This window comes from Rhineura floridana, chromosome 12 (assembly GCF_030035675.1).
Source record: "Rhineura floridana isolate rRhiFlo1 chromosome 12, rRhiFlo1.hap2, whole genome shotgun sequence".
Classification (NCBI taxonomy): domain Eukaryota; kingdom Metazoa; phylum Chordata; class Lepidosauria; order Squamata; family Rhineuridae; genus Rhineura; species Rhineura floridana.
In genome coordinates this window covers 32,256,512-32,371,477 of record NC_084491.1, presented here as the reverse complement: position 1 = coordinate 32,371,477, position 114,966 = coordinate 32,256,512, and the positions used below count along the sequence as shown (strand labels likewise).

The window sequence follows — 114,966 nt, the reverse complement described above, 5'->3', positions numbered from 1 at the left end:
GTTTATCAAAGACAGTTACTATTTCCAGTATGTGTGCCTGGAAAAATCACTTGTTCAAAAACAATATATTAAAATGTAATAATATCTAAGTTTTGAAAGGCTACCAATGGCTACTAGCCACAATGGGTATCTTCTCCCTTCACTGTCAGAGACAGTGTGCCTTTGAATACAAGTTGCTGGGAATCACAAGTGGGGAAAGTGCTGTTCTGCTTCCAGGTTTCCCATAGGCATCTGTTTGGCCGTTGTGAAAACAGGATGCTTGGCTAGATGGGCCATTGGCCTGATCCAGCAGGCTCTTCTTATGTTCTTTAGCCTTGCCCAGAGAAGGACGACAAAAAGGAACACAAAGTTGGACAGGATATACACAAGCAGATAATAAGGGATGCAAAAAAAGATTTTATGAGGAGTGTATCGCTATGTTATTGTTAACTTTAAAATAATCATAAAAACACTATTTAAATCTGCAAGAGGCAGGAAGCTGAGTAGGATGACAAGGGAGTTAATGGTGTGCTAAAACAGGATAAGAAGACTGAAGAGAACCTGGACAAATCATTTGTGTCTGTCTTCACCATAGAAGATGTAGAGGAAATCCCCAAACCTGAACTGATATTTTCAGAAAGCAAGTATCAAAAACTGAGGTGAATGGTGGTGACAAGACAAGATGTTCCAGACCTTAGTGTGTTTAAATCCAGGATTCATATTGTAACGTAAAGAATTCAAATGTGAAATTGCTGATCTTTTAACAAAAATATATAACAAGATCAGCCTCTGCATCAGAGTATTGGAACATGGCCAATGTAACACCAGTGTTTAAAAAGGGATTAGGGTAGCGGAGGGGTAGAGAGCCAAGACATTAGCTTAACATCTGTTCTGGGTAAATTGGTGGAAAGCATTATTTAAAGCGTCAACAAAGGTAATTTTTAAGAACATAAGATGAGCCTGCTGGATCAGCTAATGGCCCATCTAGTCCAGCATCCTGTTCTCACAGTGGCCAACCAGAATATGGGAAAGCCATAAACAGAACCTCAGCGCAAGAACACTCTCCCCTTCTGCGGTTTCCAGCAGCTGGTATTCAGAGGCCTATTGCCTCTCTGACTGTGGAGGCAGAGCACAACCATCTTGGGTAGTAGTCATTGATAGCCTCCATGAATTTGTCTAATCCTCTTTTAAAGCCATCCAAGTTGGTGCCCATCAATGCCTCTTGGGGAGTGAATTCCATAGTTTAACTATGCGCTGCATACCTCTAGCCTTCTAGAGTTCTTTGGGAGCATCAACTATTTTAAAAGAGGATTAGATAAATTCATGGAGGATAATGGTTACCAGTCGCAATGGCTATATTCTACTTCCACTGTTGGAGGCAGGATGCCTCTGAATATCAGTTGCTGAGAATTGCAGGTGGGGAAAGTGCTGTTGCACTCAAGTTCTGTCTGTGGGCTTCCCACGGGCATCTGGTTGGCCACTGTGAGAACAGGATGCTGGGCTAGATGAGTCTCTGGTCTGATCCAGCAGTGCTTTTATGTTCTTATGGACAGGGATGATCCAGCAGACACTGTTTACTTGAACCTCAGCAAAGACTCCTGAGCAAACTTACTAATCGTGGTTTAAGATGAGAGGTCTCCTAATGGATCAGTAACTAGCTGAAGAACAGGAAACAGAGAGAGGGTATAAATGAACAGTACTCACAATGAATGGATATAATCAGTGAGTTTGTCCCCCAAGGATCGGTATTGGGACTGATACTTTTTAACTTGTTCATAGATGATCTGGACTCAAGAGTGAGCATTGAGGTGGCCAAGCTTGTTGTTGATATAAAATTATTTCAGGTGGTTAAAACAAAGAGGAATAGTGAAGTGCTCCAAAGAATCTTGCCAAAGTGGAGAAACTGGCAAGTATCAAAAGCAGTCTGGAAGACAAGCAGGAGAAGGCTACTGTGCTCATGTCTGCTTTTGTGCTTTCCAAAGGCATCTGGTTGGCCACTGTGAGAACAGAATGCTGGACTAGATGGTCAATCCAGCAGCACTCTGCTTATGCTCTTATACCTTTCTAAGCATAATGTCCATTCAAGGTAGCTTATGTTATGTTAAGATTTAAAAACGAAAGCAAAATATAATTTTAAAAAATGAACAATACAAACAGCCTGCACCCTCCCCTCAAAAAACCCCACCACTCGGTAGAGTGTTTCCCAACCTTTTTTATTTTTTTGTTGCTGGACCACAGTTCCCATAGTTCCTGACCGTTGGCCATGCTGGCTGGGGCTGATGGGAGTTGTAGTCCAGCAACAAAAAAATAAAAAGAGGTTGGGAAACACTTAAATGCCTGCTTAAAAATCAGGCCATGGTGAAGCCATTTTCTTTCTGGTTTTGCCTTTTGATGATTTCACGTTAACATTTTGCCGGAGTTGTCGTTCTTCAGGGTTCCGCTCCCTTCCCAAGGTCTCTAGGCCTTAAATGTTTGAGTGGGGAGTCAACAGCACAGCTTGTCTCTATGTCAGTGCACGCACATGAGCACTAAGGCCGCATGCAGTGCACAGCCTGCCAGTTTATACTCTGCAGCAGCTCAAGTAGATTTGATAACCAACCATAGAACAACTCTATTTTCCTAGCATATATTTAACCGACCCACCGAACACCTGACCTTCCTGGGTGGCTTTCAAACAGTGGAAAACGGTTGAAGAATAAATGAGTTGAGGAAGCAGAAGGCGGAGTAGAGCCGAGCCGTCACCAGTGTGAAAGTGTGTGTGTCTGTGGTGCTCATAATGCAAAGTGAGGCTGGGATATAATTTAAAGTGCATCTAATTAGTCAGGCTTTTATTTAAAATATGCATGAGAGTCTTGGACATAAGTGGCTGCTAGATGCAAAAGGTAGGCTGCTGCAAGCAAAGCTCGATCAGGTCAGAACTGTCAAATTCCGTGTAGAAATCCACTTAAAACAGACTCCTCCTCCATCCTTAGTGTGGACTGTAATTTTCTTCCGTGCATATCTTCTCAGATTGGATATAAAACCTATAATGTAACCCACTCTGAGTCTGGTGGGAGCAAAATATAACTCTCTGTCTGCAGTGTGAAACAGTCCAGAGTTCTCCCCTCATGGTCTCAGTTGAGACACAACCAGGGGTGTAGTCGTCCAGGGACTCGGGAGGTCTTAAACCCTTTACTTTTTTGGGAGCAGGATCCCGGCAGGGTTCTAGCATCCTACAACCTAATCAGCATGAAAGGGGAGTGTATTAGCCACTAAGAAGAACCTTCTAACATGCTTCCTTGTCCTTTCCTGCTGACTGGAACCAATTAGAGGGAAAGGAGGTGAGTCAGCACTGAGAAGACTCTTCTCAGTAGCTCGCTCTCTTCTTTCGTGCTGATTAGCTCCTAGGGATATCTGTTGTTGTTGAAGAAGGCATCAATAAGGATTTTATTCTCAACCCAGCAGCAAAACAAAACAAAAGGATGGGAGGGGCATAGCTGTGACTATCATGAAAGGACCCTGTACTTCTGAATTTGCCACTACACTGCTAGACACGACAGAACTCAGACTGGCTACCACTGGCAGACTGAGGCAAGATTAGGTAGAAAAGGGTTCCAGCTAAATGCAGGGGCTCAAGGCATTTAAAAACACACAGTCTCGCTGTTGCTTTAGCAGGGACCAAACTGAGCCTCAGCCCTATATAGCAGCAGCATATCTGCCTCCTAATTGTGAGGCCCCCACACACAGACTGGAAAGCGCTGCTTTGCTCAAAGGGGCCCAGCCCTCTCCATTAGGCTGAATTCTCATAGAGCTACAATTCACAGAGTGGTTTAACAATCAATCCCTCTTCCCAGGGGACTCTGGGAACTGTAGCTTTGTGAGAGGAGTAAGAGTCTCCTAACGACTCTCAGCTCCCTTAACAAACCAGTTCCCAGGCTTCTTCTGGGGGAAGCCATGACTATTGTTAAAGTGGTGTCATAGTGCTTTAAAAAGCATGGTGAGGATGTGGCCATAAACTCTCTCTCTCTCATACACACACACACACACAGAGAGAGAGAGAGAGAGAGAGAGAGAGAGAGAGAGAGAGAGAGATCTATAGGTGCATCTAGGGTAGTGGTGCCTGATGTCTATTTTATTTCTTTGTATCATCTGTCTGATGGAAATATTTTTTTCATAAATAACACCCAAAGAATGCACTGTAAATAGTCATAAAGCATCTGATATTCCCCAGCTAAAAGGACCCGGGTGAATCATTGACTTGCACAGCAGGTGTGGAATTCATTCCATTAAAAAAAATATTTTAATAGGTTGTTATGAAACACAAGCCTGGTGACAAAAAGGCACAGCTCGGAGAGGAGCTACAGTAGCATCTTGGCAGTGTGAGCTGAGTCAATAAAGCAGCAGGGCAGCACATGTACAGTTAAAACAGAAAAGAAAAGATGATGTAACTTACTATTAAAAGCTCAGGAGAACGGGATAGGCACACTGAAAGCCAGCGGTGCGCAGTGGTTGGAGTGCCCAACTGGGACCTGGGAGAGTCAAATCCCCACTTGGGCATGAAGGCCACTGGGTGACCTTGGGCCAGTTACAGACTCTCAGCCTAACCTACCTCACAGGGTTGATGTGAGGATTAAATCAGGAAGGGCAGAACTATGCTTGTATACCTCCTTGAACTCTCAACAACTTGGTGCCAATAAGATAGCAATAATGGCTCCAGACAAATCTCCCTGGGGAGAGAATTCCAGAGTTTGGGCAAAGTGAGAGCTCCAGGTTTCTAGGTAAGGCACCCTCCATGGGACCTCCTTGCTGTAGGACGTCCAGGAGGCTCTCTTCAGTGGGGGCCCTTATTTATTTATTGCATCTGTAGCCCAACTTTGTGCCTATGCACCCAAGATGGCTTGCAATTTGCTGAGGGTGGAGGAGGGGCATCCCTAGGTGCCTGACTGTGTCAAACCCTTGACACAAGACCTGCCTGATCACTGCTTTGGAGCACCTCCAAAGAGAAGGTCTCTCTCTCTCTCTCTCTCTCTCTCTCTGAGAAGCAACCTTCTTCTAGATCATGTGCAAACAAGGGGAATGTGTGAGCCACTGAGAAGTGTCTTCTAACATGCCTCTTTCCTGCTGACTGGAGCCAGTCAGAGTGAAAGGAGGTGAGTCAGCCGCTGAGAAGATTCTTCTGAGTAGCTAATACACTCCCCTTTCATGCTGATTGGCTCCTAGGGACATCTGTTGTTGTGGGAGAAGTTGCATGTGGGAAGAACTGAGGAGCGTGGGGATGATAACAGAGAGCAAGCGAGGGGGCGTGGCTGTGAGGGGACATGGCATGACTATCATGAAGGGCCCTGCACTTCTGAATTTGTTGCTGCGCTACTGTGTGCAAACCCATCGTCACTTTGAGACAGGAATGCGGCCCTCCAGGCCACTTTATCTGGCTCCCGGAACTCTCCCCAGGCCACGCCACACCCCTCGCTGGCCCTGCTTCAGACACACTGAATGTTTTTGCCTGACTGGAATGTATGCATGAACTCTGATAATGCTTCTGGCAGGAGAATAGAGAGGGGTGTGTGAACATGCATAAAAACTAGCCTCTGTTGAGCCCCAGGTCTTTCAGGGGAATCAAGGAAGGGAGCTGGAGGAACTTCAGCCCCCTCAGCTAGAGCAGCAAGGGGCACAGCCAGAGGAATTTGAGACTTTCGAGGACACTGGGGGAGGAAGTGTGCTTGACACTGTGCCAGTTCCCACGGACAGTCCTCCCGCTGAAGAAGACACATCAACAGAGCCATTGGGGGAATCTCTGGCGCACATGCCTATTCCAACCCCCTGGATCCCCCTTTTGACACTTCAAATGCTTCCCCGCCTCCTGACCTCCAGCCTGCACCTATCCAGTTGGTATTGTCAGATGAGTCACTGGAGGTGCGCCCTCTCTCACCCCGCGCCAGACGTCACGAGAAGCGTGCTGGTCAGAGGGAGGTTCTTTGAAGGAGTGAGAGATTACGGACAAAGACCTTTCCTATTTAAGGTTGCGCCCCCCCAACTGGGGTGCTGAGTCAACTTCCTTCATATGCTGCAGAGTATGCTTAGGAGCTTAGTTAGAGATTGCAGTGAGTTAGTTTAGTGAAGTTAATGAAGTGTGCTGCTTTTGATGTCTCACTTACCCTAATAAAACAGGAATTGCTTTCATCCTCGTCTCCGTGTCGTGCCTCACACTCTGGGCAGGACAGCCTCCTGCCAAAGGTGAAATCGAAATTCATTGCTCCGTGTATTTTTGCCTCTGGCCCCGTCCATCACTGGCCTGTGGCCCTCAGAAGGTTGCCCGGAAGGGAATGCTACTCTCAGACTGCAAAAAGGTCCCCCCCTCCTCTAAGAGGAGTGGATTCCTTTCAGTGAGAATGAGCAAGCTGAAATCTGCTTTGTTCTTTTCCTTCTTCACTAAGATGTCTTGACCTGACAGGCCTTTTTTCTTTTTTAACTGATTGAAGCTACAGAGAAGTTGCAATGGCGGTTAAAATTCCTGCCCTTTCCATCCCTCCTGGGATCACATACAAGCGACTGCATTTCCCTCTTTGCCTCCAGGAACATCCTGTCTTCTGAGATAGCGTCTTGTGTTCAGGGGAGACATTTCAGGGCAGCAATAAAAGCAGAGAAAACAATTTTCTTTGCCTTGTACACCAGCAAATTTTCAAGCTCTTCCCATGCGGGAAAGAGATGAATTTTTCATCCATTTATAATTTTAAAAAATGGCAGACTAACTCCTTAGGCTAACAAGCACCTCTGAGCCTCTCTGGCTGTGCTGTATATGAATGCTGTCATGTCAATAAAATGTGGAAGGGAGGCTGTAGCCAAAGTATAAGTGGGTTCTCTGGCCATTGCAGGTTGCACATTTGCTTTGCTTTCCGCCCCACAGAATAAGTCAAGATCCTGGAGACCTTCCTACCCAATAGGGTAGCCAGTTATGCTTTGCCAAGAAAGTGGAGAAGCGTCACCCTCCAAAAAGGGGGGGACCTATTTGCATAATAGTTGCATATCCTAATGTATATGTACAATAATTGCTGTAATTTAAACAGAAATACAGTACATCCCACCACAGTGGGGAAGAGGGTGACCCGTTGAGCTGTGTGCCTACTGGAGCCTGCTGCCCAGGTGCCAACTCTTGATGGGCACCTTCAGGTTGCCCCCTGCTCTCTCTTTTTATGGCTCATTATCTGCACTTGGGCTGGACAGCCCTTCAAACAGAGGACCTTCAAACAGACGTTTGTTCTCCGTAAAACAGGGCTTATGGCCACTGTGCCAGATGTTAAGCAACCTGTGCTTTCTCCCCCATAAGAGAAGCCATGGGCATCAACAGGAAAAAACTTTTTAGGGGGGGAGTGAAACACTGAAAGTGGGAAGCAGGCTCACCAAAAATGAGGAGAATAGTGCCTGCACATTTTATATTCACACCCTACATTTATTCCACTCCACTTTAAACAGTCCTGGCTTCCCCCAAAGAATCCTGGGAATTGTCGTTTGTGAAGGGTGCAGAGTAGGGTTGCCATGCTCACGGCCTGAGAATGATTCTGTATCTTTAGGAGAAGAGAAAATTCATCCAAGTGCAGGTTTTCTTGCAACACTGTAATGGGAAAAACCACAAGGTGAAATTTTCTCTTCCCCCTGCACAACTCTTGGTTGCCTCCAAGAGGTCTTCTGTATCTTTAAAAGTTGTGCAGGGGGAAGGGAGAATTTCACCTTGTGGTTTTCCCCATTACAGTGTTGCAAGAAAACCTGCACTTGGCTGAATTTTCTCTTCTCTTAAAGATACAGAATCATTCTCAGGTCCTGAGCCTGGCAATCCTAGTGCAGAGAGTTGTTAGGATACCCCTGTTCCCCTCACAGAGCTACAATTTCTGGCGTTCTCTGGGAAGAGGGGCTGACTGTTAAACCACTCATGGAACTGTAGCTCTGTGAGGGGAAGAGGGGCCTCCTCACAACTCTCAGCATCCTTCACAAACTACACTTCCCAGGATTCTTTGGGGGAAGCCAAAGTGGAATAATAGTGAAATAAATGTAGGGTGACTGTAGCCTTTGTCTTGTGTTTCTGGTTCTACAAATGCTAGAAAAGTACTTTAAAAATCTTGAAAGCTGGGAATCGGGAAATTATAGTTCAGAGTGGGCGTGAATTGCATCCTTTGGTCCACCCACATTTATCTCTGGCCCCTTCCACCAGTAGCATGCACTCCCCCCCCAAATATTGCCCATGGGGGAATGTGGGCCTTATGCTGAAAAACGTTCCCTACCACCTCTGATCTAACTGATGTGCAGTGCAGTACAACCCTGTTAATGCTTACCCTGAAGTAAGTCCCACTGTGCTCATTTGGGCTTGGATTGCAATCCTACGCACACCTTCTTGGGATTATGCACAGAAAACAGTGACTCTTTCTTCCAAGTGAACATGCACTGTAAGAGTTGGAGCCCTACCTACGATAGCATGCAATCATAAGAATATAGGAAAGTGCCTTAAGCTGTGTCAGACCATTGGTCCATCTAGCTTAATATTGTCTACACTGACTGGCTGCGGCTCCACAGGGTTGCAGGCAGGAGTCTCTCTCAGCCCTACCTCTAAATGCCAGGGATTGGACCTGGGAGCTTCTGCATGCAAGGCAAATACTACCACTGAGCTATGACCCTTCCCCAGTCAGTGTTCCCTCATCCCTAAACATGCTAGCTGGGGCTAATGGGAGTTGTAGTCCAAAACATCTGCAAGGTACTGGGTTGGGGAAGGCTGGCGTACACGGTGTGTTCTTCTCCCTTATCCTCCCAATAACCCTGTAAGATAAGTCAGGCTGAGAGAGAAGAAGGGGAAAGATCAACCAGCAAACTATGTGGCTGAGCAGGGATTTGAATTCAGGACATTCCAAGCTGCAGCCAGCACATTATCCACTATCCCACATTCGCCCTCTTAGGCTGCATGCACACCGTACATTCAAAGCACAAAACTTCCCCCTAAGAAGCCTGCAAACTATGAGGATTCAGATAACTGTAGCTCTGTGTGGGTTCCCAGGATTCTTTGGTGGAAAAATGTGGTTTAAATGTATGGTGTATATGCAGCCACATTGACTCTAATCTTGCATGACAGTGAGTCAATCAGGAGCAACAGCTGCTCCATTCATAAAAAGTTAGTTACCAGTCAGGGTTGTGGTGTTCCTGTTGCTGGTAAAGCACCTTGACGCTTCCTGCTCATGTTTTGCAAATTTCCCCCTCACTTCAAACTCAGCCTGAACCCAAATGAAGAATTAACTACCAGCTATTTGCATTTTAAAGGAAACGTGCAAATCTATGTATATCTCAACAGCTAGCTCCATTTGTGCATGTACACCTTTGGGATGCTGACAAATGACTGAAACAAATCAGTAAAATTTAGAATCAGATCTTCCCTTGTAATTCATTTCTTGAAAAGAGAGACATCTCATTGACATGGGCATCTTTGAACTGAACGGCAAATTCTCCTTTCTAGTCTGCTTCTGCATCCTACTATGTTCCACGCTGCTGCTCACACGGGTGTCCTTCTTGACTTGGTGCCCAGATATCTAGCGAATTGCTCCTGGAGAACCTAAGGCATAAAGTTCTTCTGTAACTTGCACCACTGTGCTGAGGGAGCCCTGTTATAACAAAGAACTCAGCACCCCAAAAGGCGTATATTTTTAAATTGTGTGTTTCAGGGCTGTTACAGCAGCAAGGAGTGGATATAAGAGGGAGTGTTATGGGTTTTGGCAAAGCTCAGATGTCATCTTCTGAGGAACTTTGCATCACTGGAGAACAGAAAACATCATGCATTATTTCCCCCCGGCGAAAGGTTTCTCTGTGGAGGCGGTTCCTTCCTGCCACCACCAACTTCAGCTTGACACATGAAAAACCTTTTCCTTGATAGATCCTTCAGCCTTTCTTTCCATGGGGAAGGGTCATAGCTCAGTGGTAGAACATCTGTTTTGCATGCAGAAGGTTTTAGATTCAATCCTCAGCAATTCCAGGTGAGGCTGGGATTGTCCCTTGTCTGAAACCCTGGAGAACCCCAGAACAAGAACCTTTTTCGGCCAGTAGGCTAGATCTTTCTCTTCTCATCCCTGGTGAACCAAGTTTGACACATGGGCAGGGTTAGTCACCTGACATCAAAGCCCCAATTGTTGGGACTTCAGAGCGCAGCATGGACTGTTTGAAATCCCTTTGCAAGTAGCCCCATCCTGCTCTTTAAACCTCCAAAAAGGAGCAGTGTAGGTCTCTTCAAAAAGGCTGCTTAAAAACCCTTTTCCTAACAGCCTCATGCCGTTAACAAAAAAGCAGTGCGGGGTTGTTTAGAAGAAGGCTTTCAAACAGCCCTTAAAACTCCGAAAAGGAACAGTGCAAGGCCATTTGGAAAAGGGCTTTCAAACAGTCCCATGCTGCTCTTTGAACCTCCAGATTTCACAGAGTGCAAACAGCTTTCCTCTGGGATTACTTTCCCTCTGCCATATGTGAGCATCATCAGATGCTTCAGACATTTTGTAAAGATGTACTTTTGGTCCAGGCCTTCCCCAGCCCATAAGGTTGGACCAGAGCTTGGAAAAGTTACTTTTTTAAAACTACAACTCCCATCAGCTCCAGCCAGCATGGCCACTGGACTGGGCTGGTGGGAGTTGTAGTTCAAAAAAAGTAAATTTTCCAAGCTCTGGGTTGGACCTTGTTATGTCTGTTTTTAGACGGTAATAACATTTCACAGTTGTTATGTTTGCGGCCTATTGCCGAAATAAAACACAAACACCATTCATTGGGTTAAATCATGGGCCACTTTATTAAATGGAATCAATTAGAATAACGAACCTGCAGAGGGGAAATCAAGTGCGGGAGCATTCTGATGATCCAGGCAAAGCCTGCTTGCAGCCATAGGGCGACCAAACTTTGCCTGAGCCCGGGGCTGCCCTGTGCCAGACCCCAGTTCAGGCCACACCCTGAAGATGTGTAGGGGGTCCAACCCGCATCACCGCCCCCCGGAGCCCTGAAACTCCGAGCAGATGAGGCACGTTGGTCCCAAAGGTGGCCCGTATTCTGCCCCCGGGCCGTATAGCCCTGAGCTGCAGGCCTCTGGACCGCCTATCACCCCCAAAGGTGCCTAAAGGTGTCACCAAGCTGCCTTTTCGCTTTTAACCTTTTCAGAAAGCCTCGCCACCGCCGCTGTGAGGCCTCTCTCGGCCGAAGCCTCGCCGTTGCAAGGCTGCCGAGCCGGGAGCCTCGCCGCTATTGCTGATGCTGGAAGGCCTCACCGCGCTGCAGGCCTTGCCGCGCCAAAAAGCCTCACCGCCAAAATTCAAAGGAGGGCGGGAGGCTGGTGGAGAGGCCTTAAATGGCCTTCAGCCGCCCTGCCTCCTTTCTGTGTGTCACGCCGGTGCTGCGTGCACACACACACACACCCCTGATGGCGGCCTGGGCTTCGGCTGCGGCTGCAAACTCGCCCCTTTGCCCAGCAAGTACCGGGCACCAAATGGGATTGTGTCTCTTTTTATGTTCCCATTCCAATTCTTGTGACTGTGATTTGTTTGAAACTCTTTACACTATTGTATTTTTAAATTGCTGTAGCTTTTGCTAAGACCTTATGGTGAAGGTTAGGGAATCATCATCATCATCATCATCATAGGCATTCAACTCACTTCTACTCAGAGAAGACTCACTGAAATTAACATGGATCTAAGTTAGCCATGTCTATTAATTTCAGTGGATTTACTCTGAGTATGACTAGCATTGGATGCTAGTCAAATAATGATGATGATATAATATTGTGTATTCTGCAGATGTGGAGAACCTTTGACTCACCAGATGTTGCTGAACTATAACTTCCACCACCCCTGGCCATTGACCATGGTTGCTGGGGCTGGGGACTTGGCAGTTCAGCAATATTTGGTGTGCCAAAGGTTCCCTACACCTGGTATACTGCTTAGAGAAGGGATTCCCAAACAGTGGTCTGTGAACCACTAGTGGTCCGCGAGCTTCATGCAGTGGACCACGGTGTGTCCACATTAAACATCCATATTGATTTTTAATTGTAATTTTTGCTACTTTTATTTCTTATATTGAATTTTGTTGTGTTACAATTTGAATCCTATGGAACTCAAATTGTCATACAATAAAGTATAAGAAACGAACGAAGCAATAAAAATACAGTTGCAAATCATACCGCATCTAGCACAGCACTTTATAATTGCTACAACAGGCAGAAACATTATGAAGGCTGCAATCCAATACATGTCTACTCAGAAGTAAACTCCATTGGGTCCAATGGGACTTACTCCCAAAAAAGTGTGTATTGGATTGCAGCCTAAATGGTGCATCAAGACCCTCAGCAATTTTCAAGTGGTCTGCAGGAAAAATGTTTGGGAACCCCTGGTTTAGAGACGTTTAAATATTAAGTGGTTTAAAATTCTTTTAAATTAATAACTAATACAGCTTGAGGAATAGTAGCAGAGCAAAATCTGGAACAGCAAGGAGAGAAAAAAAAATCTCCTTGGCATGTGGGATTCATAAAGCAGTAAATTCCTTATTAAAAACAGAAAGCCTGGTGCTGCCTTACAAATGTTGTCGGTGATTAGGGTCTTCAAAGAAAAAGTCTGTGTGTCATACATTCTCAATTATCACACCCTGCTGCTCATGAAATGAGTAACCGCACCAAAGAAATGTTGAGGAACAAAAGAAAGGTGACTTCAGGTATGCTGTAAGAAAAAGGGCTTGTCGACACAGGTTAATTTCCTAGAGTCTGAATGAATAGCCGGTGAATCAGGCCTCCAAGGATTTGATTTTCCCAAAAGTGGGTAGGAAGTAAACAATACAAATCCCCCAACCTGGGCATGTATGATTCCACCTACACATTCTGCTGCATATGGTGTAACTTTTTGTCGGCAGAAATCTTGGCGGGTTCTATGGGTTAATCACATTGTTATGGGCACTTCAGTTCTCCATGCACTGAGGTTTCAAGAGTTCCAGGGCTTTCCCTGGATTTGGTTTCCTTTAGAACGAGCTCACTGGAGACTGTCTGGCATTTTGGTACATTTGCATTTATTTACAAGGATACTGGTTGAGCGTAGGTGGATGTTCACAGCTTAAACCATACCAACAATCACTCCAGAAATCTTCCAGAACTCCCTTTAGCTCTCCACCCTCTGCCAGCCTGATCTTGCCCGATTCTGTTCTCGTCACACATATCTTCCTTACCACATGCCTTCATGGGGAGGACCAGCCCAGTATATTTTGCAGCTTGAGGGAGGGTAGCCTTCTGTCCTACTAACTATACAGAGGACACTCCTCTCTTTGAAGGAGTCCTCGCTTTCATGGGCTGTCTGGTCTTAAGTCTGGTTTAAAGACTTATCAGAATGAATGAACCTAAATTAGTTGTGTCTATTGAGTTCAATGGGTCTACTCTGAGCAGGACTACCATCGGATACTACTCATTATTTCTAAATGTGTATTTATGCATAGAAATTAGCATATGCAAATGTTGTGCAAATCTGCATGCTCTGTTTTGGCAATTGTGTAAGTGACCACCCCAGAGGAGAAGTACAAGATGTTGTTCCCCATCCTTCCATGATCAGAAGCCTACTCAGCACTGGTGATGGGACAGCACCTTCTGCTGCATCTGGCTATGCTTTAATTTGGATTCCTGCATTGAGCAGGGGGTTGGACTTGATGGCCTTATGGGCCCCTTCCAACTCTTATGATTCTATGAGAGTAGGCTAGTTTAAGGGAAAAAGTTCAGGCTGTGTGTGTGTGGCACATACATCTCTGGCCTCCAAAACGTCATTGTGGTTTCCTGCCCCTTGGCATCTGCCACTTGAGGCAGCCATCTTACTCTGCCTAATAATAGGCCTCCCCGCCCAAAAAAAAGCACTTTATTTAAATAGTGCTGTCAATTCACATTGTCCTTTATGGAATGACATAAAGAGGAAGACAGGATTGTGCCCCTACGACCTTACAACTGAAATGTCAACAATGTGGGAAGTAAAGGGGGGAATAGAGCAAAGGGAGGAGAGGCATGGGTCACAAGGGTGGACTCTTTCGGTATGTGTTTATACATGTTTATGCTTCATTTCAGTTCTACTTGCTATTATGCTTCAGGTTACATTGGGCTATATCTAATGGTACTCCTACCCAGAGTAGTTCCACTGAAATCAATACTCACAAGTAACGTTCATATATTTGAATGGGTCTACTCTAAGTAGGACTAGTGTTAGATACAACTCTCTCTTTGGTGTATTCCTAATGAATAGCTTGTTGAACTATAAGATGATAAAAAGTGACTACATGAAGAAAATCAGAACGAACAAAGAAAATCCTTCTGTCTCATTAAGAAGCTAGTCATGATTTTGCTGGCTAAGTGCTATTTTCATGTAGCATACATTATGGCCCACTTTGAAGGCCAGACTCTGGTTGCTTCTGCTGTTGAACTGGCCCTGAATCAATTCCACCCCCCACCTACCCACCCCCTTCTCAGTGAGCTCTTTGTGCTTTTCCACAAAGTATCACAAATTCCACTTGTGAAGCAATACATAGAAATAAGAAGGCAGCCCTCAGCTTTAAGGAGTCTGCTCTCTGCGACAGGATCATCATAATCCATCAGCATAATAGATAACATAAGCCGCTATTAGCCTTTAAAAAAAATATTTTAATTAAAATACCTGTCTGGTATAGCCAGCTTGAAAGCCAGATTAATGATACACTTTAGCGAGATAGAATACAAAATGGAAGAAAATTGGCCTTCAAATGGCAAGGTGCCCAACAGATTCTCCACTAACACAGGAAGCTGCCTTATACTGAACCAGACCATTGGTCCATCTAACTCAGTGTTATCTGCACTGACTGGCAGAGGCTCTCCAGGGTTCCATACAGACTACTCTCTTCCAGCCCTACCTGGAGATGCTGGGGGTTGAACCTGGGACATCCTGCATGCAAAGCACATGCTCTGCCACTTCCCCTCTCACCCCTTATTTCACTAACGGCCCTATCCTATGGCAGAGCTACATGGAACACAAACAGTGGTTTAGTGGAGGGGGTATGCTAGGGGAGCGCAGCTCTAGGACTGTTTATCAGAGCAGAAGTGAGGCAGTCATCTGCCAGAGAGCCAGAGAAATGGATGGACCTGCCTTGCTCTGCCAAGTGAATGAGGCAATAATGAGGCTTTCAAGTTTTAGTGTCTGTGACAGATTAGCACACAGGAAGCCGGAGAATGAGGGAATGAATCAAGCAGAGACTGGATACTTCTTTCTTTGTCGAGGTTCCAAGCAGTGTAAATGGCAACACTTCTTTGCAAGATGGTTGGCATTTCTCATTGGGGAAGGGCTGTAGCCAAGTGGAAGGGCATTCGCTTTGCATGCACAAGGTCCCAGGTTCAATCCCCAGCCTCTTCAGCTCGGGCTGGGAGCAGTAGCTGCCAGTAGGGTGGTGCGAGTGGGGCTGCCTTGCTCTCCAGGCTTCTCCACACCACGGGTCGCTGCCACATGCCGAGAGGGAGAGGGAGCGAGGTGTGGGGGGCTTGGTGAAGTGTGATGTGCAGCGGCAGCAGGACTGGACTGGACTTGGTGCTGCACCATGCCAAGCTCCGCATGCCTCAACCCTTTCTCTTCCCGGTAAGCAGCAGCGACCTGCAGTGTTGGGAAGCCAGAAGAGCAAGACAGCTTCACCCACACTGCCCCGCTAGATGCTACTGGTTGGGAATGTCCCATGCCTGAAATCCTAGAGAGCCATTGCCAGTCAGCCTACACAACATAGTGTACACAAGGACTGCCTCTCCCTCCATAAACTGACCCACCCCCTGCGTTCTTCAGCTGGGGCCCTTCTCTGTGGGCACTCTCTGAGGGAGGTGCAGAAGATGGCGACACAAGAACAGGCCTTCTCAGTGGTGGCTCCCTGCTTGTGGATGCTCTCCCTGGGGAGGTACACCTGGCCCCACTGTCGTCTATTTTTAGGTGCCAGGCAAACACCTTCCTTTTTACTCGGGCTTTTGGCCTTATTTTGAAGGGCGTCAGGTACTGCTGGCGTCTTTTAGTGTGGCAGGTTTTGTAAGGCCCGTCTCTTGTTTGTACAGCTGTTTTTAAGGGTTGTTTGTTATACTTGGTTTTAGTGTGGCTTTTTGTCATTGTAAGTTGCTTAAGGTCACTTTTGTGAGAATAACTACTACTACTACTACTAGTAGTAGTACTACTACTAGTAGTAGTAGTAGTAGTAGCAGCAGCAATAATAATACTAATAATACTGAGCTAGAGGGATCAATGAACTGACTCAGCAAAAGGCAGTTTCCTGTGTTCCTATGATGGAGACTTTCCCCCCACCCTACTGTCTCGCATCTCCTTGAGATGAAACTAGGTTGAATGACTCCTGATTGGGACAGTTTGGGGAGTGTCTGTGTAACACTCTGCTCACCGCATTACAGTGCAATTTTTATTTTATTGTCTCTATTCTCACTCATCCTGCACACCTGCACATACTTGAATTCCTTTTATTACCTTGCATTGCCATTAAGCTATCATTTTAATTATAATATCCCTCTCACCTTGCAGCCCAGTGGTCTGCCTCCAAAGAACCAAGCGTCCTAGAATTCCTAGAGTTCTCTGGGAAGAGGGATTGACTGTTAAACCACTTGGGGAATTGTAGTTCTGTGAGAAGAATAAGAGTCTCCCAACAATTCCCAGCACCCTTCACACACTACGCTTTCCCAGGATTCTTTGGGAGAAGCCAGGCCTGTTTGAAGTGGAATAATAGTGGAATAAATGTATGATGTGAATGTGGCCAAGGTATGGGGGACCTGGGCCCTCCAGATGGTATTGGGCACTGACACCCCCAGCCAACATGGGGCATGGTCAGAGATAGTGTGTTGTGGAGTCCAACAACCTCTGGAGGTCAAAAGGTCCCCTACTCTATCAGCTGTTGGGCAGGTACATGTGGCTAATCAGACTGGTTTAACCATTGATCCCTCTTTCCAGGGAACTCTGGGAATTGTAGGTCTGTGAGGGGAATGGGGTTTCCTTAACAACTCTCAGCAACCTTCACAAACTACAGTTCCTAGGATGCTTTGGGGGAGGCCATATTTGTCAAAGTAGTATAACAGTGTTTTATATGCAAGGTGCGGATGCAACCTAACTTACAGTGCAATCCTACAGATGCCCACTCAGATGTAAGTTCTCTTGAGCCCAATGGGACTTACCCCAAGGAAAGTGTATATAGCCTTAGTCTGGATTCCACCTTCTGTCTTTTTTCGTCATAAGACACCCTGCTGCACAGCCACTGAACAGAAAATAAACCAACGTCTTTTGGCAGTTGTCCTGTTGCTTTTTTACTCTGTACTCTATTGCAGCCCAGATTTTCCCAGGATGTGTAAATAGGTACCAACAGCTATTTAACCAACCTGAAGTGGGTGCTGATGTCTATAATGCAGCTATGTTTTTCAAAAACGATCATTGTCAAGGGGACAGTTATGAAAACTTGTAACTTTTGCTATGTTCTGTCAGAAATCTGTACCAACACCTATGTGTAGCTGTAGCAGAACTCCCCTTTTTTGTGTGTGCGTGTGTCCATATCCTAATGGAAGACTCAGCAACAAACTCCCTGTTTAGGTCATATCCTCCCATTGTTAGCAAAGTGATCTTTGTTTTAAAGTTCTATAGATAAGCCTGCTTGTCACTCCTTAGCCCAGCCGCCCTCCCAGCTGCTTTCGAACTTCTGCAGTCAATTTGGGCTCTGCCTATGAACCATCTAGCCTGTGTGGATTATTACAAATTATATCATCTTCCGTTTCAATATTCAGTCAGGAGCCTAAGTGCTTATATAAAAATTACGTTGTGAAGTCTGACCTGATTGCATCCTTTCAGCTGAAGTGTTTAAAAGAGAACAGAGGATTTTTGTCCTCCCCACAACTACCCACCACTCCTCTCACAGAGCTTTCTATAAGCAGTAGCTTGAGAATGATAAACAGTCGCTGCACAGCTTGCTTGTAGCCAGTGACTTCACTGGAAGCTGCTCACCCACTTCTGCTGTCCTCCTTTCCAACGGACTTTACCATTAACATGCCTGGAGGGCACAGCTTCCCTCTGCAAGTAACTTTGATCTGTAAAAGAGATGTGCTGTCTTGAGAAAGGCATCCACATAGAAAGGGGTTGACCAGCTACTAGAATCTAGACTCTCATAAGCCTTTCAGTTCTCCGGACAATGTTTGGTGGCCAAAAGCAACCTTTGCTGTACAAACCAACCATCTCTCAGATGGCCAACTGTGTCTGGGAGACAGGTCAATTGCCTGTTCTGGACGGGGCTGCACTTCCTTTTAAGGAGCAGGTCCGCAGCTTGTGGGTACTCCTTGATCCACCTTTGACACTAGAGGCCCAAGTGACCTCTGTGGCCAGGAGTGCTTTCTAACAAACTTGGCTGGTATGCCAGCCTGCAAACATTCCTGAATCGGTATAGCATGACCACAGCGATCCATGGATTGGTAATCTCAAGACCTGATTACTGTAACACACTTTATGTGGGGCTGCCCTTGCATCTGATCTGGAAGCTGCAACTAGTGCAGAATGCAGAGGCCAAACTGCTCACAGGAGTAAGCTATTGGCCACATGTTACTACTCTACTGAGAGAGCTGCACTGGTTGCCAATTTGCTACTAGGCCAGATTGAAGGTTCTTGTGTTATTTCACAAAGCCGTAAACAACTTGGGTCCAATGTACCTTAAGGACAACCTCATTCCATATGTTCCACCTCGATCACTTGAGATCCTCTGATGGGACACTTCTGGCAGTTCCCCATGTTCCTGAGACTGTCAGCCTTTACTAGGGACTGAGCCTTTAGTATGTCAGGCCCTAAACTGAGGAACTCCCTACCAATGGAGACTTGGCAGGAATAATCTCTGTCTACTTTTAGATACTTATTGAAAACTGTTACTCAGGCCACATTCACACCAGACATTTACTCCGCTATTACTCCACATTAAACAGTCATGGCTTCACCCAAACGATTCTGGGAAGAATAGTTTGTTCAGGGTGCTGAGAGTTGTTAGGAGACTCCAATTCTACTCACAGAACTACAACTGTCAGAGTGGTTTAACAATCAATCCCTCTTCTCAGAGAACTCTGAAAATTGTAGCTCTGTGAGGGGAATAGCAACTCTCAGCATGTTTTACAAACTACACTTCCCAGGATTCTTTGGGGGAAGCCATGACTGTTCAAAGTAGAACAAAACTGGAATAAATATCTGGTGTGAATGTGGCCTCAGACAGGTAACCTTTGAAACATTTCCTTTTCCCCAACCAACTTCTGTTGATGCTTTTATCAATGTTTTATTGATGTTACTGTAACTTTCTATGTTATATACTGCCTTGCTATATTTTTATGAAAAGTGAAGTCTATAAATACTTAAATAAATGAACAAATATGCTCTTGCTACTGTGCTCTGACCCCATGGTCGGAGGCAGCATGCTTCTGAATACCAGTTGCTGGAAATTGCAACAGGGGAAAGTGTTCTTGTGCTCAGGTTCTGCTTGTGAGCTTCCCATGGGCATCTGGCTGGCCACTGTGAGAGCAGGATGCTGGACTAGATGGGCCACTGGCCTGAACAAGAAAGCTCTCCTTATACTATTATGTTGCTCAAGGTACAGCTTCACTATCATATTTGAAAAGGACCTTTCACATAAAGGTTTTGTTGTTGCTGTTGTGGCTTGCATGCAGTTTGGCTTTCTTGCACGAGTTACCTGGAGCTATTTCTTTGCTAGCATATGTACAAAGGGCTCACTGTGGTCTGGTTTGCACAGGCTGATCTTGCAGATAGATGGCTTTGACACTCAGCAGGAGTGGGTCAGACCTGGAACAGGGTTGGGGAACGTCTTCTAAGGGTTGAAGTCACTTCCTCAAGCAGACCCACCAGAACATTCATTCATGACATGAGAGAAGAAGAAAGGACAGGCTGCTGGGGCATTTCTACCAGTGCAAGTAGCAGCCCTTCCTCTGCACCTGATGATGTCAGGTGATTGGCAGGTGGGTGTGGTTTGCCCAAAGTAGCCTTGCACGCCAAATGGAGAGGCTTGGTGGACCTAATTAGGCCCAGGAGCCACAGGGTTCTTACCACTAGGCTAGATAGTAGCTTGGTCCTTTTCTATTCATTCTAGGATGTTATTTCAATTATTTTACATCCAGTATTTAAAAACAAATTGTCCCAAGGTAGCCTCCAAATAAAACAATAAAATTATTGTTGTTAACACATTGTTGTTAACACAGCAGAGTTAAAAATGAGAAAATCAGTTAGAAAAGCGATTGCAGTATTAAACAATTTTCAAGCGGTATCAAAAAGCTCATAAAGAGGGGGCTTGGTAAAGCTGACTAGGAAAAAAAAATCACACAGTTCTGGAGCCACAATTGACAAGGCCCTGTCCCTAGTAGCTGACAATGTTATATTCACTAATGGTGGGCCAAAGATGAGTGCCTCTAAAGCAGATCAACACTCAGGTAGATTCACATGGGTGAAGGTAGACTAGTCTGTTCCTAGACTGTTTAGGGCAGAGGTGGGAAACCTGTGGCCCTCCAGATGTTGTTGGACTCCGACTCCCATCAGCCCCAACTAGCATGGCCAATGCTTAGGGATGATGGGAACTATATTCCAGCAACTACCCCTACTTTAGGGCTTTAGAGGCCAATGTTTTTAAACTGAGCTTGGAAGGATTCAGATGTGAAATGAAAGCTGTATATCACAAGAACTCCATGCTGCCTTAATACAACATGACACCCAAGGTTTGGGAATGCCATCTTACCAAGACTCTTCACACATTACTTGGGTTAGGACCGGTGAACAAAAAAAAAAATATTGGGTTGTAAATCCTATTCAGAGTAAACCCACTGAAATTAATAATCCTAAATTAGTTCCAACTATTAACTTCAGTGGGTCAACTCTTGAGTAGGACCAGCATTGAACACCACTCACAATGTGAATGCAAAATACATGTTTGCAGACATATGAATTGCTCATGCATACTCAAGTTGGAGCTATGGTTAGGTTGTCTATGTGGTGACAAGCTGATTTGCTGCCACATGTGTGAAAGGGCTCTCAAATAAGTAGCTCACTGCTGTGTCAATACTTCCGCATGATATCCTTCAGGAATGCCTCCAACTTCCCAGTTCTATCTACTCCAGCTGCAGTTTCGCAATCTGGTATCTGAAATGCAAACAATCATGGCAATAGGCGTTTCCTCTCTGTACCATACCTTTCTGTGCCCCTCCTTGAACTTTGGCCAGGGTGATTATCATAAAAGGAGCAATTTTTAGTTTTAAGCAGTTCACATCATCATAGTTAGAGTTATTGATCAACTTGGCAAAGATCATCTTGGAAACTGCATCTGGAGAAAAATCTAAGAATAATTGTATTATAAGTGGCTTGGAAAAGCCAAAATGCCTACCTCATTTCAGATCAATGTTCTTAAGCAACAGCTTCATTTTTCTTTGTATTTTGTAGATGGGCCTAGACTCCTGTGAATCCCTAAACAGTGTTTTTAAACTATAATACTATATTGTTATATTGCATGTTCACTCACAGAAAAAGTCCCATTTAGTTCCACAGGGCTTACTGCCAAGTGCACACAGGCTTGCTGCCTTAAGCACGTGACACTTTATACCCCATTTACTCTGCAGCCCAATCCTATGCATACTTATTTGGAGATAAACTCCACTTTCGTTCATAGGATCTTACTCCCAAATAAGTGTGCATAAGATCGTAGCTTTAGGAATGTGACTCTTCAACCTGCAAACTTCCTGGATTACATGTCACTTCAACCACAAATTGGTTATTTAGCCACTGTGGATAACAACACTAGGCCTGCCTGTAACCACAATTGCTGCAAAGATTACTGGGATAATGAATGTGAAACGCTTTTAAATTTCACACATGCTATATAAATAATACTATTAAACTTATCATTCCTGCTGCAAAATTCCAGGTGCTGTTTAACAGATTTACAGCTAAAAGACATGTTCCTCTAGACACATAAATTGGTTGCAACACGATTGACTGAGATATAAACAGAGTAGTTAGCTTTTACCAGTCCCTGCTCCTGTGCTTTTAACAGCAGCTTAATCTGCAGATATTAGTAAATCATTGTGCTTTTGTGGCAGGAAGGTAAGTGCTATTGCCAGAGCTTGGAAGTAATTCGTTACAAGTAACGAATTACTGGTAATTCATTACTTTTTTTGAGGAACGAGTGGGTAATTCCTTTACATTTTGATTGTAATAGAACTAGGAGTAATTTTATTACTTTTGTGGAATAATTGTAAAGTTTCCAGCATTACTTTTGGGCATTACTTTGGGGGGGGGAGCAGGGGAAATCTTCTGCTCCTTTGATTTGTGGATGAAAATCATGTGCCTCACACTGGGCTTCTGTGTAACCTCGCTCTTCCCTCATGCTCTGTGGGTGGGTAGGAGGCGACGAGGGAGAAGATGGAGAGTGAGATGGGGTGGAGTGGAGAAAATAAATGTTTAAAAAAATGGATGGTGGTGGTGAAGAATGGAGTGGAGGGAAAAAGGAGCCAGGGGGCAAGAACATGGATAAAGGAGGAGGAGGAAGAGGCAGCAGCAGAATGGAGATAAAGAACTGGGGGGGTGAAAGATGACAACATGTGTGTGTGAATACTGTGTTTGCACTTGGCACACAAAGTAGCCTCCACCACCCTTTCTGGTTACTGTGCTGCATTTGCAGTATTTTAACGTTTTTGCATCTCAAGGGAAAACGTTTGCTTGGGTGAGTGACCCTTAGTTGGTGGCAGGGCAGAGTCCAGTAGGTGCTTACGTGAGAGAGATTATGCTTGCTTGCTGGCTGGGGGGGGGGTTGCACTTGGTTTGACGTGCAAAGATCTGAGTAGTGGCCTCTGCTTCCCTCCCCACCTCCCTTCCCAGCGGAGAGACCACCGTTTCTATCTTATGGATAAAAAGAATTATTCTACCTCTGTATGTGTGTGTTTATTTTTAATGTTGTTTTAGGCTACTTAGATGTGCAGCAGCCAAGGCCAGCACCTTGTAGACGTTTTTTTAAAAAAGTAACTGAAATGTAATTGTAGTGATTACTTTTGAGAAAAAGTAATTGGTTACTTTCAGAGCAATTGTAATTGTAACGGTAATTACTACTTTGGGGGGGGGTGTAATTGTAACTGTAATTTATTACTTTTTAAAAGTAATTTTCCAAGCTCTGGCTATTCCTTGCTAATGTTTGTAAATCAAGTTGCTGTTAAAGGTACAGAAGCAGCTTTTTAGTAACCTTTAAACTTTGTTCTGATGACTTACAGGTGGCACCCACAAATTAATGTTTAGGATTGGGTGTACTAATTGCTGTGCCAGGTCAATGCTGCAAAACATGATGTTAGCTTTGCATTTGAGTGTTATACTAGTGGTGCTGCAGGCTCAAACACTGATACAAATACTCAGGATTAGGATGCCAGTGTATCATGAGTAATAGAATTAATGAAACAGCCAATGGCTGGTAGAAGAGAAATGCAGAGCTGGAAAAGAGAAAACAGTCCATTTACTCGGACTGCGGGTTAGAAGAATATTTTGTTCCTAAAGCAGATGCCCTGAAAATCTCCAACAAAAAAGATCCTATGGCCTTCCTAGACAGTTTAGGTACTTACCAAACTGCTCTTATGGTTAGGAAGTGTGTCTACTCCTAGCCTATGCAACTCCTTGCAAAATCCATAGGTTCTAGTTTGAATCTCACTACAACCAAACTCATCAGGTGGCCTTAGGCAAGCCACACTCTCTCATCCTGACTCCCAAAACCCCATCCGCAATATGGAAATAATGGTACTATTCACCTACTTTACAAATTGTTGCAATGAAACATTTTTGTGGTTTGAACACTAACTATATACACGATGATGATGCTAATAATAATAATAATGTAGGCTTCTCTAGTCTAAAGGGACTGTCTAGATTAAGGAAGTTGATTCGGATCCAGAGAAACGTCATGGCTCCATTACCCCTTTTACTAGGAAGTGAATCCCACTATGTTCAATGAAACTTGCTCCCTAGTAAGTGTGTTTAGGATTGCTCTGCAGTCCTAAAGAAGTATCTCCATTTCTCATCAGTTAGTTTAGTGCTACATGGATGTGTGGTTATATTTAATAACAGCGTAGTGCTGAAAGGTGTTTTTTTTAATTTTACAAAATAAAGTTTATATAAAACACTTAAAATAAGCACAAAACTCATTACCATTGGATACAACATTGTCTGATATAATCTCCAGTGGGGCTGAAGAGAGCTGCAGTCAAAACATCCGGAGGGCATTAGGTTAGCAATCCCATGAGGTAGGCACTGATTGGTTCTCTTTCTAAATGTAGATTTAAACTTGAAAAAAGATGACATCCTCTGAAAAGCTACATATGCATTTTGAATGGACACTTACAAAATGACAACACAAATACCCACCCTATGATTGTGATAATATATGTATCTAATTTATCTTAACGCAAATATACACTTTTGGATAGCCTTCCCCCCCCCCGGTGTCCTCCGGCTGTTTGGGGCTACAACACCCAACAACCCTGACCATTAGCCACACTGTCTGGGGATGATGGGAGTTGTAATCCCACCGCATCTGCAGGGCACCAAGTTGAAGAAGGCAACTTTTGGTCATCAGCGAAGGGATATCTCCCTGGCTCCGCCCCTTCTGAACACTGCAATGTGCGGTCCCTCGCCCCTGATTGGCTGCCATTGACTCAGTTCTGGTGTAAGGAAAAAGAGCGAGCGAGTTAGTATCTTTTACTGGTCGAGATACCTGTCTTAAAAAAAGAAGTTCGTCTTCCAAGCTGAGCCTTGATCCAATCCAGAGAGGGATTGGGTGGGGGCGGGGCTTACAGAAGCCCCTCCTCCCTGGCCCCTCCCTCGCTGCCTGCTGCCGCTCCTCCTACTCCTACTCGGTGACGGAGGCTGCGCTGGTGTTGCCGCCGCCGAGGCTGGCGCGGCAGTTGCTTCAAGGCGGCGGCAGAGACGGTGAGAACCGAAGGGTGGAGAAGGATGGCGGCGTCGACGGCGGCCGGAGTAGTGTCGACGACGGGCAACACCGAGCGGCTCGGATGGTCTTTGCTGCTTCTCTTGGGGCTTACTGGCCCGGCGGCGACGCTGGCTGGCTACATTGAGGTAAGACTCGGTCTGAGCGCCGCGCGAAGAGAAGAGCCTCTCCCCGCTCCTGAGGGGGGAAGCCCAGAGCTTCGCTTTCTCCTCAGACGCCCCCCCCCACCGTTCCCGCGCGCCTTGTTGCCGGGGGGGGGCAGACAGGCTGCGCAAGGCTCCCCCTTCGTCCTCCTCCATCCTTGCCTCTTTATTTCCCTTCCATTTGGAAATTGTTATCGGCGTGGTAAATATTGCGTCGTAAATACTGTGCCATCACCGTCCCTAATCTCGCTGCTAATAGCCACGGTGGTGTTTCTTCTTGAAAGGGAAGGCGCCGTATAAATTCTGTCACTAATTCTTTAATAGTGATGGCGATAAATACCAAAACATAATATTTAGTGTTTATATAGTGCTTTCCTGCGCCCAGAGCACTCCAGGTCCACGACGTAGGTCACCTTTCCCCCCCCCAACACTCCTTTAAGGTAGGTTTCTGTCTTCCCACCCATCCCCTGTCCCCTCCCGTGGCACATTGTCGTGAGGCAGCCCTTTGATCCAGCAGGGCTTGTAATTTGCAAGATTCCACCTTGCATAACATGTTGATAGGCAAAACAATGCAATGGTGCCTATTGGTACCTGTAATAGGCAGGCTCAAGATTTAATTAAGTCACTTCCTCCAGTGTGGTATGCCCTTTAAACCTCAAGACTTCCAATGACTGGATTGTATCCAATTAGGATGCTTGAGCTAATCGGTTTTAAAAAAAAAAACTCTCTACTTTCCCTCCATCTTTCGTGCCTCTTCCTCCCTGCTATTCTGTTAACTTACTGCACCTTCTAGTGCTGTTGGCTTGCTTTTTTCCGATGTACTTACATCTTCTAGGAATCTTCTCTTGTCTGCCCTGCCTTTCTACTTCCACCTCTGTGTATTTGCTTACAGCCATTTCCTTTCTTTCTCCCCCCAACACTCCCACACTGAGCAATCCTCTCTTCTTACATTTTTTCAACAGCATCACCCCCTTGAATCTGCAATTATAGTGCTGTGGAGTTTGATCCCCCCCCCCAGAAGAACAAAAGAACTGCAAGGGAGGAAAATTCTGCCTTGTTTCCCACTATCCTTAATCTATCCATTCTAGCATACCTGCCTCTCATGATAGATACTGGGGAGGGGAGGCCCAGATGCAGACAGATCCTTTGCTGGGATTTCTGCAGTGTGGTGGCACAATGTCCCTCTTCTTCATTTCCAGATTTGGAGGTCTGATGTACATATGTAAATTCTGTGTGTGGAAAGTACCCTGCTGCTTCTGTAATATTTGTAATGTTCTCAGTTCTGACCAAAACTGTTGAAACTGTTGAAAAACACTGCTGTGATAGCTGATGTGTCGTATTGAGTCCCTTCCTGAGCCTCCTTGGATGCTGTAGTTTTCCATTTTCCTTGAGACTTAATGATTTCAAGTCTGTTCTGCAAACTGAGTTGTTCCTTACCTGCCTGCATTGACACTTTTTCTGTGTGCTATATTTTATTTTATTTATTATTTAATTTGTATCCCACCCTTCCTCCCAGCAAGAGCCCAATATGAAACTGATCAGTATGTATTTTTCTTCAGTGCTTAGAAGTATTGTTATCCAAAGGTAACAACTTAGCTAAACGGTGCTGCAAAACTAATTTACCATCTTGCCAGTGTTTTATGATATACCTAGGAAGCTCCTGTCTTTCCCAGTGTCATTTTATGACAGAATTTTGCCTTTGTGATAGCAGTTCAGGGCTCCTAAGACTTCTTTCTACTTAATCTAGAAAAGGGTTGGTAGTGGGTGCTTAAAGCAGTAGGGGTTTTCACCAAACCTTTCAGGGATAAAAACAAATGCTTTTCAATAGACATTCAAGAAGTGATGCTGCAGTGGTATGCTAAGAATCTGGATTGCTGGATTGAGTCTGAAACCTATCATCTGTCTCTTCTGTTATACCTTGTATGTGTGCATGGAAATGCATGAGAACTGACCTCTGCATTCTTGGCACAGTGACAAGCAATGTGAGTGTCAGATTGGTCTAGAAGCTTAGAAGGCAACTTTGTAGGGGAAAATAGTGTTTTGTCAAGGCTGTGTTATCGGCCTATTGCATTGTCTTTCTGATGAAAGCTTTATTGGAGTACAATGGATATATATGAAATACTTAAATGTTTGTTCATCTTAAATGGCACAGAAGTACTTGCACTCTTCAAGTACATGAAAGGTTGTCACACAGAGGAGGGCTGGGATTTCTTCTTGATTGTCCCAGAGTGCAGGACACGGAATAATAGGCTCAAGTTATAGGAAGCCAGATTTTGACTGAACATCAGGAAAAACTTCGTAACTGGACAATGGAACCAATTACCTAGACAGGTAGTGGGCTCTCCAACCCTGGAGGCATTCAAGAGGCAGCTGGACAGCCATCTGTTGGGAATGCTTTGATTTGGATTCCTGCATTGAGCAGGGGGTTGGACTTGATGGCCCTATAGGCCCCTTTACTATTCTGTGATTCTATGCCTTCTCATTAACAGTAGTTAGCTGTGTAGGGCTAGAGAAGGGGATGTGGCATGTAGGTAGTTCTTAGAACTAAATTAATCTTCTAAATTGAGATGTGTATACTTGTCATTAACATAGTTCTTCAAAAGTGTGTAGAACCATGTTTCAGTTATTACCTCAGCCTTCATAACAGTCCTGCAGAGTTAATTCTTCATATAAAGCATGGTCTAGTCTTATAAGAGTATGCTGTTTACCTGGGAATTGCCTTACTCAGCACATGCAAGAATTTAGCAGTCTTGAGCAAAAGTGTTATTCGTATGTCATTTATTTTGCCCTTCAGTAAAATTGTATCAGTTTCTATCAGTTACTTTGAGAATATTCAAATTCATTATCTTCTCAAGTCTTGTTCATATGGTAATTATTCCGATTCCTTGGTTGGATAGTGATGGCAGTTCAGTGACAATAAATGATATTGAATAACCTGTCTGAAGTTGTACTGCCAGGTTGATAACAAGACTCAGTGAGGCTGGAGTGTGGGATTCCAACTAAAGCCCCTATCAGATTACTTGGTGTGGGGTTACGGGTGGAGAACTCTAGTACTGCTTTGTGATAATGGGATTAATCCCTTGCACCTGTTAAAATCTCTTCCAACTGTATGACACTTCCTCTCTCATATTTGAGACAACTCGTTTGTATCCTGTCTGGAAGCTCTATCATGGTTATAAATTAGTGGCAAATTCCTGCCTTTTTTTCTTCTAGTACAGATCTAAGTCGGCAAAGCAAAATCTCATGTATGTGTTGATTACGTAGCAGTCATTTAAGTGGAGGATGTAGCTGTCTAAGCTTACTGCTTTGTGTGGTGAGTTAGCAATGGATCTTGCTGCATAAGCTCTAGGCTTCCACATTGCTGTTTTAATCATGAGAATGAAGAGAGAAATGGGAGTACTTGTGGTCTGTAAACATATTGGGCAGAGTAACTTTTGCTAATTTATGTCCATTTAACTTCCCTAAGAAGTACTGCTTAATAAAGTTTAGCTTCATCACATAAAACCTGACACAACAGTACCATATGTCTGGTGGATTTTCTTTCACTCAGCTCACCAGTGTCCCCAGGACACCCATTAATCTGTTTAACTTCTCTATCTCTGTTTCTAGTTTGTGCCTTGTATTTGGAAGTGCATGTATGTGATGCTTAATGCTGATTAAGTGGAATGGCAAGAGAAAATTTACCACTAGTATGTAACTGTTTCTTCCCAGCCAGGAGCTGATCCCCTGAGTTTTATAAATTTAGACATTTCTACCCTACGTTTTGGCCATACAGGTTCCAAATGCAATTTCCAATGAATAAACAATGATTTGAGAGCGAAACTATACTCATATATATAGTAAGGGGAAATTGTATTGTTCTAAATGCCTGGGGAAATAAATGTCTTGACTATTTGCTGAAAGGCCAGAAGAGTAGAAGCTAGCCAGGCTTCCTGAGGTAGGGGATTGGACAGTCTTGGGGTCACTATCATGAAGGCCCTATCCAAGATCCAGTTAGCTGAAGCTCTGAAGGCAAACGTGTATGGAACAAGGTTTTTGTACAGAGTAGGTGGGCACGTGCATATGGGAAAAGATGGTTCTTGAAATAACCTGGCTTCAACACCTGCAACCACAAGTTATTTGATATGGCAAGGGAGAATCTGGTTTCTCTAGAATTCAAATGCAAATTCCTCCTTTTATATCATCTTATTAACTCAAATTCAAATGTGAAAAATTATAAAGGGTATTTTTGCACATTGGCATGGAGGACTAGATGAAATAAACAAAAACTGAATGTTTACCAGCTGGACTATTTAATACATTTAGGGCTGTCCTGAAATGGAGACTGGCTACAATGGAACAAATCACTCTATTAGTGTGCCTTTGAAGAGGTCAAATTCAAATTGTTGACTAAGAGATGCAGTTCTAGCTGTGAATGCATTCTATATACATGCTTTTTCAGCTTCATTTAATTTAACACAAAAATTATCTGAGATCACACACATGCTAAAGAACAAAGTCATGTCAAATTCCAATTAAGATATAGCAGCTCCTGAATCAAATATATATAGAACATATAAACTGTGCTTCATGTGGCTTACCTTGACATTCTTTGCTGCAGCAAGCAAATACATAGCATGACTTCATTGGAGATCAATTTATCTGAAAGAAATAGAACTTGTTGCAATCAATTTTGAGTAATAGTTGGAGTAACTGGAATTACAATTTGTCCTGTTGGTGATTCTTTGTGGAACTGCTTTTGTACACATACATTTCTAGATATTGCTAGTTTCAATAAAACTGCTACTACTCATGTTTGTAGTGCACCAACTTATATAGCATCTTGTTATTAAAGATGAGTTGTCTTCTGAAAAATATTTTATAAATATGCAAGGACAGAAGATGGATATAGTACCAAAATAAGACTTTGATACACTATAGTACAGTACAGTAGGGCCCCGCTTACCGGCGTTCTGTTTTGCGGCGTTCCGCTGATGCGGCGGCTCTCTATTAGGGGAAATTCCATGTTTTAAAGCCGATTTTGCGACATTTTCACGTCATTTTCGCACGACACAGCCCATTATAGTCAGTGGGTTCCACTTTACGGTGATTTCCGCTTTACAGTGGGGGCCTGGTCCCTAACCCGCCGTGTAAGTGGGGCCCTACTGTATCCTCTTGAAATGGCAACTTCCAGCTTTCATAGTGTCTTCTAAATCAGGACTTGCAATTTGTTTATAGCCTTCAGCTATGCACTTAATGCATTCAACCTTTTTTATAGCACACAGCTCATTGTGCTCAATTGCTCAATATGTTTTGAGTCAGTAACTTTACCCTTGAAGTCTCATAAGCAGCATATATAGCTGCTATGCACTGCTTCATTAGTTCCATTTTCAAGTGTGCATTAACTTTAGCCCCTGTTCTTAAAATATTCCCTTTCATGTCTTTTGTCCTCAGCACAGCTTTCTCAAGTCCTGAAACAAAATAGGTCCTGAATACGCTATCTCCTATAAACATTTTTTGCTTGCTTACCTTTTCCCATACACTTCATTCTGCTTCAGTGCAGGATTATGAAACACTAGGCAAAAAGAACTGCATTTCCAGTACTGCAAGTCTGTAAAAGCTGCAGAACATAACCGTTGTTGAGGTTGACATTATGTCTCGATATATTTTTCCATATGTAGGAATTAGAAGGTGTCCATGGTGATATGCTGGCATGTTGAAATTATGCTTTGATTTATATATCAGCTGCCTTGATGTGGGCAGAACTGGTGGATTTCCTCCATTTGTGTAATGCACAGTTGAAGACTATGGGCATAGTCACACAACACTGGATGGATTGAGTTGCATTTCACTGCTTTTACCAGGTCTAGTCCTGGCTAACTTTGGCTGGGTTGTTAGTTTCAAGTGCAGTCATCTGCTTAAAACTATGTATTAGTCTGTGAAATGGCTTCCTAGGTTATGCATAGAACAGCAGGCCTAGAAACCAGCTACCCTGAATGGCTCTTATGGTAATTGACTTTACTGGTCACTTTAGAGCATGTTTTTTAAGGTGCTGGCCCACCACCCATCTCCGTGTTGTTCGTTTCCTTGGAGGGCCACTGCACTTCCTGACTAGAGTCCAAAAGTTAAAGTCAGATTTGACATATGGTTATAAGTTATCAGTAGTAGATTGATCATATTTTTATCTTTGATTATAGTAGTTCAAATTGTAGGCCAGGATGTAGTGTGTGTTAACAGCTGTGGTTCTGGTAAGAGTGATTACAGTTGGTTGTGGAGGTCAAGTGGTGAAAGACTAACCCTGCTATCTTCTAAAATGTGTCCTGTAGAGAGGAAATGGGAAGAGTCAAAATCTATGTTTGGTAGATTGGTAAAGTTCTGATTAACCCCTCCTCAAAAACAAAGCAAAAAGACAAATCCAGCTACCTCTGTTGGAGACAGGAATATAATCTGCAGGCTGTTGGCTTCTGCTGCTTCCTCTCTAACTCTGTTATTGAAATCCTTGCAATAATTGAATACACTAGGATAGTATAAATTTAAAATGTTTTATCCTGTTAGCATGGATACTAATTTATTTATTTATTATTTAATTTGTATCCCGCCCTTCCTCCCAGCAGGAGCCCAGGGCAGCAAACAAAGTGCTAAAAACACTTTAAAACATCATAAAAACAGATCTTAAAATATATTAAAACAAAACAGCGTTAAAAACATTTTTTAAAAAACAACTTTAAAAAAGGGCTAAAAACATTATTAAAAAACATATTGAGCAATTCTAACACAGACACAGACTGGGATAGGTCTCAACCTAAAAGGCTTGTTGAAAGAGTAAAGGTTGTATATTTCCTGGATGACAGTATTTGCATTTTTATTTGTCGGTTGGTCTTCTTGGCGATCACTCATGACCGAGTAAGATTGTCTTCCAAAATAAAGACTTTAACAATGGATCTGTCTGAAACTGTATCCACCGCTGATGTACCAGTCCATGACTTAGGGGCTTCTGGATTTCACAGTCCTGCCCTCGACGCCATTCACCAATCGCCATGGGACTTTTGTTACAGAAGATGTCTGTGCATGAATTTGTTTTATGTGAGGAGGTTGACGTACAACGATCAACACACAGTCTTGACAGAAAAAGGCTTTGATCCAATGGCATGTGTACCACGGCAATTGGAAGCCCTTTATCTGCTGCAGGCTTCATCCTCTTTCACACCTGTTGTAACATACACATTGTTATCCTCTGCCTGTTCTGCTGTTGAGGACGTTCTTTGTCTGGTTCCTCTCCCTTGACCTTACCACCATGGGTTACCCTGCTGGGAGTACATGACTCCCCACGGCATTGCTCATAGGGTTCATTGGAACACGCAAGCCCACTCACCACTACAAGGTGACGATCCAGTAAGGCATGTCGGTTGGTATTGTCTCACTGATTGATTAAATTTTGGTCTGCTAACAATACTCTTTAGTCTACAGTGAAATAAATCTTAGCTATTCATCCAGATATTAATACATGTAAACAGCAAAGCACAACAAAAATGAAAACAAAATTTTAGACAAAATCATCAGTTATTTTTTCAAAATGTTCTGTAAAGTCCTATAAGATGTTTTTCCATATGGCTATGGGTGTGTTTACTGTATTTTCTTACCTTGCTTCATGATATGGGACAGGAAATGAATGGCTGTTGAGGGTGTTGCAAATCAGTACAGGTGGGCCCTGCTTATACAGCAGGTTCCGTTCAGGACTGCTGCCATAAAGCGGAAATTGCCGTAAAGCAGAACCCATTGAGTATAATGGGGCGCGTTGTGCGAAAATGATGCAAAAATGCTGCAAAAGCGCAAAAACTGCTTTAAAATGGGGAATTTCCCCTAATTGAAAGCCGCCGCATTAACAGAACGCTGGAATGTGAAGTGCCGGTAAGCGGGCCCTACTGTATAGGTTATGTAACACAACCCCCAAAATACCTGGCAGAAAAAGTTACTGGAAACTGCAGTTAGAGATCTGAGTTAAGAGCAATTGCAAATAAAGAGAAAGCACTGAGCGTCAGTTTTTGATGTGTTCCAGTGCTCCAAAATGCTTTATTACCTTTAATACAGGTAATATTTAGCCACCAAGTCTCTCCATGTTTCCCTTTTGAAAAAATACATTTTCGATCCAGTTTTGTTCATGTCCCTAGTATTTCTGTGGTGATAGCCATTTTATATTTTGAACGAAATTTGACAGTCTTGGTGGCATTTGGGAAAGACGTAAGGTAAAAATAATTAAAAACTTGTGATTTCAAAACTGAGTTTTTTTTAACATAGTGGGTGGTAACAATAGTGAGGCTTAGACTCCTACATTAGAGATTATAATTCGTTCCACTGGCACAATCTCTGTACTATTTTCTCCCTTTTCAAGGAGGCAGATATTACATGCCATTTTTATGTTTCTTCAGGCCAGGGAACATAATTGTAATATTCATTTTGTTTGGGGTGTGTGTACTATTTGCTACTTTATTACTGCTGCTATACAATCCAAAAATGACTGTATAAAAGCAAATGGGCATATTTTGCAACATTTGATTTATTTTGATTAATTCTGGTACTCCTAGCGGCAGTATTTTGGTTTTGATATAAAAAGTTGGCGTGTGACCATCGGGATCTTTATTTAACAATTTTACATCCCATTTGCCAAGGTCACCCTCTGACTCTTAGTTTTGTTATCCTACCTTATGTATAATCAGTGGTATTTGGGTCTTAAAATGTCACCAAGGCTATGATATGTTCATTCCAGTGCTCCCAAATTTAATAGTGTCATGATCTTTTGGGCAACTGTATTCAAGCTTTAAGTACTGATATATTGAAATTAATTTGATAATTAGGAAGTGCAACTGTTGGGCATAACTTGTGTCTAATTAAGTGCACACAGTTTATCTTGTGGTTGACATGTATACATTTGAGTTTTTCAGTGGTCCATGTCTGAACTAATCAACTCTGACATGAGTATCTCTCCATCCCTGGTGTTAAACTGGAAAACAGTCCAGTTTAGAACAGTGCCTTCATGATTTTGCTCAGGGGAAAAATCTTTAAATTTATTCATCATTTTCCTAACCATGGGCTAAAAGACCTGAAGATCATCAGAATTATAATCAATTTATCCTTCAGATCAGCTCATAATTGATGGGATAAATGTGTGGTGACAGCACATTGGCTGATGTATGAATCTTTCACAAAAGAATGAAGTTAAAACTGGTGTTATGCTCTTTATCTCTGTTAAAAAGTGATCTACAATTAATTGTGTTGCTTGCATTTGTGGAAAGCATATTTTGGTAAAATGCACAGGAAAGTCTGCTTGTAAGTCTGTAACAGTTACATATATTTTATTTTCTAATTGCTGATTGAGCAACCTCTAGATATTAAGAGGTTGTGGGCTAACTTGCACACCATGACATGCCTACCAGTATGTGCCCTGTTCAATCTTGGGATAGTTGAGAAGTTGTTCATATTTGTATTAGCATGTGCACTGGCAGGTACAGCAGTTGCTCAGAGCAATACCTTGCTAGTTGGATGGATGGGATGATTTTGGAAAGCCATTATCCTGCCTTTGTCTCAACCTGAGCCCCATCTTAACCTCTGTCATGTAATAATTAACCTCTTAATTCAGTGTTTTAAGCCTAATGTGTTGTAAGGACCTACAGTAGTTGTTAACTATACAGACTGCAGTAGGATTATTCCAGTGATGATATAACTGCAGTCCAGAGAGGGGGAAGTCTTCAAAACATTTTGAGAGAAATTTCATGTCTTTCCACTTGAACCGGGAGAGTAGTGCAGAAGCATTCTTAATTTTTTCTTCCAGAATGTAAACTTCTCATTTCACATTTTGGAGTTTGTTGTTTAACCATACTCTGATCTATTATTATTAGTATTAGTAGTAGTAGTAGTAGTAGTAGTAGTAGTAGTAGTAGTAGTAGTAGTAGTAGTAGTAGTAGTAGTAAATATCCAGCCCTTCCCAGTAGGAGCCCAGGGCAGAAAGAATGTAGTAATGGAAAGAATGAAGAGATCTCAAAGAAGGGGTGTGCATCTAGAGTTTAAAAGTTTAATAAATGGCTCAGAGCACATATACTTCACAATTTGTCATAGTGATTACAAGAGTGCTTGCTGAAGATGCATAGACTAACGCTTTCCAGGATCAAACAAAACCAGTTAAGCGGTATTTTTTTTTCTAAGCAGAGATCTGTCTTGTCCTTTGGAGAAGCTATCCTTTAAGTTTCATGATCTTAAAGTATGAGACTTTTATAACTAAACATGCATACAAATGTGTGATTCATGAAGTTGTTAGATCGGCTTGCTTAGTAAAAATGTTACGGTTTTATCCAGTGCTGGTCCTATTTAGATTAGACCCATTGAAGTTAATGGTTATGATTAACTTAGGTTCATTAATTACAGTGGATTTACTCTGAGTAGAATTTAGTTGGATATAACCCTAAAGATCCTAATAAGATCTCTCTTCCCCTCACTACTTGAATCTGTAGAAGCGGGTCTGGGGAAGAAACACAAATCCTACTACTTTGGTCAAACAGCTGTAAATGAGAAGTTCCTGCAATTGGTAGATTTCTCAGTGGTGCAATAGGTGTAGGGACTATAGAATAATGTGCTCCTGTCTTGAATTTCTAGCCTATAAAACCACTAATTGAAGCCCCTCTAGCACTAGCCTTTAAATTCCGGTAATGCTATTTTATAGCTAAGCTATAAGAACTACAAATCTGAAGTCTTTTTTAAAAGTTGCTGTTCTTTCCTATATATTTTTCTGTGTCGAAATAAATCTTGACACTGTCTTTCCCCTTCTTTACATGCTTGCATTTCTCTGGAAAGAAGTTAGTCAGGGCTGCATTTATTCCTCTTGTCTTTGCGGTTATCGGCGTATGTTTAAAGTTTTATATGTAACATATATAATCTGTGTTTAAAATTTAAATATATTTACATTTAAAGCCCCTAAAAGCAGAGCTTCCAGGCATTAGGAAGTCATAAGTCTCTGCTCTTTATAGCTCCCTGTTCGTTTCTTGGTTACTTGTTCCTCTGGCATTGTGGGCAAACTTAGAATTCCTTTTTATATTCCATTTCCCCATGTATTACCTTCTGTTCCCTCAAGTCCCAGGTCTTTTAAAAAGAAATGTATGTCTCCAGAGTAATGTAATTCAGTGTAATGCACTCAAGTTTTCAAGATCTGGATACATTTGAGCACATGGGTTGAATTCTGTGTGGATATTAAGAAAACACTCTTGGCACCTGGAGAGCGTACACTAAAAGGAGTGGTATGAACTGCTTCATAGGTTATAAATGCCTTCCATAGGGAGAAAAAGGTACCCTGTCACTTGTGAAATGTGTTGTCTTTATTTTCCTAGGAATGCATGGGTCAGCAAGTAGCTGTTGCTTCCCAACCCACATGTGTAAGGCAAAATAAACAGCACACTTCATAAGATCTACCTCCCTCAGATGAAGTAATGATGAGTGGATGTTTTCCTCATCTTCATTGCATTTTCTCTGAATATAGGGCTACTTCCTGTGCTAGCAAGTAAATATTGAGTCATAGGCTTGTCATTCCCTTAATTAATTCAAAGCAAGAGTCAAGCCTTGGTATGTAAAATAATTTGTTGCTGTGAAATATAGGTGATAATACCAGCAAATGTATGGCTATATTGACTTTAGGCCTCAGTTTGTAACAGAAGATATCTTAGGGTTGAAGTTGTCCGACTCCAACCAGGGTGGATAAAAATCAGTGCTTTTTTAAAAATAAAAAAATATGAATTTCTTTATTTAAATTGTTTTTTTTAATTTTTTTTAAAATCATTAAAAATAATTTTCTCTCATTCAACTTGTTAAGACTACACTTACAGATCTCATTGAAATGAATTATTAGCTACAGTATATCATACTCGCACACATCGAGTTACCTACCTTCAAATATTGGGATTAATTTCAGTTTTTTGTCTCATGAAAATGGCACTGCCCAGCCTAACTACAAACTCTGGCTTCCTGGAAGTTCTGGACTTTTGATTTCTGTTTCTCTGACTAATGGATGTGACAGGGGAGGTGAGGGGCCAAGTCATTGAAAGACTGGGCGGCAGGCGCTGGAAAGGTGCTATAGGCAGACCACGCCAGCATAGGGGAACAGGGGGTAGATGCATTATACCCATCCCCTGTTCCGGGTCTGCCCAAAACCAGACGATAACTGGGGGATGCAAGGTTCCTACCGACCTTCGTCTGCTGTTGTGCAATGCCAGGTCTGTGGTACAAAAAACTTCACTCATCCACGACATGATCTTGGATGGGTGTGCAGACCTGGCATGTATTACGGAGACTTGGCTGGATGAGGCCTCTGCACCCATTCTCGAGGCCACGTGTCCGCCGGGTTTCCGCTGCGCACAGCAGCCGAGGGTGGGCAGGCGGGGAGGGGGTGTGGCAGTCATTTATAAACTATACTGGAGAAAAATGCAGCTATAGTGTTCATGGAATCCACTTCTGAAATGTAAAAATCCCAAAGGCTGATGAGCTCTTATAAGGTCTTTCTCTGTTTAAGGCTACAAAATAAAATGGAATAAACTGTGAACAACTAGAATGCTGCTCAAGGCTTTAATTTTAGAATGAATTGTTTTCACATGACAGATCTTGCTGCTTCCTAATGTATTTTAAGATTGGGTGATGGCACCAAACTGTCTTGGCCCTTGATGTTGGCCGTACAGTGGATTTGTGCAATAGATCTTACTACAGAAATCAGATGAAAGGAACTAAAGCAAACCAGAGAAGTATGCTGAGATGCAGAATCAAACAGTGGGTAGCATTATCTACCTATACCAGATCTGACTGCAGACAATAATTCTTCCTCCCTTGGACTCCTGCCTGCTTGTATTCTTGTAAATACTGCCTTTAAAAAAACACAAAAAACCCAATAAAGCTTGGTTGAGTTGCTCATCAGTAAATCTATTGCTTGCTATGTTAGGCATTTACTCTTCCTGAGTTCAAGCCACCTAGCTGTTGAATAAAGGCAGGAAGAGCAGCTAGGAAAAAACAGAATTTGAAGCACAATGCAAAAGTATTTCCACTAACTTCAGAAAACTCTAAAATCTGATGGATTTAGAACCTTCTATATCTACCTCCTCAGTCTCCTACTAAAAAGTGTGCTTCTGGAGGCACAATTGACCTAAAGCCATATATCTGTTTGATATACTGTGTACATAAAAAATTAGATCCAGTGAATGCATGACTGTGACCTAGAAGATTACAAACTTAGGATGTTCACTCTCCCCTCCCTCCCACCCTCTAGAGTCAGGAAAGGGCTTCAGTTTTACATGTGTCTTCCCCCTCCCACTTTTTTTTAACTGCTGGATAGATGGTATGGAAGGGAATATGAGTCTAAGACTAGTTCCTGAACGCAAGTGATTTAAGGTGTTGGACTACAACCCTGGAAGACCAGGGTTTGAATTCCCACACAGCCATGAAGCTCATCAGGTGACCTTGGGCCAGTCACCGCCTCTCAGCCTCAGAGGAAGGCAATGATAAACTACCTCTGAATACCGCTTACCATGAAATCCCTATTCATAGGGTTGCCATAAGTTGGGATTTGAAGGCAGTCCATTCATTTTCCATTTTCCTAGGAAGAAGTTTCCAAAGAAACTGCTGGAATTTCCAGTACATTGAAGCAGAGCCAGTGTTTGCAAACATGGGGCCCGATTGGGAACCCCTCTCACTTGGGGTGTCCTTCCTGCTGGGGTTGTTGCTGCCCGCTCTCTCCCAGCCACGGGGCTTTGCATAGCTCAGCCCCCAAAGCTGGGGCAGAGCGAAGGAATGCCAGATGGCTCCACCGAGCCAGTATCCTCCTGTCCTGTCAGAAGCTCCAGAGAGCTGCCACTCGGCTGCATCCCTGTCTGGGCAGCGGCAGTCGGCATCACAGGCTGGATTTTTTTTTTTAGAGGGGTGCAGCCCCCGGCGGGGGGGGGTTCTATTCCCCGGACATCCATCCCAGAGGCAGGCAGTGCAATGCCCAGGTCTGTGAGGCATGCTGCAGCAGTGCCAGCACCACCACCTACACACACACCTCCCCCATTCACCTGAAGCTGAACTAGTTCTTCACGCTGGGCATGCTGCCACCTCCGCCTCCCTCCACCCGGATAGATCTGTTCGGAGAGATGCTGCACCAGCCTCCTGGCACTTGTGAATGTGTCGGCATCAGCTCAGGGGTCCTCTTCTCGCTGTTTCCCCCCTCCCCCAACTATTTATTTATTTAAAATATTTCTATCCCGCCCTTCTACCCTGTAATAGGGCGCTCAGGGCAGCTACAATAAAATTGCACAGTTATATAATAAAATACACAATAAAACATTAAAAATTACAGTAAATTGAAATGTATAAAATACTATTAAAATATATAAAATGCATTATGCACATACGTACATAAAATGTATTATGCACATACGTACATAAAATGCATTATGCATACACATACAAACATAAAAAAATGAAGAGCTCCAGACTGGGGGAAAGCAGAGAGTCTCACAGTGAGAAGGCTGCCTTAAGAAGCACAGGGGAAGTCGCCCACCCCCAGCAAATCACACACCACCAAAAAAACCTCCGCCCCGGGAGGAGAATGGGTCGGCACCATCCGGGCAACTGGGCTTCCAGGCAGAAGGCGAGGCTTCTTCCATGTGGGAACTACTCCTCTCTCCCCCCTTCCTCTTCCTCCCCCCGCACCTCCTGCCCTGCAGCGACACTCAAGTCTCCCGCGGTGATAGCACGTGAAAGGGAGGGGGGAGAGAGAGGAGCGGCTGCATGCGGGGGCGGCCTCCCCCAGATCCAGTTCTGGTGGAATTTCCCCATGAGCACGGCCCCGGCTAAGCCTTTGGGTGCAATTCCCCCACGAGCACGGGCCCCCCGCTAAGCGTGGGGCCCAATTGGTCCATTCGGTATTTTGCTGGCCCTGCATTGAAGTTAGGTGAGATCTGACACATTACTGAGAGGCTGTTTAACCCAAGAGTTCTAGAGCTGACATTCCCATGTGAGTACTAGGGTACAACAGAAATTTATGGCTAACTCTGCATAAGATCTGTAGAGCAACCTGCTGGTGTAAGTGTGCCACATGCTATAAGCTGGCACTTGGTTAGTTTATCTGCAGTATTGCTTCAAAGAATCAAGTTTTTAAGTAATTCAAAAGTAACAGTAGTGATGAATTCTATTACATGAAGCTTAAGATGAATAGCAAAAGCTGATTGGTCAAAGTTCTGATGTAGTGAAAGTGTTGCAACTTTAAGACATGGCTGAGGAACCTGTGACCCTCCAGTTGTTGCTTGATTACAGTTCCCATCATCCCTGACCATTGACCATGCTAGTTGGAGTTGTGGCCTCCAGATGTTGATGGACTCCAAGTTCTTCATCCATGCTATAGAAGCTTGCATCTGCTTATTTTCTCAGTCTGCTTAAGGAACTAGTCACTGCTGTTAGTATTAGTGTCTTCAACCTCTGCATTCTATGTCTGTGTTGAAACTTTCTGGTTGGTTTCAATGCAGACAGACTGAAGCTTCAGGGTGAGTGGATTAAGATTTAGTGTGTCTTTGGTGATGCTAGCAGGAAGTTTACATTCCTTGAATTTGTTTTTTGTGGAGCTTCTTAATTTTGTCATGAATATTTATCCTCACTGTGTCCTGGTAAAAACAGTGTCTGGTTTCTTGGTTATTTGAGGCTGCTAGTATTGTCCAGGGTAGCAAAGAGCAGTCCAGATGGCACTCTATATGCCATGTAGACCAAATTCATACATGTGGGCATGAGACATGGCCAAGTCCAATCAACAACCTGTATGCTCACCCCAAGCCCCTCTTGGCAAAAATGGGTTGAATGGCAGGGTCTAGAAAGTGATGCTACACTCTTTAAAGAAAGCTATGGTACAACTGCTGAAGAAGCTTTCCTTGAATTAGGGATGGAAGAGGAATTTGTTTGGTCCACTTCTTATAGTGGACTGATCTGATTCCCTGAGCTTGCTTGTAAATTAGAATAAAATACCCATTTGGATTATATGCTACTTGGAATTTTTGATGTTGTTTTGGTGCACAAAAATATGTGATGTGCACAAAACATGTGTTTTGTGGTTGAATGCATTGAAATGTGTGCATTTTACATAATTGTGTACAATTTAAAAATGCGAAGTTGTGTTTCAAAGAATCTACACAAAATAGAACAAGAGTGGATCTATGCCTGAGTTTCAGCGAGATTGAAATGGGACAGAATTAGTTTGCTCAGTCCCTCACTACTTTGGACCCAGAAGATTTGAGCAGCCACTGAACAGTGGCTAACATCCCCTTTCTGGCAAGTGGGCTGGCTGCCAGTCAAATTCAAAGATTTTCTAGATTGATTTAAACTGATGTTTAGGCCTCAGTTTTAGTAATGAAATTGCCTTGATTGCTCTGTGGGATGACTTCTTTGGGAAACAATGACTGGGGGGGGGGAGTGTGACCTTGTTGATTATTCTTTGTTCTCATTTTTAACCTCTGATTTTCATCTTGTTCGTGTTTTAATGCTGTTTCATTGTATTTTATTGTCTTGTGGTGTTAGAAATCTGTGAGCCATCCAGAATTTCTTGTTACCAGGTAGTCTATAAATAATATAAACGTTGGTAGAATTGGAAATAAATGAGGCCCTCCCCTCTAGTATTGCTTAACTATGTGATTGAGTTGTTAGGACAGATTTTGTTTGAAAAAGTCCTATATAAATTGTACCAGTGTCTTAAATTTGCCTAGTTCAGTTGATTTTAACCCGTTAACCTACATAAGATGTACAATGTTGCTTTGTACCTTGCTAAATGTTAGAACCAATAGTATTACGCTTCAAGTTAGTTCATGCTGCAATTATAAGATGTGACACCAAGTGCGTTGATAAATCCACTTTGGTATCTCTTGGGTGAACTTAAGTCCAAGTTTTGTTTGAAGTGCATTGCAGAGAAATAATGCATAGTAATCTCAGGAATTTATTGCTATTGTCTAACCAAAAACTTGTTCATACAACATCCTGCATTCAGGTATCTTCTATTATTCTTTCTACTTAGTTTTTGCTTTAGTGGAGTCTGGAGCCTACTGACTAATAAAGTCAAAAGCAGAGGATAATCAGAATGACTGTTAAGGGAAATTCAAGCTACTGTTCCTCTATTAATCCCCCTTCTGAACACTTAACTTGCAACTTAGTAAAAAAATAAATACCCAGCTCTAGTATTGTAGTTTGCGTTTTGGAACTTAAATAGAGCATTTTTTTCATTCCCTAAAGATTGGTGGCATATTGTGATCCCATCCCAAACTGCATATTGCTGATCTCTGATTTAAGAGGTGTTGAGAGGATTGAAAAATGGGTTTGAAGTGAGGGAAGAGCTGAAGGATTTCCATATTGTCTCTTTCTCTACCTGGTGGTTAAGTGCAATGGTTTCTGCCAGTATTGTGTAGCTGCTAAAAAAACAAGCAAATGAAACAACCATCACATCCATATCTTGATTTGGTGCTGTAAGGGCCACACAACTCTTATGTCATTAACTGGATCTCTGTGGCAGGTTCTGCACCTCGAGTTTAGTTTAATAAAAGATGTTACTTGAAGGTTAAGTGAAATCATCTGTTCATAGAACTGGACAATCAGTGAAGGGTTTGAAAGTCTCTTTTGTGTTAAACACAAAAAATAGGTGATTTTTGCTACAGGCAGATCAGTGACCTAATTGTGCTTGACTACCGCAAATTGACAACATGATTCATTAGAAAATACAATAATGCTGGAAAAGACAGTAGAAAAAGAGGAAGACCAAACAAGAGATGGATTGTTTCTATAAAGGAAGCCACAGACATGAACTTACAAGATCTGAACAGGGTGGTTCATTTCATGACAGATGCTATTATAAGTTATAATTGACTTGAAGGCATGTAACAACAACAACTGCAAATCCATTGATCTGAAAAAGAAAGGTTAAGCTGAATTAAACTTCACCATTCATTACTTGGTCACTCACTTTTAGTTTGTAATGTTTGGCTTGGTTGTATGAATGTAACTTGCATCAAGATTTTCTGCACCAAGGGGCACCTGTGACTAATGCAAAGAGCCTCTTCAGCATTGGAGTAAGAGGGGCTGAGCTCAAGCATTAGTCTTTCTTATAAAATTGTTCCCATAAGTAATTTGGCCGACACATCCTAAATCCATTGGATTGAATTTATAGTCACAAGAATTGAACAGTTTTCCTTCATAGCAATGTGATGGGCATTAAAGATCTTTGTATCTACAAAAATCTCCAGTTCTCAAAAATTGTTGCTAATTAGCAATTTGCAGTGTGATGTGCACCTGGCTAGAGTGCCAGCAAGCCTGCCCTGTTCTAAGATACTCCATTCCACTCCCTCTCTGCCTGGATTTTCAACACATACCCCAACAGTTGATAGCATTCTCTGGCCATTATCAGTCCTTGTTTGGCTGTTGGTTATATTTCTGCAAATCTTGGGATTTCTCTAGCCTACTGATACCTCCCTCTAGTGTGGGTATGCTACTGTTTTGGCTACAAAAAAATCTGCACTCTGAAAATAAGTTCACTGTTAAGCTATATTGATAAAATACTAGTCAAATTGGTCAGTTTCAAAATTGTAACCATTACAGTAGGGCCCCACTCATATGCGGGTTAGGTTCCAGACCCCCACTGAAAAGCGGAACATAGCATAAAATGGCACCCAACGCCCTTCTCGGACTCAGCTGGGGGGGAGTGGCAACAGACAACCACCCCCACAGACACTGCCACCTGGAGTGAAAGAAAGGGAGCTGTTGCCGTGAGCTCCGGAGAGAGAGCTGCCGCAGCGAGCTCTGTGTCAGTAGCTGACGAGCTCCCAACGGCCACAGTAGTGAGCCGCGGAGAAATGAGCCGCCACCGAGAAAAGACAGCCGCCTCCATGAGCTCTGCTTCAGTAGCTGGCGAGCTCCAATGGCCGCAGTAGCGAGCTGCAGAGGGAGGAGCCGCCACCGAGTGCCCAGCCCAGGGAGATCAGAAGCGGAGTGGCATAAACCGGATGCAAGACGGAGTCGCTGCTGCAAGCTTCTGACTTGCTGCTTCAACCAACTAAGGACACTGGGGGCGCTGCTGCTAAAGCAAAGGCGGCCATAGCAGCCTCCGCCGACCCCAAAAACGAAGGGGACAGACAGAGAAACAGCTGGGTAGAAGGAAAAAAAAAGGGGGGGGAAACACTAACTGAAAAGAACCACCCCCAAAACAACCCAAGCAAAAAACAGAAAACACTAAAGAAGCTGGGTACAAAGGAACATCAGCGACAGCCCCAGTCCCAATAGGCTCTCTGTCACATACACACACACATGCTGCCTGGGGAAAACTGCCGTATTAGTGGAACGCCGAGAAGTGGAGCCCTACTGTATAGGCACAACTAGTGAAAAAGAACTCCATACAGATAGAAATGCACTGCCTTCAAGTCGATCCTGACTTATGGCTACTCTATGAATAGGGATTTCATGGTAAGCAGTATTCAGAGGGGGTTTACCATTGACTCCCTCCGAGGCTAGTCCTCCCCAGCTGGCTAGGGCCTGCTCAGCTCACCACAGCTGCACAAGCCAGCCCCTTCCTTGTCCGCAACTGCCAGCTGGGGGGCAACTGGGCTCCTTGCGACTATGCAGTTTGCCATCCTGTAATGAAAGAGCTTGTGGTTCAAGCAGTTCTGAATTAGTCTGAGCTGGAGCCAACTAACATAAGCACTTCTACAGACCCTGACACTGAAGGTGTCCTTGGCACAAGTTAAAACTCTGAAGTAGATGAGCAGACAACAGTGGCATATTGTATTTTTTTTGCACATTCTAAAATAAATATATTAAAAGTTTTAGTGTCTTAAAACTTTTTCTTTAAACTTATAGCAATAAGAGGGATGTTTTTACTGTTGAGTTGTCATGTTTTAAAATATTTCAAAATATTGCAGTAAAATCATTCCCAAGTAAAGCATTGAATACATTCACATATCATATTTAAGCCACATTAAATTGCACTTCATTGTCTCTTCTCCCCAATCCCAAATGAAATATTGAGTATTCTTTTGCCTTTTGGAAAAACGTTTGTAATATTTATACAGCATGTAGAATTATGCAGAGGTTGTTGTTTTTGTTTATTTAAAACATTTATATACTGCTTAATCACTTGCATTTATAAGTGTTGTACATGAAAACAAATTGTACATCAAATAAACAATAGAACAAAAGCATCAGTAACCATAACATTATCATAAAATGCCTGCAGGAATGAAGTTTTAGTTATATGCCTGAAGTTCAACAAGGAGGGTACCTGTCTAATATCATTTGGGAGGGAGTTCCACAGGCTTGGGTCTGCTTAGAGATGTAAAATTTCTGGAAATTTTGAAGCCATGGGAAAAAACCTTATTTCCCCAGAAAAAAATGGAAATTTCTGAAAAAATTGAAAAAATGCAATATTAGCACTTTTTACAGATTAAAAGTCAATTTGTTACTTCAGGAACATCAAATGTAATTATGTACAAGTTGGTTTGGCATAAAATTTGGTATATTAAATGTACATTTTATTCAAACAATGATTACAAATTGAATTTACTTTTTTAAATTTTTACTTTTTTTGTAACAAATGGATGTGCAAGATCCTGAACTGTAAGAAACACCTGAACTGTAAGCAACCTCTTTTGTTTTGCCAGTTTATGAGGAGCAGGCAAAAAATAAAAAAACAAACAGAAGAAACCATCAGTATTAATGACAAAGGAAATTGTTTGTCTCCACTGGTCCTCCACAGTGTCAAGCAGACATAAAGCATCATTCCCATAAAAAGAACTGAGAAAAAAAAAGGGGGGGACCAAGATTCAATGAAACATTTTATTCATCATGCTAAAATAAAACATTCCATAATCCCTGCTAGATTTAATAAACCACAAAAGGCAAGGGGTGAGCATACAAGTGCTTGCCACATCCTCAGGCTCCAATAACTGAAAGACATCCAAGAAAGCCGGATGAGAGAGTGCTTGGCGCACTTCCTCTAATGGCATGTTAATTGAGGAGTCTAAGTCATAAATGATTCCAGCAACTTTATCCTGAAAGTGTCTTGTAAATGTGATGCTACATTCTGCTGAGGATTCTATTGCATCTTCTCCTGGGGCAGATTTCAGAAGGCCCTACCCAAGAAAGCTCTGCTGGATTAAAAGAATGTGGTGGCAGTGGTGAACAGTTTCTTTACCTTCAGCAGAGTAGGCCTGATAATAAGATCTTACTTGGGTCCAATGGAATTTGGGGTTTTTCTCCTGCACTTCAGCTGCTTTCTTGCTTACTTCATTGCTCTCAACTGAGGTGTGTAAGATGGAGTTGCATGGGCTCTGTTCAGGAGAAGAGAACATGAGAGTATCCATGTTAATTGCCTGAGTACTCTCTCCATTCTAGAGGGCAACCAACTCTGTGATAGGAGCTCCAACCATGCCATTTGGAAAAAAACTCATAGGAACTAATCAGAATCCACCAGTCTCTAGGGGCAGACCATTTCAGTAGGTCCCCCACTCCTGCAAAGAAGTAAACCTATTGGTGGCCTAAACCTCAACAAGAAGGGATACACCATGACAAATGGATAGACATCCTCCACTTCCAATAACTCTTCTCCTGTCCAGCTGAGAAAACAAAGTCTGAAGTGTCCTCCCATTGATGTGCGGGACTGATGACATGTTGGGGTTCTGGTAATGTGTCTCCTTAACCACAATTGGTAGCAAAGGTTTGTTCTGTGCTTACAAATAGTGGTGAAAGAGAGACTTTTACCACGATCTTAAGTTCAGATGATATGCTAAGCCAAACATTGGTTTAATTGCCACACTGTACTAAAACGACCAAGAAGGAGCAAAGCGGGTGCGAGTGTCTCTCCAGGAGCCAGTGTGTTCATGTGGTCCAGGTAAGCCGTAGCTTGGTTTATCGTAACAGTGGCTAATCTAATTTAGCAGGACTCAGATTCAGTTTCTTTTGGTTACTCCTATAGTATTCAGTGTGCTTGATAGTTAGCATGAGAACTTACGCTTAGAGCAGTCTGGTTGGAGTATGACATTCAGATGTTACGTGTGATACTGGCTGAGCACTGACCTGTACTGCTGGACATAAAATGCTGCCTAAACCCCTGCACTTAGTTTAGCATAGCAGAACCTCGCTATAACGTGGCTGACTGAACTGCTGATTTGGATACAGTAGGGCCCCACTCATACAGCGGGTTAGATTCCGAACCCGCTGAAAAGCGAAAACCGCTGAAAAGCAGAACTCATTTAATAGAATGGCACGTGACGCTTGAAAACTGCTGTAAAAGCGGAACAAGCGCCATATGAGTGGGGCTTTAGTCTAATTGCGTCTAATTGAGACCGCTGCATTAGCGAAGTGCTGTAAAGCGAAGTGCCGTAAAGCGGGGCCCTACTGTATACCGCAGGCAGTATGATGTCCCCTGAGAAAAGTATTGTTTACAGAATGCGGCTTTTGCTATAACACAGGAACATCATTGGTCCCCCAACTCCTGTGTTATAATGAGGTTGTACTGTAGTTCTTTTCTGTGGTTCATAGATCTACCTGAAGAAGTAACTAAAACATCTTGACAGTGAGTAACTAAGTTAGCTTGCTTACTTGCGAATAAAAATCTTAAATGTTACTATGGCAACCTGTCTCTAGCGATATGCAAAATATTTGAAAAATCTGAGGAGAACCAATACCTTTCCTTTAGTAATTGCAGTGATAAGCTGAAAAGATGGCAAAAACAAACACTTCAGCATTAATGTTTAAACATAGTATCATGTTGACAAGGAATCTGTTTGAACAAGGTTTATGTTGGTTCAGAATATATTTTGGATGAATTTCTAATAGACATGGCTGACCTTGCAGCTTTTTGCACTTGGTTTCGCTGTGTACATTTGTTAGTATCTCCAAAGAAAGAAAATTACAGTGGCTGTACTGAAGAATAGACCTTATAAAGCCTTTGCGTATTACAACTCAAAGTCCAGGACTATTTTTGCACAATGCAGCATGTGAGCACCAAGGTTAACATTCCAGATCTGCCCTGTCTCCTGTTTCTGCTGGCACTGAATGCTGTTCCACCCTCTCTTTCTGAAATGCTTCATTTGCTTGCTAATATGGTCCTCAAACCACAGACATTTGCATTTGCCCTCCCTTGATATTTGAGTAATTCCTGGTTGTTCAAGATCTGCTTGTGAATACCATAATGTGTGGTTGGTAGGCTCATTTTAATAAGTTTCCAGACTATCAGTCAGTGGCCCCTGCATCCCATTATGTTTTAGGTTTTTTTAATGGAAAAACTGCACAAAGGCAAAAAAGAGTGCAATCTTTTGCATTCAATTCAGATTCCCTTCTACTTTACTGGATTCTGTAAAACAGGAAGGCATTTAAGATTGGACATACCTGATCTACAGCAAAGTGGTATACCTTAGCTCAAGAGAATTAAAAATACTTGAGTTTCCAGTAGATAGAAGAGTGCCTTTGATCCTAAGGTGATAGGGAGCAAAAAGCTGGAAGTGTCCTCAGAGGGCTTGGGCATAGGGAACTGCCCCTTGGCATTGCTTGTCATTACAAATGGAAGCTGCACAAATGTGAAGAGCAAGAGGGTTTATGGCATGCACTCTCAGACTTGCATGCAAAAATGCCGTCCAGGGGATCACTCTTCCTTAGAATGTACGCTATTGTGACTTGTTTCTATAACGCCTCAACAATGTGTGCATAGGATAGGGCACCTTTAATCTCCCATATAACAGGCTGGTTATCAAGGCTAAATCCAGCTTGTTTACAAGTTAGGTGTACAAGATTGTTTAAGGTATAAGCAGTTCCTCTGAATAAATTTGTTGAGCTGCTCATGAAAAATTATCTTGTCTTAGAATGCATTGGGCCATTATAATGGGTTTCTGTATACCTTTGTGTTTTCTTATTTGCTTTCTGTACTAGCGTCTTCCTTCCCTCTCTTCCTAAAGGAAATCTGTGGCTGCTTACTATGAACTATTAATTCCAGGGTATCCCTGGGTTGGGGGTGGGGAAGTGCCTTTCTTCTTAATTTAGGCAAAGTCTTGGGCAGCCTAGAAAGAATCATCCTCTGAGAGAACAAAGCAGTACATCGCAAATCCTGTATTTGGGTCACTGGTCTCATTAGTGTCCAAACGTCTGTACTTGTGGTGCGTCATATATGCCAGACCTGTGGCTTTGCTTGTGTCAGTTCAGGCCCTAGATAGAGAATAATTTTTTCATGCTACTAAATGTTTTTCAACTTCTTGAGTTTAAAAATGTGTCATGGATTACAGTGTAGCCATAGATAGATTATTAATATTTATATCCTGCCCTTCCTCCCAAAAGGAGGTGCATAATTAAATTATAAGTCACCAGATATACTAAGGTTACTAATATAGATGCTAGTACTCCGTGGTGCAGAGTGGTAAGCAGCGGTAATGCAGCCAAAGCTATGCTCACGGCTGGAGTTCGATTCCAACGAAAGGAGGAAGTCGAATATCTGGTAAAAGGGGTCGAGGTCTACTCAGCCTTCCATCCATCCGTGGTCGGTAAAATGAGTACCCGGCATACGCTGGGGGGTAAAGAAAGGCCGGGGAAGGAACTGGCAATCCCACCCCATATATACAGTGTGCCTAGTAAACGTCGCAAGACGTCACCCTAAGAGTTGGAAACGACTCGCATTGCAAGTGCAGGGACACCTTTACCTTTTTACTATAGTATCCTTTTTATAAACATAGCTTCTTTAAGTCAAATTAATGATTATCTTTCTCATTCATAAATTATGAACTATCACTATGCTGGTTCTTGGAGATGAAATACTCTCTCCTAATAAATCTTGTTCATTTTCTCTGTGTCACTCCTATTACACTCAAAGAAAGCTGAAAATTGTAGTGGAGGTTGAAAATAGCAAATAGTAATGATAAAGATTCTGTTTCATCATCTACAATTGTACTCAAATTAGTCTTATTTTGAGAACAGCAGTGCTTTATTATTGTTGTTGTTGTAATTACTATAGACCAGCCCTTCACCAGAGGTCCCAGGGCAGGTTACAACAATTTTAAAATACGGCATTAAAACTATTAGCGTAGCTCCTCAGCAGTGCTATTTTATAACTTTGGACATTGGCAGTGAACCACTTAGCATCTTTACTGATCAAATCCTCATGTACTAGGAGCAGCTTAGGTTAGTCTTAAATAGTCTTGTCTTTGAGCTGGTTCAGACAATCATATCTTAGCTTATTAAGCTGAGATATGCATGAGTGTGCATGAGATTTGCTCCTCCCTTCACTGTGAGCCGCAGTTAAACCAGGGAGCCTCTAACCATAGTTCATATGTAATCCAAACTGGGAAAATAAGGTGGCTTTGTACAAGCCAAGTTATTAAATCAACTAAAAACATGATTTAATATTTTGTTTTGAAGTTGGCAACCTTAGTTTCCCAGTTTGGATGAACAATGAAACTATGGTTACTTTGAGGCTCCCTGGTTTAACTGCGGCTCACAGAAAAGGGAGGAGCGAAAAGTCTTGGTGTGTTTGAATTCTTCCATCTATTTTGGAAAGGGGGAAGAAGAGAGCAGACACTTGTTTTTTATCAGGAAGGAAGGACATGCATGAATTACACTTAAGTGGAAGGGATAAGTGGGGTCTTGAAGGACGACCTTCCTTTTGCTCCTAGTGGCAAGAGGAGCATAGCCCCCTACTCTTGTTTAAAACCATGATGCATCACTTTACTTGGCAGCAGCTGCCAATGCCTTGTTAGGGTGGCACAGTTCTGGGCAGAATTTTTAGTACTGGTAAATTTAGCAATTGTTAATTAAATATTCAAGGAAGCCATGCATGCCCTTTTAGTCAGCAGCTACCAGCTATCTTCCATAGCTGCACATCTCCAAAGATGAACATGGTTTCAAGGAGCTGCAGCTGACATTGCAGCTAGTAGGCTGCAGGATTGTTATTTTATATATATATAAAATAACAATCCTGCAGCCTATATATATATATATACCTGTGCCCCTCCAGATGTTGTTGGATTATAACCCTCATCTCTGATCATTGGCCGTGCTAGCTGAGGCTGATGGGAGTTGTATTCTAACAACATCTGGAGGGCCACAGGTTCCCCTTCTCTGCGGTCAGAGTATTCTCTGCCCTTGAGCTAGCATTCTGCTTTGTAGTGATCCTGGGGAAAACTGGACTCCTAGAAAAAGTGTGGTTATTACAAACAAATTGAAGCTGCTAGCAGGGCTGTGGAGTTGGAGTCGTGGAGTTGGAGTCGGAAGCAATTTAGGCTGGAGTTGGAGTTGGAGTCAGTAGAAATGTACTGACTCCGACTTCAAAATAAAATTAAAATTAAAATAAAATTAAGTTGGAGTCAGACAGTAGAAAAATTAATATACATTTGCCATTTATGAAGGAGTTGGAGTAGGACAGTAGAAAAATAGAGGAGTCGGAGTCGAAGGTTTGACATACCGACTCCACAGCCCTGGCTGCTAGTTGAATTTAACAGAAGAAATACTATGACATTAAATAATATGTTAATAGGATAGAACTGTTTTGCAGTGCAAGCTTCATGTTGAGCATGTGACACTTGTCAGATAGAACCTGTAGCATTCTCATGCCTGGTCTCTGGCTGCTTTCATAGATTAATATTGCCACTTGATGTGTTTCTTTAATACTTTAAATGTGCTTGGCCACTATTTTACTAGTTAATTGGTCAAATATTTTGATTGGTCAGTTAGCCAGTTCAGTGCTGGTACAGTAATACCTCACAAAGGTATTAACAAAGTAGATGCGTTCCTGGACATTACTTCTTTAACAGAAACTGTGTTACCAGAAGTAGGAATAGCATAGAAAGAATAGGGATATGTTCCTACACCACAAAAAAGAAGAGCAGTTCAACATATTTCAGCAAACCTTTTATTCAGAACTAACAATAAGCATGTCTGAAATGAAACAACCAGGTCAGGTAAGCCTTATATACAGACCACTTGAAGGCTTCTTCCAAAATGTATCCAGGGATGCCTCCCTTGCCTTTCTTTTTTTTTGCTATAGCAAGGTACTACATAATAATCTAAAGCTTTGAGCATGGTTCTTCTCTCCGTACAATCGAGCAGGCAGGCAAAGGGCAGCCGCAACCATCCTGTGCTTGCCATCCTCCCCTACACTCGAGCAGATGCGTGTGCTGTAAACAGTGCTTCCAGGGCACCCAAAGCACTGTTTATTGTGGAGGCACCTGCGCCACCTAGTAAGGAGCACTATTCCAGCCATGCATGAGAGCTGCCTGCAGCAGCCGCAATCCAGTAGACAAGGAGACATGTTCAGTGTGCGCCCCTCTGTGCCCCCGCTCTCAAAAAATACATCGTTAAAAGGAGCTTCTTTCCTGGAGGATTTGTTAACTGAGGTATTACTGTATTAGCTTGTCCTGATCAATGATAGTGAATTGGTACCAGTATTTGGTTTTTCATTGGTATCTACAGTGTAATTCATTGAGAGCTGTGTGCTTGGTACTGTGAATGGCCTAGCTCAGTTTTTATGTAAACGATTGTGTTTAGAACCTCTGGAGATGCAACAGCTGACTTAGTCAGTGTAAGGCTTTACAAATCAGATCAAAGTGTGGCTGTACTGCGCAGCTTATAAGTGCCAATGACAGTTTTGCATTGGCCTTTAATGTTGTATTATGGTGAGGAGAAAGCTTTCAAGGTCTGAGAGAACCATATTAATTGTGCAAGTGGGAGTTTTTTCTTAAGCAGTTCTTTCTTACTAGTTGCTCTCAGTGAAAGAGTGCTAGGCTTTTAAACTGTTGCTGTTCTGACTTTTGTAATTGGATTGTTTTATACATATTTTAACACTTATTTTATATTTTACTATGTTTGTAAGGTACCTTGGAAGATCTTTGCTCTGAAAGGTAGCATATAAATCTCATAAACAAAAATAAAGAGTAGCTCGTCTAAAATAAACTTTCTTTTTCTATAGGCACTTGCTGCCAATGCTGGCACAGGATTTGCTGTGGCTGAGCCTCAGATTGCCATGTTCTGTGGAAAGCTCAATATGCATGTGAATATCCAGACTGGAAAATGGGAACCTGATACTTTTGGGACAAAGAGCTGTTTTGAAAGGAAAGAAGAGATTCTGCAGTACTGCCAGGAGGTAAACTATCATTCTTTGTAGGTAGTTCAACCACCACTTAAATGCTGATGACTCATAACTTTAGCTAAAATTTCTCAACTGCAATGCAGTCCCCAAAGCAGGTCTCCAGAACACTTTATGTTAAAGTCAAGAGCAATTACCTCTCTAGATTTAGTTCTCCTTTGTATGAAAACTCACAGGCATAGGATCTATGTTAACTTTGCCTCTTCAGCATTTAGCTAAAGCATAAAAGCTTCAATTTTGAAATATTTTTGGGACTGAAGACCTTTTTCTGATTGAGTATCTTCCTGTTTAGCTATTCTAAAGTATTTGGAATTATTCACTAGTAGGCAAAAAAAAAAAAAAGCAAAAAAACCTTGCTCTTTAAGAATGTACCTATAGCTAACAGATCTTTTATCACATGTTCAGAGGCACATGTTACCAAATTCTTCCAAGCCACACAGGAAGTGGATTGGACTGTGAAAGACTAATCCAAATTGTGTTTGCAGTTTTACAGATTTGTAGGGCAGTGCAATATCTCAGAGGAGGTCAGGTCTCCTACTCTCCTGGTGCAATCACTATAGCTGCCCAATTTCCCTGCTTTTTAAAGTTTGATAGAAATTATTAAATCAACTGTAGTCTGTGAAGGGTGCTAGGAGAGGCCCTATTCCCCTCACAGAGTTACAATCACCCGAAGAGGGGCTGAGTGTTAAACCACTCTGGCCACTGGAGCTCTGTCGGGAATAGGAGTCTCCTAACAACCCTTCACAAACTCCACTTCCCAGGATTCTTTGTGGGAAGCCGTGACTGTCTAAAGTGAAATAAAGGTCTGGCGTGGGTGTGGCCCCCTGATTAGGCAAGCCAAGCAGCTGTGAGCCTGGCTTTTAGAACACTGACAGTTGGTTCTTATTGAGCATGCCCAACACTATAATAGACTTCAAATGTAAAATTTCTTAAATTAATTAAAAATCAGCCATGCATTTTTTTCACTTTTCAACTGCAGAAGATGAAAGTCAGAGTATGGGGTAAGGTCAGTAATAGGATTACAGGTACTCTGTGAATATGGTTGGTTTTTAATTAACTTCAACCTATTATGAGACCACTGACAGAAAAAACTCCCAACAGGGGTCTGGTTTCTCTCTCTCTCTTTTTAGACTTTGAACTCTTGATTCTCTCTGACTGTTGTGTGTATTGCCATGAAAACTTAGAGGGTTGTTAAGCAAGGATTTCTGAATTCAGGACTGTAAGGTTTTGTTTTGAAATGAGCTTATGGGAAGCAGCAGAATGGCGCAGGGGATATTTTCAATTTAACATTATAGAATGTGAAAAATCCATGCAGGCTATAGTATACAGCCACTCTTGTGGCTGTATAATATATATTTTCTGTTACACTTTTTTGCCTTCTTACCTGGGGTAGGTAAGTGATAGTACAGACATGACCTGAAGCTAAGAGCAGCTGTTTTGGTCTGACCTCATGGTTGCAAGTACATCAGATTCAATGGTGGTTTCTGTGTTTGCCTGGGTATGTCAACCAATCATATCCAGAATATCCATGGCAAAGTCACCTTCATCTGCTAATTTGGGCCAAGCAATTACATACTGCAATGGTAGGAATAATATGATAGTGTCACCCAGGCAAATAGAGGAGGAGGATTTTAAGCATATGTATAAGTTGTGCAGATATCTTTGTGCTTAGGAAGCAAAGGATTGGCATCATAATGTTGGCAGTTGTGAACTTTGGGGTATTGCTACTTTGAAAAGTCAGTCCATCCATGCAGAAAACTTTATTTTTTTGCATTTTTCAAAGCTGGATTATTTCTAAGCCAGAAATGACTACCTTCACTCAGACGAAGAATTTCCTCATCTGTGTAGCAGATGGTCAGGTTTGAGATTAGTGTTTGATTTAAATATCTGCTTTTAATATGACACAATGGGCTTGTTTCCATGCAACACACAACCAGAATTCATCCTGGTTTGGAGGACTCATGCAAACTATAGTTTGCTTATTCAGATGTAAAGGTAAACTGTGGTTTCTGTTAAAGAAGCAAATATTAAAGAAGAGTGTGTTAACTGAAGAGGAAAGTAGGACGCGAAAGGGAATGCATGAGCAATAGGGATCATACATGTAATATGAAATGGTGATTCAGCATTACACATTAATTGGCCTATTGACCTAATTGACCTAGATATAACTAACATTTTGGACCTTTTAATGAGACTTCTTTTCTTCTTAAAATGTGTTTTTAAATACCAATTCTCCATGTGTGTAGTGTTTTTATCTTTATAAGTTTGTCTTTATTCTAGATTTATCCAGAGCTTCAGATTACAAATGTGGTGGAAGCCAACGAACCAGTCAGCATTGAAAACTGGTGTAAAAAAGGCAAGAAGCAATGCAAAGGCCATACCCATATTGTTGTTCCCTTCAAGTGTCTTGGTAAGTACTTCAGTTAATATACCTGACTTTTGTTACAATGTCTGTTTCTTTTAGTTATTGCATTCTCCCCACTCAGTGTTTGCATGTAGGATCTTCATATCTGCACTGATGGCACGTATTGATTGTAGCACTGCTGTTTCCCTCAGTAGCAAATGTTAAAAGTATATTTGCAGTGCATAGAACACTTTTTTCTATTTTTTGTTCGGGCTGGTTTTAGTGACTGGAATTAACCTGCTAGGACTGGCATTTATATCTGCCTTTGATTTAACTGGACATTTGTGTAGCTTATTGTTACTTGCATGCAGTAATTGGCATGAGCTGAACTTTGAGCTTTGGCATGAATGTAACACAGTGCAGTGGATTTTACCAGTGTTGAAGAGCTGTCTAAGAAAGCAGTCTACATCAGGGTGGGCATATGTAGGCATAGGTAGCTGCCTTATACCGAGTCAGACTATTGGTCCATCTAGCTCAATATTGTCTACACTGACTGGCAGTAGCTTTCTAGGGTTTCAGGCAGGGGATCTTTCCCCGCCCTACCTGGAGAAGCCGGGGATTGAACCTGGGACCTTTTGCGTGCAAAGTAGATGCTCTACCCCTGAGCTGGAGCCTTTTTCCTAGAACCTCAAGGTCCACCAGTTGGGGACAAGTACAGAGTAGTTGTTTAGAGAGAGGAGGTGGGGTGGGTATATTGTTAGCATTAAGGATCAGAGCACCTTCCTCAGTTGAGGAATTGAACTCATAGTCCTTTCACACAAAAATATCAATTCTGATACCCCACCCTAGTAGCCTAGTTTTTTGGGGAAGTTGTTGTTAAGCAGTTGGAAGTCAGAAATACTTGGTGATCTACTGCAAATCATCCAGAGATTTACCAGTAAATCCCAATTTGTCCACCCCAATCTGCATGTCAGTCTACAACAGGAAGTAGAAAGGTATGTCCAGTGTGTTATGAATACTTTCTTGGGAAGGGCTGATTCCAGTGCTGATTGTGGCAAGGGCTTTCCGGTTTGGATTCACCATATTTACAATGCCTTGCAAAAGTAATCAGACTCTGACCAATGCTCTCATATTAGTGAATTACAAATGGTACATTGTAACTTCATTCTGTATGATATTTTATTTTGAAACACTGAAACCCAAAATCAATTATTGTAAGGTAACATTGGTGTAGTGGTTAAGGTGTTGGACTACGACCTGGGAGACCAGGGTTGGAATCCCCACACACCTATGAAGCTCACTGGGTGACCTTGGGCCAGTCACTGCCTCTCAGCCTCAGAGGAAGGCAATGGTAAACCACCTCTGAATACCGCTTACCATGAAAACCCTATTCATAGGGTCTCCATAAGTCGGAATCGACTTGAAGGCAGTCCATTTCATTTTTTTCAACATTGGTTATATGTTTTATCAGTAAATTGTTATTGTAATCAGAGTTTTGCTACCACCTTCTTGTTCAAATACTTGCAGTGAGCTTCATGCTCATTCATAAAGTGTTCATGTCTGTGGCTGAGGTGTTGAGAACTAACTCCTTATATTTTACTAGCTCCTGTTGTGCATCAGTAGTTTGTATGATATTGGTTGCATGAAGGTGGAGATGAGGAAATAGTATGTTCATAATACTACATGGATACTATCTTTCTCTGAAGGATTTTAAAGCAGTTCATGATCACAGGTTTTACTACATAATACCCCTTAGTCGGTTGGGTATCTTGAGCCAGGGAGGATGAGTCCCATCTTGCTCATCAGTCATACCATAAGAGAACTCAGAACCTCATATTTCATCATTCTTGGATGGATGGTGTATGTTACAGAAATGCTTGTCCATCCTAATATTTACTTCTACCATTCCAGGAAACTTCTCGGGAAGGGATCTCATTAATTCTATATTTTGCAGAAGACAAATTTGTTAAAGAAACACTGCACTTATTTGGATGAAATAGCAGCACCTAAGTGAAGTGGGCCAATCCTGTGGTCTTTGTGGATCAAAGTGATGCTGTGCTATGCTTCTCTTGAGGTCTTTGGGAATCTGAGATGCACAGCATGCTGAAAGATTTTTTTAAAAATGAGATCACATGTCTGAACGTTGTAGGTCTGACTTGTTGTAAGGCAGCTTCCTTAAAGGAGTATGGCACAGTCTTGTGGAATGCCCTTTGTCTTGCTTATAAGCATGAAATGTCCTGTCTCATGAGACAATTGCCATCTAAAGCTGTGTCTTTGGTACCTTCTCCAGATTAGTGAATGGCTATATGTTAGAACTGCCCTTTTTATTGCAATAATTGTTGTACTGATGTGTATTGGACGTGAACATATTTTATTTAAATTGATGTCCTCAGGTTGTAAAACATGGTTTAAAGGTGGAAATAAAATGGTGCAAAACATTGTATTAACTCATAGCTTGAGATTTCTCTGCAGAGAAGGTAGCAGGCATCATTCCATGGCATCTGAGGGAGGAAAGTTTTTTGCAGTTAGAAGCAAGACTGCTAGAGTGGAGACTGTCTGCATGGTGACCCCCAATAAGCAGCACAGTGGTCTGCCACTGATTCATGTCATGCAAATACAGTTTCAGCCTCCATATGACCATATTGTGAGAGGCTTTCCCCAGTTGCAAAAGTCATTCCGATATTCTAAGTTTGAGTGAAGTGAGCTCAAATTGTGAGAGATTCTGAAATTCTCTGCAGAATAGGTAAGTGTAAGATGTGCTTCGGGAGTTTTAAGATGATTGTAAACGGGTGAATTGTGCCTGTTAAAAGTTACAGTTTTCAATTAAAACAATGCACTGTGTGATTGTGCTGCTTTTCTCTTCTGTGCTGCCTTAGTCTTTTTGGCAGGATTTGAACTGCAGGTGGAAACTTAACCTTGCACATGAATTTTCTTGTGGCAGTGGCGAATGAGACACAATTAGGACTTTTACCGAACTGTAAATATGCCAGACAATAGGATGATGGGGCTGGGAGCAGTGCTAGGCTTGGTGAAGTATGAAAAAGCAGACTATAGACTGTTTGGTTAAGCTGTTGTATAGAATCAAAATGCCTCATCAGCTGACTTACATGTGAAGTGTTGGTTTTGTTAGCAGTGTTCTTGAAGGAGGACATACATACCATGGCTCTGGTAACATCCCTAAAAACTATAGGTTTTTTCAATAGAGAAAATAATTTTAAAAGGAACGATAACTCTTTAGTTACATAGTTGAGGTAGAGTTCACGTGACCTTTTTAAAGAAATCACATTTGTGCTCTATATTGGTGACCTGGAGAAATGTTTGAAAATTCATTGGACTCATTGGGTAGAAGTGCAAGCCCTTGTGCTTGATTCTGATACCAAGACAGAGCAGACTTTGTAGCAGTTAAGGTCAGAATTGGCAGGAAGCTTTTAATGAACCCCCCCAAAAAGATATCCTCTAAACCAGTGGTTCTTAGCTACAACTACAGGAACCACCTTCGTCAGCTCAGCTAGGGAGTCTGTTGGGCAGCCGGGTGGGCGGTACACCAACAGAATCCCCAGTCTGTCCCACTGACCCAACACAAGGTGCAAACACTCCAGACCAGTAGTCACATGGACATGCTTGCAGAGGGAGATGGAGCTCCTATAGACCACAGCAACCACCCCTCCCCGACCCTCAGGTCTACCCTGATGCTGAACGAGGTACCCTGGCAGACATAGCTGAGAGAGACTGACTCCTCCCTGCTCACCCACCCAGGTCTCAGTTATGCATGCCAGATCGGCTGCCTCACCCACAATTAAATCATGAATGAGGGAGATCTTATTATGCACCAATCTGGTGTTCTGGAGTTGGAGTTGTGGTTCAGCAGCAACTAGAAGGCTGAAAGTTCGCCACCCCTGTCCTAGACCATGGTTATCATTTGGCTACTTGGTGGGGGTGTGTGATTTCTACTCTACACTCATAGGCAGATGACAAACGATAGATCCTGTTCTCCAATTCAGGGAAGCGCAATGTGAATTTTCTTCCATCGCCATGCCATTTTACATATGTTGGCTGTATAACTTCCATGCTGTGGAATAATACAACAACTCTTGTCCATTAATGTGAGCTTCTGAACTGTTTCTGCTTATAGCAGGAAATACCAGAGTACCTAATTTCCTGCACATCCTTGTTCCCTAGTCCCACTCGTAACTTCACTGTGCTATTTGTCATACTACTATGCCTGGAATTGCTTCTCTTGATAATGGGGGGGGGGAGAGAGTTTTTGTCATCAGGAGACGCCTGTTTCCTCTACCCTTGCCCCACCCTCCAGTCTTTGGAGCCTCCATTAAGTGAGCTGCTGCCAGAAGAAGCAATGAGGGAATTTTTCTGACTTCTTGAGCAGTTATAAATGTGGTGGTGGTGGGGATCATTTAGGACTAATTCCATCAGCCTTGTGGCTGCTGTTGGGGTGTGCAGGGTGTTGTGCTGCCTTTAGAATGCTGTCCTTTAATGAAAACAGAAGTAGCAATGAGAACATTAACCCAGGCAGAGGCATTTTCCATCTTGCCTCTCCCAGTGTTCTACCTAGAGATGGCTATGAGGGGAGTTGGCATGAGGGTGCCCTTTCTCGTCTGAAGACACAGGACCACACTGGATCTCATCTTGTTGTTGTTAGAGAGACGCCTGTCTGAGGTGCCTTGTGATGATTATTCCTTGTCTTGGGAGGGAGGATATAGTTGGGATCCTGCTAAGGGAGGGGGTCTCATCTGCAACAAAAGTGGGGCTTTTAGTTAGCTATTGTTTATAGCAGGGGTGGCTAATCAGCCAGCAGTCTAGGATAATGGGAGTTGTAGTCCAGCAACACCTGTAGTTCTGCAACTGGCTTCCTATTAGCTGCAAAGCGGCATTCAATGTTTTGTTTAAAACCCTAAACAACTTGGGACCAGAACACCTAACAAGACTGCCTCTCCTGGTATGAATCAAGCTGATTTTTAATTTTTGTTTTGTTCTGTTTTTTTGTTCACTGCTTAGTTTCATTTTTTCCCTAATTATTTTTTTTATTAAATACAACAAAACAATAAAAGAAGGAAAATACACATTTATGTTGGCTCCTAGGCAGTGAGGTGGTTCACATGTCAAGGTAAGTCAGGGTGGCTTCAAAATGATTTTTTCAAGCCTAATTGTTGGGGGGAGGGTGGGGTGGATCTTCCTGGAGATGGCATCTGGGGATGGAAAGTTAACTCTTGGCTCTCCAGCAGCACGCTCTAGGAAGGTCACATACAAGGTCACACTCTCTCCACACACATACAAGAAGTTGGGGGGGGGGAAACCCCAAAACTCTTTACAAGGTGCCTGCAACAGTCTCTCCCATTTTCAAATGTGCCTGCTCGTGCAAAAAGGTTAGTGACTCCTAGCTTTAATTGTGTACGTACCTTAATCAAGAACAAACCTTGGCTTATTTCTGGCTTACCACAATGTAGTTTTGCATAACATGACAAGCCATGCTATGGCTTGTTTGTACTATGCACACAGTACCTGCAGGGTGGGGGAAAGCTGCCAGGCGGAGTGAAGGCATATTCATGATTGAGCCATGGTTTAAAACAAACTACAGTTTAGTGTGGGCATGCAGATGGAGCCATTGGTTGTAGTCATTATTGGGGAACAGAGTATTGGTTGTTCCATGCTGGTAAACTGTGATGGTTATGGTAGACCCTCCTAAGAAATGTTTGAGCAGCTTTTAGGCTGCAGTCCTGTACATATTAGGCTTACTCCCAGGTGAGTCCTATTGAACTCTACGGGACTTACTTCTGAGGATACAGATAGGGTTACAATGTTAGTTTTAAGCCTTTGGTAATTTAAAATGCATATTTCTTGTCTTCTTCCTGCTCTGGAATAATTTAAAAACCTGAGCTCCTAGTCCAAAACTACAATGCTTATACTTGGGAAGCCCTCTAAGTATAGAGATATTTTTCCAAAGAATGTTGGCATATTTTATAATTCTTACAGATCCAGTTACACCTTCTCCTGAGATGAGGAACTTTAGTAATATGAACAAGGAGTATTATGGTACCTTAAAGATGTAACAAATTTATTGTGGCATAGGCCTTTTTGTGGTCTATAGTCTACTTCACGAGATGCAAGTAAACGTCTTGAACTAGAAAGTAAAGCTTGGGCCTGGTGTGTGATATGATTTTCAATTTACCTTTGTTCTTTTTCTCCCTCCAGTGGGCGAGTTTGTCAGTGATGTCCTCTTGGTTCCAGAAAAGTGCAGATTCTTCCACAGGGAACGGATGGATGTGTGTAACAGTCACCAGTACTGGCACACTATAGCAAAAGAGGTAACTGGCTGCAAGAGAAGGAATGCATATATATTCTCCCAGAAGGTGCCATAAAATCTCATCTGTGGGAGAGCTTGAAGCACAGGATTAGAAATGCCTTTCTCTTTCAGAAGGGGCAGGGGTTCAGTTTGCCCCAAACCTGAAGAATAGCTTCAAGTTATTAAGCTTGAGTATTACTGAGCCACTAAAATTGAAGCAGCTGAGATGACAAGTGTAAATCAGTGTTCAGTCTGATTTATTAAACAACCACCTTTTCCCCTCTGTTCATAAAGAAGAGTTGTGATTTCACCAAGTTGAACATTTAGGAAACTCCAGTTTGTGCCATTTCCATGCAAGCTTTATTTGTCATAGTTATGTAGTTCTGTTCATGTCATGCTCCATTGTTACCGGGACAGAATAGTTTGGTCAAGGCTTAAAGCTTCTAGTTTTGGAACACTGGAGATTTCAGTCCAAATTCTTGGACAGTAGAGCTATTTTGAGATTTTTATTTGAGCCATCTTTCATGCTTTTAGATTCCTAAAATAAGAATTCACCCCTTCAGTTCCTTGATTTAAAATTCTGAGGTAGTATATGCTCTTCATATTTGGAATTATTCTGGATGCACAACTTTGGCTTCCAGCTAAAATGTACATTATGTTAATATGCAACTTTGCACCAAACCTGTTGAAGGTAGAAACTTCTAAGCCCACCCGAAAGTCTAATGAAGTGAGCAACATGTTAATATTTTACTGTGTAGATACTGCTGGGCAGTTCAGTTTCCAGGCATAGACCTGTGCTGGCTGTGTTAACTGCCCTTGCCTGAGCACCACTCTTAAAACACTAAGTATTTTTGGCAGTTGATTCCAGTGGCCATTAGCATAAATTATAAAAGTAGATGGTGCAATACTATAAAAATCTGTATAGCATGTTAATTATTTGGGTGATGTAAGAAGTTTACATATTAAAGCACTCTGGGGACGCTATTTTAATCCATTGCTTTATTGCTTATTTTAGGCCTGTTTGACTGAGGGGGTGATCCTGCATAGCTATGGCATGTTGCTTCCTTGTGGAGTAGACCAGTTCCATGGCACGGAGTATGTGTGCTGCCCTCAGACCAAAATTGTTGACGAAGCACTTTCCAAGGAAGAGGAGGAGGAGGAAGAAGAGGAGGAAGAGGAGGAGGAGGAGGAAGACTATGACAGTTACAAAAGGTAACAGCATTTGATTAGCAATGTTTTTCTCACTAGTTGAGCGGGTATGAACTTTGTGAGGATTATTGGAGAAGCTAGCGCAATGTTAAGAGCCAAAAACATGGTATAATGCTGCCCTGTTACGATTTATAGTTTGTCAGCATTACTGGATGGGGTGTCTGACAGTTGCCTGGCTGAAGAAATGGCTTTTATTTTTGTTGAGTTCAGCATCTTAAAATTCTGTGGATTTCTCCCCCCCCCCCAAATGCCCTCATTTCTCTTTCTGGTTCCATTAAGTTTAGGGGATTTTGAGGTTCTAAATGGGCATACTCTCATACTGCTGAATTCTTAGTTGCCATGAGTCTAATGAGTATATATCCATGTAGTAAAATTAAAAGCCCATCTTGGAGACACTGTTACAACAGTGGTTATATATTCAATGAGGAAGCTTCCAGAGCTGAAGTTGATTGTGCATCCTGACTGCAAATCATCCATTCTCATCTACAAATGCTTTTAAAGTTGGGGAAAAAGCAAACAAATGTTTTCCCTTTCAAAGTGCAAATAGCATTTCTTACCCTTCTAATCGTGTGAATTCCTTTTAGTGAGTTCCCTACCGAGGCAAATACAGAAGATTTCACAGCAGCAATAGCGGCGATAGATGATGAAGAGGAGCAAGAAGAAGATGAAGAGGAAGTGGTAATAGACCGGGATTACTACTATGATGGCTATAAAGATTACAATGAAGAGCCTCCAACAGAGCCAAGCAGTGAAAAATCTCTTGCTGAGAAGGAAATAATGAGTGATGTGAAAGGTAAGTAGCTTCACTCAGCTTCTGTCTATTCTAGTAGCTGTCAGTTGATCTTGCGAACGTATGCCAATCCGTATGTTGGATGTTCCATTTCTAGTCCAGTAGTTTTCCCTTTTAAGTGCCAAATAGGTTAGAGAAGAGCTTCTATGCTATTAATTGGAGGTTAGTGTCTTCCTGCACACACACCCTCCAAAAAAGCATTTGGTGCCTGCTGGCCAACTGTTTTACTGGCCATTCTTACCTCTGGCACACAAAAGAAGCACTTGAAATGCTTATTTTGAGGTGGCCTTGAAATACTTTTGTGCAGTGTAATTTTGGGAAAATGTTGCAGAAAAAAACAATTGTGGATTTTAAAATATGGGTTGCCTGGATGACAAGCTATTCATATTTTCCTCCTTAATAGAAAAACTAGGACGCTTTAATATAGCACCATACCATCAAGAGTTATCAAATGGTTTATCATACCATCAAAAGTTATCAAATGGTTTATCATTTATACACCCCTATTTATGTTAGTTGTTATGGAAATCTGCAGAGATACTCAGCGTCTGAGCTGCGTGTGTGCCAGTGTGTGTATTTACATAAGTAGCAGGCTTTTACCCCGCATTTAGATCACTGAGACTTAAGACTTAGTAAAATAAGAAAAGCTACTTTATTTATAGAAATACATATTAGATAGGAAAGGCATGTCTAGTTCTAACTAAGTTGGAGGCGCAATGGCCAGACTTGGGTATTACCCTCACAGCTCAGGAGAGAGAGCAAAGAAAAAGATACCTCCTCTCTCCTTGGACAGTCAAATAAGAAAACAAAGGAGGGAGAGGCAGGTCAGCTTCCCTGAGCATATCAGTTTGCAACGGAAGGAAGTTAGGTAGAGAAGAGCACAAGTAAAGGTAGGCAAGCCTAGCCAGCTGGAGGACCTTAACTCTATTTTCCTTCTGGACTACAAACAAAAGAACCCAAACAGGAGTTGCTCTTGCCCCACTTCCAACAACAGTTTATTCATCAGAATAACTCGTCCATCCCAAAGAGAGGTGAACCCAGTACAAGCAGTACTGGTTTTGACTTAAGTGCTTGCATCTTCTGATAATCGACACTAGTAGGCCAGTTGTTTATATATCTGTATCTACAGAAAATGTAGATAAATTCAGATTACCATACATAGCAGGCAAAACTTTTACCAGCTTCTTGTTGGTAAGCTTCCAGAGTACTGGAGTTTCACTTACTAAAATAAGCCTTACTTTTTGTGTGAAGAGGTCATCTAGGATCCACATGCTATAAAACGGAAGGCAGTCCTAGTTGGTTACCCTGTTGCCTTTCAATTAAGATATCCTCACAATTTCAAATTGCACTAAGTAAACATTCTTCCTTCAAAAAACTACAGTTGAATGGTCACACTCTCTTTGTTGTTGGAAAAAGTCTAGTACTGTTACTGACTCAAACAGCACCTACCCAGTGTCTCCTAAAGCCATTTTAATCCAGTGAAGCAGATGGGATTAAGACAGGTCAGTTTCTATGGCTGATGGTGTACAATTCCAAATCCTTGAGTAGGTTAGAGGAACCCATGCAGTAGAAGATACAGCAATACCTCGATTAACTAATCCTCCAGAAAAGAAGCTTCTTTTAACAAAGCCTCTTTTGTGTGCAGAGGGTATGGGGGGCACGCACTCGGACATAGTCAGAATGTGGCTCCTTGTCTTCTGGATTGTGGCTGCTGCAGGCAGCTCTTCTCATGTGTGACTGGAATGGTGCTGCATGCTAGGTGGCACAGGAGCCTCCACAGTAAACAGTGCTTCAAGTGCCCTGGAAGCACCGTTTACTGCAGATGCGTCTGCTCAAGTGTAGGGGAGGATGAGAGAGAGAGAGCAAGCACAGGGTGGTGGCGGTGGCTACCCTTTGCCTGCTTGCTTGAGTGTACAGAGAGGAGAACTGTGCTCAGAGCTTTAGATTGCTACAGCAAGATGCTACATAATAAAAGAAAAAAGGCAAGGCAGGCATCCCTGGATGCATTTTGGGAGAAGCCTTCAAGTGGTCTCTATGCAAGGCTTACCTGACCTGGTTGTTTCATTTCAGACATGCTTATTGTTAGTTTTGAATAAAAAGTTTGCTGAAATATGTTGAACTGCACTTTTTTGTGTGTGGTGTAGGAACCTATCCCTATTCTTTCCATGTTATTCCTACCCCTGGTACCAAAGTTTCTGTTAAAGAAGTAATGTCCAGGAACACATGTATTTTAACTAAGGTATTACTGTACACACTACGAAGGAATTTTTTTTTATATAAAGGTATTTGTATACCACCCCCTCAGAAAACATCAGGGCAGTGTAGAACAACCTAAAAAAACTTTTAGAAGTCATACAGAACAATAATAAAATGACTGTAGTAATACTTAAGCCTCTTTGCTTCTGTGTCCCGCAATTGTTCTTAAGTTGTCTGCTTTCTGACAAATACACTTTTTGCTGTGTAGAGGAGCATATGCTCAATCAGCAGATAGGCTTTAAATCTAAAAGTAATTTTCTCTCACATTTGTAGCATTAACTTCAGGTTGCTCTTAACAATCAAACTGTTTCTAAGCTTCCATTCAAGTATATCTAAGTACAAAATGCCATCTGTATTGTGTGGATGTATTTCAGTGCTTGAAAGAAATATTCTGAAATTCCGAATTGCTCCCCTCCTAAACTTACTGATCTGGTACCCCTCCCTCCATTTTTACCAACCTCACTCTTTACGCATGACATGTTGTGTCATGCTTTCACACACACCCTACAACCTATTAGGTTTTGCATACACTCCACTGTCTCTCCCCATTAGTCCCTGTGCTGCTTCTCGTACTACTACAATCTCCAGTCTGAGGTAACTGGGCCCACAGATGCTGGAGCTTGCAATTGCCCTCCTTTTCAGTGATCCCATTGGGGCTGCAACCCACATTTGGGGGACACAAAACCTTAGTTCTCACAGTGGTTCTCACTTTGCCTGGGTATTATCTCTTTAAGACAGCATGCAGGCACATGACTGATTGCTCCTCCATGCAAATGCCCTCCCTATACATAGAAAATAAGACGACAAGGAGAGGACTAGGCTAGAAAGTATCTCCCTTAACATCTTGATTTTCTGTGTATGAGGGAATGGTATATGGAAGAGCACCCTGTCATGTGAGCCCCCACCTGCATTTTGAAGTGGTACTACCAAGACATAGATTTACCACCTGAAGTAAGAACTAGGCCAAAGCCTCAGCTGTTGCACACTTCTAACCCAATTAGACATACATGGCTGTCCCTTCCCCTCCTGGTAGTGGGAGGGGTAGACATGCCAGGTTGAATCTGCCATATCAGCTCCAATATTGAAAGTCTTTCTCTTATGATGCTCTAAGTTTTTAGCCAGTGGGTCATTTAGGACATAGTCTCCCAAATGGGGGGCATGCCTTACTAGCCACAAATAGATGGCTGTTTCATATGGCTTCTTAAGACAGTCAGTTCCCCAGATTACACAATCTGCATAGCTTCCAAAGAAGCAGTTGTTGAAAGGTGTTGGTGGTAGACACAGAGCATTGGCTGTGGTTTGGAAAGTGATAGGCAACAAAGGAGATTCCTCTCCCTTCTAGGAAGCAGCAAGAATCAAATCCGTTGCCACAAATCCTGCTGCCTAACCTGGTTGCTGACAATAGAAAGTCTTATGTATGAACTGAATGGAAGCTTTGGGACAGTTGTTTGTATGGTGCAATATGACGCTGCTGTTCTACAAAATACCTACTCTTCCTGCTTACCCTTTGTGGAACTGGCACAGATCAAGTTGAGTGGGACAGCACTGTCATCACTAGAGCTACTTTTGGCCCTTGTAAATAGATATTTCAGTGGTGGGAAGAGTGGAAGCATTTGGATAAATAGATCTGCAGCGCCCCAGCCAAACGCTAGCCTTTCAGCCAAGACTAACCTAGAGCCATCGTTGCTGTTGTAATAGCTTAGCAAAGCTGTGCTTGTCACCAGCTGATGCTTTAACCATCTCCCACACAGCTGTCTGCTCCCAGGAGGCGATGACAGGTCCCTGCCGGGCTGTGATGCCTCGTTGGTACTTCGACATGTACAAGAAAAAGTGCATTCGCTTTATATATGGAGGCTGCGGAGGCAACAGGAACAATTTTGAGTCAGAGGAATATTGTATGGCTGTGTGTAAAAAGATGAGTAAGTCCTGCCTCCCACTGGCCCTTGCGCAGCAAGCTGTTGTCCTGTCTGTCTTCTCATCCTTGACTAGGGCTGCAATCCAGTACATGTCTACTCAGAAGTAAGCTCCATTGGGTTCAGTGGGACTTACTCCCAGGTAAGTCTGTATGGATTGCAGCCTAGGTCAAGGAAAGAGCTGTCTGTAGCCTTGTTCTATGGATTCTGGTGTCTGCTGAAATTCTGTGTGTCCTCTAGTAGTCTCTCTTGTCTCTGTGCTGCTTTAGTTTTTAGGTCCAGCTTAAGTTTCTGCGCTGGGGAAGACTGGCTTCCCCTCAAATACTTGCCTGCCTCTCTAAACACATATTGCCTTTGCAAGGCTAATTAAGGCTTATTTAATCCTTTTCTAGATTTTGTAGCTGTAATTGAACCTTTTTGTTGTTTAAAACTGCTGTCCTCATTCACCTCAGCTGGCCCCTTTTCTTACTGCCTTTCCATGGAATCATGCATCCCTTCAAACGCTTTCTCTTATGTAGCTACTGGAATGAGATTCTCACTAGTACTATTTTGTTTTAATGCAAGATGCTTTTTCATTTTCTGCACCATTAGAAATATGAACTACAGTTGATGACTCTATTTGATACTTTTAGGGTTTTGCCACCACTTTTTCCAGCTCTCACAATAAAATATCCCACAAAAAAATTAGCTTATTAAATTCCAGCACTTCATTTTGGCTGTTGCAGAGGCCTTTCAAAAGGCTTTTTTGTGCGTTCTAGGGCTTGGCAGTCTGCCTATACAGCAGTAATCCTGTTTACAAAATGGGTTCCATGCAAATGCTTTTGATTAGGTTGATCTGATTGAAGAGGTGGAATAAAAGATATGGATGTCAGGACAAAAGTTCACCCCATCCAAGAAGGATTTGGGGGTGGAAATTGGAGCCTCTGTATCAAAACCTGATTCAGAAACACAAAACAGTATAAAACACATCCAGTTTGGGCTCCCATTTATACACAGAGAAAATGTATTCTTACATGGGTAATGTGTGCTGTCTTGCCACTTAATGCTTTTCCATGTTGAGGTAAGAAAGTTGTGGGTTCAAGTGTCATGTTAAGACTCCCACACAGGGCTTGATAGAAGATACTGTATAAAATGTGCAGTCTTATGAATGCAATGTCCTTTCTGCCTGAAGGCAGTATCAAATTCGACTTCAAAATGGATTAATCCAGGTGTTTGGGATTTGATGAACTCATTCTTCCAATTGTAATCCATAGTTTGATTGCATAGACATTTAATGATGGCTCTTGTTTACAAATATATTAATATCCCATCTTTTTACCAAATGTATGTGAGGCAGTTAATCAAATAATTAAACAATAACAATATTTTTAAAATAGCTTAACGTTTTTGGAAGAGGAGGAGAAAAAAAGCTGAAATATGTATAATTGTTTGCCTGCTGCTGGAAAAAAATATATGAGGTAAGCCAAACTCTGGAATGCAAGAGTTTGGATACCGCCACAGAGATTTGCTCAGATTGCATGGATACCTGGAGCAGGGCCATTGTTCTCTGCACAGAAGCAGGTTTATATGAAAGACATTGGTCCTTCAAATATCCTGGTTCTAGATTACTTGATGGTTCATGACATTAATTGCTGTCTGCTTCAGAGTGATTCAGGATGCATGACTTCATGCCATGCCCAGAGATAAGCTGGCAAAGGCGTAAGCAATCTGTTGATCTTTTGCTGGAAGATAATAGTGTGGACTTGGACAGCTGTTACAAAAGCTATAATGGCACAAATATGGTGCAGCTTCATCCCTTTAGGGTTCCCTACTAGCTGTCTAATAGACTACGCAAGTGGATTGTTCTGCTGTGCCTTTTTGTGCTGCGTAACTGTGTGTATGTTTACCATATCACCTAATAAGGCTGCTGGGGGTAAATGAAGCTTGAAATGTGTAATTCTCTCCTTGGGGATTAAACATTCAAATATATCTGGACATTTCATTGCTATCTGTGGGTAGTTTCATTGAGCAACCAATATATACAGCCTTGCATTGCACCAGAAACCCCTTCAGAAAGGAAGAGCAGCCTTCTTAACAATGGCTTCAGTTACTGATTCTGCGTAATGCTTGCCTAGTTTTTGGTTTTGCAGACGCTCCAGTATGTTAACTGGCTTTCAGTAATGTGGCATAAGGTGCTGCAGAAAATTGGCAATTGACAGAAGTGAAAAAGAAGTTCTGGAGTAGATTGTTTAAACCTATTTCTGAGAGTGGAACAATTGGCAATAAGTTTTCCCTGCCCTAGCACCCTTCTTTCTGGTAGCAGCTCCCTACTCCAGGGCCATTGACACAGCGAGTCATGTATTTTATCATCTTTCCAGTTCCTCCTACTCCTGTGCCTACTGATGATGTGGATGTCTACTTTGAAACACAAGCTGATGACAATGAGCATGCCCGTTTTCAGAAAGCAAAAGAACAGCTAGAGGTTCGACATCGCAACCGCATGGACAGGGTGAGCCGCCTCTAAACTATAGTGGTGCTGCTCTTGTTCTGCTAATTCAACTTTGCAACCCTGTTGTGGCTAGCTAGCTGTCTTCATGCCATCTGCTTCATGTTTTGCTTTTTCAGTTTGGCCCAGTATTTCTTCTTTTATTTTTTATTTTTTATTTTTGGGTAATAAAAGCCATAAACTCTCCAAGCTTAATTGCTCATTTGAGACCCTAAATTAGAAATGTCTGTCCATGATCAGGTTTCTCTCTTGGCTTTCTTTTAAGCCTGTAGCAAATTGTTGGGTTTTTATATTGGAGAGTGTGTGTTATATTGCTCTGGAAATTGTATTGATTGGGGTGTTAAATAGCCTAAGTAAAGTTGGTGAGCTACACTGGAATCAGTCACACTGATTGTGTCTTTCTGAACTTAGGTGAAGAAGGAATGGGAAGAAGCAGAGCGTCAAGCCAAGAATCTTCCAAAAGCAGAAAGGCAGGCTCTCATGCAGGTAAGTCAGCGTAATCACTGCAGTGAGGGGGATTGTTCATTGCTAGAGTTTGATTGCATGCCTTCCGTAATTTCTCAACAGGAGGAGCCTTGGTTGTAATTTGTCTGTCTACAGTCAGCAAAAACAGTTAGTTTTGTAGTCTTATTATGTCTAGCTGTTGGTCTGAGAATGCCTCATTTCTCCTTCATGGGGGTATCTTTCCATTCTTCAAATCGGTGATCCTTAGTATCCACTTCTCCTCTGGTAAGAAGATGAAACTAGCCACTAAGTATGTCAGTAGCGTGCCAAAATAGAACTATAGACATCCAGCCATGTTTAGTTCAGCTGGGGCTGCTCAGATGTACCTCATTGGAAGATGTAACGTTTCTGCTTGTTCAAAGCTAGTGAAAAGCCATGAGGGTGAAATACCACCCTCCGGATAAAATAGTAAAACATTGTTTTGAGAATAAAATCTAAAACGTTTTTAGGTAGTAGTGTCCTTGAAATGGATTCATATCAGTTGAAGAAAATATAGAATGAACAGTCGGAATTTGATTTTTTTTTTGTTAACACTTAAAATTGTATTTGTCTTTATTGTTTTTAAATTGATCTGCAGTGGCACAACCAAATTTGTTTTTTGTTCATGGCAGAAAATCACAAAACATATTTTTTAATTTCATCTTATAAAATGCAAAATTTCATACAAGCTAGTAGCAAAAAACAAACACAAACTGTCAGCCTTGTATCCCACTAAAACAATAATAATTATTCACTCCATTTTGGAGGACTGTGAGGTTGGGGCTTGGAATCCTAAGGAATTAATTAGGGTAATGGAGGTGAGTTCACACATCAGTGTTGTCATTAACACATTGAGCCAAACCATGGTTCAGTACAAAAGCATGGTCTCCTGGAAAGGAAAACATGGCTGTTTTGCTTCTCTGGTCCTACAGCCACAATCTCCTCTCCAGGAGAGCCACACATTCATGTGAAGCTATGGTTTGGCTTAGCATTACATGCAAACTGAGCCATTGGCTGGCTTTTGGTAAGGCCTCAACTTGTCTGCTACCGCTAAAGTAGGTCAATGGTTTCCAGTACTAAAAACAAAATTATTTATGTGTACTAAGAATGACTGCAATGTTAGATTATCCAGTGCCAGTCCTGTTGACCTGGCTGCAAGGCTTTTTGCAGGCATCTGCTATAAACCAGCTTTAGACTAAGCTGCAAAGACCACTGCTGAATCTCCCTGGCATTTTGCAGGTACCCTCTGACGGATGCATCTGGAAGTAGCTATTCAGGATAGCTATAGCTTTAATTAATCTCTTTGCCGCCTGATAACGCACATTATTGCACCATTTTACTTCTGTAGCGATTCCAGGCAACAGCTAAATCGCTGGAGAAGGAAGCAGCCAGTGAGAAACAACAACTTGTGGAGACTCATCTAGCTCGTGTGGAAGCAATGCTGGATGACCGCCGTCGCATTGCCCTTGAAAATTACCTAGTTGCTCTGCAGACTGATTCTCCACGGGTGCGTTCCCCTTGGGATGTTTCAAATACATGAATGAAATGGAAGCCAGGAGTGTCTAGAAGAAGGCACTGGCAGCTTAGTGGAAGAAGGGGAGGGGAGCACAGAGAGACAATCATTGATTGAAAATCTGTAAAAGCAGACAGTTTGGGTGTAGCATTAGTATGATGGCTGCTGAATTTTACTATAAATATTAATTCTGTCCGGATATGTCCTGTTTGGCCTAGCTCCAGTTTCTCACCTGTAGCATTGTAGCAGCTCACGTGCCTTGCAGTCGCTATGAAATAATATTTAAGAGTTCTTTGACTTGCTTTGTATATAAAACAGACTGGATCTTAATGTGCACTATTGAAATGATTGGGCATTTTTTATTAGCTCACCAGTTTGGTTTAACTTCTGCAGCCTCACCGTATCCTCCAAGCTTTAAAGCGTTATATTCGCACTGAAAACAAAGACCGTCTGCACACGATCCGCCACTACCAGCACGCTTTGGCTGTTGACCCAGAGAAGGCTGCACAGATGAAGTCACAGGTATATAGTAACCCATAGGAAGCATTTCATCTAATACTTAAGGCCCACTCCTAGCTGTCTGTTGCATTTTATCTCTTCTGTGAGACTTTGAGCTGGCTTGGACATCTCAATAAGCCATAGTTCTTCTGTGCTATCTAGGGATATGCCAGCTAAACCAGAAACTGTGTTTATTTACATTAATCAAAGTTACATGTGTGGGATGGAGAGCTTTTGGGTGCAAACTAGAATATTTGTGAGAGATGGCCATTTCTTGAACTGATATCAATGGCCCCTGAACACATTCTTTATTTTTGTGGTGCTCAAATTGACTATGCTGTTGTCCTGTTGCTGATAGTAATCAGTTTCTTGGATTTGTCATGTGTCTTTCCTTGTATTACTTGTCAAACATTGTTCACCTTTTTAGAATAAACATAGCTTGAGGAGAAGGCATAGTCATGGCAGAGCTACACCATACATTTAAAGCACATTCAACACACATGGCTCCCCCCCCCCAAATTCTGGCAACTGTAGTTTTTTAAGGGTGCTGGGAATTTTAGCTATATGAGAGGGAAACTACAATTCCCAGGCTTCTTTGTGGGAAACGCATGCGCTTTAAATGGATGTTGAATGTGCTTTAAATGTCAGGGCAGATCCACACCATACATTTATTTGCTTACCTGAGGTTTCATTGCTAAGGAGCAAATATTCCTCATTTTTTTTCAGTGTAGGGAAACAACTGATTAATGCATTATCCACTAAAATACCTTTCTGAACAGTTTTGCATTCCTATTTTGATTTTATAGCCAGGATTGTCTTATTCATGACTAAGAAGGCAGGAAGAAAAAAGTGGAGTGCGTGGAAAGGCCTTACCAAGGTCAAACAATATCACTAGTAGAGCTGTTACTAGAAGTCAGTTTTCTGTAAATTTGATGCCTTTCTCCTAAACAGTCCTTCCTTTGGGCTGTGCTAAGTGGCATTCTTATAAAGGAAAGAACTGCCTAAGGTGATAAGTAGTTATTTTGTGTTGAATTCAGGAACCTGTATTGTCTGCTTTAGAAGCAGGACTGGGGCATGAACTGAGTTTCACACAGCAGCAGTAGAAAATGGTTCTACTGTTGCTTAGATTAGTTCAGTAATGCTGAAATCTACGCTGCAGATCTAAGTGTATTCACATTTGTACACTTTAGTGCTGGAGAGTATTCTAAATGGTTTCCTTTCAGTCTTGACAGACATATGTTTCCCTATTCTGTAGCTTCAGCCCATCTTACTCAAATACCTTCTGCATCATGAAAGCTAATCTTCCAAAGGTATAGAGTACCCAGTACTGTCTTCACACAGCCAGTTCAGTTGATCAAGCAGTGTCCCTTCTGGTTCTTCTCCAAAACCCAGAGCGGGCAGGTGAATGGGGTGCTTAGGCCATAAAATTCATTGTGCATGCTGTGCTGTAGACCAATTGACATGCAGGGAACATTGTCGATACCATTCAGTTCCTTACATTTTGGATGCACTTTAAGCTCCTCAGTCGATCCAATAGATTGACAGGCTGCCACATAGAAAATTAAATTGCTTTCATCCTTCCCATTTAAAAGTCGGATATACTTCAGACTATAAAAAGCAGGTCATTAGTGTTCTTCCAGTTTGATCATCCGTATTAATGCATTCCATATCAACTCTATATAATCCCTTAATGTGCAGCACCCTCTGCAGGTCAAAAGCATAGTAGCCATTAATTTCAGAAGCCTATGGTAAAAGCTGAGTTGTGGCTGTGTACAAAAACAGGAACCAGGGTTGTGGAGGAAACCACACCTGGTCATTATGCCCAGACAAGTCTCTCTGAACAAAGGCTAGTTTTGATCTTAACATACTGGAATTTTACTGCCGCTGCTTTAAACAAAGCCTTATTAAGCTGTATATCTCCTGAAAAAATATGCTGTTTAGGGTAACATGCCATATGGTAATGTAACTTTATGCTAGTCATAATAGAAGCATAAGCCTCAGATCTATATAGAGCTGTACATGTATACATACTTGTAGATTTTTCTTCTGCAACATAGTAGAAGTTATTGCTGGGTCTGGAAGGGTTCTTCTGTTGCAGCACTTAACAACAAATGCTCAACTGGACCAACTTCTGAGGTTCTCAGGATTACAGCTTAAATTGCAGGGGAACTGGGCCTTGTCTCTAGTATCTGCTCTATCTCTAGAACAGAATATCCAGTCCTTAACACCTTAAAAAGTATCTGAAGGCTACCATGTTCTCAAAGTATTTAGGGAGTCTACTTTTGTTCTTTCCTTTCCTCATCACTGCTTTTAACAACAAAAAAAGTTTTATTAAATCAGTTGCAGCTTATATTGAATAAAACCCAATGCCTTTTAAAAATGGGATTACCCCATTAAGGTGCTCTACAGATAAAAGCATTACTTCATACAGCACATAATTATCCTTTGAGTTCCCATTGTCATAACATGTGGCGATGAACGCTAGCTTAGATCACTTAAAAATAATCTGAATGTTTCTAACCTTATCAGATGACATCTGCCAAGTTAGCTAACTTTGAACCTCTATGTGTAGAAACACTGTACCTGAATAACAGATGATGGGACACATAGAGAGCCTGATTCCTGTCCTGCCATACTTCAGGTACAGTAGGGGCCCGCTTTTCGGCAGCCTGCTAATACAGTGGCTTTGAGTAAGGCCCCACTCATACGGCACTTGTTCCGCTTTTACGGAGTTTTTCGGGCATCGGGCACCATTCTATTGAATGAGTTCTGCTTTTCAGCGGGTTTCGCTTTTAGGCGGAGGTCTGGAACGTAACTCGCCATATGAGTGGGGCCCAACTGTATTCCAGAGGCATTTGTGTGGCTACTGTTAGAAATAGAATTCTGGACCTTGGCCTAATTCAGTACAGTAGTTATGTTCTTGTAATTTCTTTTGGATTAGCTTTTAGGAAACTGTATTGTATCCTTTTATGTAAAGCATGGGAACATAAGAAGAGTCCTGCTGGACCATGGCAAAGGCCCGTTTAGTCCGGCATTCTGTTCTCACAGTGGCCAACCAGATGCCAATGGGAAACCCGAAAGCAGGACTTAGGTGCATCAGCATTCTCTCCAGTTGTGATTGCCAGCAGCCGGCATTCAGAGGCATACTGCCTCCGACAGTGGGGATAGAATATAGCCATTGTGACTTGTAGCCATTGTCAGCAGATATGAAGCTCCTAAACTCTTGATCTCTAGAGCAGGCTTATGTGTTTAAGTAAAAATACAATAGATACCCTGCTTGAACCCTGCCCTCTCTTTTGGTAGGTGATGACACATCTCCATGTGATTGAAGAGAGAATGAATCAAAGTCTGTCTTTGCTCTACAAGGTACCTTATGTGGCTGAAGAAATCCAAAATGAAATTGGTTAGTATTTTTGACCTATTTGTATAGTTTACGAAACGCATCAAAGCACTTCAGGCACTTGAGTGCAGCAAAGATAAAAATAGTGCTAAGAAAGTATATACTTGTGGAAAACTTTTACCCTAAATATATTCTTGTTATTGGAAGCAAAATATCTCATAGACCAACACCCCTCCCCCAAAGAAAACCCCTAATGCTTGAATGCAAGAGATTGTGTTGAGTTTCTTGGAACCATCTTCCTAGGATAACACTTTCTGACTTAACACTACTACTTTTAGATGAACTACTTCAAGAACAGCGGGCTGACATGGACCAGTTTACTTCCTCCATTTCCGAATCCCAAGTGGATGCCCATGTGAGCTCTGAAGAGAGTGAGGAGTCTCCCCTCTTTGATGGCAAACCTTTCCGTCCATTCCAGGTGAAAACTTTCCCAGCCTCATTGGACAATGAAGGTATGTGGAATTGTGAGCGTGTAACTATAGAGCGCTGCTATATCTGGCCTGAACTGAGATCAGAGACTAGCTACCTGTCCTCACTTTAGTTCTAGAGAGCTTTCTTATCAGAGCTCCTGTAATTTCTTAGCAAGTAGACCACTGGTTTCTAGTTGTGTTAGATGTTGTCACGTTGAGGTGCTTCCCATTTTTAATTGCTTATTTGAGTCTGGTATTCTGACTTTAATTTGTGCATATAGCCTAGCTCTCTCCCATGGATGCTTTTTTTAAAAAAACCTTGGTTATGAATTAATTTCCAATTCCTTTCAAGCTATAGAATCCTTAGCCCATAGCTCTCATCACCCTGCATTGCTATAAGCTTATTAGAAATATCTGTTCCCTGCTTTCTGGTGTTCATATGTTGGAATAAAAGAAAAGAAGCCTGAACTTTTTGTTAATTTCTAATCTAAATGTTGCCCAGGATCTGAGCCAAAAATCGCACACAAGCCTTTTTCTTTTTTCCCCCTCTTCTTAATCTCCTTTCTCTGCTATTTTGTTTTGTTTTGTTTTGTTCTTGTGTTTTCCCTGCTGCTGTAGATTCTCAGCCGGATTTGTACCATCCAGTGAAAAAAGGTTGGTTCTAAGCTGATCCCTCAAAATGCCTTCTTTCATGCCCCTGCCTTTCCAGTGTGTTTTGATAGCTTTTGCTTTTAGTTTCATAACATCAACTTCACCTCCCTCCCTCCTGCTCATATTAAGCTTCAGGGATGAAGTTGCTATCCCTTATGCAAAATGAGTCAGTTTGGCTGCCTCTGATTTGTTGACCAGTGTTTTAATCATGGTGAATGTCATACGTACAGTGTTGGTGCAACATGAATGTAATGTTGCGTTTCAGATTCAAGAGTTTAGTGTTAGAGGTACTTGGATGAGAACATTGGTTTTATTACAGTAGTCCTTTTTCCATCTGTTCTGCTTCATAAACTTGATTAGAATAAGGGACTTTTATATGGAGAGACTGAATTTGAGTTGCACAGATCTCTAGGAATTCTACAGGATAAATATCTTAAATTTTAAATGTCCTGTTCTGTACAGAGATATAGAAAGCTGTTCTGTAGGAAATATCTTGGAATGGGTGTTTGCAAATGGTGTTGCAGAAGCAGTAGGCACCACAAATGGGTGTGTATGTGTGGAGGCACAAGGCAAGGTGACTGGAGCTCCATCCCATACTATGTAGTGTTTAAAATCCTATAGTTTACTAGAAAAGCTCTCTAGCAGTTTTGTTTTACCTGCCAAAATCCCTGTAGTTTGCAAAATTCAGAAATTCCTGTTCATTGGGATTGGATATCCACATGTAGTATCATTGGCTTTTTCCTCAGTTTCTCTTACAGTGTGTTTATATTACTGATATGTTTGGAGTCCTACTTGTAGCAAATGCTACAAGCAAAGGTGTAACAGCTATAGAGAAGTTGATCTCTGCTGAATGTGGTCTGTATTGCAGGTCAGCACCACATTGTTGTGTTAAGGATTGGCACTCCTTGCTCTGTACTACAGTGCATCAGGCATCTTGATTCTCAAGCTGCTGAAAAGACCTTAACAACTACAGGCGGTAAATTTGCAAAATCAAGCTGTAGATAAAGGCTGGGGACAGAATTTAAGATTAGAAACTTGTGACACTCCAGATGTTGGACTCCAGCTCTCATCATCCTCAGTCAGCTTGGTCAATCATCAGGGAAGATTAAGTTTTAGCCCATCTGGAGGGCTATGGGTTTCCCAACCCTGTTATAGGGCATTATATTATGGCAGATGAATAATCCATTTGTTCAGTTGACCTGTTCCTGATGCATCTATAACAGCCTTTCCCAACCTTTGGATCCTCAGATGTTGCTATGCTACAATTCCCATCATCCCTGACCATTGGCTATGCTGGCTGGGGCTGATGGGAGTTGTACTACAACAACATCTGGGGACCCAAAGATTGGGAAAGGGTGATCTATCTATAAGACTAAAAAGTGGAGTATTAAGTTTTCTGTTAACTTTCATTCTGTGTTTCTGGATTTCTTATGTGCTCCTAAGTATCACCATTTTGCAGTCCGTTCTTGGCAAAGTTGTCAGAGCTGTGAACTGTAGCGTGTTTGTTCCTGCCTTCCTTTATTGCTCCCTTTTAGTACAGTGCACACCAGCTAGCGCTGTTTGCTTCCAGAGATGTGTGCAATCTAAAGAGCTTTCCCTCTAACCATCAATAAGGCAGAACTATCTAATGGTACCTGTTGTAGCAGGTGAATTCGTAGTTTGAGGCCTTTGCTGTGCTGGCTACTGAGAACTGGAAGAGCCGAATAAAGGCCAGACACTGAATGACTAGGAATGGTTTCTAGACGATGACCTAAGGTCTAGAAACTGCAAACCACTGACTTTCACAATAAGTGACCCACTCTTAGCAGCCTTGGTAAGCAAGGTGGATATTCTGGAGCATGGCTGGAATCTGAAATAGTATTTCCTGAGGATCTTAGGGAAAGGCTGTAAAATGAGGCACTTTGTTGAACCTTGCTTTTTGTGGAACAGTTTAGCCAGGGCTTTTGATCAAATCAGACACTTTGGGTTAAAAGCATCAAACTATATATGGATATAAAGTGATTATGCCTAAACATTTTGTGATGTACTCCTGTTTTGAATGAATTTTAATGTTTACACTGTTTCCTTATTCTCAGTATTAAGAGAATGCTCCCAATGCTGTTGGCAAGGTCCCAGTAGAATTAGATGACAAATATAACATGGATGTACATAGACAAATGCAAAACAAGGCACGTGCATGTTCAGAATGTAATACAAAATCCTAGAACATCACTTTAGACAAATACATTTGTCCACTACAAAATGTTAAAACAGTGCAAGATACTGACTCTAGAAAATCATTTTGTATTAATCATTGATCTAATATTAGCATCACACATTCATGACCCCCAAATTAACTTGCAAACTTATTTGTTGTGTTAAGATTGATAACATATTATGTAACATAAATGTATTTCATAGATCAAATTGAAAACTAGAAACTTGTTCTGTTACTTGGCTTATGTTCACTCTGAAGTATGTCACTGCTGTTATGGTGATACCCAGTTTATTTCTGTGTAACATGTGAATCAGGAGAGGCCGTGCAAGCCCTGAACCAGTGCCTGGACTCTGGGATGGGATGGATAAGCGTTAACAAACTGAGGCTGAATCCTAGAAAGATTGGGGAGGGGGCAGTGGGTGGATAGTTCCTGAGTCTGGATAATTGGTCAGTTGCTTTTGGATGGGGCCATACTAGTCTGGGAGTGCTCCTGGCTCCATCTGTCACTAGAGGCTCAGATGGCCTAAATGGAATCAAATAGATAAGACTTAAAGACAGAAGTATACATTTGTCACACTCCTACCCCCCGGGGGTTATTGCTTATTGGGATCCATATATATATATTGATCAATATATATATGGGTCAATGTATAAGTGTGCCAAGTTTCATACTTTAACCCAAAGTGCATTATTTTTAGGTTTAACTGCTCCACTATTTGGCATTTTCAGGCAGTAAAAACAAAAGTAAAAGTCATTGACAGTTGCCCGCAAACACAATTTATCACCCTTCCTCCCTCAAAGAATCTTACTAACAGAATATTAACTAGTCTCCGAGCACAGCAAATGAAGGGCAATATGGGTAATCACTTATGAAGTGCTTAACTGGTGTATGCTGTATGTCCTTTGCCCTATGTGGGGCAAAATATGGATATGTAGAGAATCTCAGAAGAATGCAGTGGCTGCCTTGGATCCTTCTGCAAAATCATAATGCACGCCGACATTTTGCAAAACTCAGATATCAGGTGCTCTTTAAGATATGAGTGGTTTCACTGTTGCATTAGTCTCTTCTGCTATTCATCCTGATCAATTTTTGAAAGCTCAGGTCTCAACTGTAATGCAGAGCAGTTGTCTTGATATTCTCCTCCATTGTCACATGCATAATTTCATTTGGAACAAGCTGAGGGATATTTGCAACTTCATTCACTCCTCCCTTGACATTGATTCTGGACTTGAGCCAGGCACGGGACAGGAGCTCATTAAGTTTGTTCAGTAGATGAGCTTTTTGGAATGACATTGAGGCTCGTTCCTTAGTTAGTTGCTGATCAAGAGTTGCTTTTTAAAGAGACAGTGCTGACTCTGCTGTGGCAGAATCTCTGTTGCATGCTGGCCAAGGCGGAGGGCTTATGTCCTGGCTCCATGGAGCATTTATAACAATCTCTAGAGACAGCACTTCTGCACTCCCATTGCTTTGTGCTCAAACCTTCTAGAAAATCTCAGTTTCCATCATGTGTACCTCATTTGACAGCACCCCCCGTCTCATTATTTGTCTCACTAGCATAACATTTTGGTGTCCTTCCAGTATGTGCATCATAAGGAAATATGTATATACAAAGAACAGGAAGCTATGGATTGCAATTTGTATTGTGAATCCTAGTAGGATGACAGCACTACCTGGATGCCATGCAGGTCTGACAGATGGCCCTTTTCTTTGTCTGATCTCATGCTTAATTTCTTCTGCACAGGGTCTGGCATGGCTGACCTTAATGGACTGATTGGAGCAGAAGAGAAAGTAATTAACAGCAAGAACAAGTTGGATGAGAATGTGGTACGCGCTTTGCTTCCCCCCCCCCAAAATCTGAGATGTGGCTTGCTTCCATGCTGCTCACTGCTTGCTTGATAGTCACTATACACATCCCATATGGTGCAGGGGAGTGACAGCATCCTGAGTTACAGCTATTGCAGGCTTCCAATATGTGTCAGAGACAGGAGAACAGGAGTGTGAAGAAAGCCAAGCCAGCATCCTTACCACAGACAGCCCTGTTGATGTGGAAGGCAGAACAGAACCCTTTGGTGCTTTGACAGAGACTTTCCTAATTGCTTTGTCAGCTATTTTGAGTGGCTGTAGCATTTGAAATGTGTAGCAAGAGAAATGGGCATGCTATTCTTTTTAGAGCTGATGCTGAGATATAGCTGAACTGTGGTATGTGTTTGCATGTCCTGTCTAGCCCCTTGTTGAAAGTAGTAAATATGAACTTACTCAGAATCAAACTGCTTTAATCAGTTGATGGAACCCAAACTAGGTTTATTCTACCAAAATATTTTTACTTTTCTGACAGATTAAGAAACACAAAGATGTAGCCAGCTGACATAGCATCTACATTGCATCACGGGCATTCACCACCACCAGTTTTTAAATATGTTACAACAGGGAGCTCACTTGAACCTTCTCCACCCATTGCATTTGTGCTTGGAGGGAGAGTGGTACTGTGCCTCCTGACTCCACCTCCAACATCATGTGTCTTGAGAGCTGCTACCCTAACACCAACATCACACTGGGCATCCCAGACACCACACATTCTGTGTCAGTGTCAAAGGGCTCCATATGTGAACAAATGCACACATGTAGGGGGTTCTCCATGTGAACAGGAAGCCTGATGAGCCAAGATTCATGCTTGTGTGGAGGAGCCCCTACGTGTGTGCATTTGTATCTGTCTGAGGTCCCTTTATACTGATGCCAAACATGTGCATGACCACCAATGTTAGCGGACAAGATCCCCCCCCCCAAACGTGTGTTTGGTGAATGTTGTGTGAATATTCCTGAGGCCATCTTTTACTGGTTTTGCAAGTGCTGTAATTTTTAGCCCTAGAAACTAGTGGGATTTTGCTAAACACATGAAATCTCCTTTAGTGAACACGAGAGGACATAGCAGTGTTATCTAGCTATTAGTTCAGTAGAAGCTTCTCCTTTTTGCAAATCAGTGGTGATTTTTATTTATATCCATGCCCAGTATTCCTCCCTTTCGTCATTAGTTCCTTGTGTAAAATTCCTTCATGACTGTTTTCAGGTAATTGATGAAACCCTTGATGTGAAGGAAATGATTTTCAATCCTGAGCGAGTTGGTGGACTGGTGGATGAGCCGGTAGGTATATAGCCACCCACCCAGGCTTGCTGTTGAAAGAATTCATACCCTTGCCTCAGTATTAAGAGGTATTGTGTTACACCCCTTCTTGTCTTGAAGATGCTATGAATTTTGCAAAGAGCTGTAGACCTAAAGTTTTCAGAAATAAACGTTTTGTTACGAGCCACATAAGCAGAATGGATCATATGCACATAACACAGGGCCGGGAAGGTATTTTGGAAGATGCCATCTGCCAGCCAGATCATAATGGAGAAATCAGGGCAAGATCATAATTGAGTGCATCTCATGCTTGCTGTGGCAGTTGGCCAAAGGAAGGTGCCTCCCTATCTTGCTTGGTATTGTTAATTTCCAGTTCACAGACCCAATACAGTGTTTTCTTATCCATGCAGGAAAATGACAATGCACTGCATGACGACTTCAGCTTCAGCAGCAGTGCTCTCATTGGCCTCCTGGTGATAGCAGTTGCCATAGCCACAGTCATAGTCATCAGCTTGGTGATGCTGAGGAAGAGACAGTATGGAACCATTAGCCATGGAATTGTAGAGGTGAGAAGGGCCTTCATATGCATAATCTGATCTCTTAGAGAAGTGGGACCAAATATGCCGGCTGGGAAATGGGGGATGGCAACAGTTGCTTTCTGCATGGAATGTTTGCTACTTGTGTTTGGGGAGCTGAGATGTGGTCCTCTTTTTCATGGGAATCCTTGCAGACATCTGCTGACTTGAGTGTCTTGTAGTCAGTGACCATGTATGGTTTAAAACAATTCTCTGAAAGCATAGCTTAAGAAAAGGCAGCCTTAAGATCCCCTTTCTTCACACATGTGCAGTACATAAATTCACCAGGAGCAGGATTCAGTGTTGTAAGTTCAGAGTAATAATTGAAAATCACTATCACTTTAGCCATTTGCTCAACCTTGAGTAATAGGCATGTGAAAAGAGCATGCAAGCTAAATTTGGGCCAGCTTTTCTTGGGATGATGGATATTCAGTCTCTTGTGACAAAGATCTGTTTGATATTTAGGATTCAAACACTTAAATTCCATCCAAGGGGCAGGTCCCACAAACACATTTAGTTAAGATGCTTGCATGTCGCTTCTTCACCCACTGATAAATAGTCCTGTCTTTTGAAGGTTGATCCGATGCTAACCCCAGAAGAGCGGCATCTGAACAAGATGCAGAACCATGGATATGAAAACCCAACATACAAATATTTGGAGCAGATGCAGATTTAAAAGTTATTGAAACTGCAGCAGCCTTGACCAGCAGAGGATCAGGGTGGGGAGGGCCAAAATGGTCCAGTATTTTGGATCAACTATTGACCAACAGTTGCTTGAAGAGGACTTCATCTTCCATTCAGAACTCCTGGATCATTTAAGACTTAATTACTACTGTAGAGTTGCAAATTCCATTCTTTTAAATGGGTGAGGAAATGATAATATAACAATATATGATATATAAACCTTAAATGGGAAAATGATATATTGCAGATATTTGAGATGTAGTTTTCTTTTTCTTTTTAAAGAAACTTAAATCTAATGAGAGAAAATCCCAGTGCTGTTGTATTGTCTGATAACAAGCTCTCTGTATAAATGAGAAACGTTGTTTTACTTCTGATACACCACTTGAATATTCAAGGTCATGTACCAACCACGTTGTATAAATAAGACATGTGGCTCTTTTGGTCATTCTGGCTTTTATATATATACACATATATAAAAGCAGTATTCCTTTTTTAAAAAAGATAATTTCCCCCAAAGTTGCAAAAATGATGAATTGGGCTTTAGGGGCTTTGGGAGAGAGAAATAACCAGGGAAGCAAATTCACAATAAAGGAAACCTTATATAAATTCTCATGCCATTGGCCTGTGCACTGCTGCTGCTGCGTGGCTTGGCTTTCAGAAATCTAGACCCTGTAGAGGTAAGGAGGGAAAAAGCTTCAGCCATTTTAGGGCCGCCTTAGTGAAATACTTGGACATGGTTAGTGCATATTGGGATTGCATACTTTGCCTTGCTTTCTGGACCCAGTCATTGTACAATTGGTAGCCTTTACATTTGAATTCAGACCCTTTCCTTCCTCCGTAAATCAGCCTCCTTTAGCACCCTGCTTAGTGTAAGTGAACCTCTCTTTGTTAATGTACCCCAAGCCCCCTCCCTTTATGGTAGATCATGATCATTAAAAGTTTGGGAGGCTGATATATCTTCCCAAGGAAGCTAGAGTTGATACTGGGGTGTCTTCATAATTGGAGTCACTGATATGCCTGTAAATAACACAGGCATTGGTGAACTCAAGGAATGACTGCAGTTTTGCTCTCCATTATGGGTGGAATTAGGGAGGATAGAGGGGATGATGTCTGCATTATGGAAAAGAGAAGGGAATCTGAAGTGTCAAGGAGACTGATCCATTCACCACCATGTCTTTGTAATGCTTGTATAGTTGGTGTTAATGCTCACAGCTTTTTTAAAATTCTGGAGGTTCTGGTAACCTGTGGTGTATTTTTTTCTATTTTTTGTGACCTTCCTTTATCTTCCACCCTTTACCATGTCTCTTCCCACTATGCACAGATTTACTTAACCTGCAGACTCCTTAATGTGGTCTGTGGGGAATGTGAAAAGTTGGAAACACATCAATAAACACTTTAACTTCCAGATTGATTTCCTGTGTCTATCCATAAAGATGCCTGGTGGGCTCTCATATGTTCTAGCTGGAGCTCTGGGAGGCTCTAATATAAGCCATAGCTTTAAATTGGTTTTGCCATAAGTCTCAAGGACTGTTTAGATTCTTTTGGTGCTGGGTGAGTCTCTGCCTTGGTGAGGGTCTCCTCCTGTCTTTCCTGTCAGAGTGATGCCGACAGTGAAATGGTTGAGTTTATTGTAATAGCTGTCTTGCCAAGTTGCACCTGCTCTGTTATGAGTTGATGTGTTCCCAGAAGGCACTATAGTTTGCTAGACCAGTTGGAAATAGAAAATTTGGTATTTGGTAATGGATAAAAAAGTTTTAATCTGTGAGTTTTAATAATTTATTTTAGTACAACAGGTGAATACAGCTACAGTTCAAGAAAACAAGTGGAAGTAGTTCCTTTTCAATTTGGTGAGTTATATGCACACAGCAGAGGCCTGTCAGTGGGTCCTTCCCAAACCATGCAACCAGTGGTGGCTGGCGCCCATTGGGACTGGTGAGGTGGAAAGCAGAGGGGCTAACAGTAGATGGAGTCAGAGCCAATGACAGGGAGAGCCAACTAATTCTACATTGCTGAGTTCTACAAGGGCAGCCTGGAGGCAAAGGAAGAGGAAGCTGACCGCCATCCCTCGGGCTGGTTGCAAATAGGAAGGCAGGCAGGTATTGGCACTTGATGAAGCAGTGCTCCATCCTCCCAAATGGACCAGCCTCCAATTAAAATGCAACCCCCTTACAATTGTTTTGAAACTACATAGAAACAGAAAGGGCACTTTTACAGGCCAGGGGAAATAAAGAGGAAACAAATAGGGAGGGAGGAACTGTGATGGAGCTGGAAAATGGGGTGGCTTCAGGAGCCACATAGAACCCCTGGATTACATCTTGGCCACCTCTGTCTTAAGAAGAGTCCAGTTAAATAGATTCCAGATGCTGCTTCCTTCATTTGGACTAGCAGAAACTTGGCCGTGGTGAGTTGTGCCAGGGAACATGTGTGTACACTCTCTCTCTCTCTCTCTCTCTCTCTCTCTCTCTCTCTCTCTCTCTCTCTCTCTCTCTCTCTCTCTCTCTCTCTCTCTCTCTCACACACACACACACACACACACACACACACACACACACACACACACACACACACACACACACACACACACACACACACACACACACACACACACACACACACACACACACACACACACACACACACACACACACACACACACACACACACACACACACACACACACACACACACACACACACACACACACACACACACACACACACACACACACACACACACACACACTAGTACTACTACTAGTACTAGTACTAGTACTTAATACCTTTGTTACCAGTACCTATGTGGAATCTGAATGAGGTATCAAGGTTTGACACTTGGACTGTTCCCTTGAAAAACTCACAGAAAATTAACCTTTTCTTAAAAATGAGATATTTATCAGCAAGTCATGTATATACATATGCACATATATGTATCAAACGGCTTACATAAATTTCAATAAAATATCAAATATACCAGTCAGAACAATGATCTGACCAGCTATATTGCAAGATATGGCTGTAGCTCTAACGGATTCCAGAATATGTTGATAATATTCATGTCTAAAAGGTTTTGCAACTCATCTTACCAGGGCAATTTGACATCCAGCCCAATGCTTGTGACAAAATCTAATTACAAAATTGCACATCCCATGTAATGTAAACACAAAGTCTTCCAAAGATAATCAGAATTAATGTATTTATGGCTATTTTTAAAAAGTTCATTAGTAGGACATCTCCCAGTGCCCACTTTGAGCCTCAGGAATATAAATTCCCTCCCCAGTGGTGCAGGATTTTAAAAATCTTTTTAGGGAAGGAGCTGGGATGAGCATGTTTGCTATACATGAGCAGTGGGGGCTTGTGCCCATTGGGGCAGGTGGGGCAGAAGGCAGGGAGCCCAACAGAAGGTGGAACCAGAGCCAATGACAAACAGAGCTAACTAATTCGAGTTTTGCCCCCATCCTCCTCCCTGCTGAGACTGAGGAGGAGGAATCTGACAGGCAGTGCCACCCCCTGTACCTGGCTGTTAGTAAGAAGGTAATATGAGAGCTAATAAACTGAGACTCAATCCAGACAAGACCGAGACATTGTTGGTGAATGCCTTCCCTGCTCAGATGGTGGATGTTAACCCTGTTCTGGATGGGGTTACACTCCCCCTGAAGGAACAGGTACGTAGTTTGGGGGTTCTTCTCGACTCTTCCCTGTCTCTCGAGGCCCAAGTGGCCTCGGTGGCATGGAATGCGTTTTACCATCTTCGTCTGGTAGCCCAACTACGCCCCTATCTGGACAGGGACGACCTCACCTCCGTTGTTCACGCTCTGGTAACTTCAAGATTGGATTACTGTAATGCGCTCTACGTAGGGCTGCCCCTGAAGACAATTCGGAAGCTTCAGCTGGTGCAGAACGCAGCTGCCAGACTACTGACGAGCACCAGTTGGTCTTAGCATATAACACCTGTCTTGGCGCGTCTGCACTGGCTTCCTATTTGCTTCCGGGCGAGATTCAAGGTGCTGGTTCTTACCTATAAAGCCTTACACGGCGTGGGACCTCAATACCTTGTGGAACGCCTCTCCCGATACGAACCTACCCGTTCACTTCGTTCAGAATCTAAGGCCCTCCTCCGGGTACCAACCCATCAGGAAGCCCGGAGGGTGGTTACTCTATAGATCTAGGGCCTTTTCTGTGGTGGCCCCTGAGTTGTGGAACAGCCTCCCCGAAGAGGTACGCCTGGCGCCTACACTTCTATCTTTTCGGCGCCAGGTAAAGACCTTTTTATGCTCCCAGGCATTTTAATTTTCTTAACCATTTTAATCTTTTAATCCATATTTTTAATTTTTGTCGTATTGTGTTTTTGTAGTGTTTTTTTGTTGTTTGTTTGTATATGTTTTTATGATTTTTATTATGATATATTGTATTTTATCTTGTTTGTTCACCGCCCTGAGAGCTATTCTGCTAAGGGCGGTATATAAATTGAAATAATAAATAAATAAATAAATAAGGTAGGCAGGTGAGGGTTGGCTGAGAGCAGACTGAGGCTGATGGGGCAATGCTACACTCGCCCCAATGGACCACCCTCCACTGTGTGAAAGGATACTTACAGATACTCCCCTTTCACCATTAGCTACAGTAGTTGTTTTAATATAAAGGGTACACTTGATGTAAAATGGGGACTAAAATCTTGTCAACTTTAAAAGCGCTTGAAGAATAGGGAACAATGTGCTCAAGAACGTTGGTACACTTTTCATTTTTCTTCTGAACTGTTGTCTGGTAGGAGGACAGGATCCGGGGTTCGATTCTTCTTCCAGAGGCAACATGTCAAGTCAAGTTCCACGTCAAAATTTCCATAGTTGACTCCACACCCACGACTGCAGCTGCAGAAATCCAACCCCCAAAATAGATTGAAATACGCATCAGGCAGAAACAAATTCAGTTCAGCAAGTGAAAAGAATTCGACAACAGCATACATCTTTACTCCCTCGGCTACTATTGCCATGATGGTTGGAAAACAATGCCAAAGAAACGTAGTTTGGCATATATTGTGGATTGCAATCAATCATGATGCATGCTGTTGAGCACTGCTTGATGTTGGGCTGCTGATAACTGTGGGATTCCTTTGTGTGCATTTTTCTGACTGCTGCCTGATCAGTTTTATTTTCCTATCCTTCATTGCTATTCTATTATGTTTTTGCAATGGTCATTTGCCAAAACAAATTAATTGAACTGTTTTATATGGATGTGGACTGCTCTGAGGGATCAAAGGGTGGAAAAGGAGGAGGAATTTAGAAAATAAAATAATGTGTTATAGGATTGTGGGGTTGGTCTGGATGACATCTGTGAGTCCCTTCTGAGCCTACAATCCTGTGCCTGTAAAATATGTAGTTTGTATTAGAGGGACTTGCTGGACTAGCCACACTAGTTTCTTTCATAAGTTAATAGTTCTGGCCAAGTCAGTTTCTTTGTTCACTGAAAGGGCCAATAAAAATGTGGTCCAGAAAAATTCTGCTGCTACAGGGACTCTTGCTGGAAAGTGATCCCCTCCCAGAAGTAGTTTTTGTATGTGTTAGTCAGAGGTGAAGCCGGAAAGACACAGAGAGGCTTGCTGTCTGTGCTGAACCTCAAGCTACGGCTTGGAAGATTCCCTAGAAGCCTAATGGAGAAGCAAGATCTGTTGGACTGTTAATGCGGAGAACCCTTCCATCTTACGCTCAGGTTGTATACGTGTGTAAATGAACAATATATCATAAAGACACCACAGTCTCCACTGACCTTCATTCCAAGGAAACCAAACCGTGGGTAAGCGCTGGAACCCCTGGAGGTCTTGCACCACTTGGCGATTGGGATGCACACAACAACCCACATGTTAAGTCCAAGCAGGCACACTTGCTCATTTTCAAACTGCTGCACTTTTAAATGCATGCCACACTCATCCCAAGCTGTTTTCAGTGCAGATCACACAGTCCAGATGCACATTACACATCTGTATTGGTATGGAATTGGCTACTGTTGGCTATCATAAGACAGGTAGGGAGTGGGTAAGGGAGAAGGCTGTAGCTCAGCGGGAGAGCGTCTGCCTTGCATGCAGAAGGTCCCAGGTCACTCCCTGGCATATCCAAGTAGGGCTAGGAGAGAATCCCGTCTGCAACCCTGGAGAGCTGCTGCCAGTCAGTGTATTGAGTTAGATGGACCAATGGTCTGACTCAGTACAAAGCAGTTTCCTAGTTCTCATGAGAGAAGACTCCTTTTTTTGTTTTCCTCTCCCCAGCCCAAACTTTCTAGAGAATATGTGGCCCTCCAGATGTTGTTGGGACTCCAACTCCCATTAGCCCTGCCAGCTTGATGGTAAGGGAAGATGGAAGCCGTAGACCAGAAACATCTGGAGGGCCCACAGGCTGCCTATCCCTGCCCGAAGTAGAATAAATTGAACATAGCCAAGAGGGTGATGTTGCCCATCCTTGGGCTATCACTAGCCATCCCTGGCTAGCTGTTCCCACAGGAAGCATTTCAATCATTGGATTATTTGGGCTGCCTGCTGCCCACCTGATGACAATAACTCACCGGTGACCAACAAAGCCGTTGACTGCCATCACTAGAAGACCAACTGCATAGTGCCAAAAGAAACACATGGTTAGGAAGTTCTTATTTCTGTAGTCCTCTTGATTCCAGCCTGGACCTCCCCATGGTGGATACAGGACAAATCCAATCTGATGGAGCCAAAAAGATAAGTCTATCAACCAGAGCCACAAGAGTGTAATATAGGGGTTGCCCACGTGGTGCCCACTGGTACACATGCCCACAGGATCCCCTCCTCTCCCCAATGAAATTAGATTTGAAAGAAGCTTCCATTGTAGGAAATTGAACAAGTTGCGTTATGTGCTTGGTTGTGTGGTGCCCAAGATTGTTTCTACAGTTTGCAAATGGACCAACAGACTCATAAAGGTTGGCAACCCCTGGTATAATAACTCATTAAGAACATCAAGTCTAGTATGTTTTGCCCTCTGAGAAGCCCACAAGTAGGACATGCACATGATAGCATCTCTGACTTAGTGAGTCTTAGCAAGTCCTCTGACACTATGTCTGCATGCACCCCAATACATTTAAATCACATTATTTCCCCCCCAAAGAATCCTGGGACTGTACTGTCACAGAGCTACAATTCCTAGCACCCTTAACAAACAACACTTCCCAGGATTCTTTAGGGGAAATAATGTGCCTTAAATGTATGGTGAGAGCCAGTGTGGTGTAGTGGTTAAGGTGTTGGACTACGACCTGGGAGACCAGGGTTCGAATCTCCACACAGCCATGAGGTGCACTGGGTGACCTTGGGCCAGTCACTGCCTCTCAGCCTCATGAAAACCCTATTCATAGGGTCGCCATAAGTCGGAATTGACTTGAAGGCAGTACATTTACATTTTACAAATGTATGGTGGTCTGAACAATCCATTGTGCAAATTTGTGATTTGCGTAATTGTTTCTATAAATGTAATTACCAAATCAACTCAAAGACAAACACCTAAATGGCTGATTGATGATTAATGAGAAACATGCAGCAAAACCACTTTACCACATTAAAGCAACAGACCAAATTTCAGACTACACTGTGGTGTAGTGTTTTTGCAAACCAAGACTGGAGGCACAAGGCACTCTTGCATCTGAAAAGGGTTGGGGCCAAAGTACACATGATGATGCTAAATGTGTGATGCTTTAATTGCATGAATCTTTTTTAGAACTGAAAATAACTGCTGCGGGTTAGGGGGGCAGGGAAATCTGACTATGATCATGACTTTGTTGCATCAGGTTGAATTTGTCCCTTGCTGTGGTCCCACCAAAAATCCCTGCTAATATGGCTATTTGCATGTTATCATTTGATGCCACTGGGAGCTTCCGTCCCAATGCAAATAACAGCTTTGTGTGTGTGTGTGTGTGTGTGTGTGTGTGATTTTCCTTGGGACTGTGGCAGGAAGGATATGATTAACTCTCCTCCTGGCTTGCTGCAAACCCAGTTCTGCTCCCTCTTTATGCAACTGGTAATTGGCTTTGTAAAAAGATGCATGAAACTGAAAGTGGCATATTTAGTGTCATGTGTAATTATGTCCATAGAGCGTGGTAGGATAAGAATTATCTGCTGTCAGAGGAGCTCACCTATGTTTCTGTGTGAGTCACTTGTCTGAGCATGCCCCTGGCTGAAAACACTGACTCATTCAGAGAGAGTATGGGCAGCCTCTTCTTCCTCTAATGCAATGTAGCAATAGAATTTGTTTCTCCAGTGCGGTCCGACTGGCCTGCTTTCCTTCCAGAAGAGCCAATTTTGCAGGGATGCAGCAAACAACCCCTTTTGTGGATGAGATACTTTGGATTCTGGATTCTGCCTTTAGTTAATTTTAGACTTAATGGTCTCCTCCCTACCCTTTTTAGATAGTAATGTGTATCATGTCACTTACTTCAAACTTACCCTGGCTGCTTGTAAGGATACTCCTGCTCATTTTGCTGAGTGAGGCCCTAGACTTCTGGCCCTGATGGTGCCACTGGTTCACAGCGGCCTTCAATTATTCTAATGCATTTCTCATGGCCACAATTTTCTTGTAGCATACAATTGCATTCTGGCACACAGTCAGGGGATTATTGATTGAAGCATACCATGGACCTGGGCATTAAATGCTAAACATGAGCATCTTCTCCCCCTTCCCCATCTACTCACCTGCCAAAACCAGGATCCTTGGAGAATGAAAAGGCTGGCTCTGAAGAGCTGCAGGAGGGTATGATCTCGTTGGAACACTTCTAGCAAGGCACAAAGGGCAGCTCCAAATATAGCGATATTCATGAGAGAGTAGAGGTGTTCTGTCAATATGGCATCCTTATAGTCATGGAAATGGAACAGGAAGCCTGCCAGAATCCAAACCACAGTTGGTGATTACTCAGGAGCATTAGCAAAATTGGACCTTCAAGGATTCTTAAATCAATAAGCATTGGGAAGCCAGCCAGCATATTAAACAGAGAATTCCCTTGGTTTTCTATGTATGCAGCCAAAGTCACTTCCATACATCTTCTTTGCAACCTGTTTTTGACTGTGGCAGCGGATAGTATTTTGAGCATACCACCCTAGCTCCTCATTCCATATATCCTGGGCTTGCCATGCTCTAGACATGCAATGCAAATGTGCCATTTTTACTCAGCAAGATTTGCACTGCGGCTCTCTGAACTTTGAAATGCTCTTAGCCACAGAATGTACTTGTGGATCACTGAAGAGTGGCTCCTTGTGTCTCTCGCACTGGGCTAGGATGGTCACTGTACTTGTTGAAGTGTACACAGTGTAGTTCTCAAAGAGATGGCTGAAGGTTCACATTAGGCTAGGGTTCATGATGAAGGAATTAGAGCTGGATAAAAGCCACCACCTTTATTGGGCCTTGTTCCCAACAGCAGAGGTGGGGGAGAGACATCTGGGGACATGAATCAGTTTACTTGTGGGTAGGAAGTATCTAAGCTATGTACACCATACATTTAAAACACATTATTTTACCCAAAGAATCATGGGGACTGTAGTTTACCTTTCACAGAGCTACAGTTCCCAGCATGCATAACAAACTACAGATCCCAGCATTCTTTGGAGAAAATAATGTACATTAAATGTAAGGTGCGCACACAGTCTTAGGTGGTCTGATAGCTTTTTCCAATTTTATTTTCTCTTTTCTTGTGTTCCAAGTGGCAAAGCAGTCTGGCTGCTGCTGTGCACTTTGAAAATGTGCCCATGAGGGCAGCCATCTTTTCCTCCTCAAGGAATGCCTCTGGGAACATTTTAGACCCATTTTCAAAGTGTGCAGTGCAGTAGCCAGGCTTCCAAGCTACTTGGGCCTTGAACACAGTTAAAATGGTGGGGGGGGAGAAGCCCTCAGACCACCTAGAAAGTTTACTCAGCACCCTCCTAAAGTCCTTCCTCCCCAGGAATGTCTGTCCCAAGTCTTTGGGACAGCTCCTGCCCCCGAAGCTTCAAACCTTTCGCAATGTGGAATGTTCTATCCAGCTCTAGAAGGTGGGTGGTTTATAACAAGATGCTATTGGAGGTTGCTGATTCATAGGGTCTGCGTAAGTCAAAATCAGCTTGAAGGCAAATACCGTAATAATAATAATAGCCAGCTATTCATTAGAGGTGGCAGAAGGAGAGAAAGACAAAGGGGTAACAAAAAGGGTTGTTCACACATTACACCAAACACAGGTACAACAAGTGTGTGAAAGAGTGTACAGCTCAACTATTGTGTACACAGCTACGCAGACCAGACTCATTGAACAGTACATGTGAATTACTGTAAGAATGTATAGCTCCGCTATTTGTGTACATGGGCACACAGTTGAATGTAATGTATGAACACCCCTAGAAAAAGAGAAAAGGCTAGGTCTATCCCCTTTTGGCTCTGGCCCTGCCCACTGCTGGCTTTGGCCGCTCCCACTGCTGGTGTGTGGCATTGACAGATACCCCTGACAGAATGCAGACCTCAAGTGAAATAAGGTTGCCTACCCCTGGGAGACAAGACTAAAGCAACAACATTGAAAAATAGTAGCAAGTAGGAATGGACAGATCTGTCAATGTTGATTTCTCCCAGGGTCTCTTTTTTCTAATCTTGAGTTCAGTTCACCCATTTCTGCATTAGTTTGCAAGTAATTCCCCCTAATATAATGAATTTTTGTATATTATTTTTTGTGCACACTTTCTCTTAATACATGCTTTTTCTGTACACATTTTGCGGCTGGAGAAATGCACCAAAAATTTAGAGAACTGCGAATTATGAATCATAGCTGTGTTTTGATTCATATTCTGTTTTGGAAAGTGCACATTAGGCAGGTTTGCTTCAAAATGTAAGCTGGACGCTTTTCTTCTCCATCCATTGTAGCAAGAATGCTTTTCTTGTCAAACTGCTAACATTTATACTTGATAGCAATTGATTTAAGGTTGAGTTCACGGAACAAAGCCAAGCTTTTCATTTCAACAGCCTTTGGAAAAGCGAGCTAAGAGAAGAACTGGAAGATCCTCCGTGGCGCAGAGTGGTAAGCGGCGGTAATGCAGCCAGAGCTCTGCTCATGACCGGAGTTCGATTCCAACAGAAGGAGGAAGTCGAATCTCTGGTAAAAGGGGTAGAGGTCCACTCAGCCTTCCATCCATCCGTGGTCGGTAAAATGAGTACCTGGCATATGCTGGGGGGTAAAGAAAGGCCGGGGAAGGAACTGGCAAACCCACCCCATATATACATTCTGCCTAGTAAACGTCGCAAGACGTCACCCTAAGAGTCGGAAACGACTCGCACTATAAGTGCTGGGACACCTTTACCTTTTAAGAGAAGAACCCTGTGCAGTAGTGGACCACCTGCTTTGCATGCAGAAGAGACGGTGCTCAAAGCTTGGCACCTCAAATTGAAAAGGATCTTGAGTAGCAGGGCTGGGGGTGGGGAAATACTCTCTGGAAAACCCCAGAGTTCTGCTGCTGCTTAAGATATTGAGAATATCTTAAGATCAGATACGGGTCAAGATCGTCACAATAGGGTGACTCAGTAGTATGAGGCAGCTCATGCACCTGGTTATTGCTAAATGAGTACATCAGAAAAACACTGTAAAAGCAGAACAAGCGCCGTATGAGTGGGGCCTTACTCTAATTTTAGCTGACGTATTAGTGGAACGCCGAAAAGCGGGCTGCCGAAAAGCGGGGCCCTACTGCTCTTTAATTCATTTACAACTATGCACATCTTTAAATTGCCTGTTGAGTTACACAAAGGCTGGAGATTTAAAAAAAAGCAGCAAACAAATAACTTCTAAGAGACTAAAAATTAAGCTTATGCTAGTTAAAATGGGCCAATTAGCAACACTGGATAGAGAAGGCATCGTCCTCAAAGCAGGGCTGGCTCTACCATTAGGCAGAATGAGGCCTTAGGTGGCAGAGCCCTCAGCTGTTCCTCCTTAGCCCCTCAGCCGTTCCCCTCTGCTGCCATGCAGCCTCTCTTGAGCCTTCTAAATGGACCTGCTGACTCAGGTGCAGCGGGGGACTCTGCTATCCCATTACCAGTGTGGATGTTGGCTTCTGTAGGAGGAACAGAAGGAGCTGGCAGGCAGAGAGGGGGGCCATTGTGTACCTGGCCTCCTGGCAGTAGCATCACTGGTGCATACCAGGATGGTGCAGGAGCATGGCAGGGATCTGGTAAGGGCAGGACAGGTTGGGCACATCTCCGTAGCTCAGTGGGAGAACATCTGCCTTGTATGCAGAAGGTCCCAGGTTCAATCCCTGGCCTGTCCAGGTAGGACTGAGAGAGGCTTCTGCATAAAACCCTGGAGAACAGCTGCCAATTATTATTACTATTATTATTTATTTAATTTGTATCCCACCCTTCCTCCCAGCAGGAGCCCAATCAGTGTAGACGAACTAGATGGAGCAGTATAAGGCAGATTCCTATGTTCCTATAGCCAACCCATCATATCCACTGGAGCACCCACACAGCCCTGTTCTGTCCTAGTAAGTGGTAGTGATGCTGGTGTGAGGAGGCCAGGTCCAAGGACCACCCCTCCTGGTGTGGAATGGAGGAGGGGATATCATCTTGTCCTCCATCTCAGTTAACAAAATGTCTTGGCAAAGTTTGGAGAACAATCACTGAGAAGTATATTTGGTTGAGGGCATCTGCTATTTTCCATCCTGACACTTTTGGCTTGTTCATCTTAACGCCTTGGGCCTTTTGCCACTGTGTTATTACTAACCTTCTGCAAACAATGCCAGAGCCACCAGGAGGCGATCTAACCCCACAGGCAACTTGAGTGGTGTATATATGAGAACATCCACCACGCCAGAAAAGCCATAGAACAGGTACATGGTCATATGCTGCCAGTGCATCAGCTGCACCCAGTCTTGGGTCTTGTTATCATAGAGAGAAAGGTGGGGTCCATCAGGGACAAACTGCTCAGCCAGTATCCCTGCAAGACAAGGCATAGTTTAGTAGTTCCCCTTCTTGCTAAGGTTTCCTTCACAGAACAAAGAACTGGGAGAAATTTTAAGGGAGACGTATATGATATAAGATGCAAAGGGGGGAAAAATAACAGCGAGAGTTCAGCAAGTGTGAGAATGACCTTTAACTCATACATTAATTGCTTAGCAAATAACAAGCCTTACTTGGATCTTTACAAATCACACATAGACTGAGGATAAGCCAAGTGTTTGCTGCTTTTCACACTGAACCTTTTCCTTCGATGACATAGAACTTTTTTTGTTGAAAAAGTCAATAACCCATGTTTTCCCAGCTGTTTGATTGGAAGTAGTTTTTCAATTGATTGGTCTTCCCAAGGCAGAGAGATTAGGCTATCAGTGGCTATAGCCACAGTTTCTGCTGTATGTCCTACCTCTTCTGTTGGAGGCAGTATGCGCCTGAATTACAGTAATCTAGCCTGGATTAGGGATGTGCTGGAATTCTGCCCAATTTGGATTTGGTACTAATTTGGTACGGATTTTGGTACTAATTCGGTACAGATTTGGATTTGCCGCCCTGGGCTCCTGCTGGGAGGAAGGGCGGGATATAAATAAAATAATAAATAAATAAATAACATTTCCATTAATCTGCTTTTTCTCTATCATTGCAGATCGGATTTTTATGTAGCGATTTTCCACAGCTGTTTTCAAAAATGGATTTTTTAAAAAAGCCTCTAGACTATTCATAATAATTTTATTGATATTTCCTTTCATTTATTGATATTCCAAATATTGATATTTCAAAATATTGATATATTGATATATTTAGAGGGGGGAAAAAGATCTATAAAAGCAGTGGCTAGCAGACAAAGGATTAGAGTTCAGTCGATGGAATGCTTTTCAACTGGCACTCGCCAGTGGATCCCATCCTTGGTCTGGATATAACCAATGTATGTGTCACCTGGTCAGCTTTCTCTAGATAGAGCTGTAGCTCTCACATCAGCCAAAGCTGGTATGCTTTAAGAACACAAGAAGACCCTGCAGGATCAGGCCAGTGGCCCATCTGTTCCAGCATCTTGTTCTCACATTGGTCAACCAGATGCTGATGGGAAGACCGTAAACAGGACCAGAGTGCACCCTCCCACTTCTGTTCCCCAGCAACTGGTATTCAGAGGCAATACTGCCTCCAAAACTGAAGAGTTTCCCACGTTCATTTGGAGTCTGCCATGACTTTTTTTGTCCCTGGTGGGAACTCCAATGCCTCCTGGAAAAAAAGTCATTTTCAGTGAAGGACTAAAAAACCGCCAAAAATCTCAGAGGTGTTGTTTTGTTTTGTGTGAACCTAACACACCAAGCCCTCTGTACAATTGCTTATGTACAGAAGGCATCTCGATGGCAGATGATTTAAACCAGTTCTGTTGATGATGTAATATTATAAGAGGGCTTGTGTTGCCACAGTGTCATGGCATGAAAGTATCTGGGGCCTATCCATGAGGTTGGTCTGAAGCTGGTGCAGAACATGGCGGCTAGGTTGCTTGTGGGGACAAATTACTGTCAGCATAGAACACCTTGCTTGCTGGATTTGCACTGGTTGCCTAATATGCTACCAAGCTATGTTCTAGGTGTTGATAAGTACATAGAAGGCCTTGTACAGCTCAGGACCAGGTTACGTGAGAGAGACCACTTTGTCCCATGATATATACCCAGTAGGTCTCTGCGTTCTGCAGGAGGGTTTCTCCTTAAAGTCCTCAAAAATCAGACATTTGCTCCACAGCAGCTCAGAGTAGAGGTTCCATGCAGTGTAGCTGCCCATGTTTTGTGGAACAACATTCCTATTGAGATACAGCAGGCACCCACTATCTGAACATACATATATATATATCTTGTGGAAGAAGGAGACAGATATCATGAGATGTAGTACCTCCTAGAGCAAAGAATGCTTTGGCTGTCCCTTCGATAATATCCATACACTGATTCCATCGGCTGGGAGGGTTGTCTGAATTCAGCTTTTGAAGAATGTACTTTATTGGGTATTTGATGGACCACCACAAGCCAAGCATCAGGAAGAAGCTCCCACGAAGGGTGTTGCCAGCGAAACTTGGCATTGTTGCGCTTGAGCCTTGAATGCAACATGAAAAAAAATCAGAGTTATGTCAGTGGCTTCGTTTATTATATGGCTGTGAAAACCTTCATCTTTCCAGTATGTCCTGGACAGCAACGACTGGGTAACTATGTGGAAAATGGGGGAAACATGAGGATAATGGGCGCACCTTCGCTGGCTGAAATCTGGATCAGTTACACACTTATGTGGCCCTCGCTAACCTGGTGTGCTGCAGATGTTTTGGATTGCATCTTCCACCAGCCCCAACCAACATGGGTAGTCAGTAACACTGGAAGGGCACCAGATTGGCAAAGGCTGCCTAATGGTCCTCCAGACTGTTTTGCTGTGGGTGGGCTGTGCAACTTGTCATTGATGCATTGTCATCATCATTTATTACCCACCCTCCGCCCGAATGTCCGAGGGTGGGTTACAACAATGTGAAAATATAACCTTAAATACAATTTAATAGTGGACTTATGGTGGATTTATACTGGACCGTCTGCACGTCATTCTGCTTTATTAGCTGTTCTGCGATGTTTCCCCAGTGTTACCACATTATTGCTATATGGAGGGGCACTCCTGTGCCACAGCACCACAGAGGTGGGACAAAACATCAACAGTATGGAACATTTGTGGTAGAAAAAGTGACAGGATTTCAGCAGGAAGCTCTGTTGGAAATGAAGAAGTGTGGCTGCCCTGAAATTTTTGCAGGTGCACACAGTATTGCGAGCGGAATTTTGTATAGCTGCCCCAATATCTTCATGAGCAGAATAATCACAAATCCAGAATAAAAAGGATGTCTAGACGGGCCCCTAGATGCACAGCAAGTGTTTGTGAAGATATAAGAGAGAAGAGTGAATGAGAGGTACACTGTGGACTCAACGATGGGGGTGGGGGAAGAAGGGGACGAAAGACTGCAGTGACTCTAAGGATATTTCCCCTTGGGGGTTGTAGAGAAATGTTGTGCAATGGCTGTTCTGCTGCATGCAAGTGTACTGTGATGCTGCAAAGGAGAAAAGTGCAGACATTACAGTTGAGTGAAGTTCCTGAGCTTGGCCTACAGCTAACTTAACTGCATGTGGGGATGAGTGAGGGGAAGAGTGTTCACAGCCTGCAAAGGTGTACCCACTTTCATCAATGCTTTTTTTTGGGGGGGGTGCAGGGCAAAGTTTGCCCATTGAGTGGTGATGCTTCTCACTATCTTCCACCACTCTGCAGTGTGCAGTGCTGGAAGCTGCACCAGGGCCTGGCAAGCTGCGCCAGGGGAGTGATAACCTTTGACCTGCTTGTCGCCCTCCTTCATGGCCAACATAATTTCAGTTTTCCGACACTTTCATAGAGCAGGGAAGGCGGCTTGTGGGCTTCCTCTGGTGATTGCCGACTTTTACACTGTGTTTATGTATATGTTTATATATATGGATATGTTTATGTATTCTGCTTTGTAAATTAATTTGATATGTTTTTTGTTGTACCTTGTGTATTCTGTTGTAAACCGCTTTGAGATCTTTTAGATAGTAAATGGTCTATAAATGGAAATTTTTAAAAAATGAGAGTTGCACACTTGTCTAAAAAATATGGGAACTCTGCTCTTCCAGTGATACGAATTGTCCAAGATTGCCTTGGAAGGTGGTGGAGTCTGCTTCCTTTGAAGCTAGATGGCCACCTAGATAGCTTTCTTTCTTTCTTTCTTTCTCCCACTAGCATGCATTTCCTGTAACGGCAGGGGCTGGCCTAGATGACTTTTGAGGTCCCTTCAAAATGGATGGTTCTGAAGCTGTGCAGCACTGTACCAGAAGACGAGGGCTGCCCTATTGCTTAGACATCTCCTTCCTATCATACTGCAAGTAGTAGAAGACCAAAAGTTCACTGCCACAGATCACTGTGGTGAAGCTAACGGTGCGGGGACATACATACTTATGCCCATAATGCTGACATGCATTGTTCACTACCAACATGTGAAATTTGGAAGTCTTAACAATGTGAAACACTGGATGGCCCGCTGTTGCCTTTCAGGAGTTTCGTGAGGACTTTTATGTTGACAGGCCTATTTAGTTGTTTAAACTATTCTGGGTTAGCCAGGCATTTTAATAATTATTTTGTACTGTTTAAATGGATTTTCATGTTTCATTGTTTATTGTTGTACACCACCCTGGTATTTTATGAGATGGTGGAATATAAATACTTCTACAAACAAACAAACAAACAAACATTTTCTATTGCCCATAGCCAATGCCTATAAGCCAGGATAGCGATTTGTGGCTTTCCAAGATCTTTGTTTCCCCATTGATAGTATGGTTTGGTCTTATATTGTTCTTATAATAAACATGTAATTAAAAAACAATAATGCAGGGATGAAATTGAGGTACATTTGTCACACACACACCCCGAGACCATTTGGCACTCAATCTGATTTTCTGCTTTGAGTTTTATTTATTGTTTGGCTTGGCTTGTAGTTATTATAAGGCCTAAAAAATCATAATCACAACAACCGTCTTTCAAACATACAGATTCTCTGTGCAATTTAATCTTGAATATGTATACCTGCTGCCTGCCAAGTGGGTAACTTACTTTCAGTAAGGATTGCATGTTTTCCATCTGCTTAGCCTCACTCAAGGGTATGTCTCTGTGTTAACCTTTCCTGAATAAATGTTTGCCCCTTCCTTACTTAAAACCTTGCCCCCCTTTGAAATGGCACCCTCTGCTGCTTTCATCAACCAAAACCAGGAAGCCACTTTATACCTGAAAGCTCTCTCTACGATTATCAAAAAAAAAAAAAGGGCAAAGTCTTACGGTTGTGGCAATGGAAAATTGCCCATGATTTAGGAGAGCAGAAGGAAGCCACCAGGTGTTTCACAAGAGAAAGAAAACATCACTCTTGCAGCAAGTAGGACTGTGCACTTCCTCTCCAACCTGGCAATTAATTAGGTGGGTACCAATACCACAGCCAGGCTCAAAATCCTATTTAGCTCTTTCAGTATTTGAGCTGCAGTGTCAAAAAACCATGACAGAGAGAAACAGAGAAACTAAACCGAGAACTGGGGACATATGACAGAGACTTATACACAGATCTCTTTAGGGAACACATTTTCACTTTTAGGATGCTTTTAGATTACAAAACAATGGTGTTGGCATAAATCCAAGATTACAGTGGAGTCATCGCTATGATATTGTAACAGTGACACCAACAGGGTGCTTGATGTTATCACACCTGACTGGGGAAAGCACAGGTGTATACCACTGGGGTTCTATCCCTCAACTTGGAATTAAAGGCCGAACTGCTTGTGGCCAGTAGTGACTGGTGGCTCCATGTCACTGGGGAAGTGGAATCTGCTCCAGGTTTTAGTCTGAACTTTCAAGGAACTGTCCAAGGTGCTGAAGGGGTTGCCAACCTTTATGAGTCTGTGGGTCCATTTGCAAACCGGAGATACAGTCTTGGGCACCAAACACAACCAAACACATAAGGCAGCTTATTCAATTTCCTACAAGAGAATGATTCTTTCAAGTCTAATTTCAGAGGTCAGAGGAAGGTACCCTGAAGACACCAGGGAAGGCCTCTGTGGGCCCATGTGTACCAGTGGTGGCTCCATGTCAGTGGGGCCATGGAATCTGCCCTGGGTTTTAGTCAGAACTTTCAAGGAGCTTTTAAGCACCTTGGACAGCTCCTTGAAAGTTTCGACTAAAACTCAGAGCTGATTTCATTGCCCCACTGACATGGAGCTACCAGCTGCCATGTGCAGATGGATCATTGGACTCATGCTCTTGATCCTTACACCCAGTGAGAAAGTGGGTTGTATGAAAAGAGAAAATCTGGATTAAGTTTGAAGGTCTCTGGTAGTGCTTCCCAGGCGTGTATTTGTCCAGGGTCCAGGGAGATATTACACCCCTCACCTTTTTTGGGAGCAGGTTCCTGGCAGGGTCCCTATGTCTCCAGCATCCTACAAGTCAATCAGCATGAAAGGGGAGTGTGTTAGCCAACAAGAAGGGTCTTCTAAAATGCGTCCTTGTCCTTTCCTGATGATTGGAGTTGATCAGAATGTAAGGAGGTGAGTCAACCACTGAGAAGACTCTTCTCAGTAGCTAACATTCCTCTTTCATGCTTGTTTGCTCCTAGGGATATCTGTTGTTGTGGGAGAAGGCATTCACAAGCATCTCATTCTCAAGCCAGAGGCAAAAAAAGGGGGAGGGGGCGTGGCTGTGTCCCTATACTATACTGGTGCCACTATACTACTGGTGCTACCTCAGCCTCTTTGGCAATTGAGAAGATATATGGAACTTCTGATGACGTGGAGCAACTGAAAAGTGGGGGGAGGGAAAGGAAGGATATTGTCTGAAAATTTCAGTCACGGAGGGGGAAATGTCATACTAGGGGAAGGGGGGACACAAGTCAAGTGACCAGGCAGGAGCCCTGGAAGCAATTCTTCCTGGGCTGTGTACAAACCATATATTTAAAACACATTCCCCACCCCAGAAAATCCTAGGAACTGCAAATGGTTAAGAGTGCTGGGAATTGTAGTTTTGTGAGGGGTAAACTACAGCTCCCAGGATTAATTTTTTGGGGTGGGGATGTGCTTTCAATGTATGGTATGTAGGCAGACCTGGCCTCATCTGCTTTTTCTGTCTCCATATCCTGAGTGTTGAGCATCTGGGCAAACAGATTTCCAGTTGCTGTGCTGGGTGGGTCAAGAAATGGGCAGGCAGAACTGGAAAGTGGGAAACCTAAAGGCAGAAAGTGTTGCCAAGAAGTTAAATGAAGGTGCAGTCACTTGTGCGGATATGGAAAACCTGAGTCATGTAATAGAGTGTTGGGCCAGTTGCTCTCCTAGCCTACTTCACAGGGTTAGGAGGACAAAGCAAGCTGCCCCTACCCATGCACATCATTTTGAACCGTGTGGCAAAAAGGCAGGAGTATGGCAAGGGGATAAAGGGGTCAAATGCTTCCTCCCTATGCCCTCTGGTCTGATACTTCTCTGGGGCTGCTATTTGCAGTTGGTTTTTAAAAAGTGCATGTTTAGTTGCTTTCATGCAATTAATGTCATGTCTCATTCAGCCTGGCCCAAAGAATAAATGAAAAAGTAGTAAGATGCATTGTCAAAGTGATCGTTGTCAGACCTAAACTGAAAACTGAGGATGCAGCAGCAAGAGACACAAATTCCTCTCTTGAGGGATGGCATTTTCTGAAAATTCCAATGTCAAGCTTCTCAGCATTGATTTTTTTCCTAATTCCCATCTTGCTCTTTGATCACAATGAGAAGCGAGTGATTTTTTCACTGGTTCTACTAAATATATAAACAATTCTTGTATTATATATGCATTATTATATGTATAATATTATATGCATATTATACACATTTATGCTCCAGGTTTCCTAATATAACCAGCATGTAAACAGATTCATATTAAAATACATATAAGCTGTATAAAACACACATTAATATTTATGAAATTATGCTGCAGAAATATAGTATGGCATGGGGCTTGACATTTTTATGTGTGTGTGTGTGTATTTATGGTGTGTATAATATTGCTTAGAATTAGTTGGGCTTTTTAATCAAAACAACCAACCATGCAGGGGCAGCTTGGAGACAAGTGGGCATTTGATACAAGCGATGCAGGCAAAGATCAACAGGGTTGGAACGGCCAAATTCTGTGTGTAAATCTGTGCAAAACATATTCCTCCTCTGTCTGTGCCCTCTGATGTTCAGCACTTTGTAAGGAACTGCCTGACAGTCAAACTCATGTTGGGGTGCCATGCTTAAAATAAACTCGCCCCATACATTTGTATCAAAAGCAATTCAAAGGCTGAAAAATGGAAACTGGTAGGGAAAAGCTAGTGATTCCCTGCATCTTGTTTTGCCTCAGCTGTACTAAAGTAGCCAGAGGCATCTGCTTTCATCCTTGGGATATCTGGCTCACGTTTTCCAGCCAGAAGCATTCTAGATCTTGAGAGTTCTTAGCTGGCTATTCATGTTACAGTGAAGACATGAAATAACTTCGTCCCTGCCACGAGGACTCCCAGACCTGAGGCTCTTCTGGGTGTTTCGTGAGCATTCGTCCTGATTTGCTTGCTCAGGTTGTCTGTGGAGGTTAGACGACGTCTGCTTTTTATCGAGCATTTGATCTGATTTGTTTGCGGGGAGGCTATGTGACAATGAACATACCTCCTGATCTGCTTACGGCAGTGGAGGCTGTTCCATTAGGGCAAGGGAGGCACATCAACCTCAGTCTGCTCTCAGCCAGCCCTCACTTGCCTACCTCCTTACCTAAAACCGGTCCAGGGGGTGGCCCTGTCTGCCAGCTTCCTCCTCAGTCTCAGGGTTGCCCCTGTAGATCTCAGCAGGGAGGAGGATGGGGACAAACCTAGAATGAGTTGGCTTTGCCTGCCATTGGCTCTGGTGCCACCAACCAGTCACAGTGACCAGCCATCACTGGTCTGCAGGTTGTCTATATGTCTTCCCGTTAATCATTCCTTCATCCCACAACTTTTCAGTGCATTTCCCCTGTCGCTTTCCTAACTGCAAAAAGTCAGGCTTTTTTAAAAGCAGTTTTGTTGCAACAGAGTGCTTTAGTTGCAACAGAGTGCTTTGGGTGGCCCCCAAATTATGGAATGATCTGTTTGACAAGGTGCGCCTGGTGCCAACACTGTTATCTTTTCGGCGCCAGGTCAAGACTTTCCTCTTCTCCCAGGCATTTTAGCTTGTGTTTTATATTGTTTTAAAATTTTAAATTGTGTTTTAAATTGTTTTTTAAAATATGTATTTTAAATTGTATTTGTTTTTAGTTACTGTAAACCCCCCAGAGAGCTTCAGCTATGGGGCAGTATACAAGTATAATAAATAAATAAATAAAATATAAAATAAATAAGTCTATTTTAATTGCACAACCTCAAACTTCCAGTATGCACCTGAATCCTTCCTGCAAAATACTGGCAGTCTGGAGATAGCCCACAACAGAGAAGCAAAAGGGGGTTAGAGGGAGTGGAAGAGGATCCTTCATAAAGGCTCATCATGAAATATCCACCCCGTTATCTAAAATGAAAATCCTCAAAAGAATTGTGTTTGGCTGGAAAAGAATTTGTCTTTGGAGAATTCACAAGAACTACATTGACATATGAAAAATGAAATGGACTGCCTTCAAGTCAATTCCGACTTATGGCGACCCTATGAATACGGTATTCAGTGGTAGTTTACCATTGCCTTCCTCTGAGTCACCCAGTGAGCTTCATGGCTAGGGGGGATTTGAACCCTGGCCTCCCACGTTGTAGTCCAACACTCTAACCACTACGCCACATTAGCTCTCTACATTGACATATAAGCAATCCTAAAACCATCTGTTCAGAGTCTAACCAAGGCGCTCATGCATCCAGTGAGAAAAGCCCTGACACATAAGACCAAAGGTTTATTCTAGAGTTATGGGACCATCCATGACTGGCCATTTCATTTATTCTTTGTATATATTAACAGCAATCTCAGTCCTCCAAGAGCTAGTCCTTATGTAGTCATAATAGCACCATCCGCACACAAGAGGGAGGTATTGGCTAGTTCAGGGAAACGAAAGGTTGCAGAAGTAAAAAAAAAAGTTTCCCAAACCAAATGGAGGGTTCTCCCCCCCCCCAAATAAATCCAACTAATCTTGAGCATGCTCTGTGGCTATGGAATGCTAACTGATTGTGTGTGTGGGTACAATAAACCAGGGAAAATGGAATGGAGTATCCTGAACAGGAACACTCCACACTGCAACATTCTGTTGCAAGTCCCACTTGTTTCCCCCAAAGCCTTCAGAGAGCTCAAGGTTGTGTACAAAGTTTGCCCTCCTCCCCACTTTTATCCTCCCAACAATCTTTTGAAGTAAGTTAGGCTGAGAAAGAGAGAGAAAAAGAATGAGTGAGTGAGAGAGAGAGACCGAGATCATCATCCAGAGAGCTTTATGTCTGGATGAGAGTTTGAATAGGGCTGGATTAAGACATGTTGAAGCCCTTAGCTATTTCAAGGGTAAGAGGCCCCACATCAGTACCAAAAAGAAGCAGTGTATTATTCTAACAGAAAGGACAATTAAAATAGAAATAATAAAAAATATTTTTGTCATATCAGAACAATAATGTCTGTTTTTGAGTTTGCTTCCCGTTTCCTTAATTTTTTTAACCAGTTACACCAAACTTGAAATTTAGTAATTTTTATTTATTTATTTAGAGGTCTGAAGCTGTAGCTTACTTAGCTTGTGCATAAATCCAGCAGAGATCTCCCCGGTCATAGTCTGGCACTCCAGCCATTTGCACCAGGGTAGCTCTGATACCTCTGGGAAACTCACAAGCAGAACATGAAGGTACAGTCTAAACATCAGTAGCAACAGATGTGCTACTGCGCTGGAAGCTGTGCAGCTTCAGTCCCTGCCCATTCCTCTTCTTCCTCAACCAGATTATGTTTCAGAATAGCAGCTCCATAAGGACATACATGATCATACACTTCCCTTCCAGGAGGGCACAGCAGGGTACTTACCGGTGTTGTGGCTACTTCGTTTATGAAGGCCCAGCTGATCCTGTCCAGGTCACACTCAGAGGGTGAACTGCAGCAGGCAGGTTCATGGAGGAGTAATTCACAGGAAAGGGGAGGAGCAGAGCAGGGAGGGTGCTGTCCTGCTGAGTTCTCCACCCTAAACATCCTTTAAACCAGTTGGCACACTTTCATAATTAGAGGTACCTTTTGGAAGTTGCTTAGTAAAGTGTTCAGGAGACCAGTCAAATTCCAATCATTCAGTCACCTAAACATTCCTTTGGATGGTTTCCTTTGACATGTCACATGCCAGGTAACCCACAGGAGTGGCAGCAGCATCCTGGAAAACGAACATGGCTCTGATGCGGTTCTCATCAGCTCAGCCTCCTGCAAGTCTATGCCCCTCAGAGCTGGTTTTTTCCTCCTCATACAGTGTTTTTGTTCAGTTTGCTCAGTAAAGTGTTACCAGGACTTTTCTCTCTGGACTCTGTGTTGCTTAAGTGATTTTGGCACTGAGCACATGAGTCTCCTACAGCAAAGGGTTTCCATTGGCCACACCTAGAGGGGGCATGGGCTGTTCTGCCAATCAGTTGGAAATCGCTTTGAAGATAATTTTTTAAAAATGCACTCAAGCTGATCCCACCAGGTTTTCAAGTAAAAAAGGGTGGGGTTTGACTAGCGTCATGTGTCCCCGTTTTCAGAAAAGTGAGGAGGAGATGCACTGGAACCGGTAGAACAGAGAGTGTCTCTCTACCCTTGGCTAGCACCATGTTCAACCCACATTATCTCCTCTAAATTTTCTCAGGTAGCAGGGCTGAGTCAGTCCATTGGTTCATTTAGATTAGACTTCCCCAACCAGGTGGCTTCCAGATGTTTGGACTACAGCTCCTATGACCCCTTGACCATTGGCTGGGGCTGATGGGAATTGTAGTTCAAAATATCATCTGCCTTCATCTGTCTCCTCTGCTCTAAGTCTGCAATTGTATGCATGGAAATCAGTCCTGTTGAACTCAGTGGGACTTACTTCTGAGTAGATGTACACAGGACACTAATCTGCAGGCCTGGTGCCAGAGGGCAGCCAGGTTGGACACTGGCCAAGGGCCCCTGTGGCTATGAGGGGCCCTGCTGCTGGGGATGGGTAGATGTAGCTCCCACTCCATGGTCAATGCTAACATAGGGTCACACCCCACAACACAATGCTGGCGTGGATATCCAAGCAGGCAACACCCCTCCAGTGGCATCACTAGGGTTGGTGTCACCCAGTGCAGCCCGCAGCACCTTCTCTCTGAGATTGTGAGTGATCGTGCGTGCGCAGCGCGCGTGCGGCCTCTAGGAGCGTGCGGCTGAATGACAGGGCCCAGGAGCGCGCCGCCGCCTCGCTGCCGCCACTTCCACCTTCTATCAGCCGAGGAAGGCAGCCAGCGCGCCACGCAAAGGCTCTTGTTGGTACCTAGGCGGTGCCTGGGGGGGGGCAGCTCTGGGTGTCACCCCCATCTGGTGGTGTCACCCAGTGCAGCCCGCACCTGCCGCACCACCCTAGTGATGCCCCTGCACTCTCCCGCGACCGGCATGGGCTTAAAATAGGCCCAGCTGACCACTTCCATGTTGCCGCATTAACATGCCAGCGTGCTGTGCCCCTGCTGAGGGCCCACTGCAGTGTTATGCCGACTCTGCTAATCTGCAATAATCTATGAAAATTAGGCATGTTTAAATCCCAACTAAATCAATGGAACTACGGCTGCAAACCTACTCACCCTTGGAAGTATCTCACCGAACACAGAAGGAATTCTGAGCTGAATGAAGATACATAGGATTGCACTGCACAGTCCAAGGAGTAATGGACCTCAATGTCATTTAAGCACAGCTGCCTTTCACCTTGGCTCCCTCTTAATCTGTTTTTAGTCATCTGTTGAAGATATTTCTATTTCACTAGGTTTTCAATGTGTAGTCTTTCCAATTTAAGGGATATGGCTGCTTTGAAATGGCTGCTGTTATTGTTGCTCATTTTATTATGTCATGTACTTGGTTTGTTTTTAATTGTATTGTTTTGATGCCAGCCATTCTTGCCTTTGTCAGGCAAACTGCTTGCTCATGGCCCAGGATGTTTCAGGGAATAGTCTTTTGGAACAGGAACCCTGGAATGTGAGAATCATTGAAGGAAGGGGGCATACCTTTCCTCCCCCCCCATGCTACAGATGATGTACACTGTGCACTGTGTCCGTTGGTGTGTGTGTGTGTGTGTGTGTAAAACAATAGAAGCATTTTTGGAGGTGAAACAGAAATTGCCATTTTGCAAAGGCAGTTCCAAACTGGCAAAGACTGAGCGATCTGGTTTGCACATCACAGTAAAACAAAGTATGGCTTGCTTTGACTGCACAGATGTTCTGGCACCTGGAGAGGAGGTTGTACCCACTTTGCACCCCCTGCCCCAGCTTTTTAAATCAGGGCAGGATGGCAGCTAAGCCAAGGTTTGGCTTGGGGAGCCTTTGGAACCTGAGATTATGGTTAACCTTGTCTACAGAATGTGGTTAAGGAGGACAGACCTTTAAGTCTTTTGCTGTATTTTAGAATATTTTAAATGGTGTCTTATAATATGTTCTTTTTTCTCCAAAAAATATTTTATTGAAGGTTGTACAAAGTTACAGATATTATTGCATATACAAAATGGAACAAGGAGAAATCTGTATCTGAGCTGTGTTACATCGCTCAATTTCACAGAATAATTCTAAAAATCACTAACTTAAAATAATATAAACTTAAACAAACAGAGGGATTCAGAAATAGAAAATTACTATTAAAAGAAAATTAAGCATTCTAGCAGCAGTGAGCAAATGGATCACCATTTCCCAATCTTCCAACAAAACTAAGTCCTTGACAAAACCAAGTAATAAATTTACTGGGTCTAGTGGTAATCTATATCCATTTCATTCATGATGACTTCCCAAAAGGTTTTTATGCAGGGACTATATATATACAGGATAGTCATGCCAGAGTCAGATACTAGTGGAGTGGGAATTTGAAAATCTTTTTTTCAATTTTGTACTGTATGCTAATTGAGGTACATTTTGCCAAATCCATTTCCATTTGTGTGGTATTATTTACTTAATAATATTTCTACATCAGTTTGTGAATGTTTTTTCTAAATCATGAAAATTCATCAGCATGAATTTCTCCTAAAGTGCATATTTTTGCAAAGCAGTCATCCCTAATACAATGCTTTTCTGTATCTTAGTTTCACTAACACAGGGGTAGCCAATGTGGTGCCCTCCAGATGTTTTGGACTGCAATACTGGCTGGGCTGAAGGGAGTTGTCGAAAATGTCTGGAGGGCACCACTATTTTGGCCACCTCTGCACTAATATATGCATTTTTATGCACATTTTGCCCTAGTATATGTATTCTTGGCTGGAGAAATTTATTACAAATTTTGGAGAAGGGTGAATTTTGAAGAATGGCTGTGTTTGGCTCTTGTATTGTATTGGATAGTGCAGATTAGGTAGGTTTGACTATAAACGTGAACTGAATCAAATTTCTCCCCCAGCCTTAGTCAAAACCAAAATACACAAATCCTGTTCTGGATGCATATTTAGTTGTGTACAAAATGGCATAGTTTAAATGGAGCTCTACAAAATGGACATGTCAAATCAAATCAAATCACTTTATTTGCTTTTAGCCATAGGCCATTGCACAGTGTAAAACAAACAATTAAAACCATACAGCTTAAAACAACTTCAAACACGTGCTCATGTCAAATTTATGCTCACTGGGCTTGTACATAGTTTGCTCTTAGCTTTTTTGCAGCTAGAGCAAAGTTTGCCACCGCCATAGTGACCTGTATATGGTTGTCAGCCAGGAGCTCAACTACCAGGTTGCCACGTGTCCTTACTCTGGGGCTAATCAGAGGCGCTAAGAATTTGTGTCTGGGGTTCGAATATAAGGGACAGGTAAACATATAATGCACTAAGTCTTCCGGCACATTACAACCAAGGACGCAGTAGCGCTCCTCGATCGGGGTCCCCAGATACTTGCCTTCCAAATAGGCCGTGGGCATTGTTTGGAATCTGAGTTCCGTGAATGCTCTTCGTAGAGAGGGGCATGTCAGGGTGTCAAAGTACCGTGATTTAGCGTGGTTGGGTTTAAAGCGAGGGAACCAGGATGAGGAACGGGCCACAGCTATCGTTGTCCTGTCTTGGTTCGCATCATAATTGAACACCCAGTTACTGAGCTCAGATGAGTTGAAGCCTATGAGTTTCTTTTGGGGGAGGTCATAAATTTCCAGTATTGCCTGACCCCCTTGAGCCCAGCCCCCAATCCAAAGTTGCTCTTGCCAGCAGAGCTTTGTGAGGGAGGTGTCCTCCATGATACAGATTTTCCTCCAATACCTTAAATGGGCCAGATCGATTTTGGCTGACAATGAGAGGAGGCCTAGTTCGGCTCTTAAGTGGGCAGCAGGTGTACCTCAAGGGAGCCCCAAAATCTGTTTCATGAATACATTTTGTAGTGACTCAAGCCTGGATTTAAGTGAACTACCCCAAAGCTCTGACCTGTACAGGATTTTCAGTAGGACTTTGGCCCTATAGATTTTCAGCATTGGGTCAATCAGCTGACCCCTACGGGTATAGAAAAACCTTCTTATTTGGCCAGTCACTCTGGCGCCCACTACTTTGGTAGCCTCCAACTGTGGTCTCCATGAGAGTTGGTCACTGAAATTTATACCTAAATATTTAAAGGTGTGGACCTGGTGTAGTGGTTGCCCATTTAGGGTCCAGGTTGATTTTGCTTTCTTATGCTTCCCACAAATCATTATTTTAGTTTTGGAATGGTTGGCTCGCAACCGGTGGGCTAAATGGACATGTCTGTCATTGCCAAAGAAGTTGGTCCTTTCCAGCAGTTTCCTAGCAGAGCTTGCTAACTTGCTTGGTTATTACTCTCTAGGATGGAAAGCTACCCCCTCCCTTTCTATAGCAGACCTCTGATCCCACCCCCATGCCTAGGGTGGCCCAGACATCTGCTGGCACCACAGTCTGCATCATTCCACACCCCGCCCATGACTTATCCTAAATGTGGGAACCTTTTGCTCTCCAGATGTTGCTGAACTTCCTCCCATCATCCGTGGCCATTGGCCATGCTTGCTGGAGCTGGTGGGAATTGTTGTTCAGCAATATCTGGAGGGCCAAAGGTTCTCCACCCCTGACTTAGACAATTGCTAACTTAGGCTGCACTCTTAAACCCCACTTACCTGGGAGTAAGCCCCACTGTCTTCAGTGGGACCTAGGTCTAAGTAGACATGGTTAAGATTGCAGGCTAAGTCGCATGCAGGACACACCTGAAAGCATGGAGTGGGATTCAGTGCGATTCCTTCTCAGAGTAGACCCATTGAAGTTAAAAGACATGACTAATTTAGGTTCATAAATTTCAATGAGTATACTCTGGGTAGGACTTAACTGGACACAATGCATGGTCATTTCTGATTGGAGCATTTGAATTTAAATCTCCACTCTTCATAGAAATACTGACGACTGTCTAATTCTTTCTGATTTTCATATCAGCTTGACTCCTGGTGTGTTATTTCTTGGCTCTCTGGGATTATGTTCCATGTTGTACTTATTATTTTTACTTATTGAAATGGAAATGGACTGCCTTCAAGTCGATCCCGACTTATGGCGACCCTATGAATAGGGTCTTCATGAGGCTGAGAGGCAGTGACTGGCCCAAGGTCACCCAGTAAGATTCATGGCTGTGTGAGGATTCAAACCCTGGTCTCCCAGGTCATAGTCCAGCACCTTAACCACTACACCAAGCAGTCATTTAACTTTTGTAAATTGTATTTTGTAAATTGTATTATTTTATTGATTATTTTATTGTATTTTTATATTTGTGTTTTTTTGTAAGCTGCCTTGAGGACCTTTGGCCGGAACGCGGGGTATAAATGAACAAACGAATGAATGAATGAATAAATAAATAATAATAATAATAATAAATTTTCATTCATGGAAACCCAGGACATGCTCCATTTGTTTGTCTATAAGCTGCTTTGAAATGTAAGTTGTTCTTAGATTTCTAGATATGGGAAAAGTTAGCTAGTTACTGCTATGCTTAATTTCCTTTTAATAGTAATTTTCTATTTCTGAATCCCTCTGTCTTCATTCTTAAATAAATATACTTAATTGGAACTCTGGAGTTGATTAGGTTCTTCCATATAGCCTGGATTAGTTTTACTCACCCCAGCCTAGGTCACTTGGTGGACACACTGGAGTTTCAAGGCAGTCCTGTGAAAAGGGCTGCCCTTCTCCAGAAGCCGAAATCATAAGCCAGAATTGCTGGTGAGTTCAAGCCACAGGTTAAAAAGATGCAGATGGTAGCATTCTATCTTGGAATTAGAAACAAAGGGTGGTTTGTAGCCTGTTCCACCTTGCAGGAGGGTTGTTGTGCTTGAACCCTTTTGTCACACCCCCATTTGCCCTAACATTTCCATTTCCAAGGGTGATATCCCAACCAAATCTAATTGACTACATAGTTGTATAATGTCATCCAGTCCACAACATGATTGCTGATGGGATAGAATCGCCAGTGTGATGTGATTCATCAAGGAAAGGAGAAAAAGCAATGTGGAATTGAAAAATTATGAATATCTACATAATTTAATTGCTTTTCAAGAAGCTTATCGGCATGTATCCCACCAAAATGTCTGGTTTCTCTCTGAGAGTAGAAAGAAGAGAATATTTGGGGTAGCTCTAAGTTTAAAGAACCTTGTAATAAAGGAGTATAAAAAATAAGAAATTACAATGAAGTCCTTGTAAAAAGCTAAAATAATTGCTTTTCATACTTTTGTGTTTTGAGGAAGCAAGAGTAATTTAACTATTTTATTTGAAAGTATTATTTAGTATATTGATCTGTTTCAGCATGCTGATGCTGACTGAGACGTTTGGAAATCTTTCCGATTGCATCACTTCTAGAATTAAACAACAGTTGCAGCTTTCCGTCCTTTAAGTGTCAGGTTACTCACATCCGGAATACAAAGCTATAACAGAATACCAATGGGAACCACCCACCTTGGTAGATCATAATTTTATAGGAAGCAAAACAGATTGAACAGCATTTAAAGTACAGAGTCTTCAATGGGAAAATATGCTGCCAGCATTTCAGAAGAGAAAAAGAAAATAATTTTGGCTTCTTAATGAGGCGTGGCTTTTCTTGTCTCTATGACACAACAAAATGCAGATTAAGAAAATGTAAATAAACGGAGAACTATTTCATGCATCTCTACATTTATTAAGAGACTGAAAAGGTCAGATGATGCCAGTCTTTCTCTTTCCTTGTTATAGCTGTTTTAAACTTTACTGGCAATTATGACAATTCTTATGTTCGTATATTATTAATTTTAATGCATATTTTA

At 42.6% G+C, this 114,966-nt stretch overlaps 2 protein-coding genes across 5 annotated transcripts; one reads left to right on the top strand and one right to left on the bottom strand.

Annotated features, from left to right (window-relative positions):
• Nucleotides 1-24,841: 24,841 nt before the first annotated feature.
• Nucleotides 24,842-85,468, top strand: APLP2 (amyloid beta precursor like protein 2). Of its 4 annotated transcripts, XM_061593427.1 has the most exons (18): nucleotides 24,842-25,100; nucleotides 53,062-53,235; nucleotides 55,519-55,648; nucleotides 61,790-61,902; nucleotides 62,896-63,092; nucleotides 63,674-63,882; nucleotides 67,887-68,054; nucleotides 70,406-70,536; nucleotides 70,945-71,019; nucleotides 72,365-72,523; nucleotides 72,923-73,051; nucleotides 76,331-76,430; nucleotides 76,706-76,879; nucleotides 77,456-77,491; nucleotides 81,428-81,510; nucleotides 82,751-82,825; nucleotides 83,215-83,370; nucleotides 83,954-85,468. In XM_061593427.1, the coding sequence occupies exons 1-18, from the start codon at nucleotides 24,978-24,980 to the stop codon at nucleotides 84,053-84,055; spliced, it is 2,334 nt and encodes a 777-aa protein (XP_061449411.1). In that variant the 5' UTR covers nucleotides 24,842-24,977; the 3' UTR covers nucleotides 84,056-85,468. The 4 variants fall into 4 exon arrangements, with proteins under 4 accessions (XP_061449411.1, XP_061449413.1, XP_061449412.1 ...); XM_061593429.1 differs by lacking the exon at nucleotides 67,887-68,054; XM_061593428.1 differs by lacking the exon at nucleotides 77,456-77,491 and having other exon boundaries at nucleotides 24,845-25,100.
• Nucleotides 85,469-86,775: 1,307 nt separating this feature from the next.
• LOC133368667 (transmembrane protein 45B-like) lies at nucleotides 86,776-107,661 on the bottom strand. The gene is made up of 6 exons (XM_061593164.1): nucleotides 107,578-107,661; nucleotides 98,906-99,103; nucleotides 96,783-96,995; nucleotides 92,752-92,936; nucleotides 90,612-90,757; nucleotides 86,776-88,927 (listed from the first exon to the last, which is right to left on the bottom strand). Exons 2-6 carry the CDS (start codon nucleotides 99,087-99,089, stop codon nucleotides 88,798-88,800), a joined length of 858 nt encoding a protein of 285 aa, XP_061449148.1. The 5' UTR covers nucleotides 99,090-99,103; nucleotides 107,578-107,661; the 3' UTR covers nucleotides 86,776-88,797.
• Nucleotides 107,662-114,966: the final 7,305 nt, after the last annotated feature.

Bases quoted from the DNA above. Each gene is read 5' to 3' on its own strand.
- APLP2 (XM_061593427.1), top strand. From the start codon at position 24,978: ATGGCGGCGTCGACGGCGGCCGGAGTAGTGTCGACGACGGGCAACACC. The intron at 68,055-70,405 runs GTAAGTCCTGCC...TCATCTTTCCAG, and splicing joins GGCTGTGTGTAAAAAGATGA to TTCCTCCTACTCCTGTGCCT. The intron at 76,880-77,455 runs GTATGTGGAATT...CTGCTGCTGTAG, and splicing joins AGCCTCATTGGACAATGAAG to ATTCTCAGCCGGATTTGTAC.
- LOC133368667 (XM_061593164.1), bottom strand. From the start codon at position 99,089: ATGCCAAGTTTCGCTGGCAACACCCTTCGTGGGAGCTTCTTCCTGATG. The intron at 92,937-96,782 runs GTTAGTAATAAC...GGATTCTGGCAG, and splicing joins TCTGGCATTGTTTGCAGAAG to GCTTCCTGTTCCATTTCCAT. The intron at 90,758-92,751 runs GTGAGTAGATGG...TGGCTCCATCAG, and splicing joins AAGGATCCTGGTTTTGGCAG to ATTGGATTTGTCCTGTATCC.